A 144,179-nucleotide genomic window follows, 5' to 3' on the forward strand; every position below is an offset into this window, starting at 1 on the left:
ATAAGGTAAGCAGTTGTAGGAGTTGCTTCTGGTAAGAAAGGAAACTTTAGTGAGAGGAAGTCCTAACTCCAGAGCAAGGAAAAGGTGCCAATATTTTTTAGCCAGGTCTGGTGCTGCCACGTATCATTTTGTCAAAAAGGAGAAGCCCATCAGTTCTTTATATGTACTAACTTTCCCATAACACTAATTTTAATGATTCCCCAAGGCTTTACTACAAGACTTGGGAAACCATCAGACAGTATTGTATGGCCACGTAAAGAGATGGGCTTCAAACCAAAACCCCAGGTCAGAACTACAGGCTTTGGAAAAGTTGAGAACTAGATCCAAACTTGGCAGTTCCAGCTTATCTCTTGTCCAAAGTGGAAGACGTTCAGAAACAAAACTTAATTCAGCTAAATATATTAGTTTACATTGAATCAAAGGTGGTAGGTAGGATGCTTTCAAGGAAAAGAACTCAACGAGTGAGGAGGTGCATCTAGAGAATGAAAGCATGAAGACACGACACTGGTCTTTTGGAAGGGGATTTTTAATGCAAGACACAATTTTTAAAAATGTTCCAAAATGCAAGTTAAATACAAGGATTTTTCCAGACTGAAGAGAAAAGAGGAAAAAAGCAAACAAAACAAAATTATTCTCAGTGGCACTCTATACCTCAAAGCCACAACCTGGAACGCTCATATTCACCACTGACATAATTATGATAGATTTTGTACAAAGTATGCCCTATGAGGTATCATTTTAAAAGTCTTCATCTGTTGAACATAAATATCCTTTTGGATTACATGCTCTATCATCGTATGTAAAGTTATGAAGTTTTGCTACATGTGTATTACTGAAATATGTTGTGAAATTGGGAACAACCACAACCAGCCTTTTAGGTATAACAATGGAGTAGACAGACAGCATTATTGGCTCATCAACACCCATCAAGGAAAGAATCCACTATCCCAGGAACTGTATACAATGGAGACTTCTCAGAGAGAGCATGTATACAATGGAGACTGTTTGAGACCACGTCATAGCAAAAGATCTTTCCAGCAAACTGGAAGAAACTATAAAAGAGGGGAAGTGATATCATGGCTTGGCCACACTCCCCAGACAACTCAACACCTGGAAACACATCTGGAGGATAAACACTTTGAACTGGGGAGAGTGGGCCCAAGCTGGAGAAGAGTCCCAGTTTGAGTATTAAGGAACTATATCATCTGTCAGGGTGAGCCACTGCTTGATTCAAATCCTGTTTAATTTGTAGAACACAGACTGCGAATTCACTTTTATTTCTTAGATAACCAAACTTTGATCTCTATGCTTGCTACTTATAATCACTTAAAGTCCATCTTTCTGTAGTTAAATCTGTTTTATATTTTATCTAAAACCATGTATTTTGGATGAATTGTTTGGGAAATCTCAGCTCAGTTTACAAAGGCTAGCATGTGTCCTCTCCACATTGAGGGAGGGGCGGACTGTGTAATAACTTACACTGATCAGGCTTCTGACAAGGGCAAGACAATACAGTTCTGGGGTGCAAGGCTGGGGAGCTGGGGGAACTGGCTGGAGCCTCTCTATTGTTGGCTTATGAGTGTCTGGCAAAGCATTCATGTAACTCAGTTGGGTGTGTCCCTGCCTTTGGATGTCTGTGTAAGTGCAGTTCCTGCCAGAGGTTTGTGGCTTAGCAACAGCATCACAATGTGAGACGGATATCCTAGGTTGGTGGGACAGGGGGCTCAGCAGTCCCAGAGTCCAGGTTGCACCCCAGGGACCCCATCATACTCTCCCAAAACCCGACAATTCAAATATCTAAAAGCTCTTCACTTTTTCATTTTGGAGTGTATAGAGGTCAATTTCCCTTTGAATATAAGGGTCCCATTGATACTGAGTGGATCTCATAATCATAAAATTCAATTTGCAAAGAGAAAAGACTGTCTCCAAGCTACTGAATACCGAACTGGCAGCTGATGCTGAAAGTCTGATAAGGCTTCCAACCCTGACATACCCTTAAAAATGTCCTTTTTAGACACAGACACTTCTTTTATTTGCTATCCGTAAGTAGTTGCAATTACACATTAAGAAGTGGTTGTAAGCATAGTAGTGATAGTCCTCATTGGTTGGTGATGGAGACAATTGCTTCATGGAAAAGGACATTTTAAAAAACAAACTCAATGCTAAATAATGCTCCTTTCAATTACCCTTTAAAATTTTTGCATACATCTGTCTCCTTTTACTCACTCCCTCAGGTCTGCTAAACTGAGATCCATGAAAGGATACTGTCTATACATCAGAGCTACAATAAAACATTTTAGTTGTTGCAAATCATATCAAGAGTGATAAATATTTTACACAATCAATGTGAAAATATTTTATTTTACATCCATGTCATGTGAGGAGTTTATTTTTGCAATAGCTATGCATCTTATATACACAACAATAAATTTACTGTTTATTTCAGAAATTAGAAGCTGAATTCCTAATCCATAATTTGTTGATAGGGAAGGAAATTGTTAATGCTGCATATGCCGAATTGTTTCTTAAAACAGAAATAAAAGATACATGTTGACAGCTGCCAATTATAAAACTGAACTAAAACACCAATTAGACAGAAATAGGGTGACCAGATATCCCGATTTCATAGGGACAGTTGTGATTTTGGGGTCTTTTTCTTATATAGGCTCCTATTACCCCCCAGCCCCTGTCCCGATTTTTCACATTTGCTGTCTGGTCACACTCGGCAGAAAGTTATTTCTCTTTCATAGGTATCTCCTTAAAGGCACAAGCAAAGGAAGGTGGATGTGTATTTCTTTATAAACAAGCAGCTGTTTGCTACCTTTCTATTTAATCTTTCACAGCCTCTTGTTAAGTTTTCCTCTGCAATTCAATGTACAGTAGTTCATAATGTCAACCAGTGAGCTCACTATCATGGAAGGATATCAAGTGAGACTCAGTGTGCACAATTCATGTGTGTATATCCATATACATTATTTTATATATCAGGAACATGCACAAAATTGAATGCCTAAGGTAGCACTCTAGGGGCAAAGAGGGGGAAAATTTAATACTCTGAATGTGAAATGTATCAAACATGTATGGTATTTACTGCAGCAGCAAAGTCAGGGATGTACATGTAACTTTAATGAGCCATTTATTATCAAGTAGAAATCTCAGTGAGACACTGTTAAGCTGATGACATCTCAAGGTCTAAGTATTTCAAGCAAACAGAAGGAGAGGTTACTCACCTCGTGCAGTAACGAGTTCTTTGAGATGTGTGTCCCTGTGACTGCTCCACTTCAGATGCAGGGCACTGACTGACAACTGTCCCTGTGCCCTGAACCTTTGGAGATTTTCAGTGGTGGTGCCCATGCGGCCTGCACATGCACCCCACACATGCGCCCAACACTGCGGCAACATGGGGCTGTGTGGGCAAACCACCCTTAGTTTCTTCTCCACTGCAAAGTCCCCCAGGAAACTCTAAAGCAAAGGGGAAGGAGGGCAGATAGTGGAGCATCCACAAGGACACGCATCTCAAAAGAACTCCAGTTATTGCATAAGTTGAGTAACCTCTCCTGTTTCAAGTAGTGTCTCTGGGAGTGCTCCACTTCAGGTGACTCCCAAGCAATATTGCTCTAAGGTGGCAGGTAGTTTGAAGAAGAGTCCAACAGAGAAGCAAGGACTGCACTACCTGCAGCAGCATGGATCTTGCTGCCAGCACCAAAACATAATGATTAGAAAAAGTATAACCAGATGACCAAGTTACCACTCTACAGATGTCTGCAATAGGTACATCCTTAAGTAAGGCTATATATGTAGATAGTGCTCTTGTGGAATGTGCTATCGCTCTTAAAGATGCTTGACCATGAGTTGTGTCGTAAAAGATCTTAGTACAACCGGAGATCCACTTTGATAACCTCTGTTTTGAAATTATTGAATGTCATTATACAAGGTAGCCTATTTCCTCTTGTTTTTTCCTACCCCCCCCCCCCGCCCCCAGATGTTCTGGTTTAACTTGGATTTAAACTTGGAGAGTGGTCAGTTTGGATGAGCTATTACCAGCAGGAGAGTGAGTTTGTGTGTGTATGGGGGTGGGTTTTTGGAGGGAGGTGAGGGAGTGAGAGAACCTGGATTTGTGCAGGAAATGGCCTAACTTGATTATTATGCACATTGTGTAAAGAGTTGTCACTTTGGATGGGCTATCACCAGCAGGAGGGTGAATTTGTGTGGGGGGGTGGAGGGTGAGAAAACCTGGATTTGTGCTGGAAATGGCCTAACCTGATGATCACTTTAGATAAGCTATTACCAGCAGGACAGTGGGGTGGGAGGAGGTATTGTTTCATATTCTCTGTGTATATATAAAGTCTGCTGCAGTTTCCACGGTATGCATCCGATGAAGTGAGCTGTAGCTCACAAAAGCTCATGCTCAAATAAATTGGTTAGTCTCTAAGGTGCCACAAGTACCCCTTTTCTTTTTGCGAATACAGACTAACACGGCTGTTACTCTGAATACTGAATGCTTGTTTCTGTCTGATTTGGATACAAATAGTCTTCTAAATATCCTATCTAGGTAAAAGGCTAATGCCCTCCTGACATATAGGGTATGGAATATGGCTTCTTCATTAGTCTGGTGTGGTTTGGGGGTGGGGAACTAGGAGATGAATGGTTTGATTAATATGAAATTCTGAGGACATCTTAAGTAAAAATCTTGGATGGACCCGCAACAACACTTTCTGGCGATTACCATAAAAGGGGGGTCTGCCATTAAAGCCCCCAAGTCTCCAACCCTTTGGGTAGAAGTGAATGTTACCAGAAAGAGTCTTCAGTAATAAATCTAATAAAGAACAGTTAGCTAGTGGCTCAAAAGGATGTTTCATACGGCAATTAAGGACTAGGTTCAGATCCCAACTAGGAATATTATTTCTGATTTGTGGGAAGATATTTGACAAACTTCTTATGAATCGTGCCATAGCTGGGTAAGCGAAGAGTGAAAAGTCCCCAGTGGGTGTGTGAAAAGCTGTTATTGATGCTAAGTGAATCCTAATGCAATTCATAGAAAGACCCAATGTTTTCAATTACAAGAGGTAATCCAATACCTTAAAAAGAGGAGAGCAAGTGTGAAAAACCGGATGACTGTTACACCAAAGATATTGTTTCCATTTCTGGGAGGTAAATATTTCTTGTAGATTCTTTTCTACTATTTAATAAAATGTGTTGTACCTCTCATGTACAGGATACCTCTATTCCGGAAAGCCATTGAGGAAGTTATGCTTGGAGCCTCACAATCTGTAAATTGTGGTGAAGTGTCTGATCTGCAGTCTGAGTCCGTAAGTGAGGACTGATTGGAAGCCTCCATTGAGGGCGAGGGGTGAGTCTGATGAGACAGGGATACCAGACTTGTCTTGGCCACATTAGTGCAATTAATAGGACTCTGGCCCACTCCTGTTTCTTTTCATTGAGAACCTTTAACAAGAACGGTGTTGGTGGATACACATAGTGAAGTCCATCAGATGAGAAATGTATCTCCTAGGGATTGAGACCCTCTCTGGAACAATACCTGATGCATTTTGCATTGGCTGCTGTAGCAAGTAGATTGACCTATGGGAACCGCAAGCTAAGAATACTACCTGGAGGACTCAGCTGTTCAGTTCCCATATGTAAATTTAGAAAGTAAAGTCTGCTGAGGTCATCTGCCATGATTTTCTAAATATCTGGGAAGTAAGAAGCTGTGATGACTATGTACCAATTCCAGAGTTTTATCACTTCAGCACAGAGAGACATGGAATGTGCTCCTCCCTGATGTTGATACTGTAGAACTGATCAATGAAATTGTTCTTAATTGTTCACTTTATTAATATAACTTCATAAGCAAAGTTTTATGAATGAAACATTCATTCATAAAACCGGTTACCCCAATAACTGGCTAATTGAGTTTCACTTTCAATCCAATTGCTGCTTAAATCACTGAAACTTATACTGTTTCAACATTGTAACTTCTGCTCACTTTTTGCCATTCCTTACACTTGTCCATATTGCAACACAAACTCCATTTTAAAATGCTCACTCCATTTTGTAAACCCTGCTGCAACCTTCATTTTGCAAAACCCTGATGTAATCTTATTAGTGTAGTTTAGATGTATGGATGGATGATGGAATCAACCTCCAGCCCCAGCCTGTCCTGATGAAATAAAGTGTAACCACCACCGGCTGAAGATGCAGACAACAGCCCTGACAAAGCAAGAAGAGTCCACCCTAAAAAGAAAAGAACAAAAGTACAACTGAAGAAACATCAAAGCCAGGTCCCAGGCTGAAAGTCATGTCTGCAGTTGACGGGTGATCAATCGAACTGAACCCAGAGGCAGCATGACACAGCAAGACCTACAGACTCTGGATTCAAACTAAAGCCTACAAAAAGGATGGATGAGATGGAAGACTTTGGAGGGTAACATTCTGCTGCCAACATGGAAGGGCATCGGTGCATGCCCAACAGAGACCCAGCCCTTCCTTGTGCCCAGCTTTCCTGGCCAAATAGCCACCACAAGCCACGAACTCAAGCTACATTCAGGACTGGTAACTATACAGCAGCTGCAGAACATTGGGGGTGTGTGTGTATGTGTGTGTGTGTGTGTATGTTAGATATTAGTTATTGGTCATAAATCAAATTGTGTTATAACACGTGACATCTTGTCTTGTCCCCTGAAAAGATCCTGTGTAGTTTTGTCTGCATAACAATACAATACATGCATGCCTAGCTGTGTGTCATTATTTTTACTGACTTTGATCTGATCAGAGATAGAAAGTGTAAAACATTCATGTGGAGAAGACGCTCTTGTATTGACCATTTGCCTTGCACCTTGTGAGGTCCAGATGTGCCCCCCCCACCCCCAACAACAAAAAGCAAAGCAGCTAATGTTATCACTACAGTAGGGGGATTCTGAATGAATGGGACACCTGCACAAGTTTTGGTCAGGTCCTTCCACCAGCTGGAGTGGCTGCAGAACCTATTGGAAAACAGATAGTAACCTGCCTAGGCTGTGCTTACTTGGTATGTAAACCGTTCAACAAATCCCTGTAGACCTTGGAGCTATAATCTGGCATGCTGACCTACAAAGATGACATATTTCCCAGCAGCTGAAGACAATCCCTTATTGTTATTTGAGGACTGCCCTGAATCTTTGAGATGAGATTCAGTAGTGTGAGAAACCTACTGGAAGGAGGTACACTCTGCCGGTCGCTGCATCCAGAGAAGCTCCTATGAAGTCTAGAGACTGTAGAGGAGTCAAAAAGGGCTTTGTGGTTGATTTGAATGCTCAGGTTATGAAACAGAGAACACAATTTTACTGACACCAACACTTCCTGATATGATCTACCCCGATCATCCAGATACAGGAAAACAAATTATACCCATAAGACATAGGTGGGCATCAACTACTACCAGAATCTTTGAGGATATCCTGGGGGCCAAAGATAGGCCAAAGGGAGCACCCAGTAGCGGTAACACTTCTTGCTGATTAGAAAATGAAGAAACCTCTTGTGTGAAGGGTGAATAGAAATATGAAATCTTGAAGGGAAAAAATCATGAACTAGTCTCCTAATTCTAACAAGGAAATTATTGCTGGAAGGGTCACCATCCTGAATTTTTGCTGTTTTTACATACCTGGTTAGAGACCTGAGGTCTAAAATTAGCCTCCATCCTTCGTTCTTTCTAGGAATCCAGAAGCCCTTTGAATAAAATCCCTTTTCCCTGTTCTGTACAGGAACTGGTTCTATTGCTCCTAAACATAGAAGTGAGGCCATCTCTTGCACCAGCAACTGATCATGAAAGGAGTCCCTGAAGAGAGAAGGGGAAGTCTTCTACAATACTCTAAACATCTCTTTGGAAGCCCAACAGCTGCAACCAAGACTTTCTTATGACCACTGCAGTGGATATAGTCTGTGTTGCAGTATCTGCAGCATCCAAGGAGATCTGGAGTGATGTCTTTGACAGGAGAGGACCGTCTTGTATAATGGCCTTAAAGTGGTCACGATGTTCCTCTGGCATGTGATCAACAAAGGAATTAAATTTGTTATAATTTAAATCGTTGTATTTGGCTATGAGTGCCTAATGGTTTGGTATTCTGAAGTGAAGAGTGGCTGAAATGTAGGATTTGTGACCAAAAAGATCAAGCCTCCTGTGGTCCTTACTGTATGGGGTGGACTTTGAGCAATGTTGTAGGTGTTCATTAACTGCCTCCACTACTAAGGAACTTGGAGCTGGATGGAAAAATAAAAATTCTCATTTCCTGGCATGAACATAATTTTTTTTATCCACCCTCTAGAAGGTAGGCAGTGAAGTAGCTGGGGTTTACCCAACTGTCTTAGCAGGTTCCATAAGAGCTTCATTGACCAGAATGGCAATTCTTATAGATGTCCAGGTGTGCAAAATTTGTAGGAGTTTGAGGTGGGACTGCTGAATCTCCTATACAGGAATCTGAAGTGTGTCAGCAATTTCCTTCATCAGTTCCTGAAACTGCCTGAAGTCATCTGCCATTGAAGGTGGTAGGGGCAGGACAGCTTTGTGAGGCAATAAGATCGTATTAGTGAAAGGTGCCAATCTGCTCTTGCTTCTTGCGCCTCAAAGGTCTCCTCCTCTGGCATAGGAGGTTGAGGCAAAGGGGCCCTTCTCTATTTCCGCTGGTGGTGCAAAGGCCAAGTTGCAATCTGTTGACAATAGAATGTCCAGAAGTCCTAGCAAGGTCACTGAGGGGGCCCAAAAGGCATAGCTGGAGTCATCCATCTGTGCTCCTGCCATGTGGTTGTCATTTGAGGTCTATCCTCCTGTAATATGTCAGTGAAGGAGGGAAAACGATGTGTCCTGGAATAGACATTGGAACCCTACACCGAAATTTGAGAATCTGAGGAGTCCTCTTCCACGTACTCCAAGCATGGTGGTGGTGGAAATAGCTATTCAGGTTGCAAAGTAGATGGGGGTGAACATCATGATCTAGATGATAGAGGGGTCAGTGACCAAGAGAGTCTTGATGCTGACAAACCCCCCAGCACTGGTTAACAGAGAAGAGACTGGCTCTGAAGACACTATTGGGTCCTTGGGGTACCTAAATTCTTGTGGTATCGATGGTATCAAAGATGGGGTCGAGTGAGAACCTGTGGAGGACTGCTTCAGTCCCAATGCAGCTGGTACCTAACTTATGGCATTTGCGTGAGTCAGCTCTGATTCCATGAGTACTGTAGGTAGCTAAGCGGTCTTTTGTACCCTTTACTTTAATGTTACTGATACCGAGTTGTTCAGGGATGGGCTTAGAACTCTGTTCAACAGTATCCCTGCTGCTCTGGGTACAACTACCCAAACTTGGTACTGAGTTCATCTCAGATGAATGATTCTTCCTCCTTTGCGGTACCAGTATCAGTCAGAGAATGCATGGAACTCCCCTTGGGAGGTGAGGTCTCTATAGCATTCTTGTGAGTCAGCAACCAAGGTATTCTTGGAGATTTACTCCTTACCTCCTTCTGCTTAGCAGCAGATGTCAATGAGGACTTTGATAACAGATATACTTGGTGCTGCTTTACTGCCTACATCGCTAAGGGTCTCCGGTGACTGAGATTTTGATGTGGACAAGGCACTAGCAGAACTGGGAGTGTATGTACACAGTGGTCCTCTGCCCTGGAGCCAAAACTGATTGTAAAACTTGCTCCATCATTAGAAGTTTAAACTTGATCTCCCTATTTTTCCAGGATCTACCCTTGAAGAAAGTACAGTTCTTGCGCTTACTGGAATACAAGTATCACTCAAACAGCAGAGGTACTGGCAATGCCCATCACTTACTGGAATAAGCTCATGGCAGGAAAGGCACCTCTTGAATCCCGGTGAGCCCAGCATACCCAAGTAAAATAATGAAAAATAACCCTTAGAAGGGGATGCTTCTAACTAAATCTGAAATTAATACAATTAATTTTTATTTTTAAGAAAAAGAAGAAAAGAAAGGGAACAACTATTCCAACAACTATAAGCACTGTAAGTGATTAACTATATGCCAACTATCTGCTGAAATATTAGAGAGAATGGGCACCAAGAGACTGTCTCATGCTGAAAACAGTTGAAAAGGATTTGAGGGTGGTTTACCTACACAGTCCCATATAGCCTCAGCACAAGGATGTGTGGAGCATATGCATGGGCTGAACAGGCACCCCTACCAAAATTCTCTCAAAGGCATAGCGGCACATGAAATGGAGCACCGACAGGACACTACTAGAAGAAGAATCCTAAAAAACCATTAAGTAAGCAGCATTAATTTTTACATTCCAAACCATTAAGGAATCAGTGATTGTAAAAGGTGTCCACATGAGCATGCTGATTCCTGAAGTCCTCTACCCACAGTGCAGTTAACAGCATGGCCAGCAGCAGTGCAAGTTTCCCAACACTTAATTAGGAACATACCTCAAACCAGACCTGGAGGGACTCCCACTGTTTCAACCAGGGTACCAATTAGTGAAAACTGTCATTGTGGGTTGCTGAGCCTTTGCCCCCGGGAAAAAGAATGACACCAACAATTTGTTTCACACAAGCTATGGAACAGCTATCAGATGGCAACAATTCTATTTCTTAGTGTTCATATTTTGATTCATATACTCATCAAGTGTGCTGTTTCTAGTGAAGGAATCATATAAACATACATTTCTAATGATATCAAAGCAAATATTACCCAAAACATATTTCATTTGGGTCAACTGTTCAGCATGACAATATGGGTTGTATATATTGTATTATCTGAAGGGGTCCTGAGAAATTTGCCTTGCTAAAGAAAGAACATTCTTTTTTTTTTTCTGTTTTTTTTTTTTTTTTTTTTTAATTTTCCTTCTTTCTTATGCTCCACTTTGTCTTCCGTAACAAGGCAACTTTTGTTCAGTCTTATCTGCAATCTGCCAAAGACTACTCTTCAATTTTTTGAAAATTACAATTTTTGCTTTCTAAAACCCATTTTAAAAAAAAACTTTCATTTGGCTTGTCCCCCTCTCCCCTTTTATTTTTACTCTAATTTTTAACTCAGCTGTCCATCTCTTCTCCATTTTCCCTGTAAATCAGTCCCTTTTTCTCCCAGGCTCTCCAAACATATGCTAAATACTCTCATGTCACCAGTTTCCATGGTTCTCCTTCACCCTTGAAACCCAACAGTCCCTATCCCTGACCTCCCAGACAGCTCAAGAGCCATCCTTATCTCTGTCTTTCTTTACACAACCGGTGGGTCTTTTTTCCTCCACCACCACCAAAGTTTCAGGTTCTTACTTTCTTCCCTTTTCTTGTCACCCAGTTCCCACAATTCTGTCCCCATTCTCAGATCTCCATAGCATGATGGAGGTAAGAACTGTACTGAATCCTATTGAGTCCCTTCCACAGGGACAGAGGAGGAAGTAGTAAGTCAATCAGTGTGGTGCTTGCTGCTGCTCAGATGTGGCTAGGAAGGCACAGCAAGCATGACAATAGGAAGACTCAGCCAAAGGCAGAGAACCTTTGTTATGGAGAAAGACAAAGGTTTTTATTACAATGGGATAAAAACCTGAGCTGTGTCTATACTAGTGCTTCACCTTGGAAAGCAGTTTAACATTTTTCTAGTGTAGCTACACTAAAAGAACAGGGCTGATGGGCTTGGAAGGGAGCACATCCAGCCTTGCTTAACTGGAAGACTGGCTATTGTAATGCAGAGCTTTTGAGGGAGCTGAGAGAAACAGCGATGTAGGAGTGGTATATGGAAGATTCCAATAGCACCCCGAAGAAAAGAAAACACAGGGAAGGACCACAGAGAGAAAGATGGAAGAAACAAACAAGATTGGTAGACAAAATACACATAAACTATAGGAGAAGAGAACAAAATCCAGACATAGTGATGTATTTTTTTTGAAGTGCATTATGTACTCCAGTGGATGGATGTCAGCTACTCACCTAATTAAAGATGGTAGTTAACTCTACTGAAAAAGCCTCAAAAATAAAGCCTCCTCTCTAAAATTTTGTGCCCCATCTGTTCAGAGTAATTTGACAGGAGATCAACATTTGCCCTGTTCTCAGGCAAAGAAAACTAAAGCCTTGTACAAGGAAGCTAATTTACAATATACTTTAAACTACACCACACTACTCAGTGACCTTGGATAAGTCACATAATATTTCTGTACTTCATTTTACTCATTGGATACTACTACTTGCAATTCTCACAGATATAGTGAGAGGTTTAATTTTTGTCAAATACTTTGAGAGTCTTTGGGGGAAATGCTCTCTTTTAAAGGGCTAAATATTAAGCAAATTAAACCTGATATGTACACATCAAGAAGGAGAGACTTACCTTTTCCATAGAAGAACTTTCGGTAATAATATGCTCCAAGATCAATGTGTTCTATAATATAACGTTTAACTTTCTCCCGGTGAATTGACTGATTCTCTCTTGGCACCTCCAGTACAGAAACACCAGCATTCGTGCAGTGGGAACTTAGAGAGGACTCAAAGGAACAACTTTCACCTGAAGCAAAAGATGCAGAGTTTGCCCTGGAAAGTGCAATCCTCCTGTCTCCTTCTCCACCAGTTTCATTCCTGAAGTAAGGGCAACTCAGTATTAGGTCATTGCTTTTCCCATCACCCTCATCAGCATCTAGGTTTTCTTTTGAATTGAGGTCCTCTTTACTTCCCAAAGGAGATTCACAGTTTCCTGTCTGGCCTGTTGTCATTTGAGTTTGTGATGCGGCTGAAGCCCCGGTGGTTATATTTTTTCTTTTTCCCACATTAACCCTGGTAGCCATTGCTTCATTTATGTTAAATAAAATGCTCTGAACATCATAATGTGCAAAACATTTTTGACAGTTCCAAGGACGAATGTTTCTCTCAAATCTACCATCATCCAGTTCTGAAGAAAATTTGAAAGTTTCATGCTCACTTTTAATAGTTCGCAGTTTTCTAAACAGAGATGTTTCTACTGCTTCTGATTTTAGTCTCCATTTGAAAGATTTGTCCCTGTCTCTACCAATAAGCAGGGCACTATCCATATAATCCAATCCAGAAATCCTGACAAATTCTCCTCTGGAAATCTGTGTGGCAGCATGAAGACTTGGAGAAATTGTAGGGTCACAGCGGAAAAACTCGGGAAATCCAAATGGAGCAAGAGTTTTATGTTCAAAATTTTCCACTCGATATCCTCTGAGCATTGCAAAAAAATTCTCACCAGATAAACCTTGCCTGTCAATTGAAGAAGTACTTCCATATTCTCTATGAAGAGCTGCTCCCGTATTTGGGTTAACGGCATTCTGGTCCAACACATCTTCAGCATCAATGTCACTAATGGTGACATCACTGTTGCTTCTTTGTCTTATGGGATGAAGTCCCCTCTGGGGAGAATGGACAAAGAGATCTCCTATTGTATATTTGGTCTCTGCAAACTCCAAATCCAACTGCTGTTCTTGTTGCCCATCACTTTGGTCATTTTGTCCATTTGGAATTACTGATCCAACACTCTCATAACTGGTTTGAGGTCTACTCTCCCATACTGCTTTACTTAGCTCCTTAGAGCAATCCTTTTTAGGAGGCCATTCAGATACCCTCGCTCGGACACCCATTTTAGGCATAGCTGGCGTACCATTAGTTTGATTACTTTCATTTTTGCTAGATGTATTTAAAGAAGCAGGAGGACCCACGTTACCATTTAAAGCTTTAAATTTTCTAGCAAAGTAGTCATCGGACTGCATACTTCTTGAAGCCTCCTTGAACTTTGAGGACGTTCGGCTGGGTTTGTGCTTATCTTCTTGTGAAGACCTTTGATCGCTCATGTCCACTCAAGGGCAAGGGAGTACCTAGTCTTACCTCCAAGACTGGTACTGCTGTTATCACATATGGAACAGAGAATTGCAAAATAAGACAACTACTGTCTGTATCAGAGCATAATCGTATCAGAGTGTCTTTTTTATAAAAAAAAATAGTCAGAAAAACAGGTCTTCATATTTCCCTCAGTTTAGAATTTAGAATTTCCCTCAGTTGAATTTGATATCAATCCAGGTGTATTCCTTGTACCTGTTCTGAAAAAGAAAAATGTGCATTAAAATGATTTACATTCAAAAGCAGGAAGCCTACAGTGTTACTTGTAAATATAAAACATCCTAAACACCTTTAGTGGCCCATATATTCTCAAAGGAACTCAGATACAAACATACTGAGTATATTACAAATTATTATGTAGTCAGAAAGGTAAAGATAGAAGTATGTTCTCATTTGCACTTCTTAGCAACCAATACATTAGCCCAGTAGTATTCTTAATTATTAATGCTAAAGGTAGAGAATATGTAAATCAATCCAAAGATTGTTATTAACGTACGGAAGAACTTATCTATAAACATAACAAAAGCCACTACAGTTAACCAATTTAAATCCACTATTAATACATCCCTGCCTAATTAATTTAAATCTGCAAGAGATACCTATTCCATTTGTCTTCTTTTCCTACTTTCATCTCAGCATTTCTCTCAATACCGTCCTAATGCATGGAATGCCCTCCCCATCCCAGTTTGCCAAGATGACTCTCCATATTCAAGCATCTTCTGAAAAGTCACTTCGGTGATGCTCATATGAACAGAGTCAACAGTAATAAGGAAATCATAAGGCATACCCTTCAAGTTACTCTCTACTGTAGGTTTCCCAGTGCAGCCTCCTTTTTTGGATGTCTCTGAAAATGAAAGCACTTTGGGGCAGGGATCGCTCTCAGCCAATATCATCACTCATAAATGCATTTGTGAGTACATCTGCTAGAAACTAAGGTCTGGTCTATTTTAAAATATTGGTCAGTTTAACTAAGTCAGTGAGAAGTGTAAAAAATACATGCTCCTGAGCAGTGTAGTTAAGCCGACTTAAGTTCCTGTGTAGTCAGAGCTAGGTAAATGGAAAACTACTTCTGTCGACCTAGCTATCAACACTCAGGGAGGTGGATTACACACACCAATGGGAGAATGCCTGTCATTGACACAGGCAGGGTCTACACTGAAGCACTACAGCAGCAGCACAGCTGTACCACTGTAGCATTTTAAGTGTGAACAAGCCCTCAGCATTTCACTTCTTGGACGATGGACTGGAAAAATCCACATGTGATTCTGTCCACTGGTACAAAAGATTCAGTAAAATTTAGTCTGATTAGGAAAAACATTCAGTTGGTGATTAGAGCTGGTTGGAACATTTTCAGTGAAATTTCATTTAATTGAAGCCAAAACACTCCAGACATAATGGAGATGTGTCAGTTTCAACCAAGTTTAAAGTACATGCTCTACCTAGTTCAGTCATCTGGAACAAAAAACTCTGCTCAATCAGATAGAGCAGGGACTTGAATCAGGTTTCCCATATCCCACACCACTGCTCTAACCACCAGGCTATTGAGATAGACACCTTCCCAAATTGGAAAGCTCGAGCTTCTGTCTGAAATGGACATTTTGACAATTGTTTTTGAAAAATGTTTGGAAGGTTTTATTTTTCTTCAAAATGCAGAATGAAAACAAAGTTTCAAAACCTCAAACGTTGCTGCAAAACAGAACGGTCTTCCTCCAGCCAGTTCAACTAGTAAATGTCTATTAAATTGTGGAAAAGTCTTCCCTCAGACGTGATTTAAAACTATGCTGGAAAAGAACAGAACATACACTGTAAGGAACAATCCTGTGGTGCTAGTGTTTAAAATCTTCTATTCTAAACAGGGCTTTGGAGTGTGCTTCGGCTCCGCTACAGCTCCAGGGAAAACCCTGTAGCTCCACTGCTCTGGAGCTGCTCGGCGGGCTCCGCTCCAAAGCCCTGATTCTAAAGGTCTCTTTGGCTCTAATTTCTATTTTACTTCTATATGGCAATATTTCTGTTACATTTACTCTAAATTATAGTACACAAAGTAATCCTTGAAAATGAATTGTAAGGATTTTGTTCCAAACATTTTACAGTTAAATATTCCAGTTGTGTAGCAGAAAATATGTAGTCATTTCAAATTTACAAGTACTAATGAAGATAAGTCATTGAAAACTAGGTCTTTCTTTGAAGAGGGAGGGTGCGGGGGCACAGAATTTTGAATTTGGGACTTGCTACTAGGCAAATAGTAATGATATTGCAAACACTGTAAACCATGCTGGAAAATAAAGAGAGTCCCAGCAGAAATTTAAAGGCAAAACCATTAGGCAGCTATCTAGACAAGGAAGAGAGGAGAACTCCAATTAATGTTTTTTTAAAATGGTAATTCCTTTCATTGTAATGCATCTGGGAAACAGCAGTAAGGTACTGCATGATTTCCTTCAATTTTACTATTTGGAGGATTTATGTTACTTCATTCTTACTCTAACTGCAGAACAGCTGTAACTGGAGCATATTCTTTTTTATATTTCTCTGCTTGCTAATCTAAGAGGCTACAGCTACTATGCTAAAGATCATGCCGGTTGCTTCCCACAACAACATGACAGCCAAGTTGGCAAACGTTAATTCAGTCAAACATTGAATTTACTAGTACACCAAAATATTTTTCAATTGTTTTTAATAGTTTTCAGGATAATCATATAGAGGAATGTGCACAGGGTATGCACATTCACTTGCAGCTATGTCCAGTGCTTTTCTCCCATTGTGAAAGATCAGTTTAAGGGTGAGGCAAGACTGAACGTTTTCAACTCCCACAGCAGCTTTTCTTCTTTGGGCAGTAAGAGGCAATGTAATGATCTTTCAAGATGCTTCAAATAAGGATGTGCACATTTAGGGCAGTTTTACACAGAGAAGGTAAATTGTACTGAAAGCTTCCCATAGTTCAGTGAAGTTAGTTGGGTAGAGATCAGGGGTGAAAGTAAGTCGAGTGACTTACCATTATGCTGGGGCCAGCTCTGGCCCCCAGAAGGAGGGGGGGGGTCTAGGGCAGAAAGGGTGGGGCTGAGAGGGTCAGAGCCAGCCCCAGTCCACCCTGTAAAGTAAGTGCGCCCCCCCCTTCTTCTCCTCCTCCCCCCTCCCGCCCCCACCAGGGTAGCAGCAGCAGGCCGGGGCTCCGGCGGCTATTTAAAGGACCGGGGCAGCAGAGGCAGCTGGAGCCCGAGCCCTTTAAATAGCCCCTCAAGCCCCCTCTACCCCAGGGCTTTGGAGGCTCTTTAAAGGGCCTGCGGCTCCCCTGTTTCTACCGCCCTGGCCCTTTAAATAGCCCCTGGAGCCGGGGAGTAGTAGCAGCAGCAGGGCTCCGGCAGCTATTTAAAGGGTCAGGACGGTAGAAGCAGGGGAGCCCCAGGCCCTTTAAATAGCCGCTGGAGCCCCACAGCCGCTACCCCAGGGCCCCAGCGGCAAGGCTCTGGGGGCAATTTAAAGGGCCTGGAGCCCCAGGCCCTTTAAATTGCCCCCTGGGGAAGCCATACTCTTGCCAGTATGCTGTACCGGTGCATACCGGCTTACTTTCACCTCTGGTGGAGGTAAGAGGGGGGCAGAGAGGAAAAATTTTCTTTCCTACCTATATCACAAAAAAAAAAAGTATTTAAAATATTATTGGGGGGGGGAAAAACGATGAAATTTAAGCTTTACAAAAGGACTTTTTTCTTCCATGTCTGGACAAACACGGGAACCTGAACTCAGGCTTTGCCTGGTATAGCAAGACTGAAGCCCATTGTATACGAACCTGAGTTAGTTAACAGTGTTTAGAGTGCATAATCAGTGTTGCACTTGAAACTGTTTCCATTTGGCTGCACAACAGAGAAGAGGCCAAAAACATGTTAAGAACATGCTCTTCTTAAGGAAGAAAAAAAGTTGTGTTCCAGCCTAAGACCTTAAACACAATACCTACCTGTAGGTTAAAACAAAAAAGTTTTGCCTTGCCCACAGTGATCAGCCAAACTGTTTAAATGTTAGCATGGAATCCAATTAAAATATCTTCAAAATATGACACACAGGATCTTTAAATATATTTGTAAGCATTTTACATTCCTTTGGTGAAAATAAAATGCAAGTAGGAAAATATCTTGTGGTACATCTAACACTTTTGGGAAAAATTACTATTACAGAACTAAAGCACAAGAAAGAGTTTCTGTATGAATTATGGTATCATGCAAACAACCGACAGTAGCAACTAATAGGTGATCCTCCATATTCTTCAAAGAGCTTTCTCCAGATGTTAACTAATATGATGTTAGAGGATTGGAGGTCCCCCCTTCAGAGAAAAGCAATCAAATAAGACTAAGACATCCCATCATAACCCTGCTACCTACTTTGCATTTTGCAACTACTTAAATAGTATTCAGAACAAAAAAACCCCACAATTTTGCATTTCTGGAATGATCTGAAACTCCACTTATGCCTATTTTCTTTGAAGTGGCTGTAAATTAGGTTTTTCAAACTATCTATCCAATTCACACATTAAAAATGGAAAACCATTCATCAAAATCTGTTCAACCTAGTTTTTTGAAGGGTATCACAAATATTTTTAAATTGTCATACAAACTAAATATAAATATAAAATGAGAAAAGACTATCCTGTAATAATCCCATTCTTCTGTTTCCCATCAAGAATTAGGAACAGAGAAATTCCTACATCAGATCAGAACAACAGGCTGTCTATTACAGTATTGTATGTCTGACAATAGCCAGTACCAGGTGCTTTAGGGAAAGGTGCAATTTTCCACTACTGTGCATAATTTTGGAATAAACTGCCCATGGGGAAGCTGTTTCCTATGTCCCATAAGTTACTGGTGGTTTTAAATACCCTGAAACGAAGCTTTAAAATATCTCCTTATATAAAAAAAATTAAATGGCTGTCATCCTCATTTACCTATGTTTTTTCTTGTTATACATATAAATGGATAATCCTTTTTTAAACAAGCCTGTTTAGTCTTCAAGGATACCTTGTAGCACTGAGTTCCACTAGTTGATTATGTATTATGTAAAAACAGATATTTCCTTAAATCATTTCATATATATTATCTTTCAATTTCATTAGACAGTCCCTTGTTATTGTATTATGAGAAAAAGTAAAGCGGGCGCTCCTATTTATTCTTGCTAGAACATCTTTTGCTTCGTTATGTCAACTTTTATTCATCTCCTCTGTAAACCAAACAGTCAAAAATGTTTCAATCTCTGCTCATATGAAAGTCTTTCCATTTGTCTATTTAGAAGAGAAGCTCTTCTGGGCAGGAACAGTCTTTTTGTTATGTTTGTACAATATGCCTAGTACAACAGGGGGTGGAGTTTCTAGGTGCTTCTGCAATACAAATAATAAAAACATCATCATGTCATGCCTCTCGCACCAAATTCAGCTAGATCTTTTTTGTATAGTGACCAGAACTGCATGCACCATTTCAGGGAAGGGGTATAACTGATTTGTATGAAATAGCATTATAATCTTTTCTGTAATTTTTTCATTGCATTCCTCCTACTCCGCAACAACATTGGCTTATTTGACTGCTATTGTACACTGAGATGTCCAATGATGCCATGATTTGTCACATAGTTTTAATTAATTTAAAACCCAGTAACATATTAGTAGTCCAGGTCATTCCTTCCTGTGTGCAGTACACCTTGCATTTAAACACAACAAAATTTAATTTGCTATCCATTCATCTATCTTTGTTACATCGCTCTCATGTTCCCTACACTCGCCTAAGCAATTGAGTCACCTGCAAAGTTTACCACCCACTTTTGGTTTTATGTTCTTTTTGTCTAATTTCCTCATTTAAAAAAAAAAGCACACAGTGCTAGTTTTTTTAACCTAATTACAAAGTTTTATTTCGTTACTCAGCTACTAAATTACTTCTTGAAACACTTCGTAGTTGAAATATCCCTTCCCCAACTATGTTAACTTTCTATGCCAGCAGTTTACTTCCACTTTTTCTACATATGTTCTTCCTTCCTCAAGGCGTTCCCCAGCACCAGATACATTTCTTGATGCATGAGGAAGTGATCAGCTGCTTCACCTCTCTCAATAATCTCAACTACAGAAATTTCGATTCTCCATTCCAGCCTTATCTCCTCCTAACAGATGCGTGACTTCCTTAAATGGAAGACACAGTCAGTTCTGAACTGGGACAATTCTACAATGTCCATATAAATAATTCTGGCCCCTTCTGCCCTTTTAGTTCAGAAACTAGTAAATGCACCATGGGATCCATAGTGTTGACGCTCCATGCTTTCCATCACCTGAGAGACTTTGAGGCCATGCCTCCTGTTCCAACTGACAAGTCAACCTACAGTTGTGGAGGAAAGCACACTTCAGAAGGACTTGAGCATTGTGACAATTTTCTTTTCTTATGCTTCTCACGTCCTTCCAGTTACACAGACGGTATGACACAGCCCATTCTCAGGGAAACAAATATTTGTGTACACTCAGTATTTTAAAGCAATAGCATATTGTATCCACTGGGTTTAAAAAAAAACAACAAAAAAAATAGTTATTCCCTCCACTGCTTCATAAGTCAGAGAACACTTTAAAACTAGTGTATTGGTTGACCAAGGAGATGCCTAAATTAGCACTGATTTATGAATTAACACTTTATTGGAAACAGCAACATTTGGAAAAAAACTGCCCTTACAAGAATCACTAAAGCGAAGGTATATGAACAAATAAGGCAGCCCTTTTAAAAATCTATAGTTGGACTAATTTACATAACCTTTTTATTTTTAATATAGTCCAGTGGTTCTCAATCCGTGGGACACTTAAGGCCCAATCACCACACAGCTGCGGCCCATGTAGGATCCTCAAGCCCATATAGATAGTATATATATTGTGTGGATGCAGCCCACATAACACAGAGAACACTCCATATGTCTGCCACAATGGTAAATAGATTGAGAACCACTGATATAGGCTGTGTGTACATTTAGTAGTGAATATTCCATAGATTCATAATTCAGTAATACAGAAGATGTTCTGTTTGAAAAAGGTTCAGATGATGAATAGATTGTATTACCTTCTATGGCATCACTCCCCCTCTCCTACATTTGTTTTTCATCAATTTCTCTTTGCTCTATTTGTTATCTCTCCACAAAAAGGAATTGGACAAAACAGACATACACCCCTGAGTTATAACTAATGCTTGCACCATTTATTATAAAACTTCCTTTGTTTGCGTTATAAGACAACATTTAATAAAACAGATTTCTTCCTCTACCCCACCCCACCCCCAAAAAGAATATTTGTCCATATCTTCCTCATCCCTGAACACCACCCACACACCTCTAGGTCAAGTTCCTCACTTTTCCCTTTTTTCTCCTCATCTTAGTCTTTCAGCTAGAGAGCAATTGCCAGACATGGTCAAAAGATAAAACTGGATGCCTACCCTGCTGTTCTGCTTGTGCCGATCCTCTCCTCTAGGGCTGCTGGATGTTATGCAAATAACTTAAGTTCCTTCCACAGAGTTACAAAGACTTCCTTCTGAGCTCAATAAAGCAGCTGGTTTGTTAGCCACAGTTTCAGTTCTCTTTAAGGTGGAATGTTTCCAAGTTTTCTGGGGACCTGGATATATGCCTACAAATGGTCCTGTGCCAATAACAGAGCAATGAATAAAAACTGTACTATTGGACTACCCTGTCAAAAGGAGGCTGCTTGGTAACCCTGCCTCATGTCAACCTTGATAGACAGAAATTAATGCTGTAAGGGGCCTTTCTGAGATTATTTTGTTGATCAAGAAACTGGAAATCTGCCCCTATTATTAGAGAATGTTATCACCCTAAAAAGAATGCATAATTAATCCTTGTACTATTCATCAAGATTAAAATTCTATAATTGTGATTCTGAGGCTGTGCTAATCTTAAAAAATGGGAAGTGCAATTTGATAAAATAGGAATATAAATGTGAATAGTAGGCCAAATCTTATGATCAGCCAGACATTTGATTTGCATTTGACTGATTCTACACAGCATTTTGCTATGAGCAATAAGAGCTCTAGTCAGCTTTCAGTCTTCAGAGTAACACATTTAAAGACATAGTGTTGTGTATTTTGCCAGTATAGTTAATGCAGCAGTAATACATCAGCTAATTTACAGCAAATCCATTTTTGGATGCAAGCTTGGCCTGGGACCCATCCTTCTATGACCTATGGAAATAATAGGGTGCAAAAGCAAAGAGGAGAGGGTCTATAAGCTACCTTTCTCCTCAAGAACTCTAAACTAGACAATTCACTGGAGTAACATCAAGGTAGCTACAGTGTTAGTGGAAGAATACGTAAACTTTCAACTATTTAATATAGCAGCACCTGTATGAAAGTTGTCACAAGGAAAATATAGAACACTTAATTTAGTCTTAATTTAGAATACCTTTCTAAATTAAATGATTTTCCATTTGCTTCTTTCCTTGTTTTTAATCACTAATATTAAGAATCATTATATGAAAAAAATACTTGTAGATGGAGTTCATCTGTTCCTACTGTTTGTTCCTTAAAGCCATAGACCAGAGATTTACAGCTTGGGTTCCTAAATCAAAAGGTCCTGGATTTTCAGAGGCACAGTGGAGAGTGTGGGTGCTCATTTAGGTGTTCAAATAGGGATTTAGGTGCCTAACTTTAGATATCCAATTTGGAAAATCTTGGCCATACTCCTTTGTGTGATATCACAATTAACTGCTCTTGAGATTGTGATGATATCACACAAAGGATTATTATTCCAAATGACACATATGCACGAAGAGCAGATGAACTCCTTTAGCAAGAGTCTGTTTTCATGCAAATGTCCTTAGAAAATGTGATATTTAAGCATAATTGTCTTAAATAGAATGTTTTTCAAGGTTTTCCATGAGGCATCAGGGAATCTTTAAGGCTAACACTAACTATAATTGAGTCACTTATCTGGATTGCAGCTGTGGAAAAAGGACTGAAAAAAGAGTACAATGCACAAATTATGAACCCAGTTCATGAAAAGATGGCTCAAATTATTATACATCGGATTTACAATAAAACTATAACTACAGTATAAATGGTTACTTCTTATACCCATACTTCAGATCCATGATTAATATGCAGATTTAGACAGAAGGCAGAAGAGACATGGGAAGCCCCTCATTTTGATTAATGGGGATACACATGAGTTTCTGTATACCGAGTATTTGTTGTGAACTTACTCATTTGTGCTCTTTCTTCACATGTATAATCTTTGGTTGCAAGTGAACTGTAAGGGCAGAAAATGAAAAAAAGCTAGCTGAGATCAAAAAACTATGATAAAATATCTAAAAAAAATATTCTATTATAGTACTGTTATTGTGTTAGATCAAGGCTTGGATTATTTGAAATGAGAGTTATAATTAAGCAATTATGCTAATACACTCTGGGAATGATTCTCCATTTACACTGACGCAAATCAGGAGCAATTCCTTTTATGTCAATAGAGTAACACTACCAGAAAACAGGTGTAAATGAATGGAGAATTAGACCTTATATTTGTACTTCATCAATGGTCTCTTCCACCCTCTGATAAATGCTAGAGACATTTATCTTAAAGTAAACATTGAAGCAAAGCCACAATATATAACCTTGAAGCTATACCCTTTAACAATAAAACATTGCCTGATGTCAGTGAAATTTCACAAAAGGTTAAAAAAAAGCTTTCTAAGTCATAATCATGTTTCCCTTTGGTCTTGGAAGGAATCCAAGATGGCAATCACAATAACATCTACTGCACCAGTTTTAGAAGATTTAAAAATAAAAAGCAAAACCAAACAAAAGCCTCTTAGCTTTCCTATTAAACAGACTTATGGACTGGATTCCCTCCCTTCACTTAGGAAATCAAAGATGACAAAGTGATTTAGTGAGTCCCACCTCCCAATTATTATGATCATCCTTATTATGTCAAGATACATTGCAACCAGTCATGAAGCAACAAGTATAGTTAACAATTAATAATTTATTTATTTTTTATTTGGAAAGGTAACAATAAGGTACCTAACCCCAAACTCTTGGCACTTTTTTTTTTTTTTTTTTATCATTTTCTCAGAATAAATCAACCTTAAATATTGTAGCTCAATTTGTATTTTGTTTCATCAGGAAATAATGATAATCTTTTCAGCAAGCAATTGGTATAGTCCCACAATTAACATTTCTACTTTACATTTCTACCTTAATTAGCACAATGCTGCTTCAATTTCATTAAGAATATTTCAGAGACAGAATAAAGTTGCTGAAGGGACTTTTAATTTTAATTTTTTTTTTATTATTTTGCTGAAAGGAAAAAAGTTTATTTTAAAATTTCAGAATCAGTACTTTAGATTTTTCTTGGACTATTGACACCAGTACCCTACTATCTTGCTTCAGCATTTTGATAAATTATACAAGTTTTGGCAGTTGGATATTTTAAGGCTAATCTGCTTTCTAAAACAAAGTACATCCCCCACTGTTCTTACAGCTCTGTCAAAAATGGGCTCTACCATGCTATCTATGTCAAAGTTTGATTAAATGACCAATGCTGAAGACTGGATTGGGATATGACCTCATGCAGGTTGGACTACATAGACGTGTAGGGTGAAATCCTGGCTCCACTGAAGCCAATGGCAAACTGTTATTTACTTCATTTGGGCCAAATTTTCATGATTCGACTTGCAATTCAGTTAGACTATTTTTAGTACATTTATGGAAATGCGCACACACGATTTACAAGGTAAAGAACAGTATTAAAACAATTATATCCTCAGATAAAGGGATTTTTCCTGGGAGAAGAAAGAACAGCTGTGTGTACTAACTGTTTCCTATTAAGCCAGAAGGAGAAAAAGTTGCCCTCCCACCATTTCTCATAGATGATTTACCATGGTTCATGGATCAAACTGCAGAAGGAAGTTATTTGCCTATGACCTGAGTTTTTCAATACGAGCAGACAGTGCAGCTTAGGCCGATAGAAGTTTCTAGAAGCAGTGCTCATTGGAACACTCACTCCCCCTGTAACCCTGCCCCTTCCTTCATGGCTCTGGACATTTGGATAGCAGAACTACAAAAGAACGACTTGGCTTGCCGACCACCTTAGCTCCTTCCAGTCCCTCCTCGGGTTAAAAGTTGAAATTAGGACTCCAAGGAGGAAGAGAAGATGGGCAGGAGAACATGAATGTGCAGAGCTTATTTCAAAGAATTGCAGTTACATGTGAGCAACCTTCATTGTCTCTTCTGCACATTTTCCACTCTCAGGATTTTATCAAGCAGTATTCCTGCCTTCGGAGTGTGGGACAAAGAGGCCTAGTTAAATGGAGATTGTAATACTGCTTTACCAAACTGTAAGCTCTTCTAAATGCCACATCTGTGACACAGCATTGGTGCCAACTGGCAAAGGACTCACTGCTCTCTTCTCAGACCAGACCAACACACTCACCTAATACACCGCTTTCATGGTATTTAGCCATAAAGGGTGCGATGTGAGGTCTCTACTGAAAGCTTGTAACTCATCAATAGTGTGAGATGTGTATACAGATAATATTTAAGGCTTAATGTAACTGTATAGAAAATTATGCCCTTGATAAGTCTTGGAGCCAAAGTGAGTACCTCTGTATCATATGTCTCAGTGATGGCTCATTCTAGTGGGAAGGAGTGTCACCCCTCCCTGGCTAGCCACTTATGCAATGTATTGCTCAGTGGTTCACTGTTGCAACAACTAAGACAAGTCAATGGAAAAATCAAACATCAAAACTACTTGGCAGTGAAAAAGCAAAATATGACAGCAAGGGGATGGCCCTGTCTGTGAACAAAGACAAAAGATTGAGTCAGTGCATCACAAGGTGGAAAAAGACACTGCATTCATTCACTGAGGAGGTACCTTGCAACAGCGAAGGTGAAATATCATAAAAGACTGGTCTAGCAAACACTACAAAAAAGACAGAACTTTGGAGTGAGAATCTACTCTATTAGATAGGAATAAGTGTATTCCCCATTCTCAGTTTTATGATTTTGTTTTGTATGTGACAGTTTCCAAAACTCTCACCTATTTCTATTTGATTCTCTATTCTTTTCTTAAATAAATTTCCTTTTGTTTACTATAATTGAACTCAAATGTTGTGTGTGATACAGAAGCAGTGGCCTAAGGTAAAACTAGTAAATTGGGGTACATTATTCCTTTGAATTGGGATCTAAGATTTCTCTAGGTATCCAGTGATCCAGGCCAAATACCACAGGGGGATGCTTTGAAGGGACTCCGGGGGATGAGGTGCCTATATTGCCAATTTGCAGGGCAAAGGCAGGGCTGGTATAGCCCAGAGGAGAGAGTGTGAGTGGAAGGCAAGCTACTTGGGTTAGGGAGCTAACACTCAGCTGGCACAGGCAAAACTTGCTCACGCTGTAAGTGGCAACAAGGTGACTTCTAGCTCTGGGTGCCCCCAGAAGCATCACAACTTCTATGGAATAATGCTTTGTGAACACATGGATCAACCTCCAAGTGGTATCTCTACAGATTGCTAATATGGAATATGTCTAAAGTAAGTGGTGACAGTGGCTCTCTTTCTAGTTGAGTGCACTCCAAGCGCTCTGGAAGAGGAACAGAGGTATATTTATAACACACTTTCATATATCTTAACCCCCTTAGAAAGGCATTGGGATACAACTACCCGCCCTTTATTCTTTTTCCCCATAAGGAGACAAACAGTCTAGGTTATTTCCTGTACTCCTCTCAGACCTATTGAAATAGGCTACTTCTGTCTTAGCATTCAATATGTGTAGTTTAGCTTCCCCTGGGGAGCAAGACCTACAGAAACATATGGACAACTTATGGCCAAGTTAAAATTATTACCACCACCTTGGGGAGAAATGTCAGGTGTGCAGGAAGGATGTCATTTTCTAATGAGTTGTTCAGTGGCCATCATTAACTCTCTGCTCATCTGATTTGGCAGCATATTATCCTTGCCTGCAAGTTGGAAAGCTCATGGGCAAGTTTGGTGTTACAGAGCTACAGCCTCTTTGCACAGCTAGCTGAAATGTGCTTACCCAACTGTTCACGTAAAAACTGCTGTATCGGTAATTGCTTGAACTACTCTGCCACGAAGTGGAGGAAGAAAGAACCTAAGTGCCTAATGTGTTGTACGTAATTCTAGAATACTTGATATGGAAGTTTTTCCTCCCAGAAATTCAAGCAACAATGAATGGTCAAATTCTTGTAATGAGCTTCAAAGCCCAGATTGACTGTGATGACTGTGACTGACTGAGCTAGGAGGTTGAATGCAACTCCTCTGAGAACACTGTGATGTTGAGTATAACACATAAGGAATAGGAACACATCCTTGTGTAGTATCAATCTCATAAACATGCTTACTGTATTTGGAATATAGCATCTTGCTAGCCAATGTATGTGCCTCAATCGTAGACGTGCACATAGAATTACAACTGTCACTGAAGTCATCAGCCTGAGGAAGAACACTACTGCTTGACACAAGTTCTCTTGTACTATATCTATTGTTGTAAGCATATTTAAATAGAAGTTTTCCTCTAGAAGAAAAAAGTTCTATCTTTTTGATAATCCAGAACTATCCCAATAAAAGGTATGAACTGGGTTGGTGCTATTTACAAATTCTTTCAGTTTATCTTGAACCCTATTGTTTGGAACAAGGTACATGTTTGTGACATACCTTTTGGCAGGCTCTCCTACAATGACACCTTGATGAGCCAACTGTCCATGTAGAGGTAAACCCTAACGTCTCAAATGGCATCCTACTACTGTGAGACACTTTGTGAACACTCAAAGTGCTGTAGATTGGCCAAGTGAAAAGACCTTATATTGGTAATGATCTCCACCCACAAGAAACAATGTATTTTCTATGCAAAAGTCTCATTGAGATGCGAAAGTAAGCGTCCTGTAAATCAAGAGCTGCAAACCAATCATAGATGAATAAGGAGGGGATGAGCGAGGCTAGAGTAAACCATGGTGACTTTGAACTTTCTGACAAAGAGAGAGTTGAGCTTCCCAATATCTAGAATGGGTCTGAGACCTCCATCTTTCATAGGGTTCAGAAAGTATCTGAAAAAAATTCCTTCCCCCAGATCCCTTCCTTTATGGCACCAGAATCCAGTATTGAGCAGACTTCTGATCTTAACAGGTTCTTTCCTGTGAGGAGGAGGGTTGGTGGGAGGCAGGATAGTGTTGAACTGAATGGAGTAACCCTGCTGGACAATCTCCAAATTTCATTAATCTGTGGTGATTACACTCCAGGCCTCTAAAAAATGTAGATCGTGGGGGTGGGAGGAGGGATGAAAAAAGAGGAAAAAAGTTTACAAATGAAAGGGATGCAGACACTTTAAAACTGGTTTGGGATTTTTGTGCATCCCATCAAACCTGTGATACACAGGCTGATGCAGCAGATCTTTCTTTAGCTTGCATTTAGAAGGGTTTGTGTCTCTACTGATACTGAATGTGGGAGTGGGGGGGATTACGTTCTTGAAAAGAATACAAAGTAGAGCTTTGGTATGGTTTCTGATAAAATTTGGTACCCCCCTATTTTTTCCTAGGGGTTCCAGAAATCACTAGAGAGCTTGCAGCAGACCTGGTGTCTTTCAGTTTCCTTACAACCTCATATGTTCTAAAGCTAAATTAGCCCTTCATCATCGAATGAGAGGTATTCTCCCCCGATTCTTGCTTCCTAAGGAAGTGCAGAGAGAAAACCATGAATGGCACCTCAATGTAATGGTAAAGACACAGTACTAGATACCATATCTGAAGCATTGAAGGATGCTCTCAGGGCATAGTTCACTACAAACTGACCTTTGGTAGCAGAGGTTTTGTCTAGTTATCCTCTCAATCCCTGGGTGAAGGAGGGTGATCTTGTGGTCTGAAAGGCTGGAATTGAGATTGATTCCTTCTTCTGCGGGAAAGAAAAAATCTGCCCCACTGCTTTGTGCATCTTTCCTTTCTCTTTAAGCACTATGGACAATGTACCCAGTGCTGCACAAAATCGCCCTGATCTGAAGGTTGATCTAAATGAGGGTGATTAAGGGGTTCAATATGATGAACCTGCCTAATCTACTACATAGATCCAGAAGGAACTGACAGTTGTGTTAAAGCAAACAAACAATGAGATTTTTAGCACAGAACCAACAGCCTTGGATCCAGACAGCCTTGATCCTCAATATTATCCTTCACTGTGGCACTGACTTCCAAGGCCTGAGGCTAAGAGTATGTTTTGCACTTCATTGTGCAGAACTGGACGCACTAGATCTGTAGAGGTATGGTCTTGAGGACTGTCCTTCAGCAGAGGTGGACACCTGTGAGGCCACACATTTGTGCTCAGCTGGAACCAATCTTTTCAGATTCATAGTGATTGGCACGTTAAGTTTGGCTCAAGACAGAGGCCAACACATGAAGGGATTTTGCCATGATTTTTAACTCTATCAGGAGTCAAAGCTGAGGCTGGTCTCACAGCACTTACGGAATCCTGAGTTTTAGAACCAGAAGCTTTAGCTATTAATGATTCCTACAACAGCATAGCTTGAAGGCAATTCCTGGGGATAAAGGTGCTGTATATGGAGCAACAATGCAGCAAGTCACCTTGCCCCAAGCAAGTCAAACAACATTGTATGTGTGTGTGTCTAAGGAGAAATAACAGCAGGGCAAGAGGTGCACCTCTTGAACCCAGGTTTCTTTACCTTAGGTTTTGATGTATCAGAACAAAGGACCCTTGACAGGGTGCTAAAATACTCAAGCAGTTTTTTCTTGTTTTTTTGACTAGCTAAACCTCACTAAAATAGGGTGGCAGCATAAACAACAAATCAGCGTTCTAAAAATTTGGGGATCCAGTAATCTGTGACCACAATTGGAAAGAACTGAGGTGGTTTTCGTGATGTGCCCCCTTTTATAACCTCACCCTCCAAGTGTTCAGGGCCTCAAGGAGAAGGCAAGAGGCATACGAGTGCTCCAATGGACACAGCTAGTAGAAGATTCCACTGGTCCAAACTGCACCATTGGCACGTCACAGAAGTCAGAATGTGCAGAGGCCACTCAAATAAAAAATGCTTGGTCATTATTTGCAAATTAAGAATTGGTAGGTAGGTAGGTAGGTAGGTAGAAAATTAATAACTTAAAATTACATTTTGGAAATTCACCACACAGGGCAGAGGTAAGAGTGATTGGGTGCCTTCACCGTGCATTTCCATAGCTTAACAAATTTTAATTTTTTAGGTTTAACATTAACTCCAAATTTTCTGAGTGTGCAACATTTGTTTTAGGGGGATAATTACAACAATTAATGTTTTACCCTAAAATTACGGATATGTACTCAGTCTTAACTCCTGTTTTATGTAGTTTTTCCTCTCGGAATAAAAGTATATTTAGAACAATAAATACAAAGTGAACTTTCCTACTGAATATCAAATGATGATGAACCAAAGTAAACAGAAGGAAGGTGAATTTCATATAGCACTTTACATCTTCAAAGTGGTTCAAAGCGCCTTACAGAGTAGAACATCAAATGTTGGTAGTGTTCTGCAAAGGGCAGCAAAACAAATACTCTCAGCATTAGTGTGGACCTCACCCCAACCATCAGAACTGATTTCATTAAGACAGGTAGCATTAGCCAGAACACTAGAGTTATCCCCTGCTCTACAAGAAAAGCAAGGTGTCAGCCAAGATTGCATTTGTGCTGCCTGAAACACCCTCCCTCCACAAAGTCAAGATGTTCAGTGAAATAGTTTTTCAAGTCAAATCTGCAGCCAAAGTTTAGAGAAAGAGAAACAGGGGACTTCTGTACTGTAGAAATAGTGTACTCGGCAACTTTGGAGGTTGGGTGAAGAAAGGAAGCATCTTACATAGCTTTTAAGCTGTCCTCTTTGAGTGATTCAAGCACCATATTATCTGGCTCTGGAGAGAGCAAATTCACTTTGGCCTGAAGACTTGGCCTGACAATAAGTCTTTGAGGGGGTAAAACGGAAATTGTGTGCATTTGGAAGAGGGGACTATCAAAAGAAATTCAGCAATTCTCAGCAATTCTATTTTCAGTATCTAGCGGGTATATTCTCACTAGACGGATGTTTAAATCCCCCATTTGTTGAGATAGCAGCTCACTGCATAGAAATGAAAACAAACTTCTCACTTTGAAATTATATGGACTAATAAATGTTATTTTTAAAAAGCTGAATATGGATAACATAATACAGCTCTTCCACTGTATTCAGAGAAAAAAGCAGCAATCCAGAAATGTAAAATATAAGACAATGACACACATTTCATTTTATAAAAACATATGAAAGAGCACTCAACCCTCTCACAAACTTATTCAGATCAGAAGTCATTATTTTAGCTGGTTTTCTAGGTCAATGCACGAAGTAGTTATTGAAATTGCAACAGAGAGAAAACAATGTGCACAACAGCAGGTGCTGAGAACAAATTAAGAGCAGAGAATATTAAGAGTCATATCCAGTTTAACAAAAGACTAAGTTGTTTGCATTCTCAGGTACATATTCAAATTGTAAATAAGAGTAACCTCTGGAATTCATCATTGTTCCTTTATTATTTCTAATTTATCCTTTCATCAACATTTCTGAAGACAGGATTGTAATCCTAACAGAAGATGACAAAAAAGTGTCTACTATTAGGGGGCTTATTCCTTCACCCACTTACTTCCCTGGTCCTTCTCGCATGAACAGAGAGCAACAATACCCGAAGTCCAAAGGTGCAAACGATTCAATGTTTATTGGGGTGAATTTCCAGCAAGCATGATTCCAGTTTCCTTCCTTAACGTCCCCCTTCCCAGCTCTGACACCACAGAACCTTACCTGTGTCCCTGTTCCCATTCCCCCCCTTAGCAAAACATGATTTCAATTTCCCCACCTCCATTCCCTGTTCCCATTTCCCCCCTTACTTCCTGATTGACTGCAGACTATATAGTAAAACTTGAGTTCTGCTTAGCTATACCTTAACCAATAATTTTCCTGAAATTTAACTAACCAATCCTAACATATTGTAACATGATTATTTAACCAATTATATCCCACTACCTTAATTAGTTTACACCCAGAAAAATTAATTATACAGCAGACAACAATCTCAGAACCAGACAGAGATTATACAACAAAACAATAGGGAAATGGGGACTACAATGATAGAACAAACACAGAAATGAGGATTTCACATCCCAGCTATTGATAAGTGAGTTCTTGACAGACAGGATGCTATCAAACTAAGTTTCCTTTTACATTTTCTAGGCACTTCCCTTTCTCTGGAGGCAATAGGCATTATAAGGACAGGACTGTATTCCTAACAGCCCAATAGCACCTTATTTCAATGTGGTTAGTTTGGAATGTAAAGATGTGACCATTTGCTTCCCAGCTTATGGCTGCTTCTGCTGCTTAGCCAAAGGCCTTAGCCTAAGAACAGGGCCTCAGACTGTCATAGTGAGAAAAGGCCGTGTACAGTCAGACAGTGATTTTGATTCTCTCTTTTATACCTCTACAACTAGCTAAATGATAAGAATACACCTAAATTCTTAAGAGTCTAGGCCTTTACAGACAGGCCTGAATATCTATGTCCTAACATCTACCATCACCTGTGTCTTGGCGGGAGAGAGGGAGGGAGGGAGCTTGTCTGACCAGACAAACATGGAAAAGACAAACCCTGGAATCCTGAGAAGAGGGTTAAAGGGAGGGTCAAGAATAGCATCTCTGCTACTTACCGGCACCCCCCGTTTCCCCAACATGCCAAAGCTTTTACTGTAGTATGATATTCTGGTGGTCCTCCATGCTGGCAATACCTCCCAATTTAGTCATCCACAAACGTTATTAGTACGTTCCCAATCAATAAAAATAGGACTAATTTAAAATGGCAGAATGAATATTTAATCCTCCTGAATTAATTTAGAGCCTTTCCACATGCTTTAATATGGAACAAGCGTGCACCTAATTCCATCCAGCACAAACATTAAGTCTGGGTTTCTTAACTAATGTTCCGGGGGGGGAAGGGAGAATAAAAAGCACATACTGTATATTATAGCACATATATTCCTATTTAGCCCATTCTGTAAAGAAAGCTAGGCCAATTTTCAAAATTCCATCTCTCCCATCAGTTATCATAGACCTCATAAATGCTACAGTTTATTTCACAGCATTGACTGGCCCAACTTCATTGTGTAACAAAAGTTTTCTTTAGTAGTACAAGCATGACAGTTATTGCACAATTCTCCTTATTTTTATACATTTTAGGACTGTTGTTTCTGATATAAAAGTAATTTCACAGTCTATGTTATGACTATAGTGAAATATTTTCCCATTGCATATCAGGGTTTACATTGTTTATTTGTGGGGGAGGGGTGTTAAACTGGCAGAACTGCAAGTCTCACCTTGGAAACAGAGTGCGTGTAGTGTGAGGAAACAATTCTGCAAAGCACGCATATTTGATAATTTAAACTTTTTCAAATGTGCCCACAATTCGTAATTACTAGAATGACTGGCTTAGGATGAGATCTGAAAAACAAACAACTGACTCCAATTCCAGCTCCTTTGCCCTGGTCTACACTAGGACTTTAGGTTGAATTTAGCAGCGTTAAATCGATGTAAACCTGCACCCGTCCACACAATGAAGCCCTTTATTTCGACTTAAAGGGCTCTTAAAATCGATTTCCTTACTCCACCCCTGACAAGTGGATTAGCGCTTAAATCGACGTTGCCGGCTCGAATTTGGGGTACTGTGGACAGAATTCGATGGTATTGGCCTCCGGGAACTATCCCAGAGTGCTCCATTGTGACCGCTCTGGACAGCACTCTCAACTCAGATGCACTGGCCAGGTAGACAGGAAAAGAACCGCGAACTTTTGAATCTCATTTCCTGTTTGGCCAGCGTGGCAAGCTGCAGGTGACCATGCAGAGCTCATCAGCACAGGTGACCATGATGGAGTCCCAGATTCGCAAAAGAGCTCCAGCATGGACCGAACAGGAGGTACGGGATCTGATCGCTGTATGGGGAGAGGAATCCGTGCTATCAGAACTCTGTTCCAGTTTTCGAAATGCCAAAACCTTTGTCAAAATCTCCCAGGGCATGAAGGACAGAGGCCATAACAGGGACCCGAAGCAGTGCCGCGTGAAACTGAAGGAGCTGAGGCAAGCCTACCAGAAAACCAGAGAGGCGAACGGCCGCTCCGGGTCAGAGCCCCAAACATGCCGCTTCTATGATGAGCTGCATGCCATTTTAGGGGGTTCAGCCACCACTACCCCAGCCGTGTTGTTTGACTCCTTCAATGGAGATGGAGGCAATATGGAAGCAGGTTTTGGGGACGAAGAAGATGAGGAGGAGGAGGAGGTGGTTGTAGATAGCTCACAGCAAGCAAGCGGAGAAACTGGTTTTCCCGACAGCCAGGAACTGTTTCTCACCCTGGACCTGGAGCCAGTACCCCCCCGAACCCACCCAAGGCTGCCTCCTGAACCCAGCAGGCGGAGAAGGGACCTCTGGTGAGTGTACCTTTTAAAATACTATACATGGTTTAAAAGCAAGCATGTGAAAGGATTACTTTGCCCTGGCATTCGCGGTTCTTCTAGATGTAGTCCTAAAGCCTTTGCAAAAGGTTTCTGGGGAGGGCAGCCTTATTGCGTCCTTCATGGTAGGACGCTTTACCACTCCAGGCCAGTAACACGTACTCGTGAAACACTGTAGAACAAAGCATTGCAGTGTATGTTTGCTGGCATTCAAACAACATCCGTTCTTTATCTCTCTGTGTTATCCTCAGGAGAGTGAGATATAATTCATGGTCACCTGGTTGAAATAGAGGGCTTTTCTTCAGGGGACACTCAGAGGAGCCCGTTCCTGCTGGGCTGTTTGCCTGTGGCTAAACAGAAATGCTCCCCGCTGTTAGCCACAGGGAGGGGGGAAGGTTGAGGGGGTAGTCACGCGGTGGGGGGAGGCAAAATGCGACCTTGTAACGAAAGCACATGTGCTATGTATGTAATGTTAACAGCAAGGTTTACCCTGAAAGAGTGTAGCCACTGTTTTATAAAGTGTGTCTTTTTAAATACCTCTGTCCCTTTTTTTTCCTCCACCAGCTGCATGTGTTTCAATGATCACAGGATCTTCTTCCCAGAGGCTAGTGAAGCTTAGAAAGAAAAAAAACGCACTCGCGATGAAATGTTCTCCGAGCTCATGCTGTCCTCCCACACTGACAGAGCACAGATGAATGCGTGGAGGCAAATAATGTCAGAGTGCAGGAAAGCACAAAATGACCGGGAGGAGAGGTGGCGGGCTGAAGAGAGTAAGTGGTGGGCTGAAGAGAGGGCTGAAGCTCAAATGTGGCGGCAGCGTGATGAGAGGAGGCAGGATTCAATGCTGAGGCTGCTGCAGGACCAAACCAGTATGCTCCAGTGTATGGTTGAGCTGCAGCAAAGGCAGCTGGAGCACAGACTACCACTGCAGCCCCTCTGTAACCAACCGCCCTCCTCCCCAAGTTCCATAGCCTCCACACCCAGACGCCCAAGAACGCGGTGGGGGGCCTCCGGCCAACCAGCCACTCCACCACAGAGGATTGCCCAAAAAAAAGAAGGCTGTCATTCAATAAATTTTAAAGTTGTAAACTTTTAAAGTGCTGTGCTTAAAGTGCTGTGTGGCATTTTCCTTCCCTCCTCCACCACCCCTCCTGGGCTACCTTGGTAGTCATCCCCCTATTTGTGTGATGAATGAATAAAGAATGCATGAATGAAGCAACAATGACTTTATTGCCTCTGCAAGCAGTGACTGAAGGGAGGAGGGACAGGTGGTTAGCTTGCAGGAAAGTAGAGTGAACCAAGGGGCGGGGGGTTTCATCAAGGAGAAAAACAGAACTTTCACACCGTAGCCTGGCCAGTCATGAAACTGGTTTTCAAAGCTTCTCTGATGCGTACCGCGCCCTCCTGTGCTCTTCTAACCGCCCTGGTGTCTGGCTGCGCTTAACCAGCAGCCAGGCGATTTGCCTCAACCTCCCACCCCGCCATAAACGTCTCCCCCTTACTCTCACAGATATTGTGGAGCACACAGCAAGCAGTAATAACAGTGGGAATATTGGTTTCGCTAAGGTCTAAGCGAGTCAGTAAACTGCGCCAGCGCGCCTTTAAACGTCCAAATGCACATTCTACCACCATTCTGCACTTGCTCAGCCTGTAGCTGAACAGCTCCTGACTACTGTCCAGGCTGCCTGTGTACGGCTTCATGAGCCATGGCATTAAGGGGTAGGCTGGGTCCCCAAGGATACATATAGGCATTTCAACATCCCCAACGGTTATTTTCTGGTCTGGGAATAAAGTCCCTTCCTGCAGCTTTTGAAACAGACCAGAGTTGCTGAAGATGCGAGCATCATGCACCTTTCCCGGCCATCCCACGTTGATGTTGGTGAAACGTCCCTTGTGATCCACCAGAGCTTGAAACACTATTGAAAAAGTACCCCTTGCGGTTTATGTACTCGGCGGCTTGGTGCTCCGGTGCCAAGATAGGGATATGGGTTCCGTCTATGGCCCCACCACAGTTAGGGAATCCCATTGCAGTAAAGCCATCCACTAAGACCTGCACATTTCCCAGGGTCACTACCCTTGATATCAGCAGATCTTTGATTGCGTGGGCTACTTGCATCACAGCAGCCCCCACAGTAGATTTGCCCACTCCAAATTGATTCCCAACTGACCGGTAGCTGTCTGGCGTTGCAAGCTTCCACAGGGCTATCGCCACTTGCTTCTCAACTGTGAGGGCTGCTCTCATCTTGGTATTCATGCGCCTCAGGGCAGGGGAAAGCAAGTCACAAAGTTCCATGAAAGTGCCCTTACGCATGCGAAAGTTTCACAGCCGCTGGGAATCGTCCCAGACCTGCAACGCTATGCGGTCCCACCAGTCTGTGCTTGTTTCCCGAGCCCAGAATCGGCGTTCCACAGCATGAACCTGCCCCATTAGCACCATGATGCATGCATTGGCAGGGCCCATGCTTTCAGAGAAATCTGTGTCCATGTCCTGATCACTCACGTGATCGCGCTGACATCGCCTCCTCGCCCGGTATCGCTTTGCCAGGTTCCGGTGCTGCATATACTGCAGGATAATGCATGTGGTGTTTAATGTGCTCCTAATTGCCAAAGTGAGCTGAGCGGCCTCCATGCTTGCCTTGGTATGGCGTCCGCACAGAAAAAAGGCGTGGAACGATTGTCTGCCGAGGCTCTGACGGAGAGAGGGGCGACTGACGACATGGCTTACAGGGTTGGCTTCAGGGACCTAAAATCAACAAAGGGGGTGTCTTTACATCAAGGAGTATTTCAGGCAGGACTTCACGGAGGGTTCCAATAAGAAATGGTGCACCTAAGTTATCGTTCTTATTGGAACAAGGAGGTTAGCCTGGCCTCTGATTGATACATGGCTAGATTTACCTCGCTGCACCTTCTCTGTGAGTGACTGCAGTGTGACCTAGAGGAATGAGTCCCCTAGACAAGGGAGGAGGCAAATGAGTACAAAACAAATCTGGTCTATTTCTTGTTTTGACCCACTCCATCTATCTGTTACATCTTTGGCTGGCAGCAGACGGTGCAGAAGGACTGCATGCCATCCACATCTCATGGCTGCTCGGCAGAAGATGGTACAGTACGACTGCTAGCCATCCTCATCTCTTGCCTGCCTGGCAGAAGATGGTACAATACGACTACTAGCAATCCTCATCTCTTGCCTGCCTGGCAGAAGATGGTACAGTACGACTGCTAGCAGTCCGTATCGCCTGCCCGCTCACCATAAGACGGTTCAATAGGACTGACTGCAGGACTAAAGAGAATGACCTGGTCAAGTCACTCCAAATTTAGTCCCTGCGCCCATGTCTGCCCAGGCGCTCCCAGCCGACGTGGCCAGGAGCACCTTGGACACGACGAGGATGACTACCAGTCGTATTGCACCGTCTGCTGCCAGAAGGCAATGGGTTGCTGCTACTGTGTAGCAAAGCCATACCGTGTCTGCCAGCACCCAGGAGACATAGGGTGACGGTTACCTGAGTGGGCTCCATGCTTACCGTGGTATGGCGTCTGCACAGGTAACTCAGGAAAAAAGGCGCGAAACGATTGTCTGCCCTTGCTTTCACGGAGGGAGGGAGGGAACGGGGGCCTGATGATATGTACCCAGAACCACCCGCGACAATGTTTTAGCCCCATCAGGCATTGGGATCTCAACCCAGAATTCCAATGGGCAGCGGAGACTGTGGGAACTGTGGGATAGCTACCCACAGTGCAACGCTCCGGAAGTCGACGCTAGCCTCGGTACTGTGGAAGCACTCCGCCGAGTTAATGCACTTAATGCACTTAGAGCATTTTCTGTGGGGACACACACACTCAAATATATAAAACCGATTTCTAAAAAACCGACTTCTATAAATTCGACCTTATTCCGTAGTGTAGACATACCCTTTCTCTTCCAATTCTTATCTTCCTTCTCCTTCCCCCTTGGAGGTTTCATCCCAAACCAGTCCCCAATCCTTCCCTCTCCCACTACAGATTTTCTCTTTATCCAATACATGAACCCCCCGCCCCTTTCTATTCCAACGCAGACTGCCTTCTGAGCTCATCTCTAACTTTCTACCTCTTCACCTGCGAGGTTTTTCCAAATCCCAACACCTTCCTCTATTAATATCAGCCTTTTGCTAACAAAGATGGATGTTCCTGCAGATGCTTATCTCAGCATGGTCCAGAGGCACCCCTTAGTCTAATGTTTCCCACACTTAAAAGCTGAACCCCTGCCCCCCTTCAGAAAAATGTAACCAATCTCACCCCCTGGTAGGCTCTAGATGTGTTACTAAAGGCTTATGCATGCTCCAACTTGTCTTTTGAGCTTCTCCCCCCTTTGAGACACACACACACACACACACACACCACACTTTAAGAAATATCAGTGTAGTTTTCATAATACACTTCCTCTCGTTTCTTAAAATGTCCTGGATCAGCAAATCATTGACATTTATATTGATATAAATATTGACATTTAAAGTATCATTGACATCTGAGTTCACTGTCATTGAAATGAATGGGGCAGTTCACAGCTCAGAACTATTGTTTCTGGCCCTCTGCAAACTCGGGCAAACATCACATCACATTCCCTCCAATTTGAATGTTTTCTCCTTCTGTAACTATAGCAGCCAAAGTTTCAGTTTCATTTTAATAATAAAGTAAGACTCTTGAGGACAACTTAGAGGTCTGTCTAGCTTTGCTCTACCATCCAGCTTATCCTTTAAACACTCCAGTGGAGCATTGCCCACACTTTAAGAAACAATGTCCTAGACCCTAAAGTGGTCACCACAAATATTACCCTTTTACATGGATGGAGAAGACAGACAAACACTTGCCTTAGGTCTTGTATTCCATAAAAAAGGTTCCAAAATTTGATCAAAGTAATATGGAACACTTGTTAGAAACCAATAGAGACCTCGGAGATTAATAGGTTGATTCACACAGTGACCCTGCTCTTATGAAACATTGTATAATGGGGACCTGCCTTCAGTTCCTGAATCTCCTGTGCCTTTCCAGATAATGTAATGGCTACTAAAAAAAGATAGTTTTCATGAATGGGTAGTAAATGAAACAAGTTGCTGAGGGCTCAAAGGGGACCCATTGATCCTGTTAACAGTATATTGAGGTCTCAAGAGGGAACTGAGTCCTGAACTGTGGGGAAAAACATGAATAATGCATTTAAGGAATCTAGCCACTGTGAGGTGAGAAAACAGTGTGGCCCTTGGTAGGAAAGTAATTGCTGCTAGATGGACCCTTATACAGCCAACAGAAAGTCCAGATTGTTGCAGCTCTGGTAAACGAGTGCTGAAATGAGTGTTGTCAGGCGACACAGCTAGTGGTGAGCTGCCCAAATAGAAAACCTCTTCCACTTCACTTTATAAGTCTATCTAGTTGAGGCTTTCCTGCTTTGCAACAGAAAGTTCTGAGCTTCAGCTGAAGACCTTCTTTTGTAGGATTTCAGTCAGCCAGCATTCAGGCTGTCAGCTATAAGGAGACTGGGTCCAGGTTTAGGATCTGGCTGTTCTGAAAGACTATGTTGGGGCTGTAGTGAAACATTCATTAGATCCAAATATCAGAACTGCTTGGCCTACCCTGGGGTTATCATCATCAGTTGTGTCTTGCCTCAGTTTCCTCAGGACCCTCAGTATCATGGGAAAGGCCTGCAATAACACCAATGTCCAAAGGATGGGAAAGGTGTTCATCAGGGAGTTTTGCTAAGGCAAAAGAGGCACATAGCGTGCCCATAAGTGAGCAGGACAGCAGCCTCGTAAGAGGGCCAAGCTTCAAATGCTGAGGACTCTGACTCCACGATAGCAGGTTGAGTCCCAGTACCAAGGATATCTATCATCATACGTTTATTGTTAGTGTTATGTCTGTTGGCAAAAAAGCACAACTACTGTACTAACTACACTAAAACGAACTAGCCTAACAAGAAATCACACAATGCGCAGAGGTTCCGTGTTGCTTCCACAGGCTGTTAGAAGGAATCGAGGGATGGAAGGACGTGCTCCACCCTTTAAACCTTTGAGTGCGGGAAGACTGGAAGTGCATCTCAGGTCCAGGCACAGCCCCAACAGACACTGCTAGCCAAAAAGAATATGATCTTGCATGTGTGGGGCGCACACAAACATGAAGAGAAGAATCCATGTTAATAATCCCTTGAAGAGCCATCAAATATGTTGTTATGCTATGGGCAACTGTAGTGAAACTGAGTGGCCTCCCTCCCCACAGGAGAGCAAGGGACCATTACACTCCCCTTGGAGGGTGGAGCCTAGACCACCCCGCCCCCATCGCTGGACATACTGGGGCATGGCCAGAAGTAAAAAAGGCAGGCCCTGCAGCACAGCTGGGGGAGAACCTGCAGAGAAGGACGCTTCGCCTGTTCTGCAGGGAACCTACACCTGGCTGTTCCCGATCCCCAGACACCAATGAGGACTGGCCCAGAGTGCCTGCCGCAGCGTACCCCGAGGAACTGAAAGAGGCCTGGAGGCCACAGGTACCAAACCCTGGCAAGGCAGGAAGTAGCCCAGGGGCAGCCCCAGTACAACAGGCTGTGGCTCAGGCGGCATGTTGCGGCTGGATCCCTGCTGATGCAGGGGCAGCCGATCCTGCCCCTGCCCCGGCTCTGGGCTGGAACACCGTGGATTAGGGTGAGCCCTCATCCTCCTGACCCTCCCCACCCCCCCGGGATGCCAACTCCCGATGCTTCCCTGAGAAGCTCCTGTGCTGTACCAGCCCCCTTGCAGACTGTTTGTTTGCTGGCTGCCTGAGCTCCGCCTAGCTAAATCCAGCCCTGAGACTGTTTTGTTACTGGCTGCCTGAGCGTCATCAAATCCAGGCCCCAGCTCAGTTATAGACTGTTTAAGGGCTGGCAGCTTGAGCCACCCAAGCCCAGGCTAAAGCCTGACCATGACTGTTGGTCACCCAGCCCTATTGTGGGCTCTTGACTATCCTGCGGACTCTGATCCTGGCCAGATGGGACCAGACTGAGTGGCCTCCCTCTCCACGGGAGAGGGAGGGACCATTACAGTAACATCTGTATCTGTGCTTAATATTTTGGCACAAGTGTGAACCCCTTAATTATTTCATTAATTTGCTTTGTGCCCTGTTGTGTTTAGGTATTCTAGAGGATATGGCAGTTAAAACTGAGATAATGGTGTGATTGCACTAAAATAAGTTTCAGTTGACTTAAAATCCAATTTTTCTTAAGTAAAAGCATTAAAATGGTTTGATGTAATATGGACATTATGAATCGATGTCTGTAAAAATAAATGTTTTCAGATCATGTATGAAATTTAAAAATACAGTCACAGAATTTCAAAGTGTATACGTAGTTAAAAGAATTCAAGTGCTGCACCACTATGTATCTTCAGTGAAACACAGTACAAAAATCAGCTATATTAACCTAAACATAGCATTTTGGTGATGCTGCAGAATAACTGATGTGGTTATTGCACTGTATCCAAATTAATTAGTATGGACTATAGCCAGTTTGTAGTGTAAAAACACTTATGTATCATAAAATTTCAGACTGAAAAGGAAAAGCAGAACATCTGACTGATGTGAACATCCTAATTACAAAAAGAAAAAGAAGTACTTGTGGCACCTTAGAGACTAATAAATTTATTTGAGCATAAGTTTTCATGAGCTACAGCTCACTTCATCGGATGCATCAACTGTAGCTCACGAAAGCTTATGCTCAAATAAATTTGTTGGTCTCTAAGGTGCCATAAGTACTCCTTTTCTTTTTGTGAATACAGACTAACACGGCTGCTACTCTGAATCCTAATTACAGTACATGGTAACAGGTGGATTGTTCAAAACCTTGCTCATCAAGTTATGGAAAAGATGGAAGCAAACAGAGTATTTCTATTTCCATCAAATGTCCTACCTTGATGTGCACTGTGCATCTTTTTCTTTAGCAATAGCTTACACTTTCAGAGATACTAAAATGAGTACAAACCAAAGTATGTCATTTGGCAACAGGACTCCTCTGACCAACTACTTCCTACATTATTACCAAGTATCATTTAGAACTAGGATTTCAAACCAAAATAAGTCTTCAGAAAGAGAAAGATGAAACCTCATACTTCTTGATTTTTTCTGGAAACTGCTTTAGTTTAACCCTGCTCCTTATTGACTAGTGGGAATTGTGAGATAATAAATTGAAATATCACTGACCAATTTTCTATAGCCTACAAAATGAGAGGAATCCTGTGGTTTCAGACGCAAGTAATTTTTTTTAATATAATTTTGCTTCAGTTGAGAGAAAGCTATAATTTCATTTATAAAAGGAATTCATAATGTTGAGTAAGCTCAAAAATCTCTAATGATCTGCTTTTTTTAAAATGTACTCTTTTCTCTTCCCCCACACCTTATAAAGTTTGTTTGAAACAGAAACAAATATATCGAGAAAAATATATATTGAAAACTATAGATGACTAAAATACATTAGTTTAATATATAGGCTTCTAGTAAATTAGAACTCTGTCTTGCTTTTATATATAAAGTGTACAGTGTAATGTTACAGAGTTGATTTCACAAGATACATGGAATTTCTGGTGTTTCCTGCTATTACAAAATAATTCAGTCAAGTTAGCTTTGGGACAATATGTAATCAGTTGCTTAACTTCAAATCATTTTAAACAAAAACAAAAGAAGAGGAACTAAGGAACAGAAGATCTCTAATGAAATATAGAGCTTTTCATTTTTCTATAATCAGTTCAAATCCTGCCTAGGTAGGAAGCAGACAAAAGTTACCACCCTCCACATAGTGGACATTTGGTAGCTTATCTCAAATCAAGTGGTTGCCTCAAATTGACACACCTGATTAATGCTCATAATCAACTCTAAAAAGTGCTGTACTAAACATTATAGGTAATAATTCTGGAAAGATCAAAGTTCTGCATAAAATATTACTCCCGCGCTAAGGTCTTCATAGCTTTTGTTAAAAACAAATGGTTATCTTCCTCTTTCTGATTCTTCAGTTCTGGAGAGTTGCAATATGCTACAGCAAATAGTATGTCAAAAAAACTCCTTTGGAGTGTCTTGCTGGGAATGTATGCTACACACTTTCACTTTTAAATAGGGAAAATAACTGTTGACAGAATTACAGCATGGAAATAACATCTTTTAAAAATTCCCAGCTGAAACAGCACATAACCATACTAAATTGAACAAAAGGCTTAACTCTTTATATATGGACTTTCAGTCATAACCTTGATCACTATGATGAGTGGAGATAAGGAAGGTATGTTCAAAGTCATATTTTTTCATTCAAAAAGGGTCACTACATAAACTTCCACCACCTTCCTTTGATCCTTGGTAGTAGTGGTGATAGATTAAACCAGCCTTTAAAAGGGCTACACAACATAGGATAAATCCCATTTTATTAGGTGGGGATTTTTCCCACTCCCCAGCTGCTCTTTCTCACCCCACAAAAACCCTCAAAGTGCCACGTGTGTTTGCAATCACAGACTATTGCATATACATTGCATCCTCTCTAGACCCTACTTCTGTTATTGTGAATTGGAAGAAGAGAGAGTAAAATTTTTTTCAAATTTCTAAGATTTATTGAAATATTTAAATAATTGCCTACCCAGTGAAACTGAGTGCAGAGGAACAGTAAAGAATGGCCTAAACGAACAGATGTGCCTTCAAATGAAAAAAAAGCCAGGAAGGTGTCGTTTTGACAGCTTTGAACATTTTCCTTTAACACCTGTCTGAGTAACATCCATACTGATATGAAATACTACTAAGAAGTATGAATAAAGAAGCTATTGTCCAGCGCTGGTATGCATCAGGCAATAACCACAAAGATTCATGTTAATCAAGTAAGTGCTGGCTTGTTCTCAACTTCGGACAATATGCTCTTTATTACTGACAATATATCCCCCAAATCAAAGGCAACTCAGATACAGAATTTTAACTTATCTTATCAGGCTCTGATCCCTATGTAAATTAAAGTGTTCAAACATATGGGTGTGATTATCAGAGCCAAACAGTTCATGCACTGGCATAAGAATGCACTGTGTATTTAACTAAGGGTACTGTGAAAGAAATCTCCATCTGAATCTGATAGCACTTGATCTAGCATATCTTTGGGCAGCCAAAAACAAACAAACTGGGCCTCATTTAAACAATTGTACATTTATAGAAATGTTTTTACCTAGTACCAATGCATATTCTCCTTTAGTGAGGTATATTTGTAATACAGAACATTTCTGTCAAAAACAGCTTAGAAAGGGACAGTCAAGTTCACTGAGTTATTGAATGTTATAAACATTTAAGGGAAAACAAATTTAAAAGACTGTACAACTGGAGGATATTTCCTCCTTCCCTTCCCCCTATAATCATCTGCACAATCAACCAACAAATCCACAGACTATTTACCAAAAATTAAAACATCATTAAGCAAATGCAATTTACTAGAGATTTTAGATAAGTGGTTTCCCATAAGCCAAATTCAAATGGTGCATAAGCAGGTGCAACTTGTCTCCAACAGAGTTGCATCTGTTTACGCGAGATCTAAATTATCAGAGTGCCAACACTGAGGCTGTGTCTACACTGCACATCTTATAGGTATGCAGCATAGCCGCTCTTTTTCAGATTTCCTATGTATAAATAAATATTTTAAAGCCAGTGCATTGTATCTTAGAGAACAAAAGTTGGCTCCTTAAAGGGTAAATGCTGACTGTCTAGGGCTTTATTTACAAAATTAAAAGGCTGTCTACATCCTCCAGCAGACTGAGAGCTTGACTACACTGGCAACTGGGGGATGGGAGGGAAAACTATAGAGATTTAGATTAATAAATTACAGTTGACTACTTTGGGGATAAGGAAAAGCAACTAAAACTAAGTTTCAAAGACCCAGAACCATGCCAGCCAGCTTAAAGAAGGTTGTACAATTTACCGAGTGTTTTATTTGCTGATCTGCTCTTATTTCCTCTTCAAAATGTCAGTTCTTTATTGAGAAAACAAGCAGACCACCGACCCACACAGAATGCTATGGTTGCATACATCATTCCATCAGAACAGTAACCAGCCCTGCAAATATTTAGACGTGAGGATGCAGTAATGCAAAGTCACATTTACAACTGAAATGATACACATAAATTGTATGCGTTGTAGCAATTTATTGTAACTGCATAAAAACTTTCCATGAACAAATTAAGGGAACACACACTTTGTTGCATGGGATGCAATTCTATGCTCTGGGTATCCCTAAACCTGACTGCCAGAAGCTGGGATGGATCACTTGATAAATTGCCCTATTCTGTTCATCTGGCACTGGCCACTGTTGGATGACAGTATAGTGAACTAGATGGACCATTGATCTGACCCAGTAAGGCCAGTTTCTGTTCTTATATAATCAAGCTCACTACCCGCACCACCAGATCTTTGCAGCCCTCCAGTCTCCCCTCACAACCTCCCTGTGCGCTACCCTTCCATTCCTCACTTTTTCAGGGACTTACTAACTCCCCCAACCTCTTTCCTCACGCCAGGGGCCCTTTGTACACTCCCTTTGCCCTGTCCCTGCCATTCTTATCCTCCTTTCTTCACCGTCTCTCTCTTTTAGAGTATCAGCCTTTGTAGGGCTTATCTACACATGAAGTTATTCAGGAACAGCTATCCCTGAACAACAGAACTCCATGTGTGGATAAGCCCTTAAACTGAACTGGGAAGATGGGGAGAGCTAAAATGAGGGGTATTATATTGGAATAGGTTATTGGCTGCCATAAAATTAGAGATGGTTGAAACTGCTGGCTCTGCAAATCAGATGATGGGGCTTTGTATGTTCCCCATTTCCCCCTTTTGGTTTTTGCCAAAAAAAATCAATAAGGTTTTGACCACTGATGCCTAGAATATTTCCTAAAATTTTGGATGCAGCATTCTATAGTTATCACTTTACAGCCAAACAGAGAATTTCAATGAAAGACCTCACAAGCTTGGCCAACTATAATGTACTTTGTTCTCTTGGTTTTTGTTACTTCCTTTTATTTATTCCACATTCTTCTTTGATTGTATGTTTTGGTGTACTTTCCCCCCCACTGTCTTTGCAGTATCTGTTTTTCCTTGGACTAACTTTTCCATTTAATATTTTGACATTTGAAATCAGTTTTACTTTGAGATCATTCCTCTTTGTTCTAACTCTTATCCAACATGCTTATTTCTGATTCTGCCTCATTCTTCACTGTAAGTCCCAGCTACTTTTCTCCTTCAGTGTTCTCTCCTCTCTAAGTCCCTGCTTTTCCTCCACTCCCTTCTTCCCTATATTTCCTTTTTTAAGTTTCTCTCCCTCTGTTCTTTCTTTTCTTCCCCAATATTCCCTTGCAATATTGCCCATGAATCTTTTCTATTTTGTACAGGTTCCTATACTGTGGCATCCAAGCACCTTCAAGCAGTACATTAAGCAACATGACTAGCATCTGCCACATGAGGTTCTTACCTTATTTTCCCCCATCCATCTTCCCAGGAGTCAGGGTAGAGGGAAATTGTGTGAATCTTTAAAAAAGTATGCTGTGTTACATGTTTATTTTATTTATTTTTCTTTCAGAATAAAAAAGGGCCCATACACAGACTCATGCTTCAATCTCTCTACCTCTCTTCAAAAGCCTGGTGTAACAGACAGGCCCTGCAACGTGTCCTGAAAGTGGAAAAATCTTGGCTATTCTAAACAAGAAACAGTAGGGTGTTTCAGAGTTGCTGGGCCCTTATGGAGAACACCCTGCCAACCACACCGCTCTCTATTACTTTGCAAAAGTGATTGCAGCTATTAGCCCTGCTACTATTCCAAAGGGATAGCAGCACAGTACGAAAAGGGAAAAAACATACCACCACTATTTTGGATCCTGTATCTGACAAAAACCATTAATATGGATTTGGCAACTTCAAATGGCATTTCCACTTCAAACATCTCCTTCGTTTATCCAGATGGTAATCTGTTAACATAGGAAATATGGAGTGTACAATGCAGAGGTGGGCAAACTATGGCCCGCAGACCACATCCAGTCCACGGGACCCTCCTGCCTGGCCCCTGAGCTCCTGACCCAGGAGGCTCGCCTCCGGCCCCTCCCCTGCTGTCCCCTTTCCCCACAGCCTCTGCTCACTGCACTGTCGGTGCAATGCTCCAAGCAGCGGGGCTCTGAGCTCCTGGGGCAGCGCAGCTGCAGAGCCCAGCCTGACCCGGTGCTCTGTGCTGCGCGGTGCATGGCTGGCTCCAGCCAGGTGGCACGGCTGCCTGTCCTGGTGCAGTCACGCCGCCAGCGCTCCAGACAGCGCGGTAAGGGGGCAGGGAGGGTTGGATAGAGGGCAGCGGGGTTCAGGGGGTGGTCAGGGGCCAAGGGTGTGGATAGGGGTCAGGACAGTCAGAAAGGAGAGGAGGGGTTGGATGGGGCAGCGGGGGGGGCAGTCAGGGGCAGGAGTTCCCAGGTTGGTCAGGGGACAGAGCACAGGAGGGGTGGATGGGGTAGGGATCCCAGGGGGCAGTCAGGAAGAAGAGGGGTTGGATGGGGCAGCAGGGGGCAGTTAGGAGTGGGGAGTCCGGGGGGTGGGGGTCAGGGAGAAGAGGTGGTTGGATGAGGTAGGCTTCCCAGGGGGGCAGTCAGGAATGAGAGAAGGGGTTGGATGGAGTGGCGGAGGGTCAGGGGACAGAGAGCGGTGGATGGGGGTGGGGAGGAGTGGTGTGGATGAGGCAGGGGTCCTGGGAGGCCATCAGGGAACGGGGGGTTGGATAGGGCAGGAGTCCGGGGGGGGGGGGGGGGGGGGCTGTCGGATAAGGGGCAGAGGCACAGCCTCCCCAACCGGCCCTCCATACAATTTCGGAAACCCGATGGAGGACCTCAGGCCAAAAAGTTTGCCCGCCCCTGGCGTAATGGCTCTGTGGCAATATTTCACTACTTTTTGTGCAGAATTACCAAAGTGGAATGCACTTAACTTTTAAGCCCCTACTTTGGAGTAGAAATTAAATGGAAATATTAACCTTAGCTTTTAAACATTTCAGCACTTCTGAAACCATTATTAGGATGGCAAAACTGGTTGAATCATCTTTAAGTTCAGACATTCAGATATTACTGTGTGAAAAGCTTACATATCAAAGCGCTGATGTAAGTTTAGCAAGTGTAATGTATGTCTGGGGCAAAATGATAAAACCCTATCAAGGAAATAACTTAATTAAGTATTCATGATCAAAGTAATTTATGAATTCAAGAACTCATCATCCGCAAGATGAAATGTGGATTCTGTATTACTTAGGCATATCTTACTGGAAAATTAAGTTTACTAAAGAAACAATGCTCTAACTGGAATTCTCTTTTCCTTACTGAAGCATTTGAAAATGGCTCGGAGCAAGAGAGAGCTAACTACTGTTCCATTCAGGACAATTCCTCCAGTGATCAAAGGAAAATGTGGCTATATCTGCAAGGATATAATGAGTAGTAGCAAGCTAGATTCAAACTGGTGGTCTTCTTTGCAGAAAGGAGTTTTTAAAAGGTACGCCCAAAATGCTGCCTTTCAGGTAATAAACCTGCCCTTACCAATTTTTGCTGATTTAACAATCACATTTGAGATTTTAAGAAATTCCCAGTTGCAGGAAAAAAAACATACACAAATGGGAAACCAACCAGGCACTAAATTATGATTTTACCACTAACTTCCTTTAGGGGGCAGCACACTGGTGCTCAGGAACTACAAAGGAGAGGAATTATGCCTCAAAGAAATAGTTCCTTCCTGCTCCTCTTTTGCTCCAAGAGCACAGTAGTTTCCTACTAATCCCTATAAGCAGCAACTACTGTTGCCCAGCTACATTACCTCAGCTACACTTGCTGACTTATTAGGGGGTGAAACCAAAGCTCATCCACTTCCCATCCATCTGTTTGAGGAGGAGTTTAGTTAAGTATCGATTAAATAGGTGGTTTAAGGTTGACAACAGTGCTAAGAGGTTATTAGAACTGCCTTTCTAATTAGACAAGAACAATTCCAGATTAAGTTAAAAGTGGCCTGCAGAGAAACAACTGCTGTCTACTATTTACTCCTGAGTGACACTATTATGCAGTTCTTTTTCATTTAGCTTTCAAACGGAAATCGTGGAGTTGAACGAATGATACTTGTCCAAACTGATTAATCATTTTTCATTTCAATAACCTTAAGACTTTTAAACAGATATCAGTGCCAATATTTATGATCTTCCATCTGGCCTGGAAAAATTGAGAATGATTATTAAAATGTTTTCATATAGACAATTTTACGTGATCCATTGGTATGTGATCAATAGCTCCGACACTCATAATTCATCAACATTTGCTCGTGTGCTTCAAACTGGGGCCAGTATAATAATGCAAGACAATATGCATGGAACAGACTTGGATAACAGGAAACTAGTAACACACTGTGCTTCAGCCCAACAAGAAAGGCATTATTTCCACTGAACTCTATGCAAGCCCTAGAGATAGCTCTGAAGTAACTGGGAAACAGCACATAGTAACATTAAAATTTGAGAAAATCAGCTTTTTGGAAAACTGCAGAAGTAAAGTAGATGTGCAGAAAAGATTATCCAGAACAGAAAGGGAGTATAAGGTAGTCAGCGTCTTCCTATCCTGAAACAGTCGGCCAAAAGGTGGACTCACGGGACAAATCTACTACAGGGAGTTGAGTGTTATCACAAAGTTATATTTTCTATTCATAGAAACCTAAACTGACAGACAGCATTCTGCTGGTCAGATATGCAATTTACCTGCTGAATAAGCAGTGCCAATCTAGGTCTGCTTTCTATTATTTGTGTTGCGATATCACCCAAAGGCTCCCATCACATAATGTACACGTACACAAGTAGATTTAAGTCCATATCCTGAAGAGTTTACAATTTAATTTGACAACAAGACATAATTTTCACAAAGAAAAGGATGGAGAAAAAAGGACAATGAAAATAAGATCACATAGTTATGTGGTTTAGTTATTGCACAATTTGATAGTTCTAAATAAAAAACAAATAAAATCATTCATTGAAAGTAAAACTGCTCCACCACCTAGCCTAGATTCTTGCACATATTACAGCAGAAGTGGATCTTGAAACAGGAACTGAAGATGAGGGTAATAACATTCTATGCACAAAGGGCAGAATGGAAAGGTGTGTAGTAATGGGAGAAAAATGAGCGTGCAATACTGGCATCATTGGAAGAGCAATATGAAAACAGACAAGAACGGGAAGCTGTGAAGGACCTTAAAGGTGAAGAAGAAAAGCTTAAAATATTATGAAGTAGGGAACAGAGCCAAGGGAGGGATTCAAACTGGAAGGTGGCTTGGTAAGAGAGTCAAGTCTGGAAAAAATTGTCTGTATTTTAAAAAGTCTTTAAGGAGTGTGCAAGGGAGTTTGTTCAAGGGAGATCACAACAATTGAGACAGGTGATAGTGAGGAGCTTAACAAAATTTTAGTTGTGCAAAATTATGGACATGGTGTAGAAGAGGAGGGAGGGTCAGGTCAAAGACGACCCTCGGACTATGTGTCTCAGTTCCAGGGACAAAACTGTGGTTGTAAAGAACAACAGAATGCAGTCATGGGGAGGGTTTGAGAGGAAGCATATGGCATCTAATTTTGGCCACGTTACAGTTAACTATGTTGTGACATCCAGGATGTGAGGTCAGGAAGAGAGGTAGAAATATAAGATGAAATGGATAGACAAGTAAGGAGATAGTACATAAGTGTGGGTAAGGCAAGAAATGAATACCTTCAGAGTACATATGACTGGAGGACGGCAATTTGGCAGCAACTTTTGAAATTTATTTTTGTTCAGTGTTGGAACCAAAATGTTTTCACACAGAACATTCACAAAAAGAATGAGTGTGTGTGTCCCCATAGTTAGAGTACTGGCCTGGGATGTTGTGGGAGACACAGGCAGAACAGGGATTTGAACCTAACTCAGAGTAGAGTTTTCATCCAAAATCACTTCACATTAGGCACAAGTGGGGACTTGAATATGGGACTCTCACATCCAAGTGCCCTAACTGCCATATTAGAGAGCATGTGAGAAAGTCTCTCAGTCTCAAACCTTATCAATGAAACATACATCTCTGCAAAATATTTCCACATTTCATTAAAATTTCATTTCAACCAAAATGTTCCAGCCAGCTCGACTTCAGAGTGTATACTCTGCACAAGTCACCACATATGTGGTTAACTGGAAGAGACCTGTTTAGCATGAACAGGTATCAAACAAATATTTGATTCTGTTAATGAACAGGTTTCATATCACAGTTAAGTTACAAAAGGCAGACATCCATATCCACATAAAAACGATCAACAACTGAAGTGTGGATGGGTACACACGCAAAAGAACATACGTATACATACACATGCATCTCCTTTCTCCCCATCCCCTTCTCCTTCTCCACCAAGGGACATTTTTCTCACAGGAAGACAGTCACACAGCTTTGAACTGTCAGATACGAGAAAAGCTTCTATCATGCTGTGAATCCTGGTAATATTGCAATTTTATAACAAACAGACTGGCATTTATCAGTGCTTTCCATAGTATTCTTCTAGGATGTACATCAGAAGTGCACAAACTACAGCCCGCGGGCCACATCCGGCCTGCGGGACCATCCTACCTGGCCCCCAAGCTCCCGGCCACAGAAGCTAGCCCCCAGCCCCTCCCCCACAGCCACACAGGGAGCACTCGCCTGCTGCTCCTGCTGGGCAGCGCGGCTTACACCCGCCCACCTTCCAGGCTTTCTAATAAGCCAGTCCTGCGGCTCTGAGCGGCACGGTAAGGGGGCGGGGAGCGGGGGGTTGGATAAGGGGCAGGAGATCCTGGGGAGCAGTCAGGGGACAGGGAGGTTGGATAGGGGCAGGGTCCCGGGGGGGGCAGTTAGTGGTAGGGGGTCCCAGGAGGGGGCAGTCAGGGGACAAGGAGCAGAGGGGGTTGGATGGATTGGGGGCTCTAAGGGAGGCAGTCACGGGGAGGAAGCCAGGCTGTTTGGGGAGGCACAGCCTTCCCTTCCCGACCCTCCATACCATTTCACAACCCTGATGTGGTCCTCAGGCCAAAAAGTTTGCCCACCGCTGATGTACGTGCTTCACTGTAAGCTTTATTTCTGTAAACTGGCCAATACTTTAAAAAAAAAAAAAAGTATAGTTAAGCTTTGTTGAACAGCATATCTAGGGGGATTGCTGGAATGGATGCTTTGAGAGAAAATAAAAACTATGTTGGGGAAGCAGAGCAAGGAGATAATAGTATGAGTAAAGGCCAAAGAGAAGGAGACAGTTTTCATCCAAACCCATATAGTTAAGGGGTACAAGGAGACAGTACACTGCTAGTGGTAATAAAGGCACTCAAAATAATCAAATTAGAATATTCGATCTAATTTATTCGATCTAGTTTAGGAGTAAATTAGCCATCAAATAATCTGTAAGAAGATAAAGAAGCTTTGCATGGGATTAGACAGTTGAACAAGTATAACGACTGCTACACTTATTCCAGACTAATGTATTACAACCATTACCCTTCACACCATCACTTTTTTTCTCCCCTCTGACCATTGTGGATGTACATTCTCTACAACAGACGTGACAGGTTATGATTATCTGTGAGGGATGGTAGGGTTCTGTATTGATATTCATCATTTCTGAGATTAAAAGCCTAAAGGGAAACAGAGAAGGAGAAAAGGCTTAATGTTTCTGTCCCAGGGGACAACAGTATTGTATTATGCATACAAGCCCATTAAAATGGAGTGAGCTGAGAGTCCTTCAACCGCACAAGTCTTGAAGAGAATGAAAGCCATTAGGTTTGTGACCCACAACCAGAGGGTGAAGCTTACCTGAAGGCCATGGCCATGAAGGCCATTCATTCAATTAAGTTACAAGATTTCTTCATTCACCACCAAAGGGGTAGATCCAAACAAGAAATAATTTTAAACTAACTAGTCAGGAATGCATTGACAGAGGGTCACCCAGTTTGCTTGGAGCTCCCCACAGAAAGGAGGAGCAAGAAGATCTAAGGAAAGAAGTATGGTACCCATGTGATCAAACTGTTTTCTCCAAAATTCCAAGATGTCACAACCTACACACACACACACCCCTACCTAAATCCTATGTGACCTTGTGCAAATCACAGTCTCTCTGTCTCTCCAGCACATTTGCTGGAATTTTACTTATGAGAAATATTTCTGCAGGGTCGTCCTAAAAATGGGTACCTTTGTTCATTCTTATATTACGGCTCCTACTTAAGACTAAATCTCCTTAGACCAAAAGGAAGATAAGAGTTGCTTTATTTTAAAAAAGTTATTTGTACATAGAGCACTTCATACACTCAGTATCATAACAGTGTTGATGTGTATATAAATTCTTACATTTTGTTTCAGAAACACGATCCCTGTTATACATATCTTGTGTTTTCCCTAGACTTGCAGCTGCTGCATTGGGAAGTGTAATATTGTTCCTCTGCGTATCATGGCTGTATTTTGCTTATGTGTACCCAAGTATTACTTTAGCATATTGACAAAATGGACACTTTCAACAATGAATTCATATTAAATTTGTGTAGAACAGCTAGTTGTGATGTGCATAACATTCATAGTAAAATACACTATGCATGAAATGTTTTGTTTCTTGTTAATATGCACATGCAAACAAAAATAAAGCAAGGAGGTTCCAGATCAAAATTATGTTAACATTTAATAAAATATTTGGCATCTGAATTTGCAAAGCTTGGCATAAACCTTTATATTTTCAACAAAATTACAGCACAGAGTCATTTCAAAGGATATTTTCCACCATAAAAAAAAACCCACAAGCAGCAGTATATAAAATATAAATGAAAGCTTGACAAATTAAAGTTTGCTTTAATTTCTACTGCATCACTTTGTTAACCTTAGGTATGAAGATTCAGCTCCAACAACTCACCACCGATGTAATAATCCCATGCAGAACACAAAATAATTTGACAGAACAGGATTTCACTCTAATTCCACCATCAGTGCCAACACCTCTAACCACTTCAAATTTTTATGTTTGCATACACTAACATGTTCCTCAAAGAAATAAAGGGAACACCCTTAAGCTAATTTCTACCATGTAGTGTAAAGAACACTGTCTCAAGGTCAACCTGTATCAATAAAGAGAAAATTTATTAGAGACACAAGATTACCTTGCTAAATCTAGGTTTCAGAGTAACAGCCGTGTTAGTCTGTATTCGCAAAAAGAAAAGGAGTACTTATGCTCAAATAAATTGGTTAGTCTCTAAGGTGCCACAAATACTCCTTTTCTTTTTGCTAAATCTAGAGTACCATAAATCCTGGCTGCCCACAAAACTGAGTTAGCTGAAATGCATACAGCTGTTATATAATCCAGTCTTCCTCCTCTTCAAAGCTACCAACTGCCAAATGTAACCTAATAATTAGCATATGTAAGGTGAAAGAGATAGACCATAACATCAGTTTATCTGCTTCATAGAATATCAATTGTTTCGAAACAAACCTACAGCCTGCTATGACCACAGTAATGCCAAATAAATGGATACTGAAAAGGAACATACAGCATGGTCTGCAAGAATCCACCCACTTAAAAATGCTAAATTCTAAAATGAGTAAAGCATTTATAAAGAAAACCTACCCTTCCAGAAAACTATTCTTGCAGGGTGGGATACATGTAAAGGAGTTAATTTTCAAATCACATGTAATTTCTAAGCATGATATGCTGCAGAAAAATTCAATATAGCTAGCAATCAGAAAATGAAGTGAAATTTCTTAGAACTATACTTTGAAAGCAATTAATAAAGGAAAGCCAAAAGTAGAAGTAGATTGACAGTTCAAATGTCACCCAAACTTAATTGGCAAAAATCACTAACAATGATAATGAAGATCCCTTTTCTAGGACCTTCAAGAGAGCATTGACAAAAGGCAGGATTTCATAAAGAGAAAGCTAAATCCTCCCAGCCTCTAGTAAGCTTGCTAGTTAGTTGACATACTTGGCAAGAAATGGCAAAAAGTGATAATACCTGCTCCAGCCCACCTCTCCGAGCAAGAATATCTGTCAAAAATATTTACAAACTGAGTTTATATTCTAGTGCAACGATGCTTTAGGCAGCTCTGGATCCCCAGCTTCTGTTGGTATGCAGTTTTCCCCTGTCCCCCCCGCATGCAAAGTAGTTAATCTTGCTTGCTTTAAGGAGGTCAGAGAAGATTAAATAAAGAAAAAAGGAATTGGAAGATTTCAAAGAATGATTCCTCTGCCTCCGCATCACCTTTTCTTCCACTCACTCAAGCTCTGAGAGAACAACTGTCGACATAATCAAAACAGTTTAAGATTATATAGGGGCATGAAGAGACCTGGCATCTTAAAAAAAAAAGTTGACCGCAGAATATGCAATTCATTCAGACGTGAAAAAAAATCACAGTATCGGGCTCTGGGTCAGGTTACTAGTCTAAATGACAAACAGGGAAAAAAGCTGAATTCCATCAGCTATAGATGAAACTGAGATGGTATAAACTATTAAGCACTGTTCACAGTAAATCAATGCTTACCTCATTGATTTGGAGGGCTCTTAACAAGAGTAGATGAAGTACTTGTGGGACTGCTATTTTTGAAACCAGACACTGTTCCCTCCCCCTTTGCAAACAGACAGGGCGCAGAGCGTGCTGGGTTAATAACCAGTCCAGGTCAGCTTCCAAGAGATTATTTTAAACTGTCTGCATTTTTTAGATAGGGACTGGATGCAACAGGCTACCCAAGAAAAGACCAAATATAACAAAAGGTCATCTGTATTGTATTATCAATATTTTAGGACTAAAATTTATTGAAGACAAATGCTTAGACATTTTCTGTAGGCAATGTAAAACACTCTAGAAAGCAGAAAATTTAAGGAGACATATTATACTCTAGCAGTGTTATAGTTACTCCATCCAGTCTCACCACGACAAGATGTTACCCAACCTAATGAAACTTCTCAGTTAAACTAAGGAGCCACAGCCTGCAAAAGTTACCTACCTACCTGAAGACTTAGCTTACTAGTCAGGGTGAAAGATACCTGGGCCGCCACCACTCAAAGTCCCCTGTAGTTTGAAGGATTAAATATTAAATAAAAATAAGACAACTGTGTTATTAAAACACAGTCAATCAAGTTTTTATACAACCTTTTAAAAATATGAAATTTGTGCTTAGCTTTTGTTCCATCTCCTCTCTTTCTGACTACACTCTAGTTTCAATTTCCTTTCTTGTGAAGTGTCTTTTCCTATATCATTTTCAGTTCATCTCCACTCATTTACGTCTACTTTTCACCCCATATTATGTGTTCTATTTTCTACCATATATATTTAGGGGGAAACTGGAGACAAAGAAAAGTCTGTCTCTCTCAATGGCATAACTTTCTTTTCTAATTTGTGCCCCCAACTCACCACATACCATTCTGGCACCAAGTAGAAGAAACCTCCAAGAATACATTATTGTGCCAGTCTTCAGTTCTATCCCCAGGTGCCTGAAGTAATTAATTATCTCAGATATTTCACTGATATTTGTTCACATAATTACAATCAAACAAAAAATCCCCTTCAATTAATATAACTCATTGCAATAGTTATCCAACACTTAAAAAAACAGTATACCACCCTTTTACTTGGATCTGGATCACAGATATCTTGGAATCACTGTTCAGAATATCTTGTTTTTCTTCTTTCTTTCTGGGGACACCCACCCCTTCACTTTTCTCATCACTGATCTGTATACTCAAAAAGATAAAGGAGTACTTGTGGCACCTTAGAGACAAACAAATTTATTTGAGCATAAACTTTCGTGAGCTACAGCTCACTTCACCATTTTATGCATCCGATGAAGTGAGCTGTAGCTCACAGAAGCTTATGCTCAAATAAATGTGTCAGTTTCTAAGGTGCCACAAGTACTTCTGTTCTTTTTGCGGATACAGACTAACACGGCTGCTACTCTGAAACCTGATCTGTGTACTGTTCACCTCCAATCTGTTCTCAGTCTGCACCTGCAGTTCATCTGCAGTGTCCTCCCCATAGGCAAAATACATAATATCAAGGACTCGGCTGAAGGGCTTTATAGATGTTTGGCTACCAGGAAGAGTAGTAAGAAAAGCAAAGGACTTCTTTGCTCCTCAATAGCCATTATTTCCATTGTTTCCAATTGTGATGTCTTAACCATTTCCTTATGTTTCATTCATCTGTGCTTCCTCAGTTTCTCCTCCTGATTACAACTTCCACTCTACTGTGTGTCTTTTCTTCTGCTATTAATTATTTGTACCATGGTAGCGTGAAGGAATCCCAATCATGGACCAGGATGTCACTGTATAAACAGTTCCTGCCCCTATTGAAAGAAAACTAGGCTGCTCTTGATATAAAAGTGTCGCCCTCTTGTTATTCATTTAGGAAAATGAACATAGTACAACTTTCATACTTCATTACTTTGGGTCCTTTAATATCTATTCATATGTCAGTTTCTCTGAGGTCATCTCTTAACTTGTTGGGAAATTCTTCTCTTAGACCTCTTATTCAGAAACAGAATCAGGCCTTTATGTCCAAAAAAAGCTTCAACAATGGTGATTTCAATACATATGTATGAGTCCAAAGTTTAAACCATTCTACTTAGTGAAATCAAATTTTTGAATAATCGGAATTGCTTTATCTTGACCATAAAACTCTTTCAAAACTGGCCAAAATATTAATGAAATAAAAAGATTGTTTTAAAAAAACCTTTTATTTCTGATGTACATGCTTGCGGGTGAAGGGGAGGGGCAGTGTTCACAAAGAAACAGGGAAAAGAAAACTTATGAAAACAGGAAAGTGCTATTGTCAATACCACAGAAATTGTCAGGATGACTCAGAAGCAGATATAGTACCTAAAATGATATAACTAGATTTCAAGCCCACACTCCTCCTTTAATACAAAATATGAGTATTCGTTTAGAAGAAGAGGGGAGGGAGAGTGGAAAGGGCTCAGAAGTTTATTTCAATGACTGCCAGGAGTGAAAAAGAGGAAACAAAAGCAAAAATTGGAGACTTAACTTTTGAGACACTTCAATGCTAAGGAGAAGATGGGGAGACCCTCATAGATTGATACAAACACATATATTCTAAAAATGTCAGCAATTTGTTTTCTCACTCACTCCTAAAATAAACTGTAAGGTTGTGGTCCACCTATCTGAACCACTGTTTAGTCTTAAGTCTACATGTTTTATACCATTTGTCTTTGATTTTCTTACAAACTTGATATATTTTTGGCCTTAGACTGCTCTTGGGCTATTCAGTCATCCATTCTCAAACATAAAAGCTGGGAATTCTCCCCTGTCTCCTTCTGATAGTCTAAACGAGTTAAGAATCAGGGGAAGGCAAAACTTTGCCTCCTCTACTAAAAGCAGAGGGAAAGCTGTTCTCCATCCCCCAGCACTCAGGAAATTCTGTTCTACTAGAACCATACTTCTCTGTCCCCATTTTCTCTTCTCTTTCTCACATGGTCTGTTAAAATACAAGAGATTTTATTGTCACTCTTTTGGAATAACCTGCATAAAATTTGTGAGTACTGCACTACTTCAAACTCATACAGATAAAACATACAGTACTTGATAATGTGGTATCTCAGATTTAATATTATACACAGATATATACACACATACAAGTCACAGAATGTGTGTATTACATGTTTTAAAAACAATCTACAGCAGATGTTCTACTAAACCATCAAGAAAGTAATAGACAAAATGTAGGAAGTTTAAGTAACTTAGTATATATCAGCATTGTATGCTCAAGTAAGTTTTATACAAATACACAAAATGTATAAATTCCATTTGCTTGGTATTCTCAGGTCAAAACTTCAAATTTCCAACAAATCCAGTCCTGAAGAGAAACAGTAATACCATTACATCTGTAACTTTGCTAGGATCGTGACACGTTATCATTTCAGTTAATCTCTCTATGCATCATAGATTTTTTTAAGAGAATGTTAAGTGACAAAATTTATCCCCAGTGTACTGTACTGTAAGCCCCAGGGAAGTCAAAGGAATTACAATGGGGAAAAGTGAAAAGTTTTTCCATATATTCCCATAAGGAAATATTTGCCAAAGAAGAAGTGCTTATTCAGGGGAGAAAGACACATGGGAGTACACTTTAATGAAGCAGTCATTTTTCTATTGTGCTGCAGGGAGCATTTGATGACCAGATGGTAATCAGATGCTGTGTTCAGCCAGCATGAAGTACAGTACTACTTAACGAGGGCCGTGTGCTAGAGTTATAAAACAACCCATTGCACTGGATTTGGACCAGATCAAGAAGTTTACACAGTAAGAGGCCACAAAAATAAAGTGACTGCATCACCTTTAATTCCTTTCATAGCAAATATCAGCCTGTCTCAATTCTTTGGCAAGTGCAGTTTCCTAAGATTTTGCAGAGACAGTCTAATTAGCTCTTACAAAGAGCTCCATTTTTCAGCATCCTGGTGCTGCTTTCAATTTTTGGTCATGTCAGTTCTTTTCCAAGGAATAGTCACTTATCCCAACTGAAGATCTGCAAAGTCACCAAAATTTTAATTTGATTTTTGACTTAGCCAGCACACTAGGAATGCAATCATTCTTCACTATAATGAGATTTGGCAATCATGCCTCATAAAACTACTGCACTCATATATTTACAATCTCTAATAAAGGTAAGCTGCCAAATTACAAATTTCAACAAGAGCTAAGTTTTACCTGTGCCTGTAGTTACACAATCAGATGACTCCATTTGGTGTTTTAACCACACCCATCAAAACTTCAGTCAGAGTTGTTCAGCATTAAGAAAACAGTAGTTAGAAGCAACTGTTTATTATATCAAATCTTAAGTGCTCAAGTTTAAAAGTACATCATATTGGGTTGCCAGGCATCCAGTTTTCAGCTCCTAGGTGCAGGGGCAGCCAGGAAGGCTCTGCGCGTTGCCCCTGCCCCGAGTGCTGGATCTGCAGCTCTCATTGGCCATGAACCACAACCAGTGGGAGCTTTGGGAGTGGCACCTGCGGATGGGGGCAGTGTCCGGAGCCCTCTGGTTGCCCCACCACCTAGGAGCCAGAGGGACATGCTAGCCACTTCCAGGAGCTGCCTGAGGTAAGCGCTGCCCAGAGCCCACACCCCAAACCCTCTCCCACTCCCCAAACCACCACCCCAGCTCAGAACCCTCTCCCGCACGCAAACTCCTTCCTGCACCCCAACCTCTTACCCCAGCTGAGAGCCCCCTCCCACACCCTGAACCCCTCATTTTGGTCCCACCCTGGAGCCCACAACTCCAGCCCAGATCCTGTACCCCCTCCCATACCCCAATCCCCTGCCCCAGCCTGGAGCCCCTACCTGCGCCCCAAACCCATCATCCCCAGCCCCACCCCAGATCCTGCTCCCCCAGCTGGAGCCCTCGCTTCCTCCCATACCCCAACCCTCTTCCCCAGCTGGGTGAAAATGAGTAGTAAGTAAAAGGGGCAAAAGCGAGTAACGGAGGGAGCATGCAGTAAGCAGGGGTGGTGCCTCAGAGAAGGGGTGGGGCAAGAGTGTTCAGTTTTCTGCAGTCAGAAAGTTGGCAACCCTAACATCATATGAAAGGCAAAGAATAATATTAAGATTAAAATAAATAGGAGAAAATTCTAGTTTGACAAAATTGAAGAAATGCAAAGGACTCTGAGATAGACATAGGTATGGCTGTATCACACTCACGCAAAACATTATGTCATCTTCTTTTGTAATATCCTCATATTTGTAATACCCTCTTCGAAGCTTGAAGATGAAGCATCTTCCTTACCACTTTTCTTCTTTTCCAGTTAGCAAAGAAGCATTTCCTTGTTCATGGTCTATCATTAGCATCAGCACTACTTCAACAGTTAGCTCCTAACAAAGGAAGCACTGGGCCATATAAGATTGTTTTTGGCATTCAAATGAAAATAGTGGCTCTCCAATTTGTTAGCTGAAAATTAAAAAAGCCATTGATATCAATGAGCAGAGGGGGCTTGAACCTTGCAGGATCTGGCCATGTGAAATGAATTTTGAAGACTGGTATTTCTGATTCTTTAAAGTATGGTTCTACTCTACAAGGTTACCATGAGTGATGTACTGAAGGGAGCTCCCAGGGACCCTTTCTTAAATCTCTTCCACCGAGTAGAATGGAAAGTTAAGATGATTTCCCTGTCTCCTTTGGAGTTCACACCTTCCCTGCTTACTGTTAAGTCATCTCTACAGGATTTATCCCTGTGGCTCAAAAATACTTCTGGATTTTTTTTGCCTTTGAGTTGACCAGAATATTGGAGTAAAGTAACAAAATCCCTGTGGAAAACACCAGCAATCCCCAAAATGAACACTATTATATAACTATCAATACTCCGAATATATTTTTCAGAAATTTTTATAACAAGTGCTGCTGCTTAATATATGTTCGCCCAGTGTCACGTCCTCCCTCATTGGCTATATTTTTGAGAGTTTTTGTTTAGACAGGAAGAAAAATTATTAGATTTCACAGTCTTTCCTCCTTCCTCCCTACAAGTGCCCCCCCTACACACACACAGGGTTTAAATCACAAGGAAATTTTTTTTGTAGGAGCCTCTTATGAAAGCACTGACAGCCCATTACTGACTATTCTGCAAACAGTACTTTTACTCCACAGATCAGTTCCTTGTGTATTCTGAATGTCTTATCAACTAATGGTAATAAGTAAAGTATGTTTCCACTACTTACTACCCCATTAGTACTCAGAATCCAAATCTGGTAATACTAAGAAAGCCAGAGCTGGATTGTTCTCTCTGAGGCATAAACAGGATGGTTTACTAAGCTCCCGGTACATTAGTGTGATTCTGAGGAAAACAATGACACTGCACAGGTGTCACTGAGGCCATTTCTTGCAATGATACATGAAAAGAAAAGAACCCAGCTTAACTTTCAAAATCCAACTGAGTCTTCAGTGCTGGCTGTTAGAAAACCATTTTTATTTGCAAAACCAAGGACATCTCATAAGAAAGTCATCGAGTGAGAATAATTTCAGGATATTTCAATTTATTTTAAGCAGTCACTTTTAGAGTATGATAGAACTATATATTAAGCCTTACCTAATCAAATGATGTCAGTTTAAAGACTAGCCAAGAATGGTTTTAACTTCTTGAGTAACAAAACAAAAAACAACAAAAAACTTTTAATCATTCATTTAATTTTATAGCTGTCTTCTTTACTTAACAGGGAAGAGAATTAAAGAATCTACCAACAAATTTTATAACTCAAAACAAACTTCTGTTTATAGCTTAGTAAGTCAAAAATTAGACCAATGGCCAAACTTTCCAAAACTACAGCCTCAGGTTCCAAGTGCAAAAAAAAAAAAAAAAAAAAAAAAAAATCAAAATCTATTTGCACATTCAAGTTGGTTACTTGCATGCACAAATTTGTATTTGCATGCACAGATGTAGATGCATGTATGCATCCATTTCTTTTGTGGAGACTTTAGCTTTAAAAGGCGATGAATATATTTTTAAAAGGCGACTAAGGGTTTTCCAAACAAATTTAAAATTAGATTGAAGCATGCTACATCATTCATTTAGATAGCCTGGTTGTGAAATCACTACCCTCAACAGATTTACAGGTATGCTTACCTTTGGTTATAAGGGTTCCAAAAGTATGCCTTCTCACTTCCCGGTTTACAGATACTGGGAACAATGAAGAGGAGCCTGGAAGTCAAATGAGAAATCCTTATTTTAAATATGAAGGTTCCCTAAACATGTATATTATCAATAGCAGGTATACATAAAAATCAGTATTCTATATCTTAAACCAGGGGTTCTCAAACTTTATTGCACTATGACCCCCTGCTGACAACAAAAATTGCTGCATGACCCAGGAGGGGGGGGACCAGAGACTGGGCCCACCCAAGCCCCGTCACCTGGGCGGGGCGGGCCAAAGCCAAAGCCTAGGGGCTTCAGCCCCAGGCGGAGGGCGGGGTTTCTAACCTGAGCTCAGAGCAGTGGTGCTCGGGCTTCAGCTTCAGCCCTGGGCCCAAAATCTAACGCTAGCCTTGGCAACTCCATTAAAACAGGGTCATGACCCACTTTGGAGTCCTGACCCACAGTTTGAGAACCGCCGTCTAACTATTTAACATAGAACAATAATCTACATACACAAATATGGAAATATAGCACTGAACGGTGAGAAATCAGTACAACCGTTTCATATCCTATATAATTTATGGCTACAACCTCTTGGGTGTAATTAATATGCTAAAATATGTGGTAATTATTCCTGCCTACAAAATGTTGAGGTATTTAACTTTGATTCCTGGAGCCAAAAAGCAATTTCTTGAGATATTAATGAAGAAAATCCACATTCTGTACATTCCAGTGCCTAGACGTACAGTACTAGGAATGAATATTCTATATGAAAGCAGCTAGAACAAGAAAATTTTACATAGGTCTGTCTAGCTGATCAACCCAGATGTGGAATACAAACTAACATGCTGTAGCTCACGAAAGCTCATGCTCAAATAAATTGGTTAGTCTCTAAGGTGCCACAAGGACTCCTTTTCTTTTTGCGAATACAGACTAACACGGCTGTTACTCTGAAACCATTCCCTAAAAGGTGGCTGGACCCTTTCTAACCTATATCTGTATTAACAGAATTGCAATACAGACATTTAATGTGCTCCCTAGATATTAAAAATACTTTTACATGCAGTTTTACACCTATATAGTTGAAAACACGGCAGGAACAGATGCGGTTGCCTATACTAAATTATCAGTGCAGGATTAAAAGAAACACCACTGACATATTTTATAGAATAGTGAACATAATTAAATGTCTTATTTACTAAAAATCCATCCAAGCAGGGTACATAAAGCCTCCTAATCAGAAGTCTACTGCATTTAGATATGGCAGACAGTAGTTGTATGTATATACTAGGAAGAACAAAATACCTTCTGAGAGTCAGTGGCAGTCTCCAGTTGCCTTTTCCCTAAAGCATAGTTTACACTTAAAAGTTTGCCAGAATAGTTATTCTAGCAAAACCCTCCTAGTATAGACAGTTTTATGCCATCAAAAAAGTGGTTTTTTCCCTTATAGCTTATACCAGTTGGGTGAGAAAAAAAAACTCAGCTATACTGGGAAAAGTACTTTTTGTCAGCTTAACTGTGTCTACACTGGGGATTTTGTGACAAAGGAATAATGCAAAAGTAAAACCCTTGACCTTAAAGGAAAAAAAAAGCACACCCCTTTCCCTTGATGGCAAATGTTTTAATGTAGACTAGGCCTAAATGAAGTTTGAGGATCAAAAGCAGGTAGTTTTCTGTTCGTTCGTTTAGAATCTCTGATAAATTCTAATGTAACCCATGCCTGTTTGGTGTAGTAGTCTGTCTCCTTCTAGTGGCATCTAGACCATCTAGAGATTTATGAGTCTCCTACCGTCTTGGCTAATAGCCATGTGGATTTTAACTCATGCAGTAGAGGCTCATACACTAAAACTTCAAAAGTCCTAGGTTCAATCCCGCTCGCTGATTACCGGGATCTGTTGGCGTTCTATTAACACACAGAGCATGAAAGAAAGACCATGAGAAGTACGTTAAAAAGAGTAACTTTGTCCAAAAAATGTGTAGAGTAAAACGTGAAAAATAGATGTTGCCAAGTTTTAAACAACGCTGGTATATATCAGACTATATAGGAAAAAGTAGGACTGACTGTCAAAATTAGTTCTCTCATCTGTAATTTGCTCATAGAATGAATCCACTTCTCTGGAATGAAGTCTAAATTCGTGGGTATTTCTGTCCAGTCCAGCAGAATGGCGGCAAAATTCCTCAGAATTCCCTGCTACTGTGTTTGCTATTCCAATTACACACAGTCCAGTCAAACTTTCAAAACTAGATTATTACAGTGTAAACTGAACATACACATATACATAAAAGCATGGTATTAATATCAGTGTAACATATGTAACTTCTTGTCCCAATTTAAATAAAGAATAAGCTAAGTATACATAGAACATGTGATAAGCATAGGGAGGACCTGTCCAAACTGGTAAGAGAAATCAAAATCGGAGGGAAGAAAACCAATTCCGCAATACAATTCACTGCTCCCAGAAATTACAATTCATGGGAAATAGCAACCAGCGACCATCACCCAATCACCATACAGGGAGAGTAACAAAAGTGAACACGTGTAAATATAGTCATTACAAATAAAGAAAACGTCAGTGTGAGTCAAACAAACAAACAAAAAAAGACCACTGAGAAACCCTCTTAAAATAGAACAAGGACTCCTTGTGGCACCTTAGAGACTAAAATTTATTTAGGAATAAGCTTTCGTGGGCTAGAACCACTTCATCAGATGCATGGAGTGGAAAATACAGTAGCGGGGTGTGTGTATGTGTACACACACACATAGTACATGAAAAGATGGGAGTTGGCTTACCAAGTGGGGGTCATCTTTTCATGTACTATGTGTGTGTGTACACATACACAAATACCCCGCTACTGTATTTTCCACTCCATGCATCTGATGAAGTGGGTTCTAGCCCACAAAAACTTATGCCCAAATACATTCGTTAGTCTCTAAGGTGTCACAAGGGCTCCTCATTGTTTTTGCTGACACAGACTAACATGGCTACCACTCTGAAACCTCTCAAAATAGAATTAACCTGAGACTAAAAAGATATTATAAACTCTGTTCAATTAGCTTTGAATTCAGAAGTTATTTTCCCAGAAAAAACAGCTTTATCTCTATACATACAGTATACAAATATATTATTTAATACAAATCTTCATCTTAAAATACATTGGGAGCAGTTTAAAAAATGTTACTAAAAATTTGTTTCCAAAACAATATAGCAACATAATTTTGCAATGCTTAAAAAAGAAAGCATAGATGACCACAAAGCAGTGTTGCAAACTCTCACAATTGTATCATAAGTCTTGCAGTGCTTGATGTTTCTCTGAAAGCCCCAGATCTTAGAGGCATGTGATTACATGAGAATCTCAGATTTTGCCTTTTTTTGTTGTTGTTTTGGGTAAGTCCCTAGCCCTCATAGTTGTGGAGAAAAAGCATGAAAACATGACTTGAATTTACTCTAAAGGCTCAGATGCCAGAAGGCTAAGATAGAATCCTTTATTTTAATTGTATGATTTTCAAGCCAATATTTTTTTTTTTTTTTTTTTTTTAGCCCTGACTCATTGATTTCTAAGTGTTTCAGGCTAGCAAGTTTCCTCCTTCCCACATGATACGTTGAATTTTTTCCATGCAGTGCATACTTCTAGAATGTGCCCCAAATCTCAAAGGGGGCTCCTAGATTGCTGATTTATGTGCTAGAAAATGGCAATCAATCATCTGGTGAAGTAGTATTTAGAAGATTATGTAGCTTTTTATGAGACTGCCAGCCAGAAGACAATCATTAGACTTTCTCCACAGGTTAGAATATTTTTATCTAAAACTCGTCCAGAAATACTTCCTGAGAAAGAGTTTGACTGAAAAGAAAAGGAATTAACGACTTTAGATGAAGCTTATTGTTCCACAACCATTTTAGGACTGGTCTACAGAATCCCTTACTCAGAACGTTGATAAACACCTACAAATGAAATAAAAGAACCATCACTTGCTTAAAACTTCCCATCTTAGGCTATGTATATACTAAAGAGCTTTTCGCAACATGGCTGTTCTGCTACAGCCGTGCCACTACAAGGCGCAGAGTGTAGCTGCCGTTTGTCAGCAGGAGAGCTCTCTCCTGCCGACAAAAAACTTTCACCCCCAAAGAGCAGAGATAACATGGTCGGACACCTGTCGACAAAGCACTGTTCACACCAGCGCTTGTCGTCGACAAAACTTGTGTGTTTCGGAGGGGTGTTTTTTAACACCTCAATGACGGAAAATTGTGTCTTTCACTTGCCAGTGTAGACAAAGCCTAGGGGAAAACCCTGAGAAAGGCCTAGAGAGTTAGAAACTAGGCAGAAAACATGGCTGGATGACTTCTTGAAAGTAATTTTAAGACTGTTTGTAGCAGAACATCCTGGATCCCCAGGTTGCGTTAAACATACTTGCTGTAGAACCACAACTACAAAGTGAAAAACAGCAGGATTCAACAAAAGAACAACACATAAGAGGATAGGGTGCATGGCATATAGGTTGAGATTTGAACAAAACAAACTCCTACCTTTTCAGACCTTAAGAAAATGCCCTTTATATAAAAGTCTAGAATAACTTTAATGGGGGAATTAAGAGGCATAAAGTTTCAGCAATAGCACCACTGGGGTCCGTTCATCAAACATGTCAGGAGACTGCACAGTTTCAGTTTCCAAAATCAAAAACCCAGCCCCCACCACTTTTGTCCCTTTTCACTGGTTTGGGCAGAAATACTCGGGAGTTAGGATTTCTGCCCAGAGCAGTGGAACCATCATGTGGGGAAAGGGACTCATTCTTACCATGATACATTGCTTCGTAAAATATAGTCCAATTTATATTTTGGTAGCCTTATGCTAGAATTTAAGCATTTCTGGCTTTTAGCTATATTTTAAGCAAGCTGCTCTTTAGTGTCTTCACTGCCATAATTCGAATTATATTTTTTTGGTGTTTTTCCTATGTACAACTATTAAATGCCTTGGACGTTTAATAAGACATGGAGTAGAAGAATGGACATAAAAAAGAATGGACATAAAAAGTAGAATTATTACAATAGATTTCCACTTTAAAATATTATGGTAGAAAAATGCTTAACTAAAAATTTCACCTTGTCAAGGACTATATCTACTCCATGCATGCCTGTGTTATACCTGTTTATTTTACTGTTTGAACTTTTTATTACTGTCTGCACTTCCAAATTAATGTATCTTCAAGAAAGTCTGCTTACTTTATAATGCATATTGCTTCATCATCAGAATTCAAAGCTAGTAAGTCCACAGTCTTTGCTGGTGATAATGATGGCGGGTGCCACGGAGGATACAAAAGAGACAGAATGAAAATCAAATGATTAATGATAGATTTAAGTTATACAGTTGGCTGTGAGGAAAAATAAAAAAACATGGTTTAACTTGTAAATTGAACTTTGACAAACTCACGGATGAAGAATTACTACTACATTTCTAACCAGAATCACATTTTATGAGTCATGACAAACTAAGGAAAGCATACTCCATGTACTTTAAGCCATTATTTGGGGAAAATCTGACTATGGCTTTTTTTCTGTAGTGAAGGAGACTATATTTCAAAGGTTGCCAGCTGGAAAGCGGGCCCTGCAAAGCAATCTGAGACAAGAAGACACATTTTCAAGGTGGTTTTACTATTACATAAAGTATTGAGATACTCGTGCTCTACAAATTCCTAGTTTTTATTTTAAAAATGCACTATCTACAGCTAATCAAGTTCTTAAAACACAAATGTTGTGGTTGGGGACAGATCCTGACAGGGGCTGAATACCCAACAACTCCTTTGATTTCAACAGTTAACATGGGTTGCTCGGTATCTCTCTCAAAGTCAGGGCTGAAATGATTACATGTATTTTGCTGCTAATTTCCCCTCAGAAAGGTAAGCTTCATTTAACTTGCAATATCCCGAATACAATGGGCTGATCTCTGTAAAAGGCACTTTTCCTTCCTTTCATACAGAAAACATCCTGTAAACAATCTATTTCCATGCTGTTAACGGATTGCTTTTGTTTATTGGCAGGAAAGGCAATAGCAAGCAGCAGTGAGAGCTAGAAAGTTGTTTCATTTCCTAGTGTGCAGGTGTTTTATACAAGGCATCTATTGTAATTCTTCAAGTTTAGTTTCAGAGAAAAAAACATGCTGCTTCTTTCCAAAGCAAAGACCAAGAACAACAGAGCAACAGAATTAAGGAAAGAGCAGTATGCTTCAGTGTGAAGCAAAACAGAAGTATACAGCAACCATACCATACACAAGACCAACAAGTTTTCCTATTTTATTGGCCAACTGAGACAAAAAGGGAAGAGAAAGAGAAAAGAAAAATGGAGTAAAAAATATGGAATCACAAGACAAGTGCAGAACACCATCTGATCAGTAACTTTTATTGCATCTATTCTCAGACCCCAACATTTGTGCGCTAATTGCCTCTTTAGTTCCCAATTCTGCAACTGCCTCCAGCAGGTAGACTCCTGTGTAGGGTTGCCAACTTTCTAGTCACACGAAACTGAAAACTTGCCCAGCTCCACCTCTGAGGCCCCTTCCCCACCCCTTCGGAGGCCCCGCCCCTGCTCACTCCACCCCCTTCCCCCTGTCGCTCACTCGCCCCACACTCACTCATTCGCTCATTTTCATCGGGCTGGGGCAGAGGGTTGGGGGGGTGGGGTTGAGGGCTCCAGTGTGGGGCCAGGAATGATGGATTTGGGGTGAGGAGGGGGATCCAGGCTGGGGCTCAAGGGTTCGGAGTGCTGGAGGGGGCTCTGGGCTGAGGCAGGTGGTTGGAGTGCGGGGGGGGGGGGTGAGGGCTCTGGAGTACAGGAGGACGTTCCAGGCTGGAATCGAGGAGTTTGGAGGGGAGGGGACAGGGGATTGGGATGCAGGATCCAGGCGGCGCTTACCTCAAGCAGCTCCCAGAAGCAGCAGCATCTTCTGGCTCTGGCTCCTACACGGAGGTATGGCCAGGTGGCTCTGCGCACTGCCCCATCCGCCGGTGCTGCCCCTGCAGCTAGTTCCCATTGGCTGCGGTTCCCAGCCAATGGGAACTGCAGAGCCAGCACTTGGGACAGGGGCAGCGTGCGGAGCCCCCTGGCCACCCCTATGTATAGGGGCCGGAGGAGTGGGATATACTGCTGCTTCCAGGAGCCGTGTGGAGCCTCACTGCGCTGCCGACTGGACTTTTAACAGCCTGGCCAGCAGTGCTGACTGGAGCCGCCACAGTCCTTTTCGACCAGGTGTTCTAGTCAAAAACTGGACACCTGGCAACTACTCCTGTGCCTATCCACAGGCAGTTTCAGGACTACGGCCTAGTCTACAATACAGTTAGGACGACATAAGGTAGCTTACATCAACCTAATTATGTCAGTATACACACTGCAGCCTTGTCCCACTGATGTAAGTTCCCTACCACACCAACAAAATAAGTACACCTCCGCAAGAGGCAGAGCGCTTATGTTGGTGTAGTTACTTACATCGGCTCTTGGCTCTCTTATCAATTTATAGGCTGGCTGCCAACGGCTCCCCACTCCCAGCCGGGATGCTGCCCAGAGGCTCCCTGCTCAGGGAGACAAGAAGCCTGGATGTCTGCCCCTTCCCCTCAGCTCCAGGCTGGGAGGGATGAGGCGAGAAGCTTGGGTGGCTGCTCCCCTCTCTCAACTGGTAGCAGGGATCCAAGAGCCCGGAGGGCAGTTTGGCTCCTGGTGGGGAGCTGCACAGAGCTCAGAGCCCCAAGCCCTGGCTTTCAGCCTCCCCTCACCTACTGCTTTTCAGTTGGTGGAAGCGCTCCTGGTGAGGACATCACAGCCACCGCAGGAATTACTGCGGTGGCTCTAAGTTGACTGAACACAGGTTGACTTAGGGCTGTAGTGTAGATATGCCTTAAGGTTTTAAACTGTAAGCTCCTCAGGACAGAAACAGTGTCTGTTTGTAAAGCACTTTGTTTTGGGTATGATATAGACAATTAAGAATATTTAAGAGTTTCTTCCTTTTATTAATAAAATCAGTGCCTCTGCATAGCATTAGGGGACAATGTATCTGATATAAAACCAACATCCAGACCACACGTGGTCACTAAAAATCTTATGGCACTTTAGTAGTTGTGTCAGTTCCAATATCCAGGCCAATTGGGTTGCCAACTGTCTAATCACACAAACCCAAACACCCTTACCCTGCCCCCGCCCCACTCCCTCCATCTCCCCCTCCCCCAACTCACTTGCTCTCCTCCACCTTCACTGGGCTGGGGAAGGGGGTTGGGGTGCAGGAGGGAGTGTAGGAGGGCGTGCAGGGTCAAGCTCTGGGAGGGAGTTTGGGTGCTAGAGGGGACTCATGGCTGGGGTGTGGGCTCTGGGAAGGAGTTTGAGTGCAGGAGGGGGCTTTGGGCTAGGGTAGGTGTGTAGGAGGGGGTGCAGGCTCTGGCCAGGAGGTGCTTACCTCCAGTGGCTTCTGATCAGCGGCGCAGCGGGGCTAAGGCAGGCTTCCTGCCTGCCCTGGTGCCATGTCACTCCCGCAAGCACTGCCCCCGCAGCTACCATTGGCCGCAGTTCCAAAGCAGGGCAAGGGTGTTTGAGTTTGTGTGATTAGACAGTTGGCAACCCTACTGGCCAAATTCCACCTTGCGAAGTCAGACACAGTATAACTAAAACCCACCTTGAAATTTCCATTTAGAGATTTCTCTTGGTGTATCGTCCTAAACTGTTCCACCACTAAAATGATTAATAACCTTACTCACCCACCCAAATCCTATGATGTGCTAACATCAGTTGGTCACTTCATGCTAGGCAGTTACTTAAACGGAGTTTGCAAAATCCCAAGATACATTTATGTAACCTTTTATCATGATGTAAGATCATTATCAGAACCTTGCAATTCTCCATTGCCCAGGATTAGAGGGGAAAAAATACTTCTATATGTTTGTAATAAAAAGGAAAGTGCAACTAAAATAAAAGTTATTCTGTAATATGTTTACCTCTGTTAAAAAAAGATCTTGAAAGTTAACCCTATTACAAAAATCACTAAATCAAGTAATCTTAATTAAAGAATTTTTCATTTAACAAAATTCAAGTCATTATATTTTTTAAAAATCTCTTCCCTAAATAATTGAGTTTATTTGCTTATGTACATTTTTGAATTCGTAGTATTTGATTGTCCATGTGTATTTCACTTTGCATGATTTCCATGCACATTTGAGTTACTGTACATATACTAACATGACATATATGCCTGATCATTTACAAGAGTCTCTTCAGATCATCTTTTAAACTGCAACCTATTGCTATTTGTGCTTTGATTTTTCATTGAGTCACCATGCCCATTTTCCCCAGGGAAGCAATGCATTCTTGCAAAGCTGAACTGACATACATTACATGATCACTGAGCTGGCCAAGTAAATCATATCACTGAAGTCTGGCTACTTATAAAAGTAGTAAGAATTTGCTAATTGAAAGTGATTAGTTATATGCTGTACATGAAGTTGTATGTTAAAAACTGACAACCATTTAGTTTTTGTTTGCACAGTTGGTTGCTGAGTTTGGTTGTCTATAGAATCTGCTGAACTAGCAATAATTTTTATGAGTCCTTTCTATATTTTAGATAATGAAGTACACTCCGTAAATAGTGAAACTGACATAATATGTAGAGCACAATATATTGGTTAGTGAAACAACCTGGAGCAGACTGAAAGAAACAACATAAAGTGGTTGCCCTTTAGCCACACAGCAATTAAACTTCTGTGTGCTCAAATGCAACGTGCCTCTACCCATGGGGTACTTTTAGCACATTTCGAATGTAGAAACTTTTTTTGCCAAGTTGCATGGTTTTATTGTGCTTAATTTAATTATGGAAATAAAGTTAAAGTTTACTTTCCCATTTGATCAAGGAGGTGCAGAGGGTAGAGGAATTGTGCCTCATACTGAATGCATCAGTTGGATGCCAAAGAATCAATGGAAAAGATTTGCCTCATTTCGGCTTGGGTCTCCTTACCATCCACAACAATAGATAATAAGAAACTATCATAATTTAGCTTCCAATTTCTTATCTTTCCTCCGGAATCCTCACCACTCATCTCTGTCATTGTTTAACACACCACCACCTTTCCTATTATGGAAGTTCTGTTCATTCTCTCCTTCTTCCTCACATATGGATCATGTCCAGATCCTGTCACTTCTTCCTCCACAACACTTCTCTGATCTGTTTATTTTGTTTTGTCCACACAGCTAAAAACGTAATCAAGATGTGAGAGGAGGGACTGAAACCACTTTTTTTTTTCTAGTGGATAGACTACTAGTCAGGGACGCAGGAGACCTGCATTCAATACCTAGATTGCACCTTATACTACTCTGTGCCTAAATTTACCATCTGTAAAATGAAGATAATATTGTGAAAATAAAAATACACTAATGTTGTGAGGTGTTCTCGTGATAAAAACAGTAAGCACTAAGATAGAGAAGCAGACAAACTTCATATCTAGACTACCTAAAAAATACCTCCATGCTTTCTTCCATTCAGCATCATAGGCACAGCAAGCCTCTCCTAAATTGGCCCTCTTATTAAAACCCCTCAAGACCCATAATTAGCCTGACACCTACAAGAATTCATTTTATTTAAAAAACAAAAAAGAGTAACTTTACTCCAAGTTGTTCCCTTGTATTAGTAGGATCAATCTTATTGTTGATAACCCCCTCTCTCTCTCCCTCCTCCCCTCCCCTAATTGTCTTGCTACACCCTTTATGTAAAATATCAGTTTAAGAACCTTGGGGCCAGCACCATGCCTTTTTATTTGTGTTGCAAGACACTGCCCACACTCCTGGGTACTGTAAAATAAACTATTAAATTATAAATAAGACCTATAAAGATCATCAAGAAATCAGAGTTCCTTTTACTGCATTAGCGGTTTCTTCAGTAATAATTTGCAGATGACAAAGTTTGGGGTGGGGTAAATAAGGAAGAGGACATGTCACTAACAGAGTGATCTAGATCTCCTGGTAAGCTGAGCACAAGCAAACAATATGCATAAAGTCATATCTAGGAACAAAAAATGTAAGCCATACTTACAGGGAAGCAGCAACCCTGTAAAGGACTTGGGGGGTCATGGTGGATAACTGGCTAAACATGAGCTCTCACTGTGACACTGACTATAAGGGCTAATTGCAACCCTTGAATATATAAATAGGAGATTACCAAGTAGGAGTAGGGAGGTTATATTATCTCTATATTTGGTACCAGCACGACTACTACTGGAATACTGTGTCCAGTTCTAGTAGCCACACTTCAAGAAAGATGCTGATGAATTGGAAAGGGTTCAGGATACAACCCCCAAGAATGATTAAAAGATTGGAAAACAAGTCACAGTGACTGTGCTCCTTAAGTCTATCTATTTAGCTTAACAAAGGGAAAGTTAGAGAGTTTACAAGTACCTAGATGCGGAACAAAAACAAAAATTTCATAAATGGCTCTTTGATCTAGCAGACAAAGGTATAAAAAGATACAATTCTGGAAGCTGAAATTACATAAATTCAGACTGGAAATAAGGTGTAAATTTTTAATAAGTGAGAGTAATTAACCATTGGAACAATTACCAAAGGTTGAGGCAGATTCTCCACCACTGGCAAGTTTTAAATCAAGATTGGATGTTTTTCTAAAATATAGGCCTTCAGGGGTTCTCAAACTATGGGTACGGACCCCAAAGCGGGTCCCAACCCCATTTTAATGGGGTTGCCTGGACTGGTGTTAGACTTGCTGGGGCCTGGAATCGAATCCCAAGCCTCACTGCCCAGGGCCAAAGCCAAAGCCCAATGGCTTCAGCTCTGGGTGGTGAGGCTCAGGTTACAGGCCCCCTCCTGGGGCTGAAGCCCTTGGGCTTTGACTTTGGCCCCCACGACCTGGGGCAGCGGGGCTCAGGTGTGCTCAGGCTTTGGTCACCTCCTCCTGGGGTTTCAGAGTAGCAGCCGTGTTAGTCTGTATTCGCAAAAAGAAAAGGAGTACTTGTGGCATCTTAGAGACTAACAAATTTATTTGAGCATAAGCTTTCGAGAGGGGTTGTGTAGTAATTTTTGTCGTCAAAAGGGGGTTGCGGTGCAATGAAGTTAAGAATGCCTGCTCTAGTTCAAACAAGAATTAATCCAGGGAAGTCCCATAATCTCTGTTATATAGGTGATCACGTTGTGACCTAACGATCCCTTCTTTAATCTATTAACAATATTTGGTTAATATTTATAGTTCTTTTTATGTCTTCAAAGCACTATACAAGCATTGGATATTTAGCACTCACAGTCACCTTAAGTAGTAGATAATTAGGTGATGTGATCTCTATTTCACAGAAGAACACCCAAAAAAATCCCAACCAAAAACAAGATTTCAAGGCCACATAGGAAGTCAGCAGCAAAATTGGAATTAGAATGAAAAAGCTCCTAATTCTAAATCACTTGCACAGCTTACCAGACTAGATCCATGCTGCAGCCATTTCTATCACAATCCACTGCAAATGGAGGAACATATTCAAAAGCTGCCTTGCCAATAGGGAAGCGAAAGTGTCAAAGGATAGTTTTTTACTATCATGTTTTAAGTCATTTGTGCAGTCAGCCAGAGATTTTTGCTAAATTCAGCCAACAGGTTCACTGTGGATGAAGGGTATAATACACAGAACTGGCCTGCTTACTCAAAGGTTTCATAGAAGACAAGTAATAGACACTGTTCATCTATTAAAGTGTAGCTGATATACAGACTTCCATCATCTAATAAATAAAGTACAAGACTGGGAACCAGAGTCCTATTCCTAGCTCTACCATTACCATTAGTTTGTAGTATAGTGAGTGGAACTGGGGGGGAAAAAAAATAGGGGGGCGGGGAGGGTCAGACTTCAGGAGGAATGTTGTTCAGGAGAGCATGAGGGAGATCAGGCCCAGGTGGCTTGTGTATAACATTCTGGAGCCTCATTATGCAACAAGCCATTCAGCATAACTAATTTAAAAAAGATCGCTTTCCCACAATTTACCAGCCTGCCACATCAGTTATTCCTAATGATGAAAAAGGTCCATTTGGAGCTGGAGCAGAAAACATTCAGGAAGCAGGGGTCGCAAAGAACCTGCAGACACAATACTCCTGTGGCATTAAGGGATTCCTCTGCCACAGCATAAATGACCATTTCCTGCCCACTGCATCTCTCTACATCCTTCCCAGCTCCTGGCTGCTGATGCTCAGAGAGGAGCACAGGAAGGAAGATCAGAATATCAAGGGCAATATTAGTGAAACTAATACTACTGACTGAAATACCAAACAGATTGGCGCACCACTGCAGGGAAACAAGAGGGGGTCCCTATCTTCCCCAATCTTACAAGCAGAGCAGTGGGAAACTTACAGTGCCTCGGATATCAATTCAATGAAAAGAAAAAATGAAAGGATGTGAAGGTGCTGATGCTGAAAAATGTTAATGAATGTCTTACAGATGGAACTGCAGATCTCGGTAGAAGTTACTAAATGAGGCAGAAATCCTTGATGGTATTCACAGTAAAGCAAGCAAGTGGAAAACTGATGCCAGTGGCAAAAAAAAGAGTAAGCAAGAGAAAGAGGTGGTACCTGACAATTTCCAATTAAAAATACAGCAGTGCAGGCAGTTGACTCATTAAGCAAATGCTTAAAAACAGCAAGTTGACACCAAGAGAAAATATTTTTAGAACAGCACATACAGTCAACTCAGAAGTCAGCATATGAAGCAATAAAACAGCAGTAACCATTTCCATGTTCCAGTTTAATTTACTGCTTTCTGTGTGTTAGATTTTTGGAGGGGTGGACTATATTACTGAACACCAACCACATTTTTTCTCCTCCAGAAAAATTTCACTCTAGAACACACACTAACTAACTTATACCAACTTTCCATTAGAATTTAATTTGTAAGCCCCTTTTAACCCAAACAGCTATCCGGTGTTATGCCTTAAACTAGTTACCTATACTTATATTTTTATGTATTTTTATATAGAAAAACTGTACCATATTATATAGATGTACTATTACACAGTCAACACAAATAACCATTAATTGGAGCAGACAACAGTGGAGGAACGCACAACCTCCTCTCAACAGGACAGAAGAGTACTTCGGCTCACATGAGTGTTCCCTCATGAGAGCTGCCATGTTCAAACTGTGAACGTGCAAAACTCATGAATATCCTTAATACTTAAGTGACTATTCTATTTCTAAAGAAAACAAGAAAAGAGTGGAGATTATGCCCAAGGAGTCCAGAACAGAACAGTATTTAACACACATAATTATAACAAATTTCCCCTGGTAATGGAGTTACGTAATATTCTCTTGCCAACACAAGAGCCCTAGATAAAACATGGCCAAGGCTAGGTCAGGCCTGCTCTTAGGCATTTTTTTTTCTAATTTAAGAAGACCAAGCAGTTAACCATGCCACGTTCTTAACGGACTAATGAAAAAGACAACCCCCCCCCAACTTATTAAGAAAAGGAAACAAGTTATTCACGTGTCCTAAAATAGACTAAGCCCAACACTCACGATGCTGCGTTCTAATTATCTACACATAGAATAGTTAAAAATATCAAACAGTCCTACAGAAAGAAAATGGAACCTACTAATTAAATTTAAGTATGTGTTGAAGCTCTAGGTTGTTTGAAAAAAATAAAACCAATATTTATATGGAAGATTATAAAATATTTAGGTGGTTGTGTAATTTAGTATTTAGCTAATGAACTGAAATGATTCCAACTGTAATAGGAAAAAAGCAAAATTAACCAACCTACAATAGAATTTGTTTTTTTATTATAAGGTGAAAAGTATATTTCAATTTAAGCATACAAAAGAAAATGCATCAGTGAGGGGAAAAACTTTCATTCCATTGACATGGATTCAGGTCTCAAGTTACATATGCAATATAAGTGAAACCACAATTACTGCTTGCATCATTCTAATGCTTGACAGACAATTCCACTCAAACCCCTGTTGTCCATGGAGAGTAGAATGGTCATATGGGGTTAGTACCAATTCTTGTTTCCAGTTATTAAATCTCAGCAAGGAGTTAAAATTTTGTTTCTTAATATTTTTCCATTTCACTAATTGCTGAAGCTGACACATAGAGGTTATATGATTGTTGCTTGACAGGAGACTTGGTTAGTGGGACACACTCTACTACAATGTCGCCCAAACTACAAAAAAGTTTGAGAATCCTTGCATGCCCACTGATTCTGACATCAGTCCACGTTGCTTTTCAATAGGATAAAATGTATGTATGGTAAAAGACAGTTACCTTTTCCGTAACTGCTGTTCAAGATGTATTGCTCATGTCCGTTCCATATTGTGCGCCACATGCACCGGTGCTGGAATTTTTTCCCCTCAGCAGTATCCGTAGGGGACCAGCTCTGGAGCCCTCTGGATTAGTGCCAGCAGTAGAAGGGGCCACCTTTGGAAGGTCATGCAGGCTACATCTGGATAGAGCGACCACTTGTGGTAAGAGGAGAAGTCCCTGCTGAGTTCGTCCACCAGCATATTCTTGACATTGGGAACATGACAAGCTTCCAGGTGGATTTCATGGCTGATGCAGAAGTCCCATAGACAGAGGGCCTCTTGACAGAGTCGACAAGCGCGCTCCCCCTTGCCTGTTGATGTAGAACATGGAGGCTACGTTGTCCATCAGGACTCGTACCACCTTGCTTGACAGGTGGGGCAGGAAGACTCTGCACTCCAGCCGGACTGCTCAGAGCTCTTTGTCGTTTATGTGCAACTTCGCCTCCTCCGGGGACCACATCCCCTGTGTATGGAGGTTGCCGAGATGCACACCCCAGCCACGGTCTGAGGCGCCCGACACCAACTCGATGGAGTGAGGGGGATTCTCGAATGAAACGTCCTCCAGGACTGTCCTGCGGTCGGGTCCACAATTGCAACGATGTAAGTATCGCCTGGGGAACAAACAATCTTTTCCAGAGGGTCTCTGGACTGGGAATAGTCCACAGCCATTGTTGCAGGGGCTGCATTCGGAGCCTGGCATGGTGGACCACATAAGTGCACGCTGCCATGTGACCCAGGAGGAGCCTGGGTGTAGTCAAAGGGAACGCACAGACTTCACGATGAGGTTCATCAACGTTTGGAACCTTTCCAGCAGCAGGAAAGCCTTGCTGCAGGCCGAGTCGAGGACCACTTCGATGAACTCTATCCTCTGCACTTGCACTAACGTCAATTTTTTGTCATTTACCAGTAGGGCCAGAGAGCGGCAAGTGGCCTGAAACACCACAACATCCCTTTGGACTTGAGACCTGCAGCTGCCCTTGACAAGCCAGTCGTCGAGGTACAGATAGATCTGAATACCCCGCACCTGAGGTAAGCCTCTACCACTGACATGCACTTGGTAAACACTCTCTGTGCTGTCCCCAAGCCAAACAGGAGGACCGCAAAGGACCGAACTGGTAGTGGTGGGGCCCCACCGTAAACCAGAGGAAGCGTCGTGCCCTTGAAAGATCGCTACATGGAAGTATGTGTCCTTCAAGTCGAGGACAGCATATCAGTCTCCTGGATTCAGGGAGGGGATAACAGAAGCCAGGGAAACCATGTGGAACTTTAACTTCTTTAGGTACTTGTTGAGGTCTTGGAGGTCCAGGATGGGCCAAAGACCACCCTTGGCCTTGGGATTAAAAAGTACCAGGAATGGAACCCCTTGTTCCTGTACTTGAGAGGAACTTCTTCCACCACACCCAGCTGGAGTAATCCCTTTACCTCCTTCACATTGAAACTTTTGTGAGAGGGGTCCCTGAAGAGGGATGGGGAAAGCAAGTGGGAAGGGGGGGTAGAAAGGAACTGGAGGGTATAATCCTGTTTTACTGTGGTGGGGACATGCTGACTGCTGCTTCCCACAGCATCTCCCATTGGCCAGGAATGGCGAACCGCAGCCACTGGGAGCTGTGGGCAGCCGTACCTGCGGACTCACAAGGTAAAGAAACTGTCTCACGGCCTGCCAACAGATTACCCTGATGGGCCATGTGCAGCCCACGGGCTGCAGGTTGCTCACCACTGATCTAGCCCATAGAGTATATACTGGGAGGACTAATATGCAATCCCCTATGTGGGCCATAACTTTGCACTTTTTCTTGGGAAGGGGTGTCTTTAAATGAGAAAATTTGTAGCCTGATGAAAAAATGTGAATACAAATTACAGTTTTGATTTGATACGATAGGATTATCGGTTCTTAAGAACTGGGAACAGGATTACAGGTCTGTTTTTCTTACCTTTCTACACAGTTAAAGAGGCTCACCCTAATTATCTGAACTAAATTAAGAGCTATTGCTTCTTTTACAGTTCTGTTTATCCGCAGAATGCACTGTTCTTAGTTCCTGGAGGGCTGTGGTCCCCCTCGAGCATGGAATTACATACAATCCCCAGCCCACAATGATACATAAACTTAATTCAATAAGATTTGTCCAGGACACTGCAGGAAACTTGCATCTGTCACATTCAGTACAAGATATATTTGGATATCACCATGTACTTCTCAGTATACTTAATTTGTCCAGTACCTCTGTTAACAGTGACCAATTCAATGATTGCTTTCTCCTGTCCTCATTCATCTCACATTAGAGGTGAAGAGATGGCTTATTTATCGCTGGTGCTGATGAAGATACAACAGGCCAAATGCTGTTCCTAATTAAATCTGTGCAACTCCTACTTCAAATTCTGCTCTTTAGTGAAGCTGCACTTGTGCAACTGATGGCAGAATTTAAGTCAATGGTGACACACTTGGCAGACCAGGTGCCAGCTCTTCCCAAGGCTTTAGGCCTCAGCCAAGCACTGACAAATGCATTGCTGAAAACCAGTCCCACTCACCTGTGTGTTAGTATGGTTAAGACGGTTACTGAACTTAAATAAATTTGTTAGCCTCTAAGGTGCCACAAGTCCTCCTGTTCTTTTTGCTGATACAGACTAACACGGCTGCTACTCTAAAACAATGTGTTTAGACTTATGAAATGCTTGTAAATTGCTGTACGCATTAATCTCACATAAGTATTACTTTATAGCATGTGATAAAGTTTTTGTTTTATAGCTGTAAAAATGTTTGCCCCGAAACTGTCAAACTGTCAGAAGGGATCAACGCCTGCTCATTAAGAAGGCTATCAAAACTAAATGGGCCATTGTGGGACACCAGGATACAAAGACTGTTAATTGCGCCTTCACACATCATGAAGAGACTACGTGCAAAAGAGCTCATTCCATCAGCTTGAATTCTGGAGGAAGGACAAAGATAGTGAACAAGAAAAATCGGTCATCTCTTTGCTGTTTGGACTCTCATAGGGCTGGAGCTAGGAAACAGAAGCAGAGATTCCCAGTGTCAACCTGGGTTAACCCTAAAAGACATTCAGTGCTGACAGATGACTACAACTCTAAATCATTCATGTATATATGTTTGCCTGCTTTAACCTGTAGATGACTCTTTTCCTTTTTCCTAGTTAGTAAATCCTTAGTCGGTTTACTATAGGACTGGCTACAAGTGGTGTCTTTGGTATGAGATGTGAGGTACAAATTGACCTGGGATAAGTGACTGGAAACAACCTGAATTTTGTGTGATCTTTGGTGTATGGTAACCGACTGTCACTAAGTACATCCTGTCTGGGTGGGAAGATAGAGTGGAATGCCAAAGGGGACTGTCTGTGAATCAGAATATCAGGGTTGGAAGGGACCTCAGGAGGTCATCTAGTCCAACCCCCTGCTCAAAGTAGGACCAATCCCCAACTAAACCATCCCAGCAAGGGCATTGTCAATCCTGACCTTAAAAACCTCTAAGGAAGAAAATTCCACCACCTTCCTAGGTAACCCATTCCAGTGCTTCACCACCCTCCTAGTGAAAAAGTTTTTCCTAATATCCAATCTAAACCTCCCCCACTGCAACTTGAGACCATTACCCCTTGTTCTAACATCTGGTTCCACTGAGAACAGTCTAGATCCATCCTCTTTGGAACCCCCTTTAAGATAGTTGAAAGCAACTATCAAATGCCCCCTCATTCTTCTCTTCTGCAGACTAAATAATCCCAGTTCCCTCAGCCTCTCCTCATAAATCATGTGCTCCAGTCCCCTTATCATTTTTGTTGCCCTCCGCTGGACTCTCTCCAATTTTTCCACATCCTTCTTATAGTGTGGGGCCCAAAACTGGAAACGGTACTCCAGATGAGGCCTCACCAATGCCGAATAGAGGGGAATGATCATGTCCCTCGACCTGCAGGCAATGCTCCTGCTTATACAACCCAAAATGCCGTTAGCCTTCTTGGCAACAAGGGCACACTGTTGACTCATGTACAGCTTCTCGCCCACCATAACCCCTAGGTCCCTTTCTGCAGAACTGCTGTCTAGCCATTCAGTCCCTAGTCTGTAGCAGTGCATGGGGTTCTTCCGTCCTAAGTTCAGGACTCTGCACTTGTTCTTCTTGAACCTCATCAGATTTCTTTTGGCCCAATCCTCTAATTTGTCTAGGTCCCTCTGTATCCTACCACTCCTCCCAGTTTACTGTCATCTGCAAACTTGCTGAAGGTGCAATCCACGCCATCCTCCAGATCGTTAATGAAGATATTGGACCAAAACGGCCACAGGATGAACCCTTGGGGCACTCGGCTTGATACCAGTTGCCAACTAGACAGAGCCATTGATCACGACCTGTTGAGCCCAATGATTTAGCAAGCTTTCTATCCACCTTATAGTCCATTTATCCAGCTCATACTACTTTAATTTGCTGGCAAGAATACTGTGGGAGACCGTAACAAAAGCTTTGCTAAAGTCAAGGAATAATACATTCACTGCTTTCCCCCCCCATCCACAGAGCCAGTTATCTCGTCATAGAAGGCAATTAGGTTAGTCAGGTATGATTTGCCCTTAGTGAATCTATGCTGATTATTCCTGATCACTTTCCTCTCCTCTAAGTGCTTCAGAATTGATTCCTTGAGGAACTGCTCCATGATTTTTCCAGGAGTCTGAGGTGAGGCTGATTGGCCTTAGTTCCCCGGATCCTCCCCCTTCTCTTTTTTAAAGATGGGCACTACATTAGCCTTTTTCCAATCATCTGAGATCTCCCTCGATCACCGTGAGTTTTCAAAAGTAAGAACTCCATGGTAAGACTGTTATAGTGCTTCAGGAGTTCACATTTTTACTGAAATCTAATTCTAGAACATACCCCAAACTGGCACTATCTGCCCTGCTTTTTAACAGTCTGCCCTGAGATTTGCACAGGTTAGACTCTAACTGGAATACAACAGTTTTGTTGAATAGCTTATATGACAAGAATTCAATCCACTCGCCCAAACCTGTGTTGGTTCTCAAGGAATGAAGGTAGTAAAAATTTATTTTTGTCAGTAAAACAAGCAAATATGATTGAATGTATACAGACAACAGATCTTAGTAAGGGTGTACCATTTTTCAGTGTTACTTTGGAGTGTAACACTTGTGAGAGTAGATACACACTTTAAGCCCTCCATCACCTCCTGATACAAGTCAGCCTATCCCTGGTTCATGATAATTATGACCAACATTGCTTTCCCACATTCCTTTTTTTCTTTATTGGTAGGCAAGATGGATTCAGAAAAACCTTCCATAGAACAGTTTGAAATTAAAACCTACTTTCTGGTTAGGAGATCAGCCTCATTTTGCTTCCTCTTCTGAATGTGACAGATGTGCTCTTTTCTGTTCTCTTTTTCTGCAAAGACCTAGCTAGGCAGAAATTCAGCTTCAAATTCTTAACCCTACCATTACTGCAGAAGGATTTCAATTAGATATTTAGCATTACATAGTTTGTGTGCTTTCATAAGCAGAGATATGGACTGTGGAAGAGAAATTTTTAAATAAACCAACTAGCCAACTAAACCAGAAATGTCCCCAAAGACACACACAACAGATTAATATGGGGAACAGGGATGTGAACTATGCATAGAAGGAAAAAGAAATTGGCATTGGAAGTATGCCATCAAATATCACTTAAGGCATGAACAAGACTTTGCCATCCCTGTCTATTTACTATGGAACAAAAATTTCTGTTACTACCGAGATTCATTTGCTATTCTGATAATAAATGAGTAGTATTCAGCAGACTTTTACAGACTTACTGTCTGAAATAAAATACACAGATTTAAATCATAATAATTAGCAATGATAACATTTTGCTTTGCAGTGTGCCATATCCAATTATTTTCCTTCCATCTTTAGATGAGAATCTCTGCACATGTGTATCTGAAGAAAATCTGCTGCTGATTTTAACATGTCCGTAATTCTGAGACACTGCTGGGGCTCTCCAATAGTTATAATGAGGGGAAAGGGTCACTCATTTTTTTTAAAAAAAAAAGTACATTCACCAAAAGGCAACCCATTACATTTCAACATGCAAATGGTTTAGGGAATAACATTGTGCCACAGAAGTGGCTACAGGTTACAGACAAAAAGTCCCTACCCTGTGGAGTTTACACCTTAATTGAACATCCTCACTTGTTGTTCAAGACCCTACAGAAACTGCAAGTTATGTTCATATCACCTTCATCACATCACATATATTATTCCAATGAGCTCCGAACATACTTGTTTGTGAGTTTCAAAATAAATCTAAAGGTAACACTAGGCATCAGAAAACATTTTTCCAAACACGTTTTCTCATTTACTCAGCATGATTCCTCAATGAATCCACATTATTGCAATGAATGAATTAATAGTAAAAATGAGAACTGCAATTATTTCCCCAAAGCTTTTGTTTTCTATGCCATATTGAATCTGAAACACAGCTAAAGAATTCTGTTTCTATAGTTTTGTCCAACATTAGTAGTTATAATAGATTCCCCAGTCTTGGGTTTGAGCTTTCTTCCTGTGACTGGGATGGACTGTCTAAGTTTAAAACGCTAAGCATTAAACCATCTCACCAGCAGGTGGCATGTACCATAAAGGCCAATAATTTCCCAAACCATCAGTTCCTTTCAAAACAAATAGACATTTCAGAGCCTCATTCTGCAGGGAAGGTGGGTTATGATATGCAACAGAACTACTAAAACTTTTGAGAACAAGATAATGTGTAAATATTTTTCTCTTCTCCAGAAGTAGGTTGCAATAGATCCCCCCCCCCTCTTGGAGATTAAGGATGCACCTGGAAAGGTTATTAAAGGTACAAGTAGGCAAATCAGTAGTTGTGTTACAACAATATACACAACATAAAGTAATGAGAAAGCACTAACAGGGGAAAGAGTACCATGAGAATTTATTTTCACAGTCCTAGAAAGAGTCATCAAGCTATCCCACACAAAAAAATTGTTAGAAGTTTAGAGTTAGGACCGTCCTCCTTCACACGCTCTGGATTCAGCACCGAGCCTGAATGCCTACACAGCAGTTTTTCAACCCAGAGCCTGAGCCCAAGTCAGCTGACCAGGGCCAGCAGTGGAATTTTTTATCTGTGTAGATGTACACTTGGTCACCTACACTGGCTCAGTGTTTTAACCCCATGTTTGCCCACTCCATTTCTGCTGCATTTCCACAGAGATGCCATCCAAAGAAGTACGCTATGATTCATTATTTAGTTTGCAGACTGAATTTCTTAATGACACTCTCATTAAAAGTTCTCGTTATCAAATGCAGTTTGCTTTCACCTTCAGAACTGTCTGCATTAATAATGAGTACCTCCACGTGGAGTTATTCACATAAAGTATTGTTCTCATGTCACTGCTTCAGACAGCAGCTCCATGGTAGGTGAGAGAGTGTGAACACCCTACAAATGAATTCATGCAATGGCCTAGTTCAATGCATCATTAAGAACCAAGGAATATCAATCCCCGCACAAGGGTTAGTACAGCACCATTGGGGGTGTAGTTACATAGGTCTGGCAGAAGTAGGGCTTTTCAGGGAGACATTCCACTCATGCTCAGCTAGTCCAGGCTCTCTCTGTAGAGAAGGCGTACCCTTATTAACGTCTCTCTGACCTTCTTTTGATGGGCTGGATTTTTAAAATGGCTTAAGTAACTTTCAAAGGGACTTGTGCGCCTAAGTCACTTATGACATTTCCACCTAATGTGCCCTTCATGGCTAGAAATGGTCACCCTGGGTATAGTTTGACCTATTGTATTGCTGCCAAATTCAAGAAGAAGTTGGATTTAAATAATTAGGACTTTAATCCACTCTGCTTAAGAACTCAGAGTTTTTTCCACATCCAACTAGCAGAGCAGGTTCTTGCCTAAGAATATGTCTACACAGCAGCTGGGAGGTGCAATTCCCAACACAAGGAGATGGAAACATGACAGCTCTGCTCGACTTCTAGTGCTAAAAATAGCGGCATAGCTACAGCAGCACAGGAAGCAACTCACGCTAGCCAGCTGAGTACAATCCCGCCTGACCCCAAGCAGAGGCAGATTTACAGTGAAAAACAAAGTGCCCTGGCACAGGGCCCCCCCCAACGACAGGAAGCCCCGGGCTGGGCAGCTGCAGGGGCAGAAGCTTGGTCCTGCCGGCTCCTGGGGCTCCTGCTGCAGGCTCTGCTCCCACCAGCAGCCAAGCTCCCCCCTCTTTCCTGAGCATGCTGTGTTCTTGCCCCTCCCCATCCGTTCCAGCGCTTCCCCCGCCTCCAAACAGCTGTTTGCCTGTGCTCAGGGCTCTCCGGGAGGGAGGGGGAGAAGTGGGGCTGCAGCGCGCTTGCGGGGGAGGAGGCAGAGAAGAGGTGGGGCCTCCGCACTCCCCCTACGCATACCCCCCCAGCCGTGAGCCGCTCAGGGCAGGAGCGCCCTCTGACCCCAGCCCACACCCCAGCCTCCATCCTGACTCCTGCACCCCCCACCACCCTGAGCACCAAACAGGAGCTCCTGCACACACACCCCACATTCCCACCTGCACCCCTTGCACCAAATGGGAGCTGCCCCAGGTAAGCACTCCATACCCCAACCCCCAGCCCTGACTCCTGCATCCCCCATCACACACACCCAGCCCTGACTCCTCCACCCGCCCCATCTCCAGCCCCCTGCCCACCCTGACTCCTCTACACCCCGCATCCCCACCTGCACCCCTTGCACCAAACTGGAATTGCCCCGGGTAAGCACTTCCCAGCCTTGAGCCCCCTCCCGCACCTTAACTCCTGGCCAGACCCTGTACCCCAAACCCCAGCCTGCTCTTGCACCCTGACTTCCTCCCAGACCACACACCCCTGGCCCTGAGCTCCCCCCACACCCTAACTTCCTCCCAGCCTGCTCCTGCACCACCAGCCCTGAGCCCCCTCCCACACCTTAACTCCTGGCCAGACCCCGCACCCCAACACTTTATGTTGTTTTTTTTGTTTGTTTGTTTTTTTTAATAAAGCGCTCTTCTCCAAAGCGCTTTACAATCATTAGCTAACGGTATGAACAACATTTGGAAAGATCATTAAGTGGTGAGCCGAGACCCTCAGCGATTTTCAAGTGGTCTGTGAAAAATAAGTTAGACTACAAAAACAAAGTACCTCACCTTATTTTCATTTACTTCCTATTACTTACAGGAGGAGGAGGAGGAAGTAAAAGAATGAAAAACGGGGACAAAAGGGAGAATGTTCTTTTTCTTGGCTGGGTCCCCAGGAGGGGCCCAAAAATGAAGCTGAGTACAGAACCCCACTAACTCTAAATCTGCCACTGCCCCTGAGTATGTAATTGGGTGGATAGCCGAAGCCTCCACAGACATTACTAATTTTAGCATGCTAGCTTGAGCAGAACTAGCGAGTGTATGTCTCTTTGTCCTGGGAATCACACCTCCCAGCTGCTGTACAGACATACCCTAAATGGCCATACAATGCAAGGAGAAACATACTTGCCAGCACTAAATGTTCAAGGTAAAATTTTGACTGACTTACAAGGAATCTGAGGTATCCACAACACCATCCTATTTTTATCTAAGGAATTCATAGGGCTCAATGGAGCTGTGCTGATCTACACCAGCTGAGGATTTCGCCTGTAGTATCTCATTTTGTAAAAATTAGGGTAGGATCGAGCAGCCACTAGAGCTGAAGCTCACTTAGTTTGTGAACTGATGTTATTGCCACCAGGAATAAAAATCTCGTTTAAAACTGGAGCTCACAGGCATCAGGTGGCTCAAAAGAAGGCATATCACAATTCCAAACCTAACATGAAGTTTCAAATATGAACAGACCTCTCATGAGCCTGGTCACTATGAGCTGAAGAGAAACTGATCTGTGTTCTATTTAGCGCAAAGACTAATTAGCTAAAATAACCAAAAAGGAACATTTCTCTGATCCAGAATGACAAAGTTTTTGACAACTTTCTGCATCTATGTGGACAACTGAAAGTAAAGTTGGGTCCTTTTAAACAGAAATTGCGTGAGATCTGGTGTGTTATATGACCTTTTAGTTCTCATCCTATTTTTCAGTTGCCCAAACACAGAAGTCACTCCATAGTTTGGCAAAGCCCCAGCTCATAGCCACAGGTGCTGAGAAGGAACTGAAGGGAGATCTGGATGGTACCACCCTTTATACCACTCATTTGATGGCACAAAGAGGCGCAGGGCACATGTTTTATCCCAAATGCACTGAGCATGCACACACATGCAGCCATTTAAGGGATATATAGTACTGAGATAGAATGTATTGACCCAAGGATCTTATTGTCCACATTCTTTATTTTTCCACTGGTATTCCTTTAACATATATGGATTCAGCAATGACTGGCAGCCATTTGAGTTTGGAACAATGATTGGGTGGGGGGATTGTTTACTTTTTAAAGCTCCTCCTCAAAACCACATCTATCACAGTGGAATAATTGACTGATACCAGCTACTGAGGACAAATGCATTTTAATTTATTGTTGACATGTTATTTTTATTATATATATTAGCTATTAATCCTCTGCTCCTGTGGCTAGATAGGATATAAGCAACACACAAAAGTCTGCCCAATGCATTCAGGAGTTTTGAAAAGTTTAAACAATGTCATGCATATTGTTACACAATTTTCAGTCTTTGTCCCTCAAGATATATAGTGATCAACATTAGACACTATTTTGTTCTTGATGCAAAGAGATGCCTAAAGGTTTGGCCTTCTTTGGCCTTCATTGTTCAAAGTGAATTTATACAACGTATAGAAAAGTCAAAACTCCAGCCCTTTCCATCATGATGGAGAAAAAACAATAAGTGACCTTGCAGACATTAAACTTGGTTTTAGAGAGATACAATCAGATTAGTACACTGGGAATAAGCATCCAAACCCTGCTTCTTCTCTCTTTTGTATTGAAAGTGACAGCTGAAAAGAGTCTATATCAGCTATGTGGCAGCAGTGACAGTTCTGCACAAAGGGAGGCTCACTTCTCAAGTTTTTGCTTATTCTCATACATCACCCCATCATACAAGATAGCATTAAGTTTTCTGACAGATCTTCTTTGTTCAACTGAAACTGCAAGGATATACAAACGTACTTACCTGATTGTGAATTCCTATAAACATATTCTTTCATTTCATCACACCCCGCTCCCACATAATAGTACAAAAGATAGGTTGGATAAAATAATGTATGCAGAAAAAAGTCATATTGACCTAATTTGGAGTTTAAAGCATTTAAAATTGAGATTATGCAATGTTCAACCTGAAATCTAGATAATCAACATGGAATTTAGGTTTATGGCATTCATTGTGAAATAAATTTATGGTAAACAGGAACTTCATTAAGTTATTGTTTTGATTTCAGCAGAGAAATGTGGTTTAAGCAAATCTGAGAAGTCTAAAACTGAAAACATGGGGAAAATATATCTAAATGATAGCATTATAGACTGACATTTCTTTCATCTAATGGAAAAATCTTGAATGTCAATTGCTTAATAACAATTCTGTCTGTGTTTTTCTTTAAGATTTTCATTCTTTCTGTCCCCATCATTATGGTACTTAAGTGTCTGTAGAGAGGGTCAGGCACTCCAACTCTTGTAAACTGTGTGAATTTTAGGGAAGTAAACCAATGAGGATCCTATCATATACATTGCCACTTTATGGGGAAGTAGCGTGGAGAGAAACTGCCACTCTATATGCATTAGTGTCCAATAAATCTTGACTGTTTCCGTGTAAGCAAGTTTTAAATGTGTGTATTAGAATATTCTGATGAGATCAGTACAACCTGAAACAAAAGTTCTGAGACATATGAACTGTTCCATTCATCTCAACAGATGTTCCCATTTCCCTCCCAAGAATTTTAGAGACTGATATATATGAAAAATGCCCATTCTCAGCTATCCACCCAAAAGGGCAACATCATCCAAAAACTGGCTCACTTGAGGTGGTGGTGGGGGGAACTAACCCCATGTAGATGGGCCCCCCAATCCTAGCACACAATGGGGAGCAGTGTGAGGAGCTCAGACACACCCAGAGGGACAAGGCTCCAATATCTGAGCTCATTTGAGGGAGGCAAGGGGGACTCAGACCCCACTAGAGGAACAAGAATCCCCTAGATCTGGGCAGACACACGGGAGGGGAATGTGGGGCTGACACTGCTCCTTCCCCCTCAGTTCCCCTGGCATTCCCCACCACATCCCCCTTCCCACTCTTCCACTCTGCCCAACCTTCTTCCCCTCACCTCCCATTTATCCCCCATAACTTCCTCCCCTCACTGCAGCCCCACTCCCTCTTTCCCCTCCATTCCTCCACCTCCACAGTCATCAATCTCAGTGAGATCTGAGAGGTACTAATGACTGCATGAATCACAGTTTAACAGTAGAAGGAAACTTTTTTTTTCGGGGGGGGGGGCTGTAACTCAGGAACCCCTCAGTCACATGACTCCAAATTTGTATCACTATTCCTACCTTACGACCCCAGGAGGTACACCAAATTTCAAAGCAATCCAAGTAACTGTTTGGATTCTAAAGCACTTACATGAGTCAAGCTTTGAAGCATGTAAAATGGTGGGAATAGAAACCCTCTACCAATTTTTCAGTTTTGTACATTTTTACAGAATGCATATGCCATTTATAAATTACCTTTTTCAATTTGCAAAAAGAAAATGAGTACTTGTAGCAGCTTAGAGACTAACAAATTTATTTGAGCATAAGCTTTAGTGAGCTACAGCTCACTTCATCGGATGCATCAATTTGGGTCCCAGAAAGATTTGGTGGGTGCCATGCACTATCTAGGGTAAGACTTGACAGATAGAAAACATTTTGACGCACATCAACAGTTTTATCATTAGTTCTTTGCAAAAAGACACTTAGGGTATATCTAGACTGCAATAAAACATCTGTGGCTGTTCTGTGTCAGTTGACTCAGGCTCGCAGAACTTGGGCTCGGGCTGGAACCGAGGATCCCAGAGCCCTGGCTCCAGCCTGAGCCCGAAGGCCCACACTGCAATTTTATACTCGAGTAGACTGACCTCCATGAGTCTGAGTCAGCTGACATGGACCAGCCTCAGGTGTTTTATTGCAGTGTAGCTATACCCCTGCAAAAACTTCTTTAAAAATTGCTAAGAGTGAAGGCTTATATCTTCAGAATCCTAGCTCAAATGACTCTAAATTTGGGTCACTAATCCTACTATGCATCCTCCAGAGGCACACCAAATTTAAAAAGGAATCTGACTAACCATGTTGATTTTAAGAGGAGTTTGAAAAGTCAACCTTTAAACAGAAGTCATGACAAAACCTTAACTTACTCAGATACTACAATGATGGGAACCATATATCACAATCGTTAATGTATCACTCTCAATGTGATGTAGAGAAGTGCTATTATCCCCATTTTACAGATGTGAATTCAAGCACAGAAAAGCTAAATGTTCAAGGTCCTATAGGAAAGTCTGTAGTAGAGCAGGAACCTGAACACAAGTTTCCCAAATCCTAGACTAGTGCCCTACATTGAACCATCCTTCCTTTCCTCACCTATTAAAATTTGAATAAAAAGTACTTTGATTATTAACCGTGCAAATAACTAGTAGTCTGGAAACTCTTTGCTAACATGATTTATAAAAGAATTTCAGGTTAATTTTTTCTCCTCACCCCCAAAATTAGACCAAATCAAAACAAGAAGTTCAAATGTTTCATTTTGAAAGTGTCAAAACAGAATGGAATTTCTCCTCCCTTTTTTCAGCAGAAAATATTCACCAAATTTGACACAAATTAGTGAATAGTTTTGGCCTCCTTGAAACTACACTTTTCAGCAAGTTCACTATTTGCCAAAAAAAACTTCCTTCAGCTCGATGCAGTACCTTCATATCTTTTGGAGCCCTGAAAGGAGTATTTCTCTCTTCCGATGATGCACTGTTTCATCTTGTGAAGTCTTGTTTGAAAGGACAAAGTTCACTCTTTAAAATTAGCAAAAGTGTATTTAATATTTAACAGTGCACTTTAGTCCCTTAATAAAGAACTGTTCCATGAGTTGAAAGTTAGAAAAAAAAAGTACACCTTAATTCACCTACGCCCATTGCTATTTTAAATGAACTAGACTGAATGAATGGGTACCCTTTGTGCAATTATGCCTTAACACAATGGTTTTCAAGACATGAACTGTTCTAGGTAGATTTTTTTTACATTTATTACACCAATGCAAATAGACATCAAGGGCTTCATTATAAAACACAAATTTTCAGGTTTATATTTTATCTCAGATTGCATGGTCAGCTCAAATGTGAGAATCTTTATATTATTGCTATAAATAAATTGAATTGTTTGTGACAAATACTCTAAAGATTTGTTTTAGTAGTTACAATTGTGCTATAGTGTTTCAGCACAAAGGGCCTCAGAACAATGGTTTCGATTAGTCTAGTCCAAGAAAAATAACCTTATTAAGATTCAAATTGACTGTAAATAGATATCAAGTAACTGAAAAAATGACAACTTAGTTAAACAATGTTTGAAAGTGAGGAAAACAGAATTAAGGCACAAATGTTTTTTTGTGCCCTGATGAGGACTGAATGGGGAGGAGTGCTTGTTAGGGAATGGCTGATGTTATCCTAAGTCATGATTGGCTAAATAGAAAGAGGTGGTTAACTCACTTTCCTTGTCTTCCAGTCTCAAGTGTTCTCTGCTTTCCTTCATCCCTATCAAATGACTCAGCCTCCTTTTACTTTCCCCAACAATCCTCACAAGACTTCTAGTGCCCGTAACAGAATTTGAAGCCCAAATGCCTCTGCTGAGTTCCAGTGAAACAATGATCCTTATTGCTACCACATCCCATTCAACTCTATGCATCATAGTCTGTCCTAGATTTTTTTTAATCAAAATCTTAAATGATTAGTTTCATAAGCAAGTTTGTCACAGTTCAAAGAAGTCAAGCTTATTTTCCATTTTTTCCTTGAATCCAAACACTTTCCATTTCTTTTTACTCCGAGTAGTGCCAATAGAAGTGTATTCCTTTCTTATTACCTGGAATTGAGTTTAAGGTGCTATCTCTGCAGCTCTCCAGTGCTGCTAGTTTGCAGTCAGTGCAAATACTAATCAATTTTCTCTTTACACCATCCTACAATAAACCACCTCCAAAAACAAATCCCACCTGAGTTCTCAAATTTAACAATGTTAGAATATATTTTTAAATACTCATGCATTCTAAATGTAGTCCCAGGTTAAAAAAAAAAATAAGTTTTCACATTGAAATATTGCCCTTTAAAATACCAATGAAACATTTTAAACAAAAATACCAGAAACTCAGAAAATATGCAGTTAAGGTTTTCATATTAACTTTAACAATGACCTGCAAAGGGAGGAAACTGAGCTTCTGGTTTTTTTTCGACCAAAAGAAATTTACTACCTGATGTTAGAAATTCAAGTCACTTATAGTCTTTAAGGTTCTATGATAAATGAACTAATGAAATTATGACATCACCAGTGTAAAGAGTTACACTAAAGTAAAGTAATGAGTGACAAAGAGATTTTCAATCAGACTGTTTAAAACTGTTTTATTACCTATTCAGACTCCAGTGACTAATATTTTTGAGATAGGACATCTCCATTAAAGTTTCAACATCCCAACTCCTTCAGCTAAGTTACAAGAGCTACCATACATCATCTCATCTCAAGGGAAAAATAACGTCCTGAGATCAGAGTTGATATTCCAAAGGTAAAATAAAGCAGCAAATTATTTTTAAACAAAAATAAAGAAAATAGAGTTTTGAGACATTCTTTACACAATATAAAAGAAGGTACAAAAGGCATAAGGTTTTTTTTTTTTAATTAAATTTCTCTGCCCCCGTAGCCCTACTCACGTTCCACCTAAAGAATGTGGATCCTCAACAGATCACATATTCAATGGTTTAATTTGGCAATTCCAACAGTAATGTCTTCTGTGGTACAAAGACAACGTGTACCCACTATTGAAGCCTACATTGAATAGAGGTCAGGGAGAAGTCCTCTGATATCAGGAGAGTCTTATCTTTGGGATGAAGGTCCAGTACTGAATATTAACTCTGCATTTGTCAACAGGCAGCACCCAGCTAATTAATAGGCAGCTGCCTGCTGCTGGTGTAGTATGGAGGACTCACACTGAGTGAGTGAATAGGAGCCGCACAGAGCAAGTTCCCACTGTGGAGATTTTTCATACTTTTCTTACCATTGTTACCAATGATTCAGCTCTACAAGTATTAGCAACACTGGAATACCTGTTGCACACGGACTGGCTGGCTGCCATCACCATTTTTAAAATACCACTTCAGTTAATCCTGAACAGGTTTAATCAACACCGTGCTTAAAATCATATAAAGACCCACTACCGTTAACACAGTTGAGATGAACTCATGTCAGCAAAAGTGAAGTTTCTGGGAGGGTGTCCTTACTGTAGAGTGGGTTCAATACATCCTCAGGTTACTTCACATGATTTACTGGGTTAGGGCAAGTGAATGCTGACAACTGTATGCTGCTTGAGGTGGAAGGCAGCTGCCTACGCACATGCCAGCTCCCCTCTCCTCTGCTATTGGAAGGGTGTGTCAGTTATTCTTGGACAGCAGCCCATATGTGTTAGGTAAGCAATGTAAAGATAAAACTAACTGTACCATGCCTGGAGGGTAGTATCTCAGAATCCTTGGCTGGTGCAGTAACTGAGTATCTGCACAACTCAACTCTCCTACAAGTATATCCAGCCTATATAGGGAGGAACAACAGCGCAGAGGCGCCCCTCAAGCCAAGACTGGTACAGTGAATGAAAAAGAGTGTTATCTCAGTTGCACATGAAGAGCAAGAAAAAAGGGAAGAAATCCTTGGCCCACTGAAGCCAAAGGTAGTTTTGCTATTGACTTTAATGGGACCAGGATTTCACCAAATATGTGATAATCTTGGACCCATAGCAAGGACATACATTTGAGAAGAGAGTCTCCAGCTTCTGTATAGCGAGTGAGTGGTAATTCACTGGTTATAATATAGCATGTAAGTGAGACTAGTGCTAGCCTGTGTATCATATTGTAAATCTAGACTGGTTATAGTGGCCAGTTTTAAACTCCATTAATTATAAAGGTTGATATTAGGTGGAGATTTAAGGACAGATGAGGTAGATTTTGGTCTTGGTTTCCAAAAGAAGTGACTCTCTTTTTTATTAATTCATGTAATTCAAATGGAAATTTACATATGCTTCTGTGGTGCTTGCAAAAACAACAATATACACAGGACAAGTGAAAAAATGATTAGACACTGACAGAATAAAACTAACTTGATTCTATTGTCCACGCAAACAAGATAAAAGAAGAGCAAAGTGAATTCTTCTAATTCTCAGTAATCTAAGTTGTACAAAACAGGAAAAAAAGTGGTTCTCTTATCAATACTATATAGCCTCACTGTTTAACTGTGTACTTCAAGTTTTTTTTTATTATTATTTATTTTGGTCGAGAACCAGGTTTGTCACAGTTCAAGGACATCAAACTTATTTTCAACCTTTTTCCTTGAGCCCCAAAACTTTATTTCTTTATTAAAAAATGGGCAAAACTTCTTAAAAAGTTCTCTACTTCATTTGTAATATTTTACTAGCTATGTTTCCAACTCATGATTTTATCACAAACCTTATGATATTTGATGTTTTAATTAAAATCCAAGCTATCTGAGATAACTGATTACATGAAAATCTCAGCTTTCAAGTTTCTCACCCTCACATCTGCAACCAACATCTTTAAACATGTGATCTTCATGTACTCTAAAGGCTCAACAACCAGAAGGTAAACAAAAAGAACCTCAATTTCTTTAAACTAATTGCATGATCTTTTGGTGCCTAACTCTCAAGTTTTGAACATTTGGGGTTAGGAATACTGCTAACATTTTACAGAGCAAGATCAGGCTTAAAACAAGGCAAGCAAAAGCAAGATGCTGGGGCAAGACCCAAAACTTTATATATAAAATATAAAAATGGTGGTGTGGATCTTAGGGTCCTCCCCAACAAATATGAAACACCAAAATCAGTTTCCTGAATTTTAAAATATTTTAGGCACTGAGAAAAATGAGAGGCATACCTGACATTTATTTGGAAATCTAAAACAAAGTTTTCAATAGAAAACTCACCAGCTTCGGGGTGGGAGGGGGGGGAGGAGGAGGAATAATCACCATCTGAACATTTTTTAAAAACATACTATTATCCCAACACTTATGATTACTACAAGTGAAAGTTAGAGAGGGAAAAAGCTCCTCCTCCACCACTTACTTTGTGCATTTGACAACATGAAGACACTGGCTACACACTATTTGTCCTCTTAAGACATCTTCCCAATTGTATTAGTCTTTCACTCATTAACACACAAAAGAAAAGCATTTGAAGAGTAGGAAAATGTGATTTTAAAACCACAAAAATAGTTAAGGGAAATCTCAGAGCCAGATGCAATACCTGCAACTAGTTAAAAAAAAAAGTTGACTAGATTTCATGTTGACTGTGTTCCTTTATACATTAAATATTTTCTAAAAATCCTGCCCCCCCCCAATTACTTATGCAAGCCCCAGACCAAAGAAAACCAAGTCTTCCCCAAAAAAGTCAGCATTACTGGTTTAATTTTTTTTTTTTTTTTTTTTTTTTTTTTAGTAAAGCAGCTTATCCATTTCACCATGTATTCTGTTCACATATTACTGTGTGCACAGATTTTTTTTCCTGTCTCTGAACCACATAATAAGTTTACATTGCCTGTCTTACGTTCATCGAACAAAAAACAAAAAGCCCCTTCCCTAAACATTTCCTTCTCTGTCTGCCTTTCTTTTCTTGCTGAATTTTCTCTACAGATAACTTAATGCCCCTTCATCCCAATCAGATGGGCAGCAACAGGAGCTAGCAAAACAGGATACAAAAAAAGAATTCATGGTTCTGCCTTCAAAATTAGCAATTAATGGCCAAAGCTGTATATAGAAAAAGGAGATTACAAACTGGGTCGTAGTTTGCAAGAATACTGGCACTGCATGATGGTTTCTTGAGTACAGGTTAGGTTATTACAGGTTTCAGTAATGTTGGAAAGTATTCCTAAGGAAAATGTCAACTTTCATGAGCAATAATCCTACATATTCCCCTGATGTTTTCACCAGCCAGGAAATATGCATAGGCTATACCTCACGTACAATTACACAAATCTCACTCAGAGCGCTAAGAACATCTGACATAGTACTATTCCAAACTCAGTTAGGGAAACTGGCAGTCTACTTTTTCTGTGAGATGTGCTGAGAACTCTTTTTGCCACCATCACTTGGATTCTGGGGCTGGGTGAAGGCAGAATAATGATCATGATTTTGCAGCCTTCACTGCAAAGAACAAAAAAAAAAGAAAGTCTGCTAGGTCCATCCTTCTGAAAGGAGAATTTTAAGATCCTAACTTCTCCTTGAAGATGGCAAAGGTAAGATCATGCATGGCATTGGTGTGTTCGTTACATTCCTAATATAGTCTCACAAATGAAGATCAGGTCTAAGGTGTGTCTGTCTTCTTCAGTGGCATGAAGTTGAGAGACTCATACAAGGATAGCCATGGTGGCTACAAAATCGTGGGCTATACTGAGAAAGTCATCTGTGTGGATACTGAAGTCCTCTAATTACGAAGCTTGGAGACTCTAGGATTAAGATTTGGTAGAAGTTCTCTTCATTCAGGCAAATAGTTAATGAAGAGTGGAATAACCTGCACTCTGCAAGCACTCCAGTATTCACCAGAGACTAACAAAGTTTATGCTCAAGTAAATTTGTTAGTCTCTCAGGTGCCACAAGTACTCCTTTTCTTTTGCGAATACAGACTAACATGGCTGCTACTCTGAAACCTGACTATATGTCATGTGATTCATCTATTATCTGGATGCAACCTATTCTTGAACTCCTTTGCATTTACTAGACTTGTGTTGCACTGAGTATGCAGTGGGGGTTAACTGTGCCATATAGGTTTAGCAGATTCCGAATATAAACCTGCAACACAGATAAAAGACTAGGAGAGTATTTGAAAATGCATTAGAACCATGTTGTTCACTAGACACTATAAATCACTGTTGCGGCTGACTTTCCACTCTTAAAATAGAAGTGTTACATTGAATAGAAGTGCTGATATTTTAGCAAGAAGAAACATCATTATTGTGTAAAGTTTTGAGACTCTAAATGACCTTGATCTAGATGATCAAACAGAACACTACTTTTGTTATATGCAAATGAGAGGTGAAAAAACCCTCTTGCAAATTGCCACAACATGAGGTAAAAATAAAGCTAAAAAAAATCCCTCTCCTCTTAAAGTTATCACAAACTGCTGTTTTCTCATGAGAGAAAGTTCCATGAACTTCTCAGATGTATTGGCTTGGGCAAAAGATTAGCAGCATCAGCCCAACCCATCTAACATATTCTGGACCAAAGATGACTCCAGAAGGTAACAACTACAACTTATAAATAGCAAAATGTCAAGCTACTACCGCCTAGAACAGGGGTGGGCAAACTACAGCCCAGGGGCCATATCCAGCCCTTCAGACATTTTAATCCAGCCCTCGAGCTCCTGCCGGGGAGCGGGGTCTGCGGTTTGTCTCGCTCCACGTGTGCGGTGGCTCTGCGTGGCTCCCAGAAGCAGCATCCTGTCCTGACTCCAGCTCCTACATGTAGGGGTAGCCAGGGGGCTCCGCAAGTGCCTCCCCTGCCGCTCCCATTGGCTGGCAACCATGGCCAATGGAAGCTGCAGGGGCAGCACCTGCAGACAGGGCAGTGCACAGAGCTGCCTGACCACATCGCCACGTAGGAGCCGGAGGGGGGACATGCTGCTGCTTCTGGGAGCTGCTTGAGGTAAGCACCGTCCAGAGGTCAAGCGCTGCTGCGCTCTTGACCCCCTCCAGTGCCCCAACCTCCTGCCCCAGCCCTGATCCCCCTCACACCCTCCAAAACCTCGATCCCACCCTCCTGCACCCCAGAGCCCACACCCCCAGCCAGAGCCCCCCCACCCGCACCAACCCAGAGCCCCCTCCACCTCCCTGAACTCCTAATTTCTGCCCCAACCCCAGAGCTCGCACCCCCGCACATCAACCCCCGATTTCGTGAGCATTGTATGGTGGGCCATGAATCTCCATATCCAGATGTGGCCCTTGGGCCCAAAGATTTGCCTGCCCCTGGCCTAGAACAATGAGCTAAAAGAGAAAGCATTTTTTTTTTCTCTTCAAAAGGCAGAAAACTGTACTGTAACTATTCAAACTTCACAAACAGAAGCAGCAAAATGTTGTATCACAGTAACAACATTTTCAGTATTACTAGAGAAGACAAAAAAATGCTATCATTTTGTGGTCATTGAACACTTTAGAAAAAACACAAAACAAAAACAATCATCATTTTGGACTAGAGTCACAAAAGGAGATAGGTGACTAGAATCTAAATACCAGAATCAAGCCTACTGGGTTCACAAAAGCCCGGTTAACTGTAATAAAACCTGTAGGTGCCTAAACTCACTCAGCACCTACATTTTTGCAGTGAAATTTCCCTAGCCTATGGGTATGCCTCTGGGCACTCACCCTGCAGCCCAAAATAAGCATCCAGACACCTAAGTCCCAGTGCAATATATGAATTAATGCCTAACTTGCATGGTGGGCCTGATCGGGTAAGTATGTTCAGAACTTGCATGCTGCATCAGGTCCACATTGGCAAGCTTACACAAAATGGACAACAGAGCTGCTGCTATCTACAGGGTCCCTGGGTTGGGGCCCAGAGTAGTGGGCGGGCCTGAGTCGCCCCCACTCGCCATTGGTGAAGTGGCAGGACAGTTGGTGACAGAGATTCTCCCCCCCGGAACAGGGAAACACAGATGACAACCTAGTTGGAGGGCTGAATCGAGAAGAGGACACTGCGGTTCTGGGAGCCAAGAGAGGAGCTGTAGGTGTGAACAGAGAGAGTGCCACTGTGCAGACCATGGATGTAGGTGTCTGCCTCAAGCTAATACCCAGCACGACCAGGAGGAGAAGCCAATTGGGCGATGAGGGCTGCACCCCGTGACATGTCCTCATTGTGGATTTTCCAAGTCCAAAACGATTTTCCACTGATGGTACCAACCTACTGTTGCAAGGTTACAGAGTGCAATCGCCACTCATTTCTCCACTGTTAATGCAGCTCTCATTCTGGTGTCCCTGCACCAAAGGGCTGGGAGGAGCTTGGCACACTGATACAGGAATGAGGCCTTTTGGATCGGAAAGTTCTGCAGCTCATCATCCCAAACCTGCATTACAATGTGATCCCACCAGTAAGTACTCCTTTCCTGGACCCAGAAGCAACTGTTCTGCAAATACCACCAACCACCTTGAATTCTTTTTATGTTCTGTCCCTCAGCAAACTGTCCTCCAAGTAACTCATGTCCCCTGCTGTTGTAGTGCTTCCTGAGGATCTGCAAATACAGGAGACTTGTGTGTCCTGTATTTGCAATGTTCACAAGAATAGTGCAGAGCCCTGTGGACTCCATGCTTCTGAAAGGGATGGCAGAGACAGAAAAGTGCTGTACAGGTTGTGGGATTTTTTATTTTTTTTAAAAGGCACAAAAAATACGGCACACGGATGGCATAATAAGATGGAGAATGTTGGATGCTGGGAACTTGATCACTAGGTCCCAGAGATCCCTGGGCAAGACATTTCTACCCCACTCCACATTGTGAAAATTTTCCAAAAGGCATTACGCCGGATAGCAGCACGTACACACTGGGATACTTGCCCAAGGCGCCCTACACTTTTCATCGACACAAGCACTGAGCGTGTGCAATATCAATGCAAGCAGCGAAGTATGTATGTGCACAAGCAACATACTTTGGCAGCTGTATGCCAAACGTAACTTGCACTGACCAAAGTTTGTAGCAGAGACACGGTCTCAGTATTTGACACTGAGCCTTCCTGGCTGCAGTGGATTGGAAGACTGAGCTTTGTCAGTGAAAAACACCAACAGCAAACCTTTTGGTCACAGACACTAGCAGGTAATGCTATTCCATTCCACATGAGTTCCAGGAAGAGCAATGACTGCTTCAGGTTCTTAACAAATGGACACCATGCTTGAGTAAAAGCCTCCCCCATTTTCTCCCAATGTTTGAGTGAGCATTGGGAGAGGATACCTGCCCCCTCTAATCCATTTCCCTTCACACAAGTCCCAGAGGATAAACAATAGATCACTCCTTCTGGATGGGGGAATAGGGGATATAGGTGAAGGTCGAGAACTCCCCAGAGCATCCTCTGAGAAGTCTGCCTCTCACAACCGGGGATGGAGTTATAATCAGACAGTTTGTGGACGGCCACTACAAAGAAAATAGAAAAAAGTCTGCAAAGAGAAAAGGAGAGATCTTAACAGTTTAGCAATGAAAACTGAATTGTACCAGATCTGAGAATTTTCCCCATTCTACTTATAGTTATAAAACTAGAGGCACTACACTGCTTATCTACATGCTTGCCCCTACCACATTCACTGAGCACCTACACAACCCAATACAATGTAATAAAGACAAAGACCCCCCAAAGGACATTATTAAACAGTTACGGTTGATAGATTGCTATGGTTGATAAAAAGCTAACAAATGGCATCTGTACCCTAATAAAGGGCCTAAGAACCCCTACCCTACCCAAGGTCTGTTCCTGTAGATCGGGGTGGGCAAACTTTTTGGCTTGAGGGCCACATCAGGGTTGTGAAACTGTATGGAGGGCCGGGTAGGGAAGGCTGTGCCTCCCCAAACCCTAACCCTTTCTGCCCCCTCCCACTTCCCACCCCCTGACAGCCCCCCTCAGAACCTCCAACCCATCCAACCCCCCCCCGCCCCCCCACTCCTTTTCCCCTGACCACCCCCTCCTGGAACCCCCCGCCCCTAACCGCCCCGCTGGGACCCCACACCCTATCCAACCCCCCCTGCTCCCTGACTGCCCTGACCCCTATCCACACCCCCACCCCGACAGGCCCCCCTCTAAAGCCCCTTTCAGAATGCAGCCCTGCGAACATGAGCGGAGGAGTCAGGAGGAACAGGGGCAGCCGCACAGCCGGAGAAGCTGAGGTTTCCCCTTCAAAGCGCCTGGTGCTCCTCCTGAGTCCTCCGCCAGCGTTCACCGCGTTCTTGCCACCTGCACCACCTGCCCGCTCCCCTGTGGCTGCGGGTGAGCCTCCCCTTCCCGCTCTCCTCTGCCCCTGCAGTGCAGCCCCCTCCCGCGCTGGCAGCACAGCGAGCTGAGGCTGCGGGGGAGGGGGGACAGCAGGAGAGGGCCAGGGGCTAGCCTCCCCAGCTGGGCGCTCAGGAGCCAGGCAGGACAGGCCCGTGGGCCATAGTTTGCCCGCCTCTGCTGTAGATAGTAGCAAACACTGAAGGCAGATTATAGGTTGAACTGGCATGCTATGAAGAATTATTCAAGTTGCAGCCTTGCCCATCAGCATATGTTATGGAAAAGATCACAAGAATAAGAAAGCTTGTGGAGACAGAACATCCTTTATGGCATGCAGGTTTTACATGTACATATAAATCTTTTGATGTTTGATATTATCTCTTTGTTGCTCCGTTTGAAATAGTTACCATCGCAATTTCAGACCATACCTTTCCGATACTTGTTACCAATTTTGCTTTATATGTTGATTTCACATCTTGTGAAAGATTCAGTGAAACTGAACATAAAAGTTTTTTTTTTAAAAAAAAGAAACAGTTTAACAATAAAAACCCCAAATTAGCAATATAGTTGCCTAGAACTCAAACAATGTGGAAAAAGTTTGTTTTGAAAATTACAAGTGAAACATTGACACAAATAACTGATCAGATACCAGATTACAACACCTAGCAAAACCTATAAAAAGGAGGGACAAAATGAAACAAGACAGTTGAGATCATCTTTGTATTTGTGATATTACAAATTTGGGTTTGAATGTGACAGATTCATTCCAGGAAGGTGACATCTCAACTGATGGCAGTCTGAGGGACCAAACAAACCCCTCGCAAATGAAAAGGCTTCAAGACTTTATGGGTCAGTCACAGACTTGTGCAAGTCACTGACAGATAGTGCCCATATAAAAGAACATTCAATAGAATCCTGAAATTAGCTAGAAATTGAAGAAGTCACTCTCAATACTTGTTGCAGAGTAGCAGCCGTGTTAGTCTGTATTCGCAAAAAGAAAAGGAGTACTTGTGGCACCTTAGAAACTAACAAATTTATCTGAGCATAAGCTTTAGTGAGCTACAGCTCACTTCACTGGATGCCTGCAGTGGAAAATACAGTGGGGAGATTTATATACACAGAGAACATGAAACAATGGGTGTTACCATACACACTGTAAGGAGAGTGATCACTCAAGATGAGGTATTACCAGCAGGAGAGCAGCGGGGGGGGGGGGGTGGGAGGAGAAAACCTTTTGTAGTGATAATCAAGGTGGGCCATTTCCAGCAGTTGACAAGAACTTCTGAGGAACAGTGGGGGGGGGGGGAATAAACATGGGGAAATAGTTTTACTTTGTGTAATGACCCACCACTCCCAGTCTCTATTCAAGCCTAAGTTAATGGTGTCCAATTTGCAAATGAATTCCAATTCAACAGTCTCTCGCTGGAGTCTGGTTTTGAAGTTTTTCTGTTGAAGAATTGCCACTTTTAGGTCTGTAATCGAGTGACCAGAGAGATTGAAGTGTTCTCCGACTGGTTTATGAAGGTTATAATTCTTGACGTCTGATTTGTGTCCATTTATTCTTTTACGTAGAGACTGTCCAGTTTGACCAATGTACATGGCAGAGAGGCATTGCTGGCACATGATGGCATATATCATATTGGTAGATGTGCAGGTGAACGAGCCTCTGATAGTGTGACTGATGTGATTAGGCCCTATGATGGTGTCCCCTGAATAGATATGAGGACACAGTTGGCAACGGGCTTTGTTGCAAGGATAGGTTCCTGGGTTAGTGGTTCTGTTGCATGGTGTGTGGCTATGGTGAGTATTTGCTTCAGGTTGGGGGGCTGTCTGTAAGCAAGGACTGGCCTGTCTCCCAAGATCTGTGAGAGTGAGGGATCGTCCTTCAGGATAGGTTGTAGATCCTTGATGATGCGTTGGAGAGGTTTTAGTTGGGGGCTGAATGTGACGGCTAGTGGCGTTCTGTTATTTTCTTTGTTGGGCCTGTCCTGTAGTAGGTGACTTCTGGGAACTCTTCTGGCTCTGTCAATTTGTTTCTTCACTTCAGCAGGTGGGTATTGTAGTTGTAAGAATACTTGATAGAGATCTTGTAGGTGTTTGTCTCTGTCTGAGGGGTTGGAGCAAATGCGGTTGTATCGTAGAGCTTGGCTGTAGACAATGGATTGTGTGGTGTGGTCTGGATGAAAGCTGGAGGCATATATTATCAATATAACCTACTGACCGCTATTCCTACCTACATGCCTCCAGCTTTCACCCAGATCACACCACATGATCCATTGTCTACAGCCAAGCTCTACAATACAACCGCATTCTTTTTTCTCAATACTTGTATTATCCTGTGTAAAAAAGTGTGTAGGTCACCACAAGAAAGAGTTAATTATTGATCCACTGCATTATGCAACAGTGATATGAAGATGACTGTTCACCTATGAAAATTTAATATGATGCAGAAACTCATTAAAATAAATACAGTTGATTTCCTCCAGGGCAGGAATGGCATTGATAATATATGGTGACTGGCTAATGTTCTTCACTATTCAAAGTTAAGCCTTATAGTATGCTTAAATGCAGAAAAGATTTTCAGCCCGGTTGAGTGGAAGTACTTTGGAAACACTACTTGGAATGGGATTTAGTGAGATCTTGTACAGAGGCCCCAAATGATTGAAAAACTAAACAGAGCTTGCAGATAATGTCTGAAAAGAAAGAAATGTCAGGATACCCATTCTTTGCCTTAATATTTTAGTTGAACCCATTAATATGCCTGATCCATCCATTCCCTTCCTGAAATACATGGAGCATCTAGCGTAAGGTGCAGAGCCTCCCATCTCTGGATACCCAAATCACGTTTAGTTTTTTCTTTTAGATGCCACAAAACCCATTCCAGCTTCTACCACACAATACCTACCGTAAAGCTGTAGAAGATTCTAACAGTGATGAGCAAGATTTTTTGTAGTCTTAAGACATTTTGACATTACTTAGGCCATACACCTTGTAATACCATCCAGAAATTGCCCAGAAACCCACTTAACAGTTGATTCCCCCCTCAAATAAAAGCTAAATTGAAACCTTTCCTTGCCACTCACACCAAGCAGTTTCTCTACACCTTCTACTTTCCCCAGACTCCACCAACTTCTCTCCCCTTCCCTCCCCATACTGCTAGCAGCATGATAGTGTTTTTCTTACTCCTGACCCATTCTACTTTCTAGTGCTCTGTTCAGTCTGGCTAATACAGCATGGTCATGTAGATTGTAGAGCAAATAAAAGGCAGGAGCAACACATGCGAAGTGCAAGCAGAATGCGGGGGAGAAGGGGCGGGGGAAGAGACATTCCATTTACAGCCTTATCTAAACTAGCAAGGGTGGTACTCCCACATCCCTCCCCCATCTTGTTAGTTCAATCAAACTTGCTTGTCTCAGTTGGAAACCCTACTTAGCAGTTAAAACGTTCACCTAGATTTTAGCAGTTTAAGTTAAGATAGCTCAATTGAGCTAACTAGATGGGGGTGCCTTTTTTTCTTAGAGACAAAGCTGGGGAGCTCAAGTTGCCAATTTTCTAATTGCACAAAACTGAACACACTTGCCCATTCCCTCCCCTGCAACCCTGCCCGCCTCATCCACTTTCATTGGGCTGGGGCCCTGAGGTGGGGCCAGAAATGAGAGGTTCAGGGCACAGGAGGGAGCTTCGGGCTGGGGGAGGGGCTCAGGGTGCAGGCTCTGGGAGGGAATTTGGGTGCAGGAGGGGGTTCTGACCAGGGGCCGGGGGTTCAGGCTCCAGCCCAACAGAGCTTACCTCAGGCGGCTCCCGGTCAACAGCTCAGCAGGGCGAAGGCAAGTTCCCTGCCTGCATGGCTCTGTGCCGCTCCCGGAAGCGGCCACCATGTCCAGCCCCTAGGCATAGGTGCAGCAGGCGGCTCTGCACAATGCGCACTGCCCAGATCCACATGCGCCACCCCCCAGTTCCTGGACAATGGGAGCAGTGCTCGGAGCTTCCCTGATCGCGCCTGCACTAGGGGCCACAGAGACATGCTGGTCGCTTGTGGGAACTGTGTAGAGCCAAGGCAGAGAGGGAGCCTGCCTTAGCCCCGCTCACCGGACTTTTAATGACCCGGTCAGTGGGGCTGACCGGAGTCACCAGGGTCCCTTCTTGACTGGGTATTCCAGTCACAAACCGGACACCTGGCAACCCTATGGGGAGTGAGGCCTGGAGGAATGAAGGCTTGAAACACATAACCCAACTAAAAATAAAAAGCAGACCACGATATTTGTTCGATAATTACAGTCAGGGGCAACAGTCTTGAGCAGGTTTCAGAGTAGTAGCCGTGTTAGTCTGTATCAGCAAAAACAACAAGGAGTCCTTGTGGCACCTTAGAGACTAACAAATTTAGCTGGGGATAAGCTTTCGTGGGCTAGAACCAACTTCATTGGATGCATGGAGTGAAAATACAGGAGCAGGTATAAATACATTAAAGGATGCGGGGGTTGCTTTACCAAGTGTGAGGTCAGTCTAAGGAGATAAATCAATTAACAGCAGGATATCAAGGGAGGAAAAATAACTTTTGAAGTGGTAAGAGAATGGCCCATTACAGACAGTTGACAAGAAGTGACAGTAACAATAGGGGAAATTAGTATTGCGGAAGTTAAGTTTAGGTTTTGTAATGACCCAACCACTCCCAGTCTCTATTCAGGCCTAATCTGATGGTATCCAGTTTGCAAATTAAGTCCACTTCTGAAGCTACACGTGGGAGTCTGTTTTTGAAAGGTTTTTTGTTGAATTGCCAATTTTAGGTCTGTTATTGAGTGGCCAGAGAGGCTGAAATGTTCTCCTACTGGTTTTTGAATGTTATGATTCCTGATGTCAGATTTGTGTCCATTTATTCTTTTGCGTAGAGACACTCTGGTTTGGCCAATGTTCATGGCAGAGGGGCACTGCTGGCACATGATGGCATATATCAAATTGGTAGATGTGTAGGGGAACGAGCCCTTGATGGCGGCTGATGTGGTTAGGTCCTGTGATGGTGTCCCTTGAATAGATATGTGGACAGAGTTGGCGCCGGGGTTTGTAGCAGGGTTTGGTTCCTGGGTTGGTGTTTTTGTTGTGTGGTGTGTAGTTGCTAGTGAGTATTTGCTTCAGGTTGAGCAGGTGGGACTTAAAATATATGTTGGTGAGACTGAGATTTTGATAACAGAGAGGAGGACCCACTATAAAGGATATTACAGACGGAGAGCTTAGAAGAGTGAAATAATTTAAATTATGAGGATCACTGGTTGCAAACAATGGTGCCCTCCTACAAAAGATGTTTGGTACAAATGGCAGGAGCTAACCCAAATTCACTGTGATAAAAAGATGTAAAGTAAAGTAGAATGTATAAAACTGTAATTATACACATCCTAATATACAGGACAGACTTTGCCAGCCACAATAAATTAGTATGCTTTCCACTATGAAAATAAAGCTGTTGAGATGATCAAATTGTTGGATGCCCCATGATAGAAAATGAAATGAGGTTGTAACGGGCCTAAAGCAGGTTGCCCCAAATGAAGAAAAATTGAGGGAGACTAGGCTACACTAGTGCGGACATGCACAGCAGAGATGGCAGAAATTATATGGGTAGGATAACCCTTGCAATGATCATGGATGGAAGACAAGTGGAGAGGTCAAAGACTCAGTACATGGACTGGATATCAGAGGATCTTCGAGAGACCAATTTGCACAACAGCCAGGTGTACAATTGTGAGTTTTGTAAGGAGGCTATAAAAGTTGACAACCCTTAATAGGGTTGAAAGAAAGATTATTGGGGGGGGGGGAAGAGATGGTTTATTATTTAGAAAAAAAACAGACAATATTCTGTGAACCTTGTGTCCTCTTGCTATCTGCTTCCTTCTCACATGTGCAACTATAGCTTTTTAATAAGCATTTCCACTGCAATCACGCGGTTTTTAAAATTCACACATTGAGTAGTGTTTAATATCCCCCACCCCAATTCAGAATTTGTTTTTTGAAATTAACAGTTTGAGTTGACTGACGTGTATTAGAGTGAAAAGCCACTAAAAGTCATCATTGTGCCAATAATTTTATTTTCTGAAAAATAAATTTTCTTGTAATTGAGTTAGCACAGTAGAGGCTTTCAGAAGTACTTCATCCATGGCTGTGCCACTTAACTTTCCATTATAAAAAAGTAAATTAGGAATCAAACATCTAGGTTTAGCAGCTTTTTTTAACAACATAAAAAAAAGTTAAGTGACAGAGTCAGATAAACTCCCAATTAAAGGCAAAGTAGTCTCCCTCTTCTCTAATCACCACGGTAGATTCAAGGGGTGGGGGGAAGCAGCCTGCTAATCCCTGGGCGTTTTGACTCATTGTGGATGTAATAGCCAAAATGCAGGAATGAAAGGTTGACTGTAACCTTAAGGATGAGAATGTAAATTTAGGAGTCAGGAAGATTCAAAAGTGAAGTTTTCCAAAGAAACATTAACTCCTCCCTATAATCCTACTGCACATCCAGCAGAACCTCACCTCACTCACACTAATAACTGGGAACTGTCTGTTACTGATGTAAAGCTTAAAACTAGAAGACTTAAAAGGAAAGTAGGCTCTCTGCTTCCCCTGTAGGAGAAAAGGGAAGCTAGGTTTCTCATCTCTATTTACATAAATAATAATTCTCCTCCAGTGCATATCAGTATAGTGTTTTACTGTTAGGAGTTATATCATTTCCAAAAATAAAACATAAGTAAATGCATTTATGAAAAGAGGAGACACTGAAATGTATAACCTGGATAAAGTGGGTCACCTTGAGCTGACAGATGGACTCTGTTGGGTTGGGAATTCAAATTTGACAAGTCTCACGAAGTTCTGTTGAATAAAGCAAGAGCTCCGTCCAAAGGTCCTGCTTTGCTGTTCTCCACCAAGTAATTCTGATCCCCATACGGAGCCTACTCTGAGGAACTGGACAAATGATGGTGGTGAGGAAAGGTGGACAGAAAGTGGTGGTGGACAGGTCACTGGCAATAAACAAAAATTCATGGAAGCCCATCACCTGCCCCTGACTTGCACTAAAAATATCCCTGACAAAATGGGTAGGGAGGAGGGTTCAGTACCCACTCCTGCTGGAGCTCTGAGGTCCCCCACTGCCACAACAGTGAGTGGGAGCTCCAGGGTTCCCTTGCTACCCCTGGGCAGCTATGGAAAGGGGGGCACTGCCCACTGTAGCTGGGAGCTCTAGGGTTCCCTGCCTGCCCGTGGCAGCTGGGAGCTGCAGGGTCCCCCCACCGGGACAGGCAGCTGCAGTGGGCAACTGGGAGCTCCTGGGTCCCTCTTCTGCCCAGCAGCTACCAGCTGTGGGCCCTGCTAGCTGACAGCTCCAGCCCCAGGCAGAAAATATCACAGAGATCGCTGGAAGTCATGGATTCCGTGACCTCCGACACATAATTGTAGCCTTAATTATTAGTGGTTGCCTGAGCCTCACATTAACGTCTAGTATGTGTGTCATATAGCTTCCCTAGAACTTCAACAAGATACCATCACCCTTAAAAGACCACTAGCTGGAGGTCTACAATGGATGAAAATAACCTGCTACACACAAGGCTGACAATGGTTCCAATAGGTGCAATAAGCAATGCACATTTCCCACAATAAGATCTGCACACCTCCAGAAGAAAAGGCACACCTGATGTTCCTGTTGACTTGCCATGACTGACTTTGTGACATCCTGTTGCAAAGGTTCTTCTTGCATTCATGTCCAGTGCCAATCTCAGATGACTGGCCTCACAGAGCGGCGAGCCGATGAACTTCTGAAGTCCTAACTTACAACCTGTGATGGAGATCTGGGACTAGGCTTAACTGATTGCTAACCCAAGTGGCAAGAAAGGCTTTCACAATGCAGAAATTTGGCTTAACCAATCTTCACAGTGTGACTGTAGGACAGCGATTCAGAGGATCCAACATGTGGTGGAGGAGTGCACAGTTAGAAGATTGGAAATTGGACTGCAACACTTGATACCCCCAGCATTGCAGCAGTTAGATGGCAGAACAATCTAGATATTACTCCTGGGAGTATTCTGCAGGACTGCACATCTGCAGAAAACAGCCCCCCGCACCTGCAGATTTCCTGCTTTTCCCTACAGAAAATGGCAGACACCCCCACCACCACCACCACCACGCCCAATCTACTCACACCCAGATCCCACCCCCCACTGAACCCAACCACCATCACCTGGATCCGCTGCAGAGTCCCCTGCCATAGGCGCCGACTCTGTAGGTGCTCTGGGGCTGGAGCACACAGAGGGAAAAAAAATGGTGCATGCACAGCACCCACCGGCAGCTCCCCTATCGACTCCCACCCACCCCCTGGCACCTCCCACCCACCGGCGGCCCCATGGATCAGTGCCTCCCCCCTCTGTCCCCATGCCGCCTGCCTGCTGCGAAGAGCTGTTTTGCGGTATGCAGGAAGGCGTGGAGACACAGTGCACTCGAGGGAGGGGGCAGAACTGGGTGGGAAGAGGCGGGGACGGTATCTTGGGGAAGGAGTGGAGTGGAGGAAGGGCATGGGGCAGAGCTAGGGGTCGAGCACCCCCTGGCAGTTTGAAAAGTTGGCGCCTATGGCCCCTGCACCCGGAACCCCTCCCTGCAATGAGCCCCTGTGCATGCAGATGTCCCACTGAGCTGCCTGCACCCAGATTGCTCCACACAGAAACCTCTCACCCCACACCTGGATCCCGCCCCCCCGACTTGCATCCTGCTGGGCTGAGCCTGCCCAGTGCCTGGCACAGAGGGGCACACACCTAGCACAGAGGGGCCGGGCCCCCGGGTGTTTCTGGGGAAGGCCAGCCCTTGCACTTTGTTTGGGTCAGGTGCAACCTCACTGCCAAGTCCCTGTACTGGGGGAGGAGGGGATTTCAGGGTGATTTCCCACCTCAATGCAGCCAGTGGCCTGTGCTCCCCACTGCCAGAACCACATTTATTTATTGACAAACCAAAATTGCAGAATTTTGAAATATTGTACACAGCATTTTTAATTTTCTGGCACAGAATTCCCTCAGGAGTAAGATATGGACTTGTGATAAATACGAAAGAAGGGTACAAAGAAATTGTTTTATAAAAGGATAAAATAAAAATTCAGATGAACATGTCTATAGTATTCAGTTCAATAATAACCTCCAAACAGAAAGCAACTTGATTAGCTTTATATGTCTACTTAACAGTTACTTACTCCACCTTCAAAGCAAAACAAAAATTGGGTGGGGAGACGGACAAGATAACCAGATTGCTCAGGAGACTCATTCTCTGTCAGCCAAAAGGTATTGTATAGTACAAGGCACCACAGTACTAGTCAAGGAGAGGTACAAATTGTAAGATTTGGTATAGCAATTGCCACAAACAAGAGTAAACCTAATTTGATGAGATTTACACTTTCAGCAACACAATGTAAAGTCTCAGGACTGTCTATAAACATGTAACAATAATCAGTGTTTTCAAGCAAGATGAGACATTTTAAAACTACTGTTTTAGGCAAAGCTACAATTTCTCCAGAATTTTATTTTGTTTACTTTTGGTAGAGGGATAATATGCACAAGGTGTAAAGATGTAACTTTTATAATCTATAATTGTTTCAGCAAGAAAAAAAAATGTTCTTTTCATCAGATTATCAACGTGTAAAAGCCAAAAGACTAACCCATCTTGAAACTTTAATGATGTGATGGGAAAGTCTTCTGGATACTTGCAATGCAGCTTTAACGAAATTTGTTTTTGTTTTTTAAATACACCACTTCAACTGCATTTTAAAAATGTGGCCATGATCATATATGCAAGTGCTACTTAAGGGATCAGCTAATGTTTTTTCTGATGAGCAAGGTATGGCATAATATGTATATATGTACCATCCACCCATTAACCAGAATCTGAGAAATCAGTGAAGCACTTGGTGGTGGTCCATAGAGAAATGGCTGGTTACATGAATCTGGTTTCCCTGCCTTGTTTCCTGTTGCTAAATTGCATATAATAGACAGCTAAAATACATTAATTCTTTTCTAATATTTTTCCACATAAGCAATTGCTGTAATTGTCACCAGAATGTTATGGCAATTGCACAGTTGTTAGTGGGAGAGAAAGTCATCAGTCCATGAGAACCTCTGTTAAACAGAGGTCCACACAATAAAAAGTCTGACAACTTCTGACCTTCCTGCATATTTAATGTAGTGAAATTAGTCCACTGGAATACTGACATTGTTGAAAGAAAAGGAGTACTTGTGGCACCTTAGAGACTAACCAATTTATTTGAGCATAAGCTTTCGTGAGCTCACGAATTGAATAAATTGGTTAGTCTCTAAGGTGCCACAAGTACTCATTTTCTTTTTGCGAATACAGACTAACACGGCTGCTATTCTGAAACCTGTCATTATTGAGTATAGTCTACAGAGGAAAGAGAAAAGGAAGAAAAGGTGAGGAGCATCATCATGGGTCTGGTTTTCAAAGATGAGTGAACACAACCATTTATGCAAATACTCTGTTTTCACACATAGCCATGGTATTTTCACAAGCACTTTGCAAATTAGTTGCCTCACTGGTCATTTGTGCATGCAAATATTTAATTTGCATAAATCACCCTTGAAAGGATCTTTTGTGTTTACAGTATTTACAAAATCAGCAATATACTAGAAAAAAAGAAAAGAAGGTAGCAGCAAAATGTCAAATACAAAGATACAAGAACATAGAAACTGCAGTACATATCTACTACAAACCCCTAGGATGGAAGAAAAGCATGAATGAAAAAACTGCTAGACTATTAAAGAGTTTGAAATGACTGGATATTGATCTAATGGAGTACTTTAACTACTTGGATGGCAGTTGTTAGCAAATATAGTTAAACACAAATCAAAGTGATTCCTAAATTAAGATAGAGGACAACTTCATGATCCATCAAAATCAATAAACCACTGCTAACAAGTCCTCTTTGTCTTCCCTGGAAAATAAATACTATTTTACTCAAACCCATTCTATACCTTCTCACGCACATTTCTCACCCCACTAAGCATATTCACAAACTCATATGAAATTAAAACAATCATCTTCACTGTACTTGTTTGGCACTTTACATATTATGACCACATACAGAGAACTACCTTTCTGGTCATTTAGTTTCATGTAAGTAACTGCTATAAAACAGGCACGCCTTATGCATTTGGTAGAGAACAGAATACAAATTCTTTAAAAACGTCAAGCATCTAATTTCCAACTGGCAACGCTATCATTAGTGAATAGCTTATGATTGAACATTTACTGCATAATGTATTTGTGTGGATGACATAAATCAATACATCTAGCAGAAGAGCAGGAATACCTAGCATTTTCACTCTAGCTCTCTATTGTCAGATTTGCTCAATCGACACAATCCAGACCTTAAATCAAATTCTTGCCTTGCCTTAACCCATCCCACAAATTCCACAAACTTCAAATACTTTGCTTTGAGTTTCAGAATGGAAAAGATCAGAGTAATAATGACAATACGTCTGAGAAAATAGGACTTGGATTTGTAAATACAATGGGTTGTTTTGCATTAGTCTAACGAACAAAATTATTCTCACACTGGGTTTGAATTCATTCTCAATTAGAATTTTTACATGACAAACCCAGACCATCCTGTTCAATCCAAATCACAGCTGGCAACCCTCACAGCACCAATGCGGCAAAGCAGCCAATCACTCTTTTAAACAGCTCCCTCCATTGATACAGAAAAACAGTCAGGACAATAATAAGCTGTTGTCTTGACAACCTCACAAAGCAAAGACTAGGTTTACTTTACTCCAGCAGAACAGCAAGGATAACCTCTTCACCTTAAGATACTCCTAATTCTTCAAGGATAGCTAGCTATTACAATAAGCAAAAACAAGTATAACAAAATATACATATGTATTTAATCTTCACTATCGAGTCTCACTAATATTTCAATGAGATTTTGAGCATAAGATTAAGAGCATTTAAAATAGTTGCTTCCAGTGTTCAGAATATGAGAAAATACCTGGGGGGTTGGGTTTTGTTTGCTTCAGGTGACTTATAAAACGAATAAATAGTTTATTCTGAACTAGAAGCTACAAATGAACACAATGGGGGTTGAGGGAGAAGAGACAGGAGCAGAAGGGAGTAAATAGCTTCCAGACCTCAGAAACAAACAAACAAAAAAAAGTAATTGAAATCTTCTTTCACAAAGCTCGCTCTACAGAATATATAAAAAAAGACTGGATTGTTTTTTAGTAATAGAATTTTGCCAGCTACTCTAAGCAGTGTGTTAATTGCAGCTCCCCCTTTTAATCCTTCTTCCGAGAGAAAAAAAGATACCATAAATATTTAAGCAAAGTGTACATTTAACAAACTATAAAAGCTGTATTCTGGCTTTGCTTCTCTTCTATTCCTGCTTTCATATCCTGTAACAATTGAACTAGAGAGTTGACTGCTGAATGTGAAATCCCATACGAATCAGATCCAGCATTAAGGAACTAGAGATGGGCCAGAGTTGGCCCCTCAATCTATTGCACATCAAATCAAAGCTTGATCCTCCCCACCCTCCCCCCAAAAAATAAAAAGCAACCTATGAAACCATCTATAGAAGGGCTCAAGGATACTTACTAGGCTAAACAAACATTTTTATTTCATACAACATTGTTACTCCGTCCCCCAAAGTGCGTTCAAAGTAGACTTTGTTGCAATAATTATGCAATCTCCGCCATTAAGTTTTATTAACAAAAAAGATGGTCAATTATGTAACTTTAACACAGACCCTGTCTAGTTTAAAGTAAAGATCAATAAAGTGAACACAGATAGGAAGATATGAAATATAAATTTAAATTCATATTTCATTTTTCCAAAGTGAATTTTAAATACTCCAATACATTCTCAACTTTCAACTTCTTTTCATGTAATTCAGAGCCATTATGAAAGATGGAGAGCCATCAACAGAGTCCACAGGCACTGGCCCTGGTGAGAAACCCAGAACTTGGATGGGAAGCTAAGGAAGAAGAGGGGATACTGAGATCTGTCCTGGAATCTGCAGAGACTCCGTTTTTCACATCAGTTTCTGCATACTAGGGATGAAAACCTAACCCTGTCAGAGACAATGACAAAACTCCTATTGACTTTAATTGGGCCAGGATTTCAATGTAAGTGTCTGAAATTTCAAGGTCCTTCCTCTGACCTCTAAACAGCGAGAAAGATATTCTCAACCCCTCACCCATCTTGAGCCTCCCTGGTTACTGCTGGGCAGTGGCCTACCTCTCCTCAGCCTCTTTTCATCAGAAACAGCCACACTGACTTCCTACAATACTGCTCAGCTTTCTCAAACAGGGATAGGGTGCAGCTGCAATAATTTCTTGTCAGTGTCACTGTGCCCACAGAATCCTCAATAACAGTAGTGAAACTAAGCAAATGCCTTGTTTCGTTTCAGGTAGCAGCTACTGCTCCTAAAACCTATGAACAGCACTAGTTACTGGAGCTGTCTGCAGATTCAGGAAGAAAAGAGAGCATCTGTTCACATTTATTGCAAGTATGGGAAATTGCCTTTATAGTCATGAAGTTTAGAAACTTTATTTGGAAATGGAACCTTTAATTCTGTAGAAAATGATTTCACACACACTAGGGAAACTCACTACTCACCATCTTCAAGTGGATTTTTCTAAATGCTGTTGTAATTATACATTTGTAAATAACTTAATGATCCAAACAATAAGTTCTACATAGCTTCTAATAAGAATTTTAAATACAAAACTATCACAACAATATTAACATGACATCATTTCGGCTATCAACTCAAAAAGTAAGAGTCCCATTAAATTTAAGCTTCCCACTCTTCTCAACTCATTCAATTGTTCCTAGATATGGCTGAAAATCTGGTCATTGCTCTACAGATAGAGATATCATGGGGTAAAGTCTCCAGTCTTCACCGATTTGCTTTTGTTGTATATGTCTGAACTTTAGCATCACTGTAATAAAGTGAATTGAACATTAATAAGCTTTAAAAAGGGGTGTGTGGGGTGGGGGGGGAGAGGACGTGTACTTCATTTAAGTCCAAAACTTTCTTGAAAATCCAAATTATGTACCGTAGTATCAAAACAATTATGCATCAGGTCTATCTGAATATTTTTTTTTTTTTGCCAGACACACTCTAAATGCATCTTTTGTTAGAGAAAATAGCATTTTTATATAATAAAAATCAGAAGCCATTCTTTCCAAGTAACAATTAATGTATTCATCAGAGCTCTAAACTAAAAAGTATACTCATTCATTCATCATATAATGAGACTGAGTTAGCAGAGAGCCTTTCCCTTTTGTCTCCCACGAAACACAGGTGAAATAAATGGACTGAAGAAAGAACAAGCATCACTAAACTCAACTGCCCAGCCTGCTCAGATTACAAGAAAATGAGATTCTCCTCAAAAATGGCCTTTTTAAGATTGCAAAAATGAACGGTTTTCAGAAATCAGATACAAACTAAACTATATGATTATATTATAAATACAATACTGCAACCTAAACAATAAAAATAGGAATTGTCTACCTTTTAGTTCACTGATTCACAATCCAATTTGTCCAATCACCTGTCAAGTCTGGTCATAAAACATAACATAAAAAGTATAGCATTTTAAACTGCAAAACAAACCACACTGAGAGAGCAGCATTCTTCAAAACAAGGTTTCATTTCAAGCTGACAATATTGCTACTGTTGGGAAGCTTGAATGACTAATGTGAGAAACTAGATAAGCAGAAGCCCCACCCTCTTTCCATAGTCACTATATCTATAGAGTGCATCTTGTATTTTTACACTGATTACACGGCAGCTCTCACTCATTGTTACAGCACCCCATTCACTCATCTGTAAGAGGCATGAAGTTATAAAACATCCTATTCTCCAACACCACAAAACAATCAAAATCCCAGTCTAGGCAAATGAAAATTATTTTCTTACTGCCTGCAGGTCAAACTGCTGATCAGCACTTAAAAATCCTGGGTGCAATGAGTGACTGATGAGTCCAATGTAAAGCTGAAAATGAAAGCTGGCTTCCTGCCTCAGTTCACTTGTAAATGTGGAACAGCAAAAGAGATTTATGATTTTGCCTGTTTTGATCAGCTTTGCTTAGTTCCTCTTCTAGCTCTCCTTATTCACAATGTGAATCATACTGCACACTGATCGTAATTAATGGCTACCCAAAAAAATGAGTGTCATATTTGTGTCAGACAATCAACACTGAAATTCAGGTTCTCCTTGGACAGAAGCCTTTAAGAATGTCCTTGCTTGAGCAGCATGTTAACGCCAGTAATGTAGACTTCAGCTTTTGTTTTAGTCTAGATTTCATGTCAGACTTTTAATATAAGGAAGTAATAGGCTCTTTACTGATCAAAAATGTCATTAGTTAAGTGGTCCTGTAACCTGACACACAGGTATTCCTTGATGCTTTATGTCCTGTCAAATCAACCTACTGGATGTGCAAAAACCAAGACAATGGATTCAGAGACCTCTCTCTGTGAGCATGCTTTATCTGAACATTACATAAATTATACATCAACTGTTGAGTCTCAGTAATGTTAAATGTCCAAAATGCATTACAACCCTTGATGATGTAAACATTTCTGCATAAACAAACATTTCAGAGTGGTTTTAAAATTCAAATCTTCCAGAGATACTATTACAATAAGAAAATATGTGGCCCAATGCTGCATTCCATTGAACACTATGGGAGTTTTGGACTTAAAATACAGCATTGGGGCCACAATAATTCCTAAACCCAGGAAGCTCTGATGCGCTGTGCTACTAAACTCAGGGTTGAAGTGTACCATGGCATCTCTAAAAGCATCTGCAGAATTTAGGCAAGGTTTGCAGTTTTCCCCATGAGTGTTAGTACAACACAGTCCTAAAATAAACAAGAAAAAAAGTCGATCAAACTATCGGAGGAAATGGTAACTTAGACTGGGTTGTTGTAAATGAAAAACAATCCTCTTCATTATCATGAACCCCACACTTGGATTTCTCAAACTTCCAAATAGCTATCTCCTATAAAAATAGCCTAAATATTTTTCTGAACATCTGACTTTGTCTTAGAACTAGAAGATTTACTGTAAATATTGGTAATAATGTGTATGTAGAATTACTTCTGTCAACAGTCAGATACTGATCAAAACAATAAACTGTAAATGAGTAAACTTTAAATTCTGTTTAGGTCTAATCAGTGCATAACTGATTATGAAGGCATCTTAGAATTTGTAGAAAAACAGAGACACATAAATTAGGCAGCAGAGACAGACAAGTCAGAACCATTCCCTGTTTTCTGATATGAGAAAGCCACCTAGTGTAAGCATTTAGAAATGAAAATTGCACACAAAAGACTCAAGAAAAGAATTCACACAAGCAATTCGTATCAACTTTGCATGGGTCCTCAGCATCATGAGCAACAAAAATAAAGTTTTAGCCACAAGAAGAAAGGCTGAGTTATAACATTATAAGTACCAATGTTTTAAAGTTATCCTACAATTAATATTAATAGCTTACTGATCCACTTAGTATGTTAATACACGGATGTGACAATAGTCAACTTTAGAGCAGTCTTTTGTCAAGATTAGGCTAAAGCTAGTTGCATGCCACTATTGACTAATACCTCCCGAGCAAAAGACTATGTTATGCAGTAACTGCAACATAAAAAAAAGTAAACAAACACAAAGTAGTTCTCGCCTGTGTTTCAGGGAATGAACCTGACACTTTAATACCGAAAAAAAGTTTGAAAACGGATCAAGGGGTACATATCAGGGTACTGTATTATAGAAATAAGAAAGAGCAAAAGATGCTTTTGAAAAAGAAAGTAGGGTCCTATATACAAATAAACAAACATCAAATGGTCTGTGAAATCACTTAAAGAAACAGGACAGTTCAATCTGTTAAAAGTGTGTGTATCCCTCTGCTAACCCTAAATCTACACTGGTCTCTCTTCCATGATCTCTCCCGAAAAATATCCCACAGATGCCGGATAAAAATAAACTTTTTTAAAAAGCTGCTTTTCGAGACCAACTCACCTTGACAGACCTGTTTTAAAAATAAATAAATAAATAAGCAGCGCCTCGAGGCGACCGACCCCCCATGGAAATGCTTTACGCAGCAGACGGGAGCTCTTTTTAAAAGCCTGGTGCAGCGGCCCCAGGCCAGGTGTAACGCCGAGAAAGGGGGTGCCCCACTGCGCTGCGGGGGTGGGGGCAGCTGGGGGAGATTTCCCCCCACCCCGCCTCCTCCGGAGAGTCTCTCCTCCCGCCGCAGGCACCATGGTGGTTGCTCTGGGGGCTGGCGAGACGGCCCCTCACATCCCCACCCTCCCCAAACTGGGGTGCCCCCTGCAGACAGCTCCCCCCCCCCCAGCCTCGGCTCGCGCCCATCCCTCCAAACACCCCCCGAACCCGGGGCTCCCCCCCCCCCCCCCCGCAAAGTGACTCCCCCACCCCCCGCCAACCCTTCCAAGCCCGCTTCGCTCGCCCCTCTCCCCAGGAGACCCGCACACGCACCCCGCCCCGGGCACGGCTCCTTACCTGGCACGCTCCGCCAGCCGAGCGCTGCTGCGGGATCCCCGCCCCCCGAGCCCTGTCCCCCGCCCGGCTCCCCAAGGCGCTCCGGGCTGGGCAGGGGCGGCCGGGGCTGCGGAGCGACTCGCTCTCTCGCGCCCGCTGCCCGGCGTAGCTGCCGGCGCTGAGTCTCGGCTCTGTCTCTCAGCTGCCGCCGGACGGGAAAGGGAGGGGGAGCGAGACTCCCGCCCTCCCGCACGCGCCCCGCCCCTGGCCGCGCCTCCCCATCCTCCCATTGGCTCCACCGCCTCAAGCCCAGCCCTTGGAGGAATCTTAACTCTCGATTGGGGGCTCGCCCTGTCTCTCAAGGAGCAACGCCACGCCCACACCCTCTGGGGGCCCCGCTCCCTGCGGCTGGGTCCGTTGGTCGTTTGCTGTTTGCCGTCCCGCGCCTGGGCTCCACGTTCTGGGGCGTCCTGGGGGGAACGTGGGGGGCTCGCGCTGCGCGGGGAGCAGCGGCTGCAAGAGCAGGTGGTGCTGCACCGCGGAGGGGTTCTGGCCCTGCGGGGGATGCATAGGGCCCGGTCCGCTGTGTGAGGGGCGCGGGCTGCCACTCCTGCTCCCAAAGAAAACTTCGGACAACTCCTTATCCGCATCAGACAATGAAGGATCGGGCCCTGCTCTCGCACTAACTGAGCTAGAAGCCAGGCTGCGCCCTTTGCGGCAAGGCTGTACACATCACGTCAACCGTCAGTCATCGTTGTCTTCGCTTTCAAGACCCTGGACAACTCCGCCCAGCCCCACACATCTCTGGTCTTATTTCTTGCTGGGTTTTGTCTGTTTCGCGTCAGTGCCCACTCCATGTCCTCCCACTCCTATTTCTGTGCCTTAAGCACAGGGCAACCTTCCAAACTCTGTGCGCTAGGCCCCCACCCGCCCCTCGTTCAAATCCTTCCTAACATCTCTTTTCTGCTTGGAGCCCCACAAGAACTGAATTAGTAGCCATTTTAAAATATACAACCATTATTAATAAACATTCATTTTCTGAATAATAATGAAAGCCTACAGGATCATACACATATGCAAGTGAGAAGTACATGAGAACCCCACTGAGCTAGGATGGTGTAGCTCTGTTTTTGCATTGTCCATCTTTGTTATTTTTCCATAGCTACTGTAATTCTTATATATAGTTTGATAGGATTGTTTTGAAATCAGTAAAGATACTTATAATAAATACACACTAAATTATTTCTTCTGAATGACCCTCTGTTTTCTGCCTTCTGTATGCCACTCTTTTAGATAGTGAACTGAGGCAGAGAATGTCTTCATCTTGTCTATGACAGAAAAGAACGCATTATCTTTACTTAACAAATAGGCCACAACTATTTATCCAAATTTCCACCGCCTTCACAAACTTCAGGGTATTGTAATAAGTGATGCAAACAACATCTGGTTTTGGCTTTGAAAAAGTCAGTTTGTTTCCATTTGTAGACCAAGATGAGGTTGCACAATAAATATGTTAATTTTCATGCCATCATCCTGACAGTTGAAATAGTGTTTCCCTGTCCACGACTCCAAATTATGAAGAGGACTACAACATACTTTAAAATGAAAGCCCACTCCTATGTAAACCTATAGAAATAAACCCATAGAACTGCTTTTTTCCTATTGTTATGTAACTTTCTGGTTGCACCAGTTTGCTCAGCTCTTGTGAATAGGCAGCATATTGACATTTACAAGAATTGTGCTTTCTTCCCATAGAAACAGAGCAGAAAGACACAGTGGAGAGGAAATGCCATATGGATGCCCAGGATCCAAAACACACATGCTAGATCAAATGCTTGATCAAATTTTAGATTACTCGCTTTAACTGTTCCTTTTAAAAAGAAAAGGAGGACTTGTGGCACCTTAGAAACTAACAAATCTATTTGAGCATAAGCTTTCATGAGCTACAGCTCACTTCATCAGATGCATTCTCAAATAACTCTGTTAGTCTGTAAGGTGCCACAAGTACTCCTTTTCTTTTTGCGGATACAGACTAACACGGCTGCTACTCTGAAACCTGTTCCTTTAAAATACACTTTAAATCAGAAACATACACTACCCTCTACAGAATTCAGAGACTCCATATTTACCTGCAGAAGAAACCATTATATATCATGATTTACTCCAAGGTGCAGATAAATATATTATTTAATATTTGGATTAGTTTTAAATGTTATTTTTAACTAAAATGACTCTTAGATGATAGCCGATTTGTGTATTAAGGCAAGGGGACAGGCACCATTTTGGTGCCATGAAACTCTGAGAGAAACACAGCCAGTAAAACAAGGTATTTCTCCATTACGAGCATTTGATAAATATTCTTGGTGGTAAGTTAATTCCTCTAAAACCCAGACTAGTTCAGGAAAACTTACCTCAAGAGAAAGAGTCTTAACCCAGAGAATATAGATAGGTTTAAGTATACAATATAGCATATATTATAAAGCCTGGTTTTTGCTATTATTTCTTATTCTTATTATTTCTTCTTATTGCCCAGTCTCTTTAGTGTAATGCTCTGGCTGCTTGTTCCTCTAAATCTTTCTCAGGAAACCAGGTGCCTCTCCTGTTCAAGAAGTTCAAGCTTCTTGCTACAGCGATTCAGTTTTTTCAAATTGTGACTCTTGCTGTCTCTCTACTTCTCTGCATCTGATGAGAAGTTCTCTCACCAAAAGGGTTGCTCCGCACTCCCCAGTTCCTCCTAAAATCCTTCCATACAGAGACCCCAATGCCCTTCCTAATCATTCCTCCCCTTCTTGCTCTTTTCTCTTCTCCCCGCACCCCCCAAAAAATCCCAAGTTATGCCTGTTAGTCCTGCTGGCTGGGGGTTGACAGCTTCTCCCTACATCTTGTCATGATTGTCCCTGAGTTGACAAGTGTACAGTCCTATCAAGTGATGCAATAAACTCTTGGTCAAATTCTATTCTCAGTTACATCCAGGCAACCCTGTAACTGACAGCAGAATTTGACCAAGAATTACCAGTCTGGGAACAAGAGAATAAAAGTCTCCTATTTGGATTCTCTATATTACTGGAGCAGCCTCATGTCCTAGATTGTCAAAATCCCCTGCTCCACAGTTCAGTTACCAGCAGTTTTATTGTGTATCTTTAACAATTATACGTTTTATTCAGGAATGTGCTTTTACTACTAATCACCACTAGGTGTCCTCTATCAATTACACAGCTGCTCGAAAGACACAATACTAACTTCTAGCAGGCTCTCTACAGGACTAAGATCTCTCTAATTCAGTCTTACTTGGATTCAGTCAAATGACTAACAAGTTACTATTGTTGCTTTTCTGCTGCCTATCACATCTCAATATGGCTAAACTGTTCTTTTACAAACTTGGCCTTACATGTGAAATATTTTTTGATCTGATATATTGATACACTGACATAGCATAACAAACAGCACTATTGCATCTGGCACACTGAAAACAACAGTTGGCATCTGCTTGTTGATAGTTTAAGATTTATATAATAAAGTGCTCTGGATGCAGATCAAGTTTCTGCACCATATGTACTCTTTCACCTACCTTGACAAAGGAAAAAAATGACAAGGAAAACTGACTGAAAGGTCTAGATGTACTGTATGTTTCAGAGCACCTTTGTATCGTTCACAGACATGCTAATAAATCCCTATAAGGATATTCTTTATGCCTCTACAACAGTGGTTCCCAAACTGGGATTTGTGAACCTCTGGGGGTTCACAGAACGTTACAGAGGGTTTGCCAGAAAAATTTCACTAATGGCAGCCAGAGGACCCTGGGCATTGGAGGCAGCGGGTGGGACCCAGTTGCAGGGCAGACAGCCCGAGCCCCAGGGAGAGTGGGGCCGGGCAGTTGGGGCTGGCAGCCCAAGCCCCAGCGATCAGCGGGATCTGCAGCCCGACCTCAGTAGAGCTCAGTTGACTGAGGCGGTCAACGGGGTCCAGCAGCAGGAGCCTTGCGGAGTGCAGAGGAAATTTAAACTTAAATCCCTGGAAATATTCATTTTTAGAAGGGGGTTCATGAGATTTCACAATTTAGTGAAAGGGATTCACGGGCTGTTAAAGTTTGGGAACCAATGCTCTACAGTGATACCATTAACTCCTTCCTGCACTTAGGGTGAAATTCACCCCTCTGCAGAGAGCCAGTGTAAGGCCCATATACCACTTAACACTTACTTTTAAGGTTTAAACTGGACTTGGGAGGTACATAGACCTTGTGTAGGTGCTCCGCACTGGGGTGAATTTCACCTTTAACAAACAGCCCTAATAATGCAGTCCATGTGGATAAAAAGATATTTGTGATCTGAGTTAATGAAGTGAGCGTGCTACATTAGCAGGCATACAACAATATGCTTAGACTGAATTCCTAAAATTATATATTACCTATAACTTGAGAAGACCCAATAAGCTGCTGTTGCCATACAGACGTGTGATGCCAGAACAGTCTGAAGTCATGCTCTGATCATTAATTTATTTATTTTTAGGCAGTGTAGTTCTCTTCCAGTGTCACTCCATTTGCTTGCAAGGCTACCATCTGTGCACTCTCAGGGACATGACAGGAGAGAAACAAAGAAAAGGAGACAGAATAAAGGTACAAAGAGGTAAACAGGAGTTTTTGCATTAAGCAGGGTTGGTTCAGGGATCTGGAATGCAGGAGGAATAGGAAGGGGATGAATCCCCTGTCCTAGCAAAACTAAAACAGAAATTCAAAGTGTAACTGAAAAGGGATGGAAAGATGGGAGGATGCTGAATTTCCTTTGACATTCAAATACCTCCAGATTGTATCAATTTTTCTAGAATTTTCTGATGGAGGGCACCCCTTCTACTACAGATTTGAAATTTAAAACCTACAGCAAATCAACTTTATCTCTAACATATCTTTTCTTCGAATCTCCATTCCTTATTTAAATTCAAATCAGCTGCAATGCTGTCTAACCCAAACTTCCCACATTTGGAGCTGCAGTTCAGAAACTGCTAACACATAGGTAGCTGTTCAAAAATCTTATACAGGCCGGTTGTTTCTATTGACTTAAAGACTTGGTAAATTGACTTCTCAGTTCATGCATCTAGAAATAGATCTGTTGGTATGCCAGGCAAAAGGAGGAGTGGCTGGAGGCCGTGCAGTCAGGCATGTTTGGCTGACATGGGTGTGTGAACAGGCCCAATGAAGAAAGGATTTGTTTGTTTCCTTGATCCTGGGATCCTCCCTAGAATCCAGGTGAAGCAGGGGTAAGTAAATTAGTACTGACTGCAAGATCAGAGAGGTCATATAATTCGCAAATATTTTCTCTGATATTGTTCAGTATTTTCTTAAATACTCACCCAGGATGAAATTTACACAGGTACAGAGGTTTCACACAAGGCCTAGACCCTTCCAAGGGGTTGTGTAGGGGAAAGCTGTGGGCAGATGCGTTTGCAGAATGGCTTCCACACCTTCTTTTTACCATAGGTTTCCACCATAGCATGATGCAAAGTCAACATGAGGGTAAATCAGGAAAAGGAGCCACAGAATCCATTATTCTATCGAACCAGTGACCCTAAGATCCCACAAAAGTGGCATGGACAGTTTGCATCCACTATTCCAGCTCCTAAGAGTAGTAACATACCCCACATTGGGACTGAGGAGTGGATTTTACTCACTCAAGCACCATGCATTTAAACAATATAAAAGACCTTTTATTTGAGCCATGTGTGGGAAACCAATTTCCCATAATCCATAAAATGTCTATTTTACACATTGCTGTTAAAATACAAAAACAATTCACCACAATGTTAATATTACATCCCAGTGGCTTTCCTAAACCGCAACTTACTAAGTGTAACAAACTTTGCTCTACATCCCCTGAAACAGACTTGGAAAGCCCTGATGTAGGAAAACACTATTTGTTTTCATTAGTGATATCCTTCAAATGAACCTCATATTAACTGAAGGGACATACAATGTTTCATCTCATTTCCCCTAGTCTACTTACTATTGCCTCCCTTTTCTGTGGTTTACAAGCAGGAAACTGCTAGAGGGGACATATCCAGATAAGATTAGACACCATACAATTATCATCTTTACTCTAATCATGCTGACATTCTCCAGTCTTTCTTCTGAAACTCTGAAATGAGAATCACAGCTGTTCCAGCTTCAATTCACATGGGGGGAAAATGCAATTTTGTTTAATTCCACACCCCAACCACCAGTTATGTTCCTTGTGACAAAGTGCCACACAATAAAAATTGGGTTTCTTTACTGATGAGCATTTCAGACAATATGTGGGATTCACCCCAGTTTATGCTGATCAAAACTAGGGCACAGAGCTCCTGGCAATGGAAAGATCTTCAGGGGAGAAATTATGGAACTGCAAGGCAGCTGCAACCTCCCCTCTGCTTGAGGACCCTCTGGCTGCAGCAGGGCTTGAAACATGGGCTGTGATGGCAAGGAAGGGGATGTGACTGGATCAGCAGGGATATGCCCGGAGTCAGCACTTTTCCACTGCAGCCTAGACCAGCAGGTTTCCTGTGGGGCCCCCACTGCACACTAAAGCTATCCTCTTGTGGCATAAACCTTGAAGGAGGCAGCAGCAGCAAGAAACACTTTCTGCTCTCACCAGGGTGAATGCCTGAAGAGCACAGCTGATCTAACTGTAATGTGGATATACAGTGCTACCAAATCAGAATTCTCCACACACTTAACTCTGCTGCTAGTGTTGTAAACCCATTTTGCATTCACTTTGCACCACTCTGGATGACTATGGAAGTTGCAAGTCCATGGAAAAATCAGGCCCCCAGGTATATAAAATTTACAGTCATGTTAGATGGCATGTCATTTTTCACGTGAATAGGGGTGTAGATGTCCATATCCTGGCCAAATTCAAACACAGGAAAATTACACTCAAACTTGCCCCAAATCCTCTGTTGCATCAACTGGATTCAATATTCTTCTGCTGTTCCTACTGTGATCCATTGTGCAGTATTAGTGTGCACCATCGGGGCTGCATTTCAGTAGTTAATGAAATGATACCTCTAATCCCATACCTACCTCACACACAAAGAGAGAGAGAGAGAGTGTGAGAGAGACTTAATTGACAGGCCCAATTCTCTGCATGAGTTAGGCTGACAGAAACTTGGCTATGGGCAGTGGCAGAAATTTCAGCCTGAGAGGGAATCGTAGCAGTGCAAGCCGACTGCAACGCCCTAGTCTGCTGGGGGACCTGGAGGGAGCTGGCACTGTCCAGAAAATGGATGAGGTCAGCCATGGAGAGGATAAGCCCAGGGCATCCAGGAGATGGACTGACTCAGCACATCTCCCAGACAACCGCTGCTGGCAGGACTCTTACTGAATTCCAGCCAGAACATAAAGCTGCTTCCACCCCAATCCCTACCTCTCCTAGCATAGAATCCCATGAGGCAGCAGCAGCTGCACTATCCTATCCCCTTTCTTTGGGGGAATCCCTTTTGGGTGCAGCTGTACCCACGTAAGGAGGGGAGTGCAAGTGGTACCCTCACTGAATCTGTGGAGTGAATCAAGCCCAGTGGTTTTTAAATGCTTCGAAATTATAGATTGAAAGACGCTATAGAAGAGCCAAGTGTGTCATTATTATCACAATTACCATCGCTCTTAAGCACTCCAGTAATGGACCAGAACCCCACTGTGCTAGGCAAGGCACAAACAAAGAACAAAAATGTTCCCTGCCCCCAAAGAGTTTATAATCTAAGTATGTGGCAAGAGACAACAGGTGGATACAGACAGGGAAGCACAAGGGAACAATGAAACAATAATGGTCACATGACAGGCAGTGTCTCAGCATATTAGCAGCCTAACCATTGTCAAGTTTTTTGTAGGCATCATAGCAAATGAGAATTTTAAGGAGGCATTGGAGGGAGGATAATGTTTACAGGGAGCTCCTCCCAAGCATGTGGGGCAGCATGGGTGAAAGCATGAAAGGACATGTTTGAAAATTTAACAAGTGAGCAATGGAGGCTGACGTCATGGGCTGATCAGAGGTGGGAGTTAACACCTTAGTAGTGAATGAGAGATGACCGGTAGGGCCTTCAAGGTTGTGAAGGGCTTTGAAGGTAAACAGAGGTATCTTGCATTTGATCCAATAGAGAAAGGGGAGGCAGTGAAAGGATGCAAAGAGAAGAGTTGACACGGCCAAAGTGATGGACTAAGAAAATGATCTTTGCAGCAGCAGTATTAATGGCCATGAGTGGGGCATTTATTAAGGCCAGAGAGAAGGATGTTGCAGTAATCAAGACATGAGAAGATGAAAGCCTGGATGAGAGTTTAGCTGCATAGATGGCTAGAAAAGCCTGCATCTTAGAGATGTTATGCAAAGTTTGTAATGTAGTTAGTTCCTGACATCATCATTATACTTGAGTTCCAACTTCCAACCTAACCCATCACCTTTTGTTTTTTAATTGCTAATAATTTTCACAGACAAATTCCTTTTGAACTGACATTTTCCAGATTTAGTCTTAGTCTAAAATCATTTTTGGGTGTTTGAAAGATGTAGCAAGATAAACTGAATTAGTCAAGTGTGAAAAAATACTTTTGCCTTATGTTCCAATCACAACGTTTGCACTTGGCTAACAAAAAAAAATGTCTGAAATTAAAAACTTTAAACTTGTTTATTTTGTAGACCTCATTATCTCTTGAAAAAAAATCAAACCTAGTTGGAAGAAAATTGTTCAGAAATTTTAAAGATATGAAAGTTCAAAGCTGGCAGTTTTACACATACATTAGAACTTTAAAATGTATTTTTAAAGCATTTTCAGGAGACGTAACTGGGTGAATAAATTTTGAAATAATTTTTTAAATGTTTATATATATTCAGCTCATGTAGATGCGCCTACAACTACAGAAGTGTGAAGAGCAGAAGACTGCATGAAATCCACTAGAGCCCTTGCTAAATTAATCCAATTTACCCAGGGAGAATTTAGATTGTACAGTGGGGGGGAACTATAGAAAATCCTAAAATAGATCATTAAGGATTATCATAGTTAAAGACACATTTGTTAAGAATTTTTCAACTTGGAACAACAGAATTAAAGGGGATAATAACCGATATGCTATACATTTCCCCAAGTAATTTACATTTGGAGTTAATCTGTTAATCCACCAGTGGATGTTCAAAAATCTCATACAGGTCATTCTCTCATACTCAGCCTATCTCTGCTGAAACAAATTTGTTGTGGTTGAAATTCTCCCCTGTGTAGGTGGTCCATACAGGGCTCAGGGCACCAATTAAGCCCCTCGACAATCCTTATAGTTGGGATTAAGTGGAGCATAAAGCTTTGTATGGATCATCTACACAGGGAATTAATTTCATTCTGTTAGGGTTCAATATGGCAGATTTAAATGTAACTTTATTTAGTGATCTTGAATCTGTGCCTCAACTCAATCTGTTTACTTCTTCTCTAGTTGTCTGAGATATCATCCTAGCTCAAACCCTTTTCTGTCTGTTTTCTATACCTATCTGCCTCTCTACAGCATTGGTTTCTGAGCTTTACAATCAGAAAACATTTGTTCCCTCTGGAGTTCACAGAGGTGCACATCTGGGCTTAAACACAACGTAAGAATACTAAAGCCCAAATATTTATCTTTCATATTGATGCCAGAGACAACATGTACTCTGATGTATCTATTGGAACTCTATTGAGGAAGCACCTGCTTCTGTGTGCTGAAAATCTTTAGAGAGGAGGATAACCTGGAAGTTGAATTCTTACATGTTTCCAAGGTCTAGACACACCTTTTATCCATGTATTATGTCTCCTGGTACTTTATAATTGCTGTATCTTGGCTGCCAGTTGTGGGTGTCATTTCACAACAAGTTATCTCTTCAATCTCATTGTCTAATCCACAACCCTGTTTTCCCTTTTGCACACCATGCTAAAGTGGTATGACTGTTGCTGGAAACAAAGGGTTTTTGACTCATCCATCACATGAGACATTTAACAGTTTAATGGTTTTTATTTTTCTGCTGAGACTGTTCACCCAATGCCTTGACTAGTATTACAACACTACCTTTACCTAACTTTTGACCCTCCAATAAAAATCAGCAAATTTGTTCAGTGTTTCAGAAATTACCATAAGATCATAAATATCATTCCAGAAACTCTAGGCTTTTTTAACAGTTAGTTGTAAATGATTTGGGCCAAACTCTGAAATCCTTGGACATTACTCTTTCTTATACTAAGGCTCTTTACACCATTCTGGCAAAGTTATGTGTAAACAAGACTAAGACACTTTGACTGCAATGGGAGTTTTGCTAGAGTAAAACCTGAGTAAAGATCTCAGGATCATTGCATCATTAACAAGTTTCACAGTTACCTCATCATCTGCTCCTTCCCACCACTTCCCTCTGTTGTGACTTGACATAAGATTGTAAACTCTCAAGAGCAGGGATTGGGTCTTTTGCTTGAATATCTGTATGGCACCCAGACCAGCACAATGAGACCCTGATTGGGACATCTAGATACTACTGTAACCCCAGTCATAAATAGTAACACATGTGCTGGTGCTATGCAGAAGTATAGTAAAAGACTGGCCCTTCCCCCAAAGCATTTACAATTTGAGTTTAAGACAAGATGCAAATGAGCATGGGAAAGAGGTTAGTATAAGTGAATATTCAAAAATGCACACTGGAGGTAGATATTGGACTTGATTCACCTCATGGGTGATAGAGAATGCTCTCTCACTCACACACCCCAGAAGGGGAAAGCAGCTTTAAGGCCTTATGGAGAAAGCTAGAAATTTAGGAACTCAGCTGACAGAGGCTGTTTGGGAGATGCACTAAATTATCATTCCCCCAGCTACGAACTGTTGACTATGCCCTCAGCAGAGTAAGAGTTACGAACCTTTTGCACTGCTGCATCCCGACTCCATGTAGGCTTTTTGCTGCCAATGGTATGATCAGATTTTCAAAGAGTTAAAAATCTAGGCAGTCGCCATAGAAGGATATATTTCAGAAGGTGGTTATATGTGCTTAGCCAGCTGATGTCAGTTTCAAAGCTCAGCTGACTAGTGGTTCCTTCAGATGGCCAGAGTCTGCAAAGCAAAGGGATATTCTCATTCCTTTTCATTTTTTAAATTTTATTTTATTTACTTGTAATTAAAAAATAAACAAACCTAAAGTGTTAATAGAGTGAGTTTATGGGGCAGTGCCAGATCATCTATGACCTGGTCCAAAGCTCTCTGAAGACAATGGAAATATTTCCATTGACTTCAATGGGCTTTGGATCAGACCCTTACAGCAGAAATCCATTACTCAGAGAGGGAGAGGAAGCTAAGGTAAACAGCTTCTAGAATCTTTCAAACACAACAGAACATTAATTTGATTCTTTTTTTCTTTTTACTACATTTAAACCAATACTGTTCTCAACACTTTCTTTCTAATTTGTGTGTGTACATTTTCCTTTCCTTTCCATGCTTTACACCTCATATGCAGAAGAAAGGAAAATGAGATATACATCCATTAAACAAACCAACAGACGAGAACGCTCATGATAGCTTTTAGCCATATTGCTGAGTGGCTGAAAATAAAGAAGTTATCCTTTCACTTATAGGCCAACAAAGTACAGAGTCATGTGGGACTGACTGCCAGAGAGTTTTCCACAAATTCAGTAAATAGGTTGGTCAACTTCAGAGTAGATTCCTAATTTCTGTTCCTTTTGAGAAGTTAATATTTCCACAGATCTCACCTCCCAAATTTTGTGGAATCAGAATGGTAGTACTGGGCTAAAAAAACAAACAAACAAACAAAAAAACCCCACAAACTCTCTTTTTCTGGCTTACATTATTTCCAACACAAATGTTAAAATAAGATTCTGGCTACTCAAACATTTCTACCTCAATACTGTGCAATATTCCATCTCTTACCTGTCAAAACAATGTCACAAATGGTGTAAATTAGCTTTTGTTTCTGCAGTGCCTTTCACCTTTTCTCCACACATGAACTCCTGCTCTCTCTTTGCACACAGCCCTGGTTGTGAATTGACCCAGGCCTAGACTCTCACTGTCCAAATTATCAAGCTATACGTGTTTTGAGTTACACTTGAAATATGACAACTGGGAGACCAATTGTAATGAGTGAATTATGCTAATTGGCAAAGGAATAAAGACAATTTAAAAAAAAAGAAGAGTAAAATGCATCTTCTATAGGTTCATTTAAATTATTTCTAATACTTCTTAAAGTGCTGTATGTCAGGGTTCCTTCCCCACTCTGAACTCTAGGGTACAGCTGTGGGGACCTGCATGAAAGACCCCTTAAACTTATTCTTACCAGCTTAGGTTAAAAACTTCCCCAAAGTACAAACTTTGCCTTGGCCTTGAACAGTATGCTGCTACCATCAAGCGTTTTAAACAAAGAACAGGGAAAGAGACCACTTGGAGACATCTTCCCCCCAAATATCCCCTCCAAGCGCTACACCCCCTTTCCTGGGGAAGGCTTGATAATAATCCTCACCAATTGGTACAGATGAGCACAGACCCAAACCCTTGGATCTTAAGAACAATATAAAAATCAATCAAGTTCTTAAAAGAAGAATTTTAATTAAAGAAAAGGTAAAAGAATCACCTCTGTAAAATCAGGATGGAAAATACTTTACAGGGTATTCAGATTCAAAACACAAAGGATCCCCCTCTGGGCAAAACCTTAAAGTTACAGAAAACAGGAATAAACCTCCCTCTTAACACAGGGAAAATTCACATAAAACAAAAGATAAACTAATCCGCCTTGCCTGGCTTACCTATACTGGTTGCAATATTGGAGACTTGGATTAGAATGGGTTGGAGAAGATGGATTTCTGTCTGGCCTCTCTCAGTCCCAAGAGAGAACAAACACGTAAACAAAGAGCACAAACAAAAGCCTTCCCCAGATTTGAAAGTATCTTTTCCCCTTATTGGTCCTTTGGGTCAGGTGCCAGCCAGGTTAGCTGAGCTTCTTAACCATTTACAGGTAACAGGATGTTGCCTCTGGCCAGGAGGGATTTTGTAGCACTGTATACAGAAAGCCTTCCCTTCATATTTATGACACTGTAGTATAGGAAGACATAGTAACATGAGACTACACTGCTATTAAATCAGTGCCCAGTAGTAAAGAAAGTTCACCTTCTTTGTGCAGATTATACAATTGGGGCTCAATCCTGCAAGGTACTGAGCACTCCAGCCCTGATCCAGCAAAGCACCCAAGTACCTGCTTAACAGCAAGCACATGATTAGTTTCATTGAAGTTAATGTGACCATTCATGTGCCTAAATGCTTTGCTGGATCAAGGCCAAGTGTGAGCACTTTGTGGGATCAAGTCCTGGGTGCACAAGGAGGTGAGGTTACAAGGAGCCTTTCCTACTTGGCCAACCCATGCAGGAACCAGACACCCTGCTAGTGCTCTCGAGGGCAAAAGCCATTCCAGAAGGAGAAGTATGGTGGTGGTGACGTGGCTCCAGTCTCACCCTACATTGGCCTGCAGAGATGGAGAGAAAGTGGAGAGAGTATGTTACACCCTTTTAAGGAGTGATACAGTGAGCTCTTTCCTCTATGTGCTGGGGAGCTCTTGGAGGCATTCTTCTTCCTGGTGCTCCCGCTGGGGAAGTGGGGCTTTAATGAACCCCCAATGCAGGATAGTATTTAATTGTCACAATCTGAGCCTGCTATGTGGATTAGTGAGATTCTACTCTATTCAAACAGAGCTACAAAATACACTCCTCCTCCCCGCCCCCATCCCTTGCAATATAACAGCAATTTCATATCTGGCATTGCTGCTTTTGAATTGAGCTTGTAGGCTTATTCGGCCCAATCCTGCTTCCGATGAAAACAATAGCAAAGCTCCCACCAATTTATGGGAGCAGAATCAAGCCCAGAACAGGGATAACTTTTTAAAATCTCAAATGACACCAAAATGCCACTTTTCATTTAAACAGCACAGTCTCCTCTTATAAGGCTGCATGCACATTTTGCCTTAAGTCAAACCCCAAGAAACACTGTGCCCAACAGACTTTACACATGAGCTGTCCAGACACTGTAGTTAGGTTAAAATGAGCTTGCAGTGGAGGAAAGCTGCCTATGTAAGGATATTTCTCAGTTCCTTAGCTTTGAAATCAGAACATTAAATTAGAAAAAAAACCTGTATAAAGACCCAAAATAGGAGACACTCTCTGTGGAGACAGGAACTTAAAAAGGCACCTAAGAAGCTGTACTATTGATTATGAATATAAATATTCAGCTCTTTATATCTATGGCCCTCAGCACCATACAAGATCTCTGTTTTACAGATGGAGGACTGAGGCAATGGCAATTAAGTGACTTGCCCAGTCACCCGGGAAGTCTGTGGCTGGGCCAAGAATTGAACCCAGCTCTCCTGTCCCATGCTAGTCTATTTCCTCTTCTCAAAGTCCAATGGAATATAGGAAGAGGGAATGCATAATTACTAATTTGCTAATTACACAGCATAACCTCTAAGCGGCTGGAGCAGATGAATCCTTACATAACAAAAAGCATGCTTCGGTGCAGTATTTCCTAGTGGATTTTCGTGGGAGAAATGTAGAAAATATTGGCCCATATTCAGGGACAAACCAGAATGGTGCGGTTGTTGTGGAGAAGGCTCTCACCAAAATTTTGAAGATTATAGGAGGAGTCAAAAAGGAGTGCTAGATGAATGGAAGTACCAGGGAGGGGAGAAAATAAAAAAGGTACAAGAGTTAGCCTGGAACAAGTTTATATAGGGCCCAGTTGTGATACCCTGATTCATGCTGAATAGTACTTTGCACCATGTGGAGTAAGTTACTAATCAGTCTGAGTAAAAGTACCAGACTCTGGCCCCTAGAGTTTTAAAAGCAAGGAAGGCAATTTTTGGAGGTGTCCCCTGAAACGAATGAATCAATAAAGCTCTCTTAGGATGGGGCAATGGATCTCTCTACTCAGTATATGTGAGGTGGGTGATACTTTAGGACTTAGCTGGTAATTTTCAGTGATGGATAGCCAAGCAATTAACAAATATACCTCAGAAGCAATGCTTGAATTGGGAAAGAAAAGAGATTGTGTGCTACCCATGGCCTCAAAACAGCACCCATGCTCCGCAATGATAGTATGCCCAGGTTTAACTTAGGTTTTTTCCTCCTTTATTCATCTGGCAGTAATAGGAAGAAGTGGTACAGCATAACCACCTGTACTCCCAGACATGCAGTTCAAGCACTGCACAGAAGAAAGGAAAGGTTGAGAAAACAACTGGGGACAGTCTTCAGCATGAAAATCTTCTGAAGCAAAGGATGGGATGACACAGATGTCTGGACATCTGGTACCTGGTGTCTGACAGTTCTTCTGGTTTAAAACAATCTTTGTTCAATGAATTCTCAAAAGTTTAATCAAGCCCTTTAGCAACTCTATCATATGCTTTTGAATTTTGATTGAACAGTGATTCTTTTGCCCCAAGGTTGCAAAAGAGCATGCACTAAAAAAGAGAAGGAGTATGCATAGAGGACATTTGGAGAGAGAGATACTCCTAAGGCATCAAGGATTGAACACTATGAAAACACTGTCATTTCAGCAGCTTTCATTAAGTAATGTATTTTCTTCAGTAGAACGCTCACAAGGAATTCTATTTTGTCCAGTTTTTATGCTACATGATATAGTTTTAGCGAACTAATTTCTACTCTATCTTTTGTCGGAATAAATGTATGGCTGGTTGTGAGTGGGTAGGTGTGTATGTGTATATATTCACATACTGTTTCTTGTTTCTCTTGGAAATTCCAGTAGGAGGAACCACCCAATTAACATATTACAAAGACAAGCCTCAAACCTGTAGAATGAGGTCAAAAGGATCGCTTGAATGAAGGTACTTTGCTTAAGTGTGCTTTAGATTGGGGGAGTGCATGCAAAGATCCCCCCCCCCCCAGTGTTCATATGCAGGATGAACCATAATTTGACAGTCTATTCTCCCTGAGTACACAGGGAGTGGGGTCACTAATGCTGCTGGCAGCATTGAAAGGCCCAGAGGGCTGCTCAATGGATGCCACAGAAAGATGTTGAGAACTTTTGAGGGCACGGGAAGAACCAAACCACCTCAGGATACCAGCTAGGTTCACAAAGCCAGTGGAAAATGCAGCAAGTATTGCTAAAATAGCTGGGAATACTGGCTGAGACTGAGGGGAATGCCTTGAGAGAGGAAACTGGAAAATTATTGACAGAGGCCTTCACTGACTCTCCTATCATGCTTATTATGCATCAGTGTAGCTCTGTTGAATACAATGGATATGCTTCTGATTCACACCAATGTAAGAAACAATCAGGCCCTGTCGCTCTGTTGGATTTGGAGTAGCTCCTGATTTATATATGTGTACTGGAATCAGAATCAGAGGCCCCAGGAGTCCTGATTCTCCATCACCAGCTTTGAGGACTAATTGGACCCAATTCTCAGTTACTTGGGTCCTGAATTTGGGGCAGGAATGGAAAGGGTGGGCAAAGGTGGCTTTAAACCACCTTTGCGATCCCTCTATTCTGGGCTCACTCAGGGGCCTGCCTGACCTCTGGTATAAGTTAGAGCAGCCTTAGGTCTGTTCTCACTTACACTTTGCTTCCAAGCCCCCTTATGGGTCTTGCACAGAATAGCTGTAGTACAGTGCATTCCTGCTATACCCCCGCAGAATCCTGGCAGAAACCCGACCTCAGGGGCTAGCATCAGGGCAGGTACCGAGCCCATGTGCCAACTGGGAAGACTCCTTGCTCAGGGTAGGGTTGTCAATTCTGACTGAAGCTATTCTGAAAGTTATTTTTTTTTTTTTTTTACATCATGACTTAATGTCATTTTCTTAAAATATCCTATTAAAATCTCCTGGATTGCTTTCAATAGTCACCGAGAGATCAGTGCTGATTCCGGGAGACTCCAGGCCAATCCTGAAGGATTAGCAACCCTAGCTTGGGGAGAATTCTCTTGTGGCTGTCAGAGTGGTATAACATCCAAATGAGGGTTGGGCCTTCCTTGTGACAAATTTAAGAAGTAGGCCACATTCCTAATAATCAAGTAGTAGTATATAAAGTTAATTAATGAATCAAAAAAAGTTACCTGTGGTACCAGTTAGTAACTGCAAAGGGCGTACCTGTCTCTAGTAGTATTTTGGGGTTCTTTTGCATGTTAAAAATCCTTGAATGAGGGGACAGACACCCCTGGGAAGAAGATTGTTTGGGGGCTTATTCCTTCACCCACTTACTTCCCTGGTCCTTCTCGCATGAACAGAGAGCAACAATACCCGAAGTCCAAAGGTGCAAACAATTCGATGTTTATTGGGGTGAACTTCCAGCAAGCATGATTCCAGTTTCCTTCCTTAGTGTCCCCCTTCCCAGCTCTGATACCACAGAGCCGTACACCTGTGGCCTTGTTCCCATTCCTGCCCTTAGCCAAACAGGATTCCAATTTCCCCACCCCCATTCCTTGTTCCCATCCCCCCCACACACACACCAACCCACTCACTTCCTGATTGACTGCAGACTATATAGTAAAACTTGAGTTCTGCTTAGCTACACCTTAACCAATCATTTCCCTGAAATTTAACTAACCAATCCTAACATATTGTATCGTGATTATGTAACCAATTATATCCCACCACCTTAATTAGTTTACACCCAGCAAAATTAATTATACAGCAGACAGGAACAATCACAGAACCAGACACAGATTATACAAACAATAGCAAAGTGGGAACTATAATGACAAAACAATACAGAAGTGAGGATTTCACATCCCAGCTATTGATAAGTGAGTTCTTGCCAGACAGGATGCTATCAAACTGAGTTTCTTTTTACATCTTCTAGGCACTTCCCTTTCTCTGGAGGCGATAGGCATTATCAGGACAGGACTGTACTCCTAACAGCCCAATAGCACCTTCTTTCAATGTGACTAGTTTGGAATGTGAGGATGTGACCGGTCGCTTCCCAGCTTATGGCTGCCTCTGCTGTTTGGCCAAAGAACAGGGCCTCAGACTGTCACAGTAAGGGAAGGACCTTACACCGGCAGACAGTGATTTTGATTCTTTTATACCTCTATAACTAGCCAAGGATAAGAATACATCTAAATTCTTAGAGTATAGGCCTTTACAGACAGGCCTGAATATCTATATCCTAACAAAGATGATGGACAAAGTTGGGAGGAAAAAGCCAGTCAGAGGATTCATTCTAGTGATTGAGGATCTATTCCTTTTTTACACCCAACACTGCACAGAATCAACACATCATTATAGAAGGAGATTGTTTTGTCTCCTGTTGAAAAGTATTTAGGCTGAAGTGTGCATTCTTTATTCTGCAAAATGCAGGCAACTTCACGAGAGGACTGAATAATACACATTATTATTATTATGATGGGGAGTCCATTTATAGGGCTCAGAACTAGTGAGACTGTTGATTCTTATTGATTTGCTTCTTGATAGTGTTAAAACAACTATGTATTAATTAGTGCTCTATATCTATTAACAAATGATTTTCCTCTATCTATTCCCCACCTCCGATGCCCATCAGTAAGGAGTTTTCTTCTGCTTCCCAATATGTGTCCTGTTATCTTCCATAGCTCAGTCTCCTCTCCCCCACCCCACCCACACCATATTCTTCTGTCTTTGCAGTGGAATCCATGGGGATTCATAGTACAGGGGAACAGTACAGGACAGTTTCCCTGTGCCATTGTGCTTTGACTCTACTGCAAAATGACACATACTAACATTCAACATGTTGCATTTTGATCTCTGTTGTGCATATGGCACAGCAGACTGCAGCAAGCATGGGAAGAAGAGAATGACATGTGAGGTAGACGAGTCAATAGGGAAAACAGGGGAGGCGAGAGAGAAGAGGCAATACTTTGTTCAGCCAAGGTTTGATAATTGCATGCTTGGATCTATAGTCTCCTTGGGTCATATCTCCATATTAAAAATGACTGCCTCTCCATTTTAGATAATGTAAGTATTCCTGGCAGCTTACCAATGAAAGCTTCAATTGGGCAATATTTGGCCAGCCCCTTCTTTCATGGTACTTGCTAGGAATATTCATTCCATATCCCATGAGTAACACTTTCTACCATCTCTGCCTGGCTAGGAAACTCCATCCCATCCTCATGAACAAAGACCTGCCATCAGTTACTTATGCCTTCATCTCCTCTTTGCTGGAAATAAGGCATCAATTTTTCATCGTGAGAGTAATTAACCATTGGAACAATTTATCAAGGGTTGTAGTGAGTCTCCATCACTGACTATTTTAAAATCAAGACTGGATGTTTTTCTAAAAGATATAGTCTAGGAATTATTTTGGGGCAGTCCTATGGCCTATGCTATACATGGGATCAGACTAGATGATCATGATGGTCCCTTCTGGCCTTGAAATCTATGAATCTATGATTACACCAAATGCAATATACCTGGGCATGAAGCTTTTGGCACTTAGGAAGCTTCAGCTAGTTATGATTGCTACAATGTCTCCCCTCAGCAACACAGGTTACCACGGACATGTCACACTTGTCCTCTACTCTTCATGACCTGTGCCCAGAGTATCTAAAAGACCATCTAATACTCTGGGATGAAGACCGTGATTGACAACTATGCTTCTCTGGCCCAATGGAACTCTCAACAATAAGAGTAGAGCTTGTCTGTGCGGCAGACAGAACTTTCTCTGGGGTGGTTCAAAACTGTGGAATGAACTCCCCTAAGAACTAAGGACCATTCACAACCCTCACCACTTTCTCCTAGAAATGCCAGGTGCATTTCTTTGACCTTGCCTTCTCTAACACACAGCAACAGGTATATTTATATTAACAAAAAATAACAAACCCTACCAAAACAAGACATTCCACTGCACATGCTTCTCCCTCTGGGGAGAGGCTGAGAAAACAAACACCACATAACAGATGTGTTGTCATGTTGCTTAATGCACTATCGGAAGATGCTGAGATGCTATGGTGATGAGGGTGGTATAAAAACCTATGTAGAATAGAAGAATAGAATAGAATCCTGAGCTGAAAGCCCAGTGAACTCCATTAGAGTCTTTAAACTTGTCTCTGCTGATTTCAGTTGATGGACCATTAGTTCAAAGAGCCAGAAGACCAAAAGTGCCGTTGCCTAGTTTCAAACCTAGTGGGTCAATCTATACCAGCTTAATATTTTAAAATGTCATTTCCTCAAGGAATATCATATGAGCTTCCCTAGCCCTTTGTCTCCCTGCCCACACTTCCACATTAAACAACACCTATACCTCATGCAGTTTTTAACACAAACCAGCACACATTTAATGTGTCTGCTACAGATAGCCAGGATTTTTTTTTCAAATGTAAGAGTCTGGAAAATCCCACACATTCTTTATTTTTTGCATTGTAGGCACATCCTGAGGCAAACATCACAACTAAAGGACTTCCAAGAGCCAGCTGTTACCCTGGAGGACATGAAAAGGAAGTGTTAACAGCACCAATATAGAAGTGTCAGTGTCATCATAATCATTGTGCTACCAGTCAGCTTCTGACTCTTCCATTAAGATAAGCGTCACCATCACAACTGTGAAATCCAAGACTTTGCAATTCACTTCTCTTGAGAAAATAGATTTGTTCAGATAGTCAGATCATTTGAAATTTGCAAATACATTACAGATGATACTTTTTTAAAAAAAATCTAAGCATGCGAAAGGCACTAACCAGGACACAATTATAGGAAATATCAAGAAAGATATTCTAAAGATGATCTGTTCCCATTAAAGCAAAGTTCTTTGCACACAGGTGTACAACAAGAGTGTGCCACATCTAATGCATGCAACTAGAGCTGGCTGGAGACCAGCAATTCCATTTCATGAAGACTGTTTTTGTTCCGATGCAGGATAAAAACCAAACCTTTCAAAAGTTTTTGCAAAATTGAATTTTGTTGAAATGTCCTTTTTTGGAACAAAAAAGGTCAGTTTTTCAATTCTGGTCTCTCTCTGTCTCTATCAGTAGTTACTCTAGCAACTTGCATGGAACTTGATGAGAGGAGCACAGGTTGCAGGAGGGAAGATATACCAATAAGTTAGTCTGTTTGCTTTGTTTCTTGGTGGTGGTGTTTTGTTTTCCTGTTAATTACACTCACTTCCTTACTGAGAGTTATTGGCTGCTATGTTTCATGTACCACATACTGGGTAATATGATAGGACTCCATGTTTCTAAAACTAAGCTGTCTCTTTAGTAAGAGAACTATTTATAGAGATGCTACAATTTCAGCTAATATTTGCATAACATTGCATGGGCAAACAGACTGACTTCCTGGTGCCTCCTCCAAACTCTTCCCTCCTGCAATCTGTGCTCCTCCCTCCAAGTTCCATGCACCTTGCTAGAGACCAGAGAGCCTTAGATTTCAGAATTTTTCCCATTGAAAAGTTTGTCAGTACATCTCCATGAAACATTTCCGCTTCAACAAAACAGAAAATTTAGTTAAAATTACCCTTAGCAGAACATTTTCCTACCAGCTCCAGATTCAACAGTTCTGCTGAGAATTTTTCTTCCATTTCCAATGGCAAATTAAAACAAGCCTAACAACTTTAACTAATTTTTACAATAAGGGGAGATACAATGAGTAACTTGTTGAAAACTTGATGTCCAGTCCTGTTCCCATTGAAATCAATGGCACAAGTTTACAATGAGTAATTGCTGTTTTGTATCTGGCCTGGTTTTGGACAGTTTGAGGCATGAAGTGTAGTTTCCTGCTATTTGCAAGGCAAAACCAGAATGGTTGCAGGAATCCAATAACTTCTTGGTCCTGCATTGCAGGGGTGATACAGGAGTTAAGCCTCTATATATTTTTCAAATATGCAGCCTCTTTTACATTTGAATATATATTAGAAAAGAAAGCTGAGACTGGAAAAACTCCCAAATGTCTCCCCACACTGGAAGTGGCCAATAGATTACCTTCCAAGGACATGACTAGGTTTCAGTTAGACTCCTTTTACTGCCAAGAATCTAATCCTGGGGTTTATTTGGATTTAACTTTTTTTTTCATTCAGATTTGAATATTGCACAGTATAATTCTGCAGATAAAGAAAAACTGGACAAATACTAGGATCAGATTCAAAAGACTAACTGGCTGAGATTTGCCTAGCAGTGAAAGACCATATTATGCTTGAGAGAGATAAGGTGGGTGAAGTAATATCTTTTATTGGACCAACTTCTGTTAGTGAGAAAGACAAGCTTTCGAGCTTACACCGATCTCTTCTTCAGGTCTGGGATAATATGCTATAGTCGGTGCATTTCTTTACGAGCTTTTCTATGGCACCCTTAGTATCTGAGTGCCTCACAAGCATTAATGAAGTTATTCTCACAAAACCTCACTAAACTAGAGAAATATTATCCCCATTTTACAGGAGGGGAACTGACGCACAGAGAAACTGAATGACTTGGACAAGGTCAGGTGGGAAGTCTGTTGCAGAGCCAAAAATTAACTCCTGAATCCCAGGCCAGAATATTAACCACAAGAGTTGTGGTAAACAACAGGGGCAACAAAGTAGACACCATTCAGCCAGTCAGATGCTGAATGATATCTGTCAGAGAAAATACAGAAGGAGTGGATGGCTCAGTGAATTATTAATGGACTAATAATCCTTTCACCTCTAGATTCAAACCAGTAGAGATAATTGTGACCCAGAGAGTACCTCAATGCCAACCTGCAAAGGGCACACCATACCATAGCTCTCATCAGTCCTGACACATTCATTGCCCCCAACACACTGTTGTCATATTCTGTATCTAAAGGGTGTCATGTGAAGTATCATATGCCAGCTGGCAATGTGCTGGTCATTAATATTATTGTGTGATGTTTGTATGGGCAGTGTATAAAGAATTATAGATGTGTGATGGAAATATATTCTTAAAAGGTGTTGTGCAAGGAATAGATAAGCCCAGCCTGTCCTAGACAAAGGCATGTTGTTTCGCCTGTCTTCCCATGTCTCCAAAGTAAATTGAGTTAGGTATTATTTACATATATGGTAAACAAAGCTATCAAGCTAAATGAGCCAGGGCAAAGACCGCTTAATGATCAGGACAGGGATGGAGCCTGCACACCCAGGAACCCTTCCTCGCTCTTGAAACAGAGACAATAAACTTTGGAAAATATAAGCAAAAGCAGAAAGCCATTTTGATATCCATCATCTAGGGAACAAAGAAGGAGCGGTGCCCTTTGAGCTCATGAAAAAGGGAATCCTCTTGGCCTGAAAACCAAAAGTATCTGGAACTGACTACAGATGAGAGATCTGCTTAGACAAAGATTGTAACTTGCTGAAGTTAAGTTTTAGTCACTAGAAAGCATGTGTTGTCATGTTTTACTTGTAACCATAGCTTTGTTTTCTAGTCTTACTTTTATCACTTCAATCTGTCCTTTGTTAATAAAATTACTCTTGTTTTATTACAAAACCATTTTAGTGCTGTGTATTAAACTGAAGGGTGAAGTATTCCATTAAACTAACAGGCTGATGTATGTTCTATTAGAAGGCAGGAAACTTAATAACTTCTGTGAGCATCCAGTGAGAGGGACTGGACACCGCAGGGGAGACTGTATTGGGGAAATGGGGCTGGAAGAGCTGTTGGTGTCATCCTGCAGGTGGAAGCCAGAGTGAAGTCATTGTGCTGTGAGCAGGCTGCTGGTTTCAGGGCTTTGAGCCAAAGCTGCACAACACTTATTGGTGTGGGTGAACCCCCAAAGCATAACAGTACAGAATAAACCTTTTACCACAAGATAGCTATTCAGAGCTCTGCAAGAAATGAATTGAAAGTCTCAGCCCAATACCTAGTGGATAAGTGTCCATGATGCAAAAGTGCAAAAGATACCACCACAATTGGTGATAGTTGGCAGTCTCAAAATACAGGCCAATGATTGAACAGACATGGAGAATGAACTATTCTCATGCCCTAAAGTGGTTACCAGAAGGATTGAGGGACATTTGGTAGGACAGGGCATGAAAGTTTGCAGTACTGTTGCTTGGGCCATGCCTATTCTGTGCTTAAGTGAAGGATTTGAACATCCAGGGCGGCCAAGTGCAAGCACTGTGTTCATCATCAACAATAAAAAATTAACCTCTTTAAAATTAAGAGAGTAGAATAGATCAGCGACATCAGTTGTAAAATTTACAGACCTGGTAAGTTTCCCCAAGAGGATTGAAAGTTATGGTATTTTGGAATAAACACCTCAAATACCATTAATTTCTTGAAAATCATTTGAACACAGTCAAAACCTCCCTAGCCTCAAGAACATTGCTGTCTGTATTTCTGTATGTAAAATATGCAAGTAAGTTGCATGAAGGT

At 41.6% G+C, this 144,179-nt stretch overlaps 1 protein-coding gene and 1 long non-coding RNA gene across 3 annotated transcripts in view; both read right to left on the reverse strand.

Moving 5' to 3' along the window:
* SIPA1L2 (signal induced proliferation associated 1 like 2) overlaps positions 1-13,912 on the reverse strand; it is a 134,722-nt gene extending 120,810 nt beyond the window's left edge. For both annotated transcript variants that reach the window (XM_077811836.1, XM_077811835.1), the window contains exon 1: positions 12,312-13,912. In XM_077811836.1, coding sequence (XP_077667962.1) covers positions 12,312-13,782 — 1,471 coding nt within the window. In that variant the 5' untranslated portion in view covers positions 13,783-13,912. The remainder of the gene's footprint in view (positions 1-12,311) is intronic.
* Positions 13,913-52,716: 38,804 nt separating this feature from the next.
* Positions 52,717-120,072, reverse strand: LOC144262183 (uncharacterized). Its single transcript, XR_013345497.1, has 3 exons — positions 119,917-120,072; positions 62,918-62,992; positions 52,717-52,964 (listed from the first exon to the last, which is right to left on the reverse strand). It is a non-coding gene; the product is annotated as an uncharacterized LOC144262183 (long non-coding RNA).
* Between the last annotated feature and the right edge of the window lie 24,107 nt (positions 120,073-144,179).

The sequence above is a fragment of the Eretmochelys imbricata genome, chromosome 3 (assembly GCF_965152235.1).
Source record: "Eretmochelys imbricata isolate rEreImb1 chromosome 3, rEreImb1.hap1, whole genome shotgun sequence".
In the NCBI taxonomy this organism is placed as follows: domain Eukaryota; kingdom Metazoa; phylum Chordata; order Testudines; family Cheloniidae; genus Eretmochelys; species Eretmochelys imbricata.